The sequence below is a fragment of the Ictidomys tridecemlineatus genome, chromosome 3, assembly GCF_052094955.1.
Source record: "Ictidomys tridecemlineatus isolate mIctTri1 chromosome 3, mIctTri1.hap1, whole genome shotgun sequence".
NCBI lineage: Eukaryota > Metazoa > Chordata > Mammalia > Rodentia > Sciuridae > Ictidomys > Ictidomys tridecemlineatus.
In genome coordinates, this window is record NC_135479.1 from 30,223,677 (window position 1) to 30,354,752 (window position 131,076).

Here is a 131,076-nt window from a genome sequence, read left to right on the forward strand (position 1 = left end):
TCTGCCTAACATGTAGTACTTACCAGTAAATGTTATTTATCATTTGTTCACTTATAGAGTCTCGGAGACAGTGAAGACCTTTGTCTTATTTCCAATTATGTACACAATATATAGAATACACACACATACACACACACACACACACACACACAAAAATAACATTCTAAATTGTCTGCTGAAGGGGTGACTCAGTGGCAGTGGCAGTCCTAATAACCCATGCTCTCAATTTGACCATAGATGCTAGGATGATAGGTCTCCCCCCACCACACACACAAAATCCTAGTAATCTTGTGTTTCACCTAATTCTTCCCAACAGCAGACAATGAGACCCAATAAACATTTAGTATTTTTTAAACTTTATTTTGCAGAGCATCCTCCCCTAAAGCCCCAGTTTCATCCTGATTCAACACCTCTAGAATAGACTGACCATCTAACAGTCTACTTAGCAGAATTGTATTATTGACTTAACTGGGGGAGGGGAGAGAGGCAGGAGGCAAATCAGGACTAGAAGAGAAGGCCTTTTCTATCAGCAGGTTAAGAAAACCTGAATTCCCCCTGGGACAGATCTGGGGGAGGAGGGGAAGACAGCACACCACATCCATTTTCTCTTATCTCTTTGACCTGATTCCTCTCTTGAGGTTCATAAACGGAGGAGGAAAAAGTCAATGGAAAACCAAGCAGGACAAAAATTTTACTTAGATTCCACGCAAGACATACAGCAACTTTTGTTTTCTGTTCCAACATTCCTGAGGGGCTGGATCTGTCCCCAAGTGGCCATGCCTCCTGCTTACCAATGAATGTGGCATTTCATTTTCCTGGGGAGAGTGGGAATATTCTTCATCAGAAGCCCCTATTTCGGGCCTGCTATTGAACAATGACAGGACTGCTGGAAGCTCCCAAGTAGGAGTTCGCCCTTCACCACCCAGCTTGGCTCACATTGCCATTCGGCTACTTTAAGCTCTTGTAAACAGCATTCATTTTTCCATTACAAGCTAGGAAATGGGACTGTGCGCAGCAGCAGTGCCGGGTCCCTGGAGAGCGCCTGCTAGGGAGGCCTTTTCCTCACATCTCATTTTAATTTGTGACTTGACGGGAGAGGTGGGGGTGAGGTTGAGCCATCCCTGAAGCTCCATGTCTTCCCATCCTATCCGGCTCCACTAACTTATAAAACAGCCAGTGACCTGCTTGAGGACTAGCAGATCAGCCAGATGTTTCCTGAGCAAAGACAGAGTGCATTTCCCCTTGTACCTCATCTTGTGAGAGGGGAGGGCTGGCGGGGCTCTCCCCATGCTGACATCATTGGGCGAGGTGGCCTGGGGGAGAATTTCAAAGCCCAGAAGATTGGCCAGGGAAGAGCTCATCTGGCAGCTGTGTGCTGGGATTAACTGACCCAGATAACCAGGGGAGAAGGAATCAGCAATTTAATTGTGTTTGTTCTCCAGCAGGAAGTAGACTGCCTCCTTTCCACCCAGGGGGTATCCAGGGGGCTATGGGAAGCCTTCCCCAGTGCCCCACGTGCACAGCTAGAGGCCTGTCGGCCATATTGCTGCCCATCCTGACTCCTCACTTCCCCTGACTTCTGCTTGAGGTTGCAGTGGACAGGCTTCATTGATTGCAGCCAATAAAAATAACACTGTTAACTAAGTCTTCTTCCCTCAACAACATAAGGGAGCTCAAATCCTAAAAAAAAAAAAAAAAAAAAAAAAAAAAAAAAAAAAAAATTAAATCAGCTCCTTTATAGAATACTACTAGCTTTACAGATTCAGAGTAGGATTCAAAAAACTAAAACATTTTTTTTTAATACAGAAAAAAAAAACTGGCATGGAGTTGCAAGCTTCTCTCATGGAAATTTCATTGAAAATAAAACAAATGAGCAAGTAGAACACATTTACCATCGCTTTGATTGTATAAAAGAAAGGTGAGTTTAACCTTGTCTGTTCCAACCCATACAAGGGATTTTTCATCACCAAATACATACTACTGAGACCTGAAATGTTCTGTGTAGCCCGGGCTGTTGGCCCCTTCCTACTGGCCAAACTGTGCTTCCTTCCGTCTTCTCTCAGTTCCCTCAAATCTACTGTGGTCTAGGCACTTACTGTTTCCACATCTGGGATGCTCCTTGTCCAGACTCAGTGTGGTGTGCTGCCTGGGGTAAGCAGCTTTCTGACATGGCTCCCACTGATCCCCACCTCCTGGTATCCATTCCCTGTTCTGATGCACCCTCTGAACTTAGTGATTGCTTCTTAGGAAGAGAGAGGACAGGGTGACTGCACCTCTAGGACCAGGTGATAAAGCTGTGGCCCCCATTCTTGCTCTCTCTCTCTCTCTCTGGCTTTTCTTACTTGCTCTGATGAGGCAAGATGCTGTTTGTGAGCTATTTTATGGTTGAGTCAATGTGACAAGGAACTGAGAATGGACCCTGATCAATAGCCGGCCAGGAGCTGAGACCCCCAGTCCCGGTGGCCTGGAAGGAACTGAATCCCGCCACCAATCTCCTGATCGAGATTATAAGCACATTCTCTGGTGGTAGAGCTTTGCAATGACTGCAGCTTCTGGGGACACCTTGGTGGCTGCCTTGTGAGAGATGCTGGGCAGAGAGGACCCAGCTAAGTCACACCCAGATTCCAGACACATCACCTTAGCTACTGTGATTATGTTTCCTTCATTTTCTATGTCAGCCCTTCAAATATTTAAAGATATTGATCATACTCTTTCTTGTTCTCTCCTCCTTGATCTAAACATCCCCAGTTCCTTTAATAATTCCACTATAATAATTTTCTGGATCCCCCACCACCACCTAAAACTCCCTCCTCCACTCCTGTCAACACCTAATATTTATTCAGGCGCACTGTTATATAATAGGGTCCCCAGTATGAGAAGAATACTCACAATAAAACAGGTTATTGTTTCTAATCCTCTCTTTATTTTTTTTCACCCAGCAATGTTGCTGATTTTGTGTTTTTAACTCACACATTATACTATTAGCTTTTAATAACTGATTTCCTTTCTTCCTCTTTCCAAATTTTAAATATCAAAACTCTGCTAAGCAGCAGCTGGGCTCTCAGTTTCCCGATTTGGGTAATTGATCACTAACCCAAATGAAGGGTTCTCAGTTTCCCAATTTGGGTAATGATCCTTAGCGTGTTCTCCACCCCCTTTTGTAGTGCATGTCAAGGTCAAATTGTGCAGAAGGACGAGCTTCAGTTTATCCTTTTTTGAGCCTGACAGTCCTCTGACATACGGATACCTGGTGGAATGTGTTTCCTTTCATCTTTGGAACATTTGCTCCTCAGTTGTTAATTTGTCAGAGAGTTTATTATCTTAGCTTCTTTAGCTGAACCCCAGTTTTACTCATGGGGATTATATTACCAATTTATTCAACAAAGATTTCTCAAGGATCAGTTGTATGACAGGAGCCAAGCCAGGCAATGGCTCGACACAGATAAACAAATATCATCCTTAACCTCATAGAACTGACGATCTAATATTTATACTTTTATAATTTTCTATAAACTTGTTAGACTTATATAGTGAGAATTTTACTTTTAATAAAGTAAAATTCTCACTATATAAGTATATATGATTTTATATATGATTTTTATATATACAAATTTAAAATTTTTAATCTTTTAAAAATTTTATTGGTTCTTTTTAGATCTACATGACTGTACAGTGTATTTTGACATATTATGCATTCATGGAGTATAAATTCCCATTCTTGGGGCTGTGAGTGCTAATCTAGATAAAGGAAATACAGCGAGATGTTCATTATAGAATCGAGGTCATAGGGTACAGAGGTTTTTATCATACAATTTTTTTTTCACTTTCTGCATATTTGAAAATTATTATAAAATGTTGGGGGAAATGTGCCTATTCTTTTAGTCTTCATTCCTAGAATTGTACACATCAGGATGCCTTGTCTTTGAAACCCTCTTTTTCACAGGGTTCCTTGGGGAATTTTTCACCCAATGGAAAGAACATTGGAACCAAGACTCAAAGTCTGAGCCTTGACCTGCTGGATTTGTGCCCCCAGAGAAGTTGCTTAATGTATTTGGGCCTTGATTTTTTTCTCATCCCCTATTTAATCATATTCATATCCAGGTTGTTGTGAAAATTAAGTAAGATTATGCACATAATCACTCGGCATATTTAAAATGCCTCCTGCCCGCTTCCACCACTGTATTCACCCATCTGCTTTGCATACATCTATTATTCCCTCCCTTATAAATCTGAATTTAGTAGATAATCCCCTTTTATGTTCTTTGTCCTCCTTTGAGAGAGGAAAATTTTATAAACCTAAATCCATAATGTGTTATTGGATACTTTTTTTTAAAGTAAATGTGGTGTCAGAAGCTGTGAATTCACTCACCAAGTTCAAAATTCCTTTTTGTTCAGGTATGGGATTGATGTCAGGGGAGTGCTGTTCACATCCTGCCCAGGTGGTCTGTAACTGTTGCAAAGCTGTAAGTTACTGTGTTTTGGATTCCTGTCTTAATTTCGTAGTTTTATAGGACTGTCTGTGTGTACTGGTTACATTTCTTACAAGGTCCCATCTATTCATGCAAAGACCTTCTGCATCCTTTGAGAAGAAGCTCAATGCTCTGTCTTTCTGCTAAGGCTTCCTGAATTCCTTCCTTCAGCTTTTACCCACGAGTGTTTCCACTGCACTGTGTCACATTGCAAAATACTCTTCATTCTTACCACTGGATGGTAAGCATTGTGCAGCCAGAGGAAAGAACTCTTCTGTCTCTCTCTCTCTAGTGGGTAAGACTGGGAACAACATGGAGGCACTTGTCAGAGGTAGCTTAGGACACCTGAATGGATAAAGGGCTACAGTTTATTATTCTGGACCTCAGTTTCCCCCTCTCTGAAATAAGAGATGGTCAGGTGACCTCAAAAGCTGATTTCAGTATTGACACATTTTATCACCCTTAACCTTTGCATGATGTTATTCACTCACATATGCCTTTTTGATTTCAGATATTTGTCTTAATGCCAGAGCTTTGTGCATGGGTCAGATGGTTTTTTGTTTTTAAGCACCGGGATTTAGATGCTTTATACATCCTCCCTCTTCGGCTCTTTGCTCTTAATTGCTCAGTAGCTTTGCACTAAGAATAAGGCTGTGCTGATTCCTCTAGGTCCCCACTATGTCCCCCACTATGTCCCCATTCCCTGCACTGCCACCTCTGTCTCCCAGACAACCTAGTGTAGAACAAACCCTCTTTCCATGCTGAGTCCTAAGTCTCTGGAGGAGGTGAAGTGAATTCACATATCTTGCATGGTCTAAATCCCTAGGTATATGTTAAGGATCTCTGAATCCCAGACCCTTTTATCCCCTGGCATCTGCTGAGTGAATTCCATGGAGGATATTTAAGTTCTAAGCTTGCTCAGGCCCTAGAGCTTAGCATAGCAGCTGAATCATAATCATTGCTCTACCTACCGAAAAAATAGTTGCTCAGTCTATTGAATGAATTAATGAAGAAGGTAATTCCCACTCTCAGAGGTATTGAAATATTATAGGAAGCATAGGATAAACACATAAATAATCTGTATGTGTATTGTCCTTGATGGACAACATCTTGTGGCAATGACTCTGTTTCTTCCATTCTGCAGAAATCTAAATGTAAACTTATGTCATCTCCCAAGGTTATTTTAAACTAGAAAGTGGCAGAATTGGATTTGACCGCAAGCTTTCTCAGTACACATTAAGTGTGTTTTTCTTAATATTGCAAGAATATACAATAAGTACTGCAAAATTGGTACAGAAATCTAATGCATGGCAGAGATGAAACATTTCACTCTTAGTGTTTGAGATGATCTAAAAGACAAATAAGCTTTACATTTTAAAAAATTATCCAAACCAAACAGTCCTCATGTGTTATAGCAAATTAAATGAATACTGCCATATGTAATGTGAACGTTTCTCTCTCGTCTCCCTCTAATTACCTTCCCAAGACACAGCCATCATAAATTGTATCTATTTATAAGTACGTGATATGATAATTCTCTTTTATTTGTTAAGCAGCTCAATACAATTTGGACAATTTTCTCCCTAACATATTTATATCTGCCTCCTGATTTTTAACTTCTGTATTTTATTTCTTTCTAAGAATGATTAATTACAGTGAATTTAAGTGATTTCCCACTTTTTTCTTTAAAGTATTTCTGTAATAATTCTCCCGATATGTATCTATACTAGCTTTCTATATCTGAGTCCCCATTAAAGATTTTCTGTCCATCAATTTCCAACAATAGGATGTCTTAGGTTATGGGTTATAACAATTTAAACTACAAAAGAAACTGATGGAAATTCACAGAATGTAAAAAGGTTGGAATTAGAGGACAAAAACAAAGTGGAGAAAGTCCCATCAACACAAGTCCTTAAAAGCACAAGTCACATTCCTTTATTCTTCCCAAGAAATTTCAGCATTTTGACCCTTTGTGTGAGCCTTAATGACAAATTCCAGCTCCTGCCAAGAGACCACAAGCTATTTGTCAGTTTGTCTATTTATCCTTCCTCTTGTCCCTTCAGTGATGAAGTCCCCAGGGGTTAAACACTCTCATTATTAATCTTACCACAAGATCCCAGAAAACCAATGTTTGCTGCCCTCTGGTTCTTTATTTTAATGACCCCTCACCACACACAGACCCCTTATTGTGTGCTGGTCACAGTGAAACCAAAGGTTCAATTCAACTGTAGTCAAAGAAAACTGAGTCTCTACAATACACACACACACACACACACACACACACACACACACACACCCCGCTCTTTCCACCAGCAACTAAAACTTAAAATTGAATGAACATGACATGAGATGTTTCTAAAGACCTTTCCCCCGCTGCCATCAGCTTTATTAAAGGCACAAATGTGTAGTCTCGTTTAATGGTGTTTATTTTGAAATATGTGATGTTTACCCTTGAAAGCCTATTATGCATCTCTCACCTTACCACAGACAAAAGGGCATTGTAACCTCATATAGTCTGACTGCTTGCTTAAGTTTAGGTCTGCACTCAAATGAGAAAAAATACTTGAGTATCAGTCATCTTGGAATCCAAGGGACTTATTCATCCAGCATGTGGGGCTCTATTCATAAATGATTTATGTCTTTGCATACAGGGGAATGGGGGTTGTGTGTGTTGCCCACAACCATCGTCTGCCTCTCCTGAGTAATTTATACAAGATCAATATTTATCAAGGTGAGCCAAGGATTGTGCCATAACTCTCCAAGAGCCAAATAGTTCATTTACAGTCCCTTCACCCATGGAAGGGAGCATGACAGATTGAAATGTTTGTGTAAAAGCTACTTAAAGAGGTTCTCACTTGGTTCTTGTTGCTTTAGAGGTAGAGTGATGCTTTGGAAAAAAATTGCATCTTTGTGTCATTGATATTGCTCCATGGTTAACACAGTATTTATATATATATATATATATATATATATATATATATATATATATAATATAGTTGTTGAATCAATGACAGAAGGGCAATAAGCAACCATTTCTGTCACAGTTCTCAAAGAGAAGGGAAGATTGTCCCCCTTACTTATTCTGTTAGCCTATATTAATTGAGTACCTGCTATGCAATTTGTATTGAATAAGGACGCAGTCATTACTTGGAATGATCTCCCAGACTTCTGTGTCAACATGCTGATGAAAAGTACTGTATGTTCCAGTAAAGGTTTTTTGATAAAGTGTTTTTTGCGATCAAGACTGGTCAACTTATCCTGCTGAGAGAAGTCTGAGAAAGAATAAGAGAAAATAGAAGTTAAATAAACAGATAGTAACCAAAGGCTGAATGTTCTCTCTGATACGTGGATGCTAACTCACAATGGCAGGGGGTGGAGTTCAGTGGATTGGGTGTGGGGGTGGGGAATGGAAATGAGAAAGACATTAGAATGAATCAGACATCATTTCCTATGTTCATATATGAATACACAACCAGTGTAACACCACATCACGTACAACCACAAGAATGGGAAGTTATACTCTATGTATGTATAATATATCAAAATACACTCTACTGTCATGAATAAATAAATAAATAAGCGGATAGTAGATGGGGATTGGAATTTGGGAAGGAAGTAATAGAACAAGTAAAAGAAACATGAAAGGCCTTCAGAATGCAGGAATGGGAATAAATGGATCACCAGGAGAGATTAGAGTACTTAATACTTAGTCAATAGTAGTAAGTGAGAGTGAAAATTTCCATTATAATTAGCTGGATTGTAAAATGGCTTAATATGTTCAACCACTGAATGTTCCTTTATTTTATAAGCAAAAGGAGACCCTCCCCCCCCTACCCACACACACTCACTCTCTCTCTTTGGTATTGAGGATTGAACCCAGGGGTGCTTTACCACTGAGCTAGATTCACAGCCCTTTTAATTGTTTACTTTGAGACAGGGTCTTGCTAAGATGCTGAGGCTTTCCTTGAACTTTCAATCTTCTTGCCTCGGCCTCCTAAGTCACTGGGATCTTGTAGATTTTTACACTTGGAAATGAAGGGTCCGATTGCCCTTGGGGATGCAGCCCTGATACCACAATCTATGCTGTGTCATCAGTAGAGAAACACAGACAGGAAATGACAAGTGGGTTAAGATTTCCTGATGGACTCTAATAGTATCTCTATGGAGGGCTGTTTTGAGGATTTTTAAAACTGTATATGGATTCATCAGAAGTGATGTCTGTCAAGAGAGTCAAAAGGGAAGGAAGGGAGAGCACTGGCAGGTATAAGCTGAGCATTTGCTGCCCCTGTGTTAGCTGAGTTGTGGAAAAAGTCTGGGTGAGAAATCATTAGGCTTAAGTTAAGAAGAAAGAATATCTAAGTAGGAGACGATAGAAATTATACACCCCCCCCACACGCACACATAAAGACACACATGTGTTTCCGTGTAATATATATTATGATAAAATCAGTATATTTAAATTTACAAATCATATAGGTTTAAAATAGAATAGAAGATGATTTTTTGAAGTTTGCATTTGAAGACAGGATATTTAAGAAAGAGACCATATTTAATTAACACAATATAAGGAGGCAAAAAAGACAGTTATGGAAAAAAAGAGAGCAAAAGAAGACATTGATTTCAGTCTTGGACATTCAAAGTTTTAGCAGCACAAGGATACTTCGGGAGGTGATCCTTAAGGTGTTTGGTATGGGTTTGAAAAAAGAGGAAAGTTTCAGGATGGAGATATATATGAACTCATCAGGATATAGGTAATGTTTTATGCCATGCCAGGAAAATGTCACTCAAGGAGAAATCTTGAGGAGCACATCATTCAGTTGCAGAATAGAAAACATAAGGATCACAAGGACATTTCAAAACATCCAAAAAGAGTATTTTCAATTTGAGAAAAATAAGAGATTGTCCCTCTACCTTTTGCTATTACACACAAGAAAAAAAAAAAGGAATTTCTATTTCTATGATCGACGAACATATATCAAATTAACCATCCCGCAGAGAACAATTGGAAAAGATACATTAAATTTTTAAAAGCCTTTTTGAAATGATGGAGTGCTATGAAGAAAGTGATGCCTAAAGGGCTAAAAAAAAAAAAAATTCAAGGAGAAGTGCAGAGAGGTGAGCCTGATATCAAAGCTTTATATTTCTTCTTGGGAGTTTTTTTCAATTATAAGTCAAAGAAAAGAGACTGAGAAGACAAGCAGAGTTTAAGCAGTTTTAGGGAACTGTGAAGTAAAGTTTGGAATTTGGAACCTGTTAAGAATAGATGCCTGACAAAAATCATCACCTTTCAGTGGGAACTGAGACAAATGAGACAGAGATGGCACAAAATTTTAGGAGGCAGCAATTTCTTGACTCTTGTGGCTCATTTACTTCTCCCTAGTCCTGACTCTTAATAATAAACTTGAAGTGTTACCCAAAAGTACCAAAACAAACACACACTGGAAATATTTCATCCTTAATGAATACCAGCTCTAATATAGATGGATCCAAATAATAATGTGAAGCTTTTCTATCGACTTAGAATGAATCTTCTGAGAACAAAATCAGGAGAACAATTCCATTCATAATAACCTGGGGGAAAAAAAAAACATTGGTCCATGTGTCCATTTTTATGCCAGTACCATGCTGTTTTTGTTACTAACCTAGGAGGTGCAAGACCTCTACAATGAAAATTATAGAACACCGAAGAAAGAAATTGAAGATCTGAGAAAATGTATCATGATACATGAAAGACCTTCTATGTTCACGGATAGGCAGAATTAATATCGTTTAAATGGCCATATTACCAAAAGCAATATACAGATTAATATAGCCCCCATAAAAAATACCAATGATATTCTTCACAAAAATAGAAAAAAAAAAAAGAAATCTTAGAATTCATTTGGAAGAATTCAAGACCCAGAGTAGTCAAAACAACTCTAAGTCAAAAAAGTGATGCTGGAGGCATCATGGTACGTGGGTTCAAATTATACTACAAAGCTTTAGTAACAAAAACAGCATGGTACTGGCATAAAAATGGACACATGGACCAATGGTACAGAATAGAACGCATAGAGAAAAATCTACACACCTATACTCACTCTCGACAAAGGTGCCCAAAACATACATTGGAGAAAAGACAGCCTTTTAAACAAATGATTCTGGGAAGACTGGTTATCCATATATAGAAGAATGAAACTAAACCCTTATCTCTCACTTTGCACAAAGGTCAACTGAAAAATGGATCAAAGACCTAGGAATTAGACCAGAAACTATGCAACAACTAGAAGAAAACGTTGGGTCAACAATCCAGCATATAGGCACAGGCAACTGCTTTCTCAATAGGACCCCTAGAGCTCAAGAAAGAATGCCAAGAGTTAAATGGGATGACATCAAATTTAAAAGCTTCTACACAGCAAAAGAAATAATTAGGAATGTGAAGAAAGAACCTACCGAATGGGAGAAAATATTTGCTACCTACTCTTCTAACACAGGATTAATATCTAGAATATGTAAAGAACTCAAAAAACTTAACACACATACACACACACAACACTTAATTAATAAATGGGCAAATGACAGATACTTCTCAAAAGAAGAAATACAAATAGGCAAGAAATATATGAAAATGTACAGCATCACTATCAATTAGGAAATGCAAATCAAAACTGGACTTAATAGGTTCCAGATTTCCTCTCACACCCAGTTAGAATGACAGTCATCACGAATACAAACAATACCAAATACTGGAGAGGATGTGGAGAAACAAAGAACACTTTTAAATTGCTGTTGGAATTGTAAATTAGTACAACCACTGTGGAAATCAGTATGGAGTTTCCTCAAAAGACTAGGAATGGAACCACCCTATGACCCAGCTGTAGCCACTCCTTAGTATTTATCCTAAGTAATTAAAGAAGTCTTGATACTGTAGTGATATAGGCATGCCCATGTTTATAAAAGCACAGTTCACAATAGCCAAATTATAGAACCAGCCAAAGTGTCCATCAACAGATGAATGGATAAAAACAGTGGTATATATATAGATACTGAAGTTTTATTCAGCCATAAAGAAAAACAAAACTATTTCATTTGAAGGACAATGGATGGAACTTGATAGCATTATGTTATGCAAAATAAGCCAAACTCAGAAGGTCAGGGTCCTATGTTTTTCTCTCATATGTGGAAGTTAGAAAGGAAAAAGGAAAAGAAAGGTGGGAGGGTCAGGGATCTCATGAAAATCAAAAGGAGAGCAGAGAATAGAGGAAAGGGAAAGGGGGTGGGGGGAGGGAAGTGTTGGGGAGTGATACTGGTCAGGTTATAGTGTTATATTGCATGCATGAATGTGTAACAGCCAATATGATCATTGTGTAAAATCATAGTGCGTTCAGAAAAAATGTGGAAAGAAAAAAAATTGAATTTTGATCTTCCATCAATCCCACTCAGAAATGCAAAGCTACATTTTTTTTTTCTCCCTGAAACCATGCCTTTCCATAAAATTTTACCAGGTGTGCAAGAAGAAAAGTTCTAATGTTCAAGAAGATAAGTTCTAACTCTTATTTTTATAAGAATAAAACTGAGACTATCAGGTTTGTAGGAGACTCAATTACTGAATTTCTATGACTTATACATAGGAAACTGTATGTTCAAAATATTAACAGAGATGATGGAAATGTTTAGCTGAGAACTGGAATCTATTAAGGGATCAAACACATTTTATGGATCTGAAAAACAATCTGAGGGTTAAGTACTCAATATACAAATGCAACAGTGTATTAAAGACAAGTGAAGAGAGAGATAATGGATATGAAACTATGTGAGTTGAAACTACATAGACAGAATCATGGGGAGAAAACAAGAATGGAAAATAAAAAGAGATGTATCTAAGAGATATATGGGACAAGATGAAGGAGTCAAAAATATGTGTAACGGAAATCCCATAAGTATGAGAAAGATAACGAGGAAGAATAGATATTTGAAGAGAGAGCGAATGAAAAACTTCTAAAAATATTCTTGAAGGACATCAAACTACAGATTCAAGAAATGTTACAAGCACTAAGTAGAAAAGTAGAACAAATATACAAAGAAACCACAACCGAATTCATTACATAATTAACTCATTAAGTGGGAAAAAATTTGAAAGATGTAAAAAAGAAAAAAAAATGCTTTAGTTTTAAAGAAACAACACTAAGACAGCTAACTCCTCATCAGAAATTATGGAAGCCAGACTAAAGCTCAGGAAATAACAGCAAGAATTAATAAATGGTTTGGCATCAAATTAAAAAGCTTCTGCACAAAAGAGGAAACAATTAAGGATGTGAAGAAATTAATATATACAATGGGAGAAATTCTTTGCTAGGTGCTCTTCTGACAGAAGATTAATATCTGGAGTATATAAAGAACTCAACACACACACAAATTTCACTTAGTTAATAAACGGACAAATGAACTAAACAAATACTTCTAAAAAGAAAAAAATACAAACATGTGCAAAAATATTCAACATTTTTAGTACTTAGGGAAATGTGAATCAGAACTACATTGGGATTTCATCTCACTCCAGTTAGTAGGGCAGTCATCAAGAATACAAAAATAATAAATTCTGGAGAGGATGTGGAGAAAAAGGAGCTCTTTTATATTGTTGATGGGATTGTAAATTAGTACAACCACTGTGGAACTCAGTATGAAGTTCATCAAAGATTTCATAGGAATGGAACAACCATATGATCCAGCTTGAACCACTCTTTGATCCTAAGTGAAGTCAGCAATACTGTGATCTATGCATGCCCATATTTATAGTAGCACAATTCACAGTAGCCAAGCTACGGAACCAGCCTAGGTGTGCATCAACAGATGAATGAATAAAACAATGTGATAGATATCAACAATGGAGTTTTATTCAGCCATAAAGAAAAAAAAAACCCGAAATTATGTCATTTGCAGGAAGATGGGTGAAACTTGAGAACATTATGTTAAGTGACATGAACCAAATTCAGAAAGGAAAGTTAAGGGTCATATTTTTGTTCTCATATGTAGAAGCTAGATATATAGAATGGGAGAAATTCTTTGCTAGAAGCTCTTCTGACAACAGATTAATATCTAGAGTATATAAAGAACTCAACACACACACAAAGTGGGAAAAAGTGGGGAGAGGGTAGGGAAAAAGGGAAAAAGTAGGGGGGGGGATGGGGCAATCTCATGAAAATTGAAAGGAAGATCTGTATGGCAGAGGAAAGAGATAAGGGTGAGGGAGGAAAAGAGGAAATACTGGAGGAATCATGTTGGCCAAATAATATTCTTATATGATGTGCATGTACTAATATGTAATGACAAATTTCACCATTAGGCATAATTATAAGGCACCATTAAAAAACATGAAAAAGGAAAGAAAATGTGAAAGCCAGAAAAAAATTTGAATGACATTTTCAAAATACCAAAAGACTGAAAAATTTCCAGCCTAGAATTATATAACCAGGAAAAATATTCTTCAAAAATGTTGGCATAATAAAAAAAAAAAGGTTTTCAAAACACACAAAATGAGAGAATTCATCACCAATAGAACAAAAGGGCCATTAAATTCTTTAAAATAGGCCTCTGGGTTCTAATATTTGAAAAGAAAAGCAATGAGAACTTTGCAGAAAGAAAGCCAAGGAAGGAAAGAAGAAATGTTGGGACAGGTGAGCACCATTCTTGAGAGGGATCCCCTTGGAAGAATGGCAGAGCTTGTAATCCAAGAGAGGGACTCGTGACAGTAGCGTGCTGGAACTTCCTGGTTCACACTTGCTTTTTGTGTGCATTTCTCCCCAGTTCCAAACTCAGTGATGCTATGTTGGTAGTTTAAATACGTCTGCGGTGGGAGTATTTCTACTAAAGAAATGGGCAAATAACACAATCCAGATTGATTTGGGAGGAAGCTGGTGATTGAAAATTTTACCAGTGTATCACTGACTGAGAACCACCATCTGAATGCCCAGGAACAATAGAGGACCAGAAAAAGAACTGTAGTTACCTAGTGACGTAAATATTGGCCAGAGCATGTGGCTTACCGAGCCCCAGCCTGTTGGTGAACTACCTTCCAACCACTGTCATATGATTGCAAGCATCATGGCACCTGGCTTTTACATGGGAAGAAAGGCCATGAGAGCAGTCTTTGTGATGGTGGGAATCTCCTCCTGATTTCCAGAAATCTCCTTTGATGCAGAGGTTAAACCACAATGGAGTTTGCAAAGAATGGGCTGTTAATGATAGTCAAATCTTTAAAGCAATAACATCATGTTGGGGGAATATGATTTTATTTATTTATTTATTTGTTTGTTTGTTTGTTTGTTCTAATTTGTTATACATGACAATAGGATGCATTTTGACATATTGTGCACAAATGGAGCACAACTTCTCATTCCTCTAGCTGTACAAGGTGCAGAGTCACTCTAGTACGGTAATCATACATGTATATAGAGTCATGATGATTTTATCATCACCACAACAGCTATTTGAAAACCACTATGTGCCTGTTGTATTCTGCTGCCCTTCCTATCCCCTTCCTATCCCCTTCCTATTCCCCCTCTCCTCACCTCTTTCTACCCCATCAACCGTAACTCATTTCTCTCTCTCTATTCATACCCCATTTGAATCAAATGTATGACATATGATATGTCAAGATCAATGTAATGTTTTGAGCAACTAATAAATTTCTGATGTTAAAAAAAAAGAAAACCACTATGTGAAAGCCAAGGTGTTTATTAAGGGCTGAGCTCTCAACAGTGTTTATAGCACTCAACCCACAGATTTCTACCAGCTAAAACTAGTCATCTGCTGTTTTTGACTATTGGGTCAACAATTTAGGCCATTTCTTTCTCATCTGAAACTATGTATAATTTTGGTTGAGGTTTTTGACTCTTTTCCCCACCTTCCATCTCCTTTGAACATAAAGAAAATTCCTAGATTCTTATTCACTTTCTGTTCATATATTTAAGAGAATGTTGCCATAGAAAGAACTTCAAATCTCTGACTGAGAACCCACGATTTATTTATTTATTTATTTATTTATTTATTTTTGGTACTAGGGTCTGAACCCAGAGCCATCTAACCACTGAGCCACATCTCATGACCCCCACCTTTTAAGATATTTTATATTGAGATAGGATCTCGTCAAGTTGCTGAGAGCCTCACTAAGTTGCTGAGGCTGGCTTGAACTTGCCATCCTCCTGCTTTGCCTTCCGAGCTGCAGGGATTATGGGTGGACACCACCATGCCCATCATCCCCCAGCTTTTTGCTGGAATGCACTGTAGAAGATTTGACCAACATTCCTGCTAACAGTTTTCAAAAGAGGTCATTGATTATGCAATCAATTTGTACCTGGCTTTTATAAATGCAAGTATCATGACCTACAGAGATTGGAGAAGTGTGTTTGTTTTTTCATCTTTTAATCTTCTTAGGGATAAGATTCTGGAGCAACAGGAATCCAAGACAACTGTGAAGTGCATGGCAATCACCTTGAATTCAACTTATATTTGAAAATTATATTTTAGGTTCCCCCCAGAATTAAAATAAATTCCAACACTTTTAAAGTACTTTTAAGTTTGTTTTTTGGTAGAAAGTATTTTCACATCTATTACCTTATTATAATATCCTATGATAGCATCCTCACATGTATCGTGCTATTTATTCTCCTAAAATATTCTGAGGTGGAGAACTAAAACTCAAATATGCAAAGTGATTTTCCCAAGGTCACATAGCACATTCATATTAGAACACCTTTTGAAACTCAAGTCTTTTGCTTTCTGAGCCAGGCTTTTCCATCTAGGTATCACCAGCTCTGATGCATAAAACGATTTTCCAATAGTTAATGACCTCACCTCCATCAGAACTCCCCTCCTCTGAGAAGCATTTTCTGTTACTTATTGGACATGTGTCTTTAGGAAAATTATTTAACATAAGTTTGTTCCTTTCATAAAAAGAAGATAAAGCTGGATGCAGTGATGCATGCCTATAATCCCAGTGGCTCAGGAGGCTGAGGCAGGAGGATTGCGAGTTCAAGGTCAAAGTCAAGAGGAGGTCAGACGTACAAGGAGCCAAAACTTACACTTCTTCAAAGAGAACAAGGCATTTATTCCCCACCCCCAGTACATTGTATGTTCACTTTCCAAGAGGTCAGCTAAAAATAATGGTTTTGTGTCAATCCAATATTGAGTGACCGCGGCAGCACATTTCCCTTCAATACTTGGGGAGTCGGTGGTGTCCAAGATAATATGAAAAATAAGAAACACACCCAGCCAACCCTGAATTCACGTCACTAGCCTTCTCCAACCTTAGGGTATAAAATATTTTTGACAAAAGACTATCAAACAGTACACTGCCTTTCTTCTTCCATGTCTCCAAATGAGAAAAATGGAATTCTGACATAAAAAATAACGTTTAGAATTTTTCCTTATAGTCTTCAAAATAGTGATCACCCTCATTCTTCTCTCCTCCTCCCAAATGAACAGCCAACAAACTGCTTGTGAATTGAGATTGAGTTCTGTCTTATTTATCCTTTATTTTAGAAAGGATCTCTACATATGATTTCACATCTGATATCTCTCTACACTGTGATTCCCTTGTACTGGATGTTTTAGGGACATCATAATCTCAGTTCTGTGGAGGAGGAAGGAGGCTTAGAAATCTTTGCAACACATCTACATGTCTCAGCTAGCGAGTTGTGAAGCCAGGATTAGAGCCTACAGCTTGGGCTTCCTATTGTCCCTCAAAATCAGAGTCCCTTGTGTGCGGTTCCAGTCAGTGGGTTTTTCCATACATACCTTTGCTTTGTAAAAAACATGGAAAACAAAACTAAAAGGGTAATACAGCTGTTACCATCTAGAAATTTCCCTCCAATAAGATGCATGACGCTGCTCAAAACAGGAAGCGAAGTCTTGTAATTGGGCTGGGAAGACTGAGCCAACCAATATAGAAGTTGGAGAGACATCAGAGAAGATGTCAAGGAAAAGTTGAGTATCTCTTCCTCTAGAAAATCCAGAACGCTTGGTTTTCCCATCTGCCAAGACATCCAGGGGCAGGGGACTGTCCCAACAGCTCGCCTGCCCTGTGGGAAGCTCCCTTCATTGTGCGTGTTTATAATGTGCTTTTATCACCCTTTACTGCTTAGGTGGCAGGGTGAGCTGGACTTTCTCCTTGTCCCTAAAACATTGCAGGACCCCATGATGCCTCACTTACATTGTCATCAGGAGCCTTGTGGGTTCCTGGTGGATGTCACATTTGGAAAAGGGATTCTGCGCACCTGCAACCACCTGTTGAGATGCTTTCCCAGGAGCCGAGGGGTGGACACCACACTCCAGGGGGAAATTGGAGTTAAAAATTGAAAGATAGAGCCACGAATTGAGCTCACAGGGCAGCCCTAGGATAAAACAGTGACTAGGCCATGGGAATTAGTTACGGAAAGGTCAGGGGAACGAGAACCAGAATTGATGTACAGAACAGGTGAAATTAGGTAGTTTAAGCAAAACCTGAAAACCTTGGAATTTTCTTTTTCTTTTTTTTTTTTTTTTGTGGCATTATAGGCAAAGTGCCAGAGTTCCTTAAAGACATTGGGGCAGGATGGACAGTCTATGCCAAGCTTTTCTCTATGCACAGATTTTTCCCTTTCCTCCTCTTGTCCATGACTTTACCAACTCCACTTCCTTGCAAGCCCTCAGGCTAGTGTTTTCTTTTGCATAGAGCTGTTTCCAGCCACCCGACAGCGGGATCTCTCTCAATTGTCCTGTATTTTAAACTTCCCTGTGTCTTCCTATCCTTGGTCACACATAGTCTTTTCTCCAAAGGTAATATAAACTTATGACAGCGGAGGTAATAACGTGATGCTTTTTAAGGCCCCAGAGGTCTCAGCACACTCGTCATTATCCTCCGAGCAAACCCATATCTAGCATTCACTAAGCACAGGTTCTCCTGCAAGCAGCTTTCACACATTATCTCATTTAATCCTGACAGTAGCCTACGCAGGATGTCCCACTCTTATTTTACACAGGAGGAAACTGAGTCCTCAGGAGTTTAAGTGCTATTCCCAAGGTCACCCGGCTTAAGCCACGAAGAGATTGACCTTTGAGCTTCTCCCCAGGCTCAGGACAATTTTTCTTGACACGTTTGCCTTGCTTAGTTGCCAAAGAGGTAGATGTTGACATGGAATCGGAACATAGCACCTGGCCAGAGAGAGAGTTGCTTGTCTGATGATTCACACTTTTAAATAAAAATCGTAAAACTGTTGGCTGGACAGTTTTACTTCCTCAGTCCAGCTGAGATGTGGTCACTGTGGTTTCAAAACACACTGTGGGGTGGGGGAGCATTCCAGTCTGAAAAAGTGTACCTTGCACACATTCCGTTGTCAAAGTTCTGCACAGAGGTCTTGTGATACACTCCCCGCCACGTATCTGCCAAAAGCTTGCTAATGCTCTGGCTCCTGGTCCTGTTGCTCTTTGCTGGAAGTGACATAGGGAAGGGTGGGATGCCTTCTTCAGCTGCTGACCTAAGCTGAGAGAATAAGCTGGGTGAGTTACCTGAACCTAAGCCTTGATCCAACCATTATTTATTGAGCAGTTACTATGCATCAAGCATTTTCCTGTATCTTATTACATTGGATCTTCCTGGTACCCTTTTATAACTGTGAAAGTAGGTTCAGATGTGCAAAGTAACTTGCCAAAGATTATTCAGCTAGTAGAATGAAAGGGTCTGATTCCAGGTTCCCCGTCTTTACCTCTACCTCAAGGGGCTTCAATTTAAATTTGAAGAGGATAAAATGCAGAATGGAGAGGAAATGCAATAATATAATAGTGATAATAAGTACATTCCTCACTAATAACATTTATGGAGTTCTCACAATGGGTGAGACACTGTAGAAACATTTTGTAAGCATCACTTCATTCCACCCTCCCAACAGCCCTTAAGAGGTAGGCAACAGTATTTCCCCCACATTACACAGGAGGAATGCAATGCTTGGAGAGGTGATGTCGTTAGTCTAGGCTAGCAAATGATAGTGCTCAGATTTAATCCTGGGCATTTTGTCCCCACAGCTTGCTAGAATAGCCCCTATAGAAACACAGGCAGCCTGAGTGCTGGATTGGGGTCTTCCCCTGTGCTAGGTCTTCAGAGGCAACACCAAGTGCAAACGGGAGGTCAACACTTTGAAAAGGCTGGTCAGACTACCAACACTGACGGGGCCAGCCATTCAGCAGAAGCTGCCATTCTCCACTTTAACCTCTGGGTTATGAGGCGGACTTAGGGAAATTGCAGACTGACTCTGAGGCAGGTGAGAGCATCATTAAGATGCAGCCTCAGCTGAGGTCAAGATGCCCAGGTGAGCCTCTTAGGTTATTTAGTTCTCCCCATCCCACCTTATAGGAAGCCAACTACAGAGGAAGTTCAGGTGCTTTGCCAAGCCTTTGGGAATTCACAACCCTGAGATACGAAGGACCCTTTGGTTAATCAGGGTTCTCAGTCCCTCCTTTTGGAAAAGAATCAGTGACGTGGCCCCTGAGACCCTGAGGGTTCTCCCTCTTCCCCGGAAGGGTCTTGAGAATGGAAGCTCCATCGCTCCAAGAGTGAGGGACAGCAGAGCTGAACCTAGCTCGTGGCTTTTGGGTGACAAAGGGGTTGGATTGTGCCTGGCAAGAAGAAAGGGAGGAAGGAAAGGAATGGTGGAAAGGGAATGAGCTTTCCATCCAGTTATTAACAGACAAGCCTAAAAGGAGCTCGGCTGTTTTGTGTGTGTTCACAATCTACTGTGTTCCTCTCCTCGCTCATTCAAACGAGACACCATCTAAGCAATAAATAACAACATTAAGAGAATTTTAACAAAGGGGATGTTCATCTTCTGTGTGTGGTTTTTTAGGATCCTTACTCATTTTTGTTCATGTATCATCTAACTTTATGTAACTATAATCAAATAGAGTGGTTTTTTATGTCATTCCATAATTCTTGAGGATATATCTTATCCAACCTGTTGCTTGTTTCCTGTCTTCTTTTGCACTGATACTGGGATATTTTTATCTATATTTTTTTAATTCTAGAACATAAGTTTATTTACAACCATTTTAGAAGGTGAAGAGAGCCAGAGAATTAGGGAAAGGTGAATTTGTCTACTCAGTTATGTGTTCCTGGTTCCCACTTAAGAATAATATATCTATTAGGAGAAAAAAGAAGGAACGAGAAGGTCAAAACTGTTCATTAAAATGCCTTTTTATTCTAGTTATTTTCAAGTTCAGAAACTCACAAGTTGAGAAAGACACGGAGGAGCGGACCAACAGCTCTGCTCAGGGGAGGCTTGGCGGGCGCCCAGCAGCTGCTCCCAGGGGTGGGCACCTCTGGCTGTACCAGCAACACATGCTGAGCCTGGGCTAGGTAGGGAAGAGAAATGCCTCACATACCTTTGGATCTGTTTAGTCACTGACACAGGAAATCGTCTGTGTCGCTCAGCTGGTAGCATCATTGCCTTTGCCCGGGAGGCCAAGGGTTCAAGTACCACACCAGGAATTGGGCAGCTTCCCAAAACCAAGGCTTGCATTGTCATGGAGGGTGGGTGGGGGCATGCACCAGAAAGGGAACTCTTTCTCCCATCCTCACAATGACTTTTATAACATTTTCATTACCCCCCAAAGAAACCTATGTTACCTCCCCATGTTCTTTTAGCCAACACTCTCCAATGCCCCTACCCTCCCAACATGGGGAAACCACTAAATTACCTGGTATCTCCTTATGAATGTGCTTATTTGGGGATCTCCTATAAATGGAATCAGGGATCATTTTTTTTTAAGCATTTCTTCCATGGAACCTGCCAAAGGACCTTGTACCTAGTAGGTTTTCTAATAAGGTTCCTTGTTTCAGGTGTATTAAATGAATCTTTTAGGATCAATATAGGCATCTGTGGGAAACTGGATAGATGATGTTTCTCATGTGCTATTATCCAACCTGTGCTAATGGTCTGGATCTTATCAGAATGGAAGGACGACCTGTGATTCACAGCTTCCTCTCGGTCAGGTCCCAAGAACATGGCCTTCTGTACTGTGGGTCTGTTCAGTGATACATCATGAACGCCATAAGCTTGACAAATCAGAAATCCACTCCTTGCAAGAACGGGGTTCTCTCAGGAGCTGGCGTATCACACTGCGTGTGAACAGGCAAGAACACTGAAATGCACTAAAGACCGTGTAATTTATTCCCAACATGCTGTTATTCTTTCCAAAACATTAGCTCTGGAGCAAAACGCTTGCTTAAATGTTGTCTTTATTTCCAAAGCTTGGGGTAAAGATCATATGCAACTGAGGACTGAGGGATAATTGGCCACTTTACAGTTTTCAACCTCAAATGAACTCCCCCCCGTCGGAATAAATTTCCTGGTAAAAGATCCTATTTTAATAGAATGTGAAAGCTGCAAGAACGATGGAGCTTACAGATTATAGTAGGGTCTGTTAGATAAATGACCAGGAGTAATATTTCTTAAAACCACATTTTGTAGACAGAGTTAAGAGGAAAAAAAAAAAAAGACAAGTGGTTCAGCATTCAGGCTTAAATGAAAATAACATATGTGCCCGCAGCCCAAGTTGTGCCAGGGCTTGGAGGGGAATTGGCAAGGATTAATACCCAGTGTCTTTGGAGAGCTATTAGGCATTGTCTTCTGGTTTCTGGTTCTGACCTCACAGCCTTCTCTTGGGGAAAGAAAGTAAAATGTGGCTGTGTGAAGGTTTTGCTCTAAGTGCTACCTCTGAGCCCACAAATTCTTTTCGCAGTTGACTTATTTTTCCTGAGCTGGCATTTGAGCAAGAGGTCAAATTATTATTTTGTCTAATAGCTGCAGAAATGAATGCCCTGTGCTTTTAACCTGAAGGTGGTCCGTGGCCTTGACGGCAGATCCCTGGATAAGCGAGGATCCTAAGAAGGTCAAGTCTTTCAATGAAAGGTTAGCGTGGGTGCTTGTGCTGAGCATGTTAAGGGAGGCCCTTGGTTTCCTCCTTCATATCGTCATCTTTCCTGGGAACTGCCTCTTGGTGACCTGGTAACTGCGATGTGTGTTTTGCAGAATAAAAAAAGTGATTTTGTTGTCTTCAGCTTGAATATCATGTGCTTGAGCCCCCTTGAGTTAGGATTTAGATTCTCCAGAAAGAAAGGGAACAAGAAAATGTCCCAGCTGTTAATATATTGGGGGCAGAAAGGTGATTTAAATCTCCTAGCCAGAGAGATCATCTAGGGGAGCTCATCCGAAAGATTTCAATTAATAAGAACCTAATGTGGGTCAAGAACAATTATGGATCCTGGGCTTACAGAGAAGATCTAATGATGATCACACCTTGAAGGTACTCATGATTTATTGTGAGTGGTTATAGACAGGGGGATAGGGAGGGGGACATAGTATGGTGAGTGCTGTGATACACAGGCTGTATGCACAGGGTGTGATGAAGAATAGTCTGGGGTGGCTGAGATAGACCTTCCAGGGGAAATGAATCCTGAGTAGGGTCTTCAAGTAAGAATAGGAGTTGGCCAGACATTTAGCAATTGTGGTAGGAGAAGGCAGTTTGGTTGAGGCAGAGGGACCACCATATGAAGAAGCACGGAAATAAAAAGAGCTTTGTCCTCAGGGGTGGGCATGAGTATTTTGAAACACAAGGTCAGACAAGCTGGCAAAATCCACAATAATCAGAGCCTTGTATTTGAAATGGGACATACTACTTTCTTAGGCTCTCTGGGCGGCTCCAACCTGCCACCGGGGTCCTGCGTTCTGTCTCAGCTTACGTGACTCCATGAGTGTCACTCCACTTTTGTTCTAAGCTGACAGACCACCGGTAATCAAATTCTGGCTCTGCCACTTAACTGTGGCAGAAATCACAAGCCTTTGAAATTACAAGTCCCTTCTCTATTTGGAACCTGTTTTTCTTTTTTTTTTTTTCTTTCTTCTATAAAAAGGGGCCAAACCAAGAAAAACTTCATAGGGTGATTTTGAGCATTATCGAGATCCAACAAGAAGGATGCCTGGCATTTAAAAAAAAAAAAAAAGTGTTCATGAAATATTTGTGGAATCCAACTGGAGGCAAGAGTGAAAAGGAAATTCTACTGCCAGAAAAATAGCCTTCAGCTTTCCAAACATCAGTAGCTGCCAAAGAAGTTTAGGACACCTGGAGAGAGGTGTAAAAAAAAAAAAAAAAGGATCTGAATCCTGAGAAGACCGACAGGAAGCCATGGACCCCAGAACCAGAAGACAGTAAGCCAGTGAAACAGATCAAAAGCTGGGGATGCATATTGTTCCCGAACAACAAGGGCACTGTGGGTCGGAGGGTGACCAGGAGGGAGTTGCTTGCTCATAGGGCACTTCAGGGAATGGATGCATAACAGCCTGTGGCTTCCTCTTTCCTGATGTTGTCCTGGTATCCTACCAGATGCTGGAACGAAATTTAAAAAGCAACAGAGAGAGAAGAAGAAAATAAATTATTTTCAGTATTATAATGACACTCCTTGATGACCATAAACATTTAACAAACTAGGAATAGAAGGGAGTTTCCTCCACCTGATCCAGGGCACCCATGGACAATCCATAGCTAAGATCCTGTTTAATGGTAAAAGAATGGATGGTGTTCCTCTAGAATCAAGGAGAAGATAACCGTGTCTGCTCTGACCACTTCTCTTCAAAATTTTACTGGAGTTTCTAGCCAGGGCAATTAGGCAAGAAAAAGAAATAAAAGACATCCAGATTGGAAAGGAGTAAGTGTAATCATGTATTTGCAGACGATGGGGTCTTGTATGTAGAAAAATAATCTTGAAAAGGAAAAAGTTGGAAGATTCACAGTTCCTAATTTTTAAACTCTCTACAAATCTGCAGTAATCAAGACAATATTGTACTGGCATGAAGACAGATATACAAATCAGTGGAAAAGAATCAAGAGTCCAGAAATAAATCCTCTCAATCACAAACCACTGATTTTTCCATAGGGGGTATCAAGAAAGTGTAATATGAAAGGAATAAAAATTGAAGTAAATGGGGATGGGATAACTGGATATCCACATGCAAAAGAATCTTCATGTGGACCCCCTACTTTACATCAGATCCAAAATTTAACTAAAAGTGGATCAAAAATCTAAGTGTAAGAGTTACTCTTTGAGGAAACAAAATCTTTATGGCATTGGGTTTGGCAATATGTTTACATACGGTTCCAAAAACGTAAACAAAATGAAAGATTAGATAAATTAGACTCCATCAAAATTAATAACTTTGGTGCTTCTAAGGATACCATCAAGATAGTGAAAAGACAACCCACTGAATGATAGAAATATTTTTTTAAAATCATTTACCTAATCAGGGGCTTGCCTAACCTGTACTTGCTGCTATAACAAAGTACCACAGAGTGGTACTGAGAAATTTATAAATAATTGAAATTTATTTCTCAAAGTCCCAGAGGTTGGAAAGTTCAAGATCGATGGATTAGCAGATTCACTGTCTGGTGAGGGCTACTTTCTGCTTCCAAGATGGCATCTTCACACGGCATGGTGGAAGGCATAGAAAAGCATAAGAAATGTACAACTCCCTAGCACCTCTTTTTTTTTTAAAAAAAATTGTATTCTCATTTGTTATATGACAGCAGAATTCATTACAATTCATATTACACATATAGAGCACAATTTTTCATATCTCTGGTTGTATACAAAGAATATTTACATCATTTGGGTCTTCGTACATGTACTTAGGGTAATGATGTCCATTTCATTCCACCATATTTTCTACTCGCATGCCCCCTTCTTGCCCCTCCCACCCCTTTGCCCTATCTAGAGTTCGTCTAATCCTCCCTAGCCCCACTATGAATCAGCCTCCTTATATCAGAGAAAATATTCGGCATTTGTTTTGGGGGGATTGGCTAACTTCACTTAGCATTATATTCTTCACCTTCATCCATTTACCTGCAAACGCCATAATTTTATTCTCTTCTATTGCCTAATTGAGGTCATTTCTCTCATTCAAGAGGCTGCACTCTCATGACATAATTACCTCCTAAAACCCCCACCTCTTAAAACTATCACATTGGTGATTAAATTTCTACCTATAAATTCTGAGATGTCAAATTCAGATCATAATAGGGCTTGAATCTAAAATACATATAGAACAGCAATAACAGTATAACAGAAGACAAAAATCCAATTAAAAGTGGAAACACACAGAATAGACATTTCTCCAAAGAAGACATACAACTGCCCAATAAACACATAAAATTTGCTCAATACCATTAGTTGCCAAGTAAATACAAATCAAAGTTGCCATGAGATGCCACTTCACACCCTCTAAGATAACAATAATAAAAATGACAGGCAATCACAACTGCTGGTGAGGATAGAGAGAAATTGAAGAAATCTTCATGACCTTGGATTGAGCAATGATTGCTTAGATATGGCAAGGGAAAAGAGTGTCGTTGCTAGAAAACATCTGGAGTTTCCTTCAAAGATTAAGCACAAAGTTTACAGATATTTACCATTAGGTACATGTCTAAAAGCAAAGAAAAACATAGAACTATACATAACATTGTACATGAATATTTGTCCACTGTTATTCTAATAGCAAGAATTATTCTAATTCATTTCTGGCAAATAAATCAATAAATAAATGTGGTACAGTCATACAATGGAATGTTATTTGGCAATAAAATGAAGTGGGCTGGGCATATAGCTCAGTTGGTAGAGTGCTTACCTCGCATGCACAAGGCTCTGGGTTCAATCCCCAGCACCATAAAAAAAAAAAAAAAGAAAGAAAAAAAGGAAGGAAGAAAGAAATGAAGTGCTGATATATGTTGCAATGTAGATGAACCTTGAAAACATTATGTTGAGTGAAAGAAGTTAGTCACACAGAACCATATATCACAGTCCTTTAGATGAAATGTCCAGAATAGAGAAATCCAGAGAGACAGGGTAGATTATTGGTTGCCTAGGACTGAGGGGAAAAGGGCTTGACTGCTAATGGATATGAAGTTTCTTTTCAGGGTGATAAACGTTCTGAAATCCATTGTGGGGAAGGTCATCCGTCTCTGTGAAACGTACTAAAAACCACTGAACTGTACTCTTTAAGTGGGTGAATTGAATGTTGTGAACTCTATCCCAATAAAACTATTATCAGATTAACAACAAACAATACTAGAAATAGCTGTCATTGATGGAACGCTTTCCAAAAGCCAGGCTTTGCACTAAGCTATAGAATTTTACGCGGTGCACTAACTATGCCAGGAAAGTCTCATTATCTTTATTTACGAAGAAAAATCATGCGTTCAGAGATAATGAAGAACTTGCTCAAGATCATAAGCCAGTATCTACCATGCCGATTAGGAGTTGGAATTTTTCCTCTCCCTTTTTGAGGGTCAGGGTCTTAACAAAATTAGTCTCAGATGGATCTTGTGAGCCTCCTTATGTTCCAAGTCTGGAGCACTCACAATAGTGACCAACTAGCAAACGGTAGACATCGGTGGAATCTCTGCTTCTGACATCCTCACCGTGCAACTGGGGTGAGGGGTGGGCTCCCAGTCACTGCAGGATTATGGGCTATAGGGTGGAGAGGAATCTATCCTCAGTGAACTCTGCTCTCTGACCTTCTAAGGACGCATGGTTCCAAAGACACCCTGCTCCCCCTTGTGCCACAACTGTGATTCTGGGAGTGACTCATGACCCTGCATCAGGAGCACCTGATTTTACAGATGACATTTCAGGTGTTTGAAATTGAATCCTGTGACTATTGGCTCTGTCTGCTTCCCCGTTCCAAGAAACAAAACACGAGAAGGAAGGTGTTAGGCCCACGAAGACAAAGATGTCGAAAGCTCTCCCTGAGAAAATTTGGATGTGTTTTGGGAAAATGACTCTAAAGCAGATGGATTACATTTTCTGTTCGCGCTCCACAATTAAGGGAAAAGGGGGACACGAGCCAAATGTGCTTGGGGTTCTTGTCAAATTCCAAATGTTGGAAAACATTTTGGGATGTTTGGCCGAATCCTACCTTGAGTGTGGTCCTGCCTGCTCAGACAGAGGTGACTGGGCAGCCTCCGGTGATCCAAGTCTGAAAGGAGTGATAGACATGACGGTCCCTTTGTGAGCTGTAATATTTTAGTGGGAAACATTAAGTATCTACATGGCTATGATCACAAGGTCTTTGAGAAAGAGGGTGAAAGTCAACTTGAGTAAAAGAATTCAAGTCCCTAAGGGAAGCAACATCTCCTGGTCTCCTTGTAATGAAGGGTAGAAGATGGAAGGAAAATTGGGTCCTTCCACAACTGACCCAAACCCCTTATCCTGTGCACTCTGCAGTATTTCCAGGAACTTTTGACCTCACTTACTCTCATCCTTTGGTCTTTCCATTAGATCTTTAAAATCAGAGCAAAACCAAATGGGATGCTCAGAATCAGAGTGTTCCCCTCTGGTTTTCAGCAAATCCAGGGACTCAGCAGTGAAGCAAGTGGAAGGAGTAGAAAGTCAATAATAAAGACATGGGAAGAAGAGCTGAGTCCTTGCTAAGACCCTGAGATGCTAAGGTGGGTGAGAGGCCGCCATAAGCAGAGGCTACGCTTTTAAACTGGTTTCTCTCATAAGCCCTGGACTAACTCATTTATTTATAAAGCTTACTGAGTGTCCACTATGGTCCAGAAAGATAGCAATAAATAAAAAAGAGAAAATTCCCTGCCCTTCTAGAGTTTACATTCTAACGGATAAAATAAGATTATCATCTGGGGATAGAATGTAAAATTATCAAAATTTTCAAGAGATCAATTGCTTCATCAGTGAAAAAGAAAAATTTAGATTTTTTTTTTTTACCCGTAAGTGGGTATAATCCCTTATCAAAAATTTTACCCCACTGCTGCAAATGTTTATTCTACTTTGTGGATCTTTAACTCTACAGTCAATACAGATGGGATATGTTGTCTTTTCCATTGAAATGGTATCTCCGGGACCGAGTTAAATTTTGTAGGAAGGAAAAACAATTAAACTCATCCTTTAAAATATTTTTCCTGAATGACTAAAAAATAGAGATTAAAAAGTGCTTATATTAATACGGAGCCAAAGTTTCCCCTGGGGTGTTCTCCTTCCTTTCCTAAGTCTGACTTTTTTTTTTTTTTCCCCCACTGAGGAAGGAAAATTTAGAAGTAGAGGGATAAATGAGAAGTTTGAGAGAGAAGTAACCAGTAGCCCTGGATTTTTTCATGAAGGAATTAAGATGGCTTCCAACCTCCCCTTCTTTCCGTTTCTGCATGTCAAGGTTAGACATTAGGTCTCTGTGGTAGGAAATGTCATTTTTAGTGGATCATAGTCTGGGTGATTATCAGCGGAGCTCCAGAATGGTAACTAATGTGGACATGTCGAGAGACACAACTTTTTCCATGCTTTGTTTGTCCTGGCCTTGTGTTCTGAGTCTGAATCTGAGTCTCCAGCTGGTCACAGCTGCTTCATTAATGCTCCCCAGCTGCAGGCTCAGCTCCCCAGCTGCAGGTTCCGTCCTCTCTGAGCTACTCCGGATGGAGATGGATAATGCAGCTTGACTTCCCATTTCAGGATGATATTTGTGTAAGTCCACTTCCCAGACCCAACACTCAGTGGTTCTCGATGACTAAGGCCCTCCCACATTAATTCCTGCCAATTACATCTGAGATCTGGTGATACTGATGACCATAGGGGACTGAATAAGTTTGGGTTGAGCTCCTTGCTCTCATTTTCTTCCCCAGTATTGACTCAGCTCACAGAACAAAAGTGCAATTTTGCTGCCTTCTCCTTAGTCCAACCATTTAACTTGTTTACAGCACCATTCACACTTCTGGAGATCCTAGATCTAGTAACCCAATTACTGATCTGGGTCTTCTTGCTTAGAATCAGCCCTGAAGTGTGTGTGCTCCTGCCTGTTAGATGGGTCAGTGTCTTCCAATCTAATCCCAAACTCCACTTAATGCATGCAACTTATTGATGTGGGGATAGGGTTAGCTATAGGGACAGTGGGCATAACCTAAACTCCAGTGCCTCACTCACGCTGTCCCCTGTTCTGTCTCAGTGTGCATGTCTTCAGCTAATACCTGCTACATTCTCAGCCCACCCGACAATGCTGTAGGCAATTATGCAAAATTTCTAAGGTCCGAATCTCAAAGACAATCCGTAATTGGAGCTACTGCATGAAAGGAAGGCGGCATTTGGTATCAACATTTATTAGATCTTTTAGACATTCTCCAGGTCTCTGGATCCCTGATCAGAGAGATAGCCCAGATCCATGGAGGAGGCCAAAGCTTTGGAGCCAGGAGTAGCCCAGAAGCCCTCTGAGACTAACTTAAAGTCCCACTAAACTTCTTTTGCAATGTCCTGAGGTCCATAGCCTCAAATAACTTGTATTTCATGTTATTGCTAGTTCTTTTCAATGGGCCCACATTCTTCTTTCATCTGTATTCTATTGGTGTCCAGAAAAAAAAAAAAATCCAACATTGGGTGTACAAATGAATTTGGGAGTGGAAGGAAGGGGTCTGGGAGAAAACATAAAAGTAAAGTTAAACTGAAACTTGTTTAGAGAACCACATGGCTTAAGGCAAGCCAGCTTTTCCCCACCAGGTGCATAGATTATTTTTAATGTCCTATTGATTGATTGATTGATTGATTGATTGATTTGGCTTAAGAAAAAGAAAAAATTGGTCCAAGCCCATGACTCCTTGACAAGGACAGAGGGTACCAGTTTCTTGATCTTTTCATCCATTCCAGGGCTGAGTAGAATTCTCTTCATTGGAACACTGAAAAGTTCAGTGAGAAGTCTGTTCTTTGCAGCTAGAGAAATGGCCTGATTCCTGCCTTTTAAACATTCTGCAAGTCTCCAAGTCCACTTCAAAAGAAGATATATACAAATTTAAGGCTCTGTCTTGTGTTGAAAGTTTGCTTGAAACAGTGAATCAAAAGGGGAACGAAGGTGAAGCAGTTTGATCAGTGTATAGGACATTAAGTGTTGGATGTTACTGCCATCTAGTGATGATTTAACACCTGGCTGCCAGGGGAAGGTAGAGTCCTCTTTTTACTCCAAAGGTGATGGCATCATGGCATCACCTTACAGCCTGTTGGCTTGGATACCAGGTGTCCCCCCAACTCCTGGTAATACAGGGATATTCAGAGGTGGAATGATTAGATTATGAGAGCTGTGACCTCATCAGTTCATCCTAGTCTGAATGGACTGCCTGGGTGGTACCTGTAGGCAGGTGGTGGTGGCTGGAGGAGGAAGGTCACTGGGGACATACCCTGGTGGAAAGGTTATTCTTTCTGCAGCTCCCCCACCCCCACCCCCAGCCCCAGTACCACTTCCTGATCCCACCATGAGATGAGCATCTTTCCTCCTCCGGGTTCTTCCGCCATGATGTGCTGCCTCATCTGGGGCCTAGAGCAATGGAGTCAGCCATCTATGGATGAGACCTCTGAATCCATGAGCCCCAGGTAACTTTTCTTCCTCTACATTGTTCTTGTCAGATATTTTGGTCATGGTGATGGAAAACCTAATTAAAACACAGTCTATCCCAGCCTCACAGGTTTGGGAATGAAGGTGACATTTAGGACAGCTTGTGAGTTACCAAAGGTTCTATAGGAAAAGGCCCACTCTTTCTGATAGTGAGGACCAGTGTGTCTTCATATTAAATCCCAAACCTCTCTACCAATAATAATCCTTAAAAAAAATCTTCATTGGAACAAAGAAATAGACATCTCCTTAAATATGACCCCACGAACCCTAATACATATTCGTGTGCTCACGGAGAACTAGTAACATCACCCCTCTCCATTGGGTTTGTCCACCGACCTTTCTCTTCGCATCACTAAGTAGAGCTCTGTCTATCTCAGATCACACCCCTCCCCATCCCCACTGCACTCACAGGGTAGCTGGAGGTGGGGACAGAGAAGCAGAAAGGAAGAAGAGAAAGAGAATGATCGACTGCTGGAACAGGGGCTTTACACCCATGATTGTCCTCACCATACCCCCAAATAGAAGGTAGGACCATCGTAACATGAGAGATGAGGAAACCGCAGGTCAGCAGCATGGGGTAATGGGCCAGAGATCACACAGCTTACTGCAGTGGTAGAGTGGGAGTTTGAAACGTGTGTCTGGTCTCACAGCCTGGGAGTGTTTTGTTTGTGGCTTGTTAAGCACAGGGACATAGTGTTGGGAGCATGTGACATTGGAGAGTGCTCCCTATGCTCAGGAGGAGCTGAGTTTTAGGACATCTCTTGTGGCCCCTCTGGTACATGTACAAATGAAGGGAAGGCTCAGATGCACCTGAGTGCAAAGGGTTGGCAGGTTTTAGCTTCACAAACCAACCCCCAGGCAGAGCAGAGCTGCAAGAAACAGGTCATGTCCTGTTACATCCCTCCCCACTCCCTTATCTAAGGAAACTCAGTGTTTCATGAAAGTATCTATCCTTGAAGGATTAAAAAGTAAAGGAAAAAGAAAGAAAAGCAGATGATCTAAATACAGCCTCAGAGGCCCCTTTGGTATACAGAGGAAAGAACACTGAAGTTGGTGGACAGGATATAGAATGGACTTGCCTTGAAATTTGGACTGAAGCCAGGAAGTTGAAAGTGATGGAGATGAACTCACTTAGTTTTCTTCCTTGGCACCAAAGAAGCTTCCTGGCTGCCTTTGCTGTTAGACGGTCAATGAAACTTCAGACCAGTGGAAATGAGGCAAGTCGCTCCGGGTCTGGCTTCTGCAGATCCTTCACATCATCTTTCTTCTTTCACCTGAGAGCTACATGAGGAGTACTCACAGGATTAACTCTGAGGTCTTGAAGAAAGTCAAATCATAATATAGGCCTTGAAAAGTCACTTGGAACAGAGAGCCTTCTCTCTGGTACACAGCAGCCTTCACTGGATTGAGATGTCAATAGACACTGAGACATTTGGGGGTTATTCATTATATCATTCAACATGACTTAACCTGACTAACTTAACCACAGCAGAAACTAAGGATCTCTACTGTGGTAGATTGCAAAAAAAAAAAAAAAAAAAATGACCAGAAATCTTCACTGATTCTTGTATGCAGGCTTTGCCATTTGACTTAGTACTTTCTGGCACGAAAGGGGCAAAATCTATGTCCCTCTACCTCGAATCTGACCTTATCTGTGACTTCTTTCAGCAAACAGAATGCAAATAGTCATAGTGTGCCACTCTGGAGTCAGATCCTGAGATGCTTTGTGTAATTCTGTCACTCCCTCAGAATCCTGCTCAACCACGTGACAATAAGCTTTCACGTGCTGAGTGATGAGAGAGACAGGAGATCAAGGGACCCTGGCCAACTGCCAGATCCATGCATGAACCATTTTGTTGGTACAGTGTTTTGATTAGCTTCCTAGAGATTCTCAACCAAAGTGCCACATACTAATTACCTTAAAACAACTGAAATTTATTCCCTCAGAGTTTTGGAGGCTCGATGTTAAAATTAAGGCATCACCAGGGCCAGGCTTTCTCAAGGGGTTGCTCACAGTGGGTCCTTGCCTACCTCCTCTAGTTCAATGCAGCGTGACTCCAAGCTCGGCCTTCATGTTTGGCCAGCGTCTTCTTCTTCCCTTCCCTTCTTCATTCTCTTCTCTGTGGATCTGCTGCCGAATGTCCGTCTTCTTGTAAGGACACCAATCATGAAGTTAGGACCACTTCCAAGGACCTCATTTGAGTTTGATCCCTATCTGGAAAGACCCTATTCACAGGTCCAGAGGTTAAGACTTCAACATATCTTTTGGGGGGACCCAAATCAACCCAAAGCAGCGTCCCCAAAAGTTGGCTTCTGGGTAAAGAAATCGAATAGTTAGAGCAGCCGTCATTTATGAGGAGAGTGGGAACAGAGGGTGGTTTGTTGGCGACGTTACGGGAGTTCAAGTCTAAACTGCGTGATCCTGGCAATCTGTTGTCCCTCCTGAGCCTCAGCTGGCCTCCCCCGTACAGCCTGGATCCTAATTTAAAACACCTACGCTAGCACTTCACGCGCGCGTCCTCTGCAACACTGTGAGAGAACTTTCCAAGTTCTTGACCTGAGGCAATCTACTGTTCCACACACGCCTTTAGGGCAGAGCCTCAGACATTCATTCAGCTTCTCTGAGTTTCAGCTTTCTCTTCTACGGATCAGGGCCATGCATCATGGGGCTAATTGGAAAATTAAATGAGATGCGAAATTGCTTTTTATTTTGTAAAGCGTGTTGTACAGTATTTCAGGCATGTCTTTTTCTGGCTGTGTTTCTCTAACACCAAATAGATGTGGCGATGTTGAATTAAGTGTAAGACTCTTATTACATGAACTACTATCAATAATCATTTGTGATCAGCAATCCATTCAGCACACGTGCAACTCCTGCAAAATTTCAAATGCACCGATCTCTAGGTTGCATCCTGAGAAAGCCCAGTTTAATGGATCTGGGTTATAATCTGGGCAGGGGATTTTGAAAACTTCCAGAGGATTATTGTTCAGGGTGGGGGGATGATTGGTTTGAAAGTCATAAAGGAGAAATTTCCCAAATAAAATAAAAAATTTCCTTTCTCTCTCTCTCTCTCTCTCTCTCTCTCTCTCTCTCTCTCTCTCTCTCTCTCTCTCTCTCTTCCTTTTTCCTCTAATTTGCCTCTGATGGTTGTTACCTGGAATGCAACTATTTTGATTTGAGTCTGATTTTTCTGGCTAATCAGTGATTTTTGCCAGCTTAGTTTTTGTCAGTTTTTATCAAGTCACTTATGACTTCCAGCTTGCTACACATAAATGTACCTGTCACCAAAAAAAAAAAAAAAAAAAAAAAAAAAAGAAAGAAAGAAGAAGAAAGTTGATGAAATTCTGAATCCTGATGGGAAAAATAACATCATGATTGCAAATCTGAGAGAAGGTTTCCTTTCCACCAATGGAACAGTTGCTTTTTAATAATCTGAAGTATCTTAGGAGGGCCACAATGACACTGTAGAATAACACATGATATTAAGCAGAATAAATGAAGCAGTGCAAAACCCATCCATAAATGCTGAGCAGAAAAACAGCAAGAACATCAATCCTTTTTGAGGGGTGGGATATAGATGGAGGGGAGCATCATGTAAGATTTCTGGGCGAGGGTTTAAACATGCCCAGGAACCCCTGAGCCAGCTCAATGCTGGCTGCTGGGAGGTGGCAGAGGAATTACCCTGCAGGGGGAAAAAAATATCAGACTTTGGAAAGGAGCAGCTGAAAGCTTGAGGTCAAAACTAAAGGTACAAAGACCTATCGGAAGACCTCTTTGTCAGTGCCCCGTCGGGTTTGCATCAGTGACAGTAGCTTCTTCCCTTGAGCCAAAATGGCAAAACGACTTCATGCCGTTTACAGTCTGTCCCGAGAGATTTGAGACCACCTATCTTTCTCTTTCACATCCTCTTTCCCCTCAAAGAAGCCAGGATGAAATGCTAAGATTTTAAAAGCAGCTCAGCTCCTGACAGTTCCTGTGATACTCCTAGTCTCAGCTGCTCTCCCAGCTCCAGGGTGCAATTATCCTCGCACTTAATTGGAGGTTCGGGAGAGCTTATTAGCTTGCTGTATTGTTGCATAATTCAGGAGCTCACTTGAAGCTTCCTTAAAGCCTTTTCTTTGCTTTGGGTCCCAAAGGTCCACCTTTTAAGCCGTCCTTTTGGCAGGAAACATCAGGATGGAGAGAACTGCAGAGAGAGGGCAAGAAGCAAAGCTAAACTGGTGGAAAGACTGGGGACCTGGCCTCACCCCTGCTCTGCAACTGATTCATGGGGTGTTGCAGGGTGAGCTGCTAATCTCTCTGGGCATCTTCTTCCTTTCCCACCAATGAAAAAGTAGAACCAGGATGGGTATTTCCAAAAGTCTGTCCCCTGGAGCACTTGTCTCTCAAGATGCTTCTCAGAAAAACAATCTATGGCCTTCACTAACTTCAGGAAACGTAGTGTTCAGGACCTGCCTGTGGTGGGTGTAATAACAGATTGCCATCATTCAAATAGATTACTCGTGTCCCCAAAGTTTAGGACCTAAATACTCTATTTCCCAAGCTCTTTTGCACTAGACATGCAAACATGCTTTATGTCACCAGTCAAATGCATTTGTGCAAGACATAGCTTCAAGATTGAGGTCAGTAGGCAGGGAGACATGCATGTAATCAGCATGGTATGATTCCCGGGGTAGCCTTCTGATTGTTTTTGCAAGACAGGTCTCTGCTGTTCTGAAAACTATTCCTGCAGGCCCAGTATGGAGCTTGCTTTACTAATTCCAACAATTTTATAAGCTTTCAATTCCTTGGTTCAAATCCCTTGCTGCTTAAAATAACTATAGAGTTGTTTTGCTGTCTATAGCTGAATTTCATGGATACACCACTTCTTGGTCTTGGTATTCACAGTTCACATCCACCTGTTAAAAGTTCTCAAATTTCTGGCAGTAGAGAAGAAAAATTTTGTCTAACATGTTTCAAACCTGCAGACTTCAACTGTGAACTGGAGGTCTGTCTCTGATATTGATTTTTCCTATACCTTTGAGAAAGCAATAGATAGTTTACTTTTCCTTTATTGTCTTTAAGAGGGTAAAGGGGAGGTGAAATCTGTAGCAATTAGAAAGTTGCCAATTCAAGCAGTTCTTAGTATCCAGCCTTTTGGAAGTGGATTATGCAGATAAGGGAGGGGTGGAGATAGACATTCATTCTTCTGCCTCTCATAGCTTTGTAAGGATTTGTTCAACTACACATTTTGATTCTTTTGGGTCTGAGGAGAGCACCAAGAGTCTATGTTATTAACAACCACCTCCATGTGGTTCTGGTGCAGCTGATGCATGGTCCATCTTTAAGAACAACTACTTGGACCTCAGCACTTGAACCTCCAGCATGTACTCATAGTTGGTTTCCTAGAAACCCTCCCTCACCTGCAAGGAACAGCAGGCTGGGACCAGCTATCTCACTCTCTTCCAGTCATGGATGACCTTGGTTATCCCGCACCACCCCCCCCAAAATTAACACATTTTAGACATTTTGCCATCAAAATGGGTCAGCAAGTTCAGGTTGCTGACCCCTTCTCTGCATTTATAGCACAGTGCATTAGTTCTGTCTTTATGCTATCCTTGTTTTAAAGATTTTTTTCTTGGATAGGTAAAGGAGGGTAAGCTCTGGGTCTCAATCATCTTTATTCCCTAGTGTCTAGGATGCAGATTACATAGAGTAACATGCTATTATGGTCACTGTAAGACCTAGACTTATCTTTCTTTTAAAATGGTTACACTCTCAGGACATTTGAAGAAGCAAAGAGGAAGAGAAATTTCTGCTTCAGGAAGACTTTCAATGAAAAGCACAAATAGCAACTTGTTCTTCTCTTCTTCGATCCCTGTATTGAAATTTCTCTTGCCCTCATGTGCATTTGTCATCTCTTTTGCTGGCAGTTCTTCCAAAGGCAGGGATGCCTGCATGTCCAAGTGAGGGAGCCACTGTGGCTTCAACCTGAGTGTTTTCTAAATGTAGGTGATGTGTTCTGCTGCCAGGCTCTGAACAAGGCTTGGACTTACTTCTATCAAGCTGCATCTTGCCTGAGTCTCCCATTGGCCAACAAGTTTGATATACTGGCAACGTTTCACTAGATACCAACGATTGCTTGTGTTCTGCCAGGTCCAGCACCTTGGAGTATGATGTACAATAGCTCATGTGGTTGGATCAGAACCCCAAGCTAAGCAAAGGACTTGTGAGGGCTCTCTCTGGCTAGAAGAGCTTCAATCCAGTTCAGTGTAAGTGGTTTGTTTAGGAGTCTGAAGAGGGTTTCCTTCTCTTCTGGGTAAGTGTCTCTTGGTTCTACTTTTTTTTTATTACTCAGAGAAATCTGCAGGGTACCACCTGTTTCATCCTGAAGTGATGCTGCCCCAAAGCAAGGTGGGGGCTAAGAAGGGGAGAGATGGTCTATGGAGATATTCACTAAAGAAATAGCCCTTCTGGGAGTTCCAGAGCAAAGCCTAAGCAAGCCCAAAGATCTGAGATCTAAAGGCCAAGAAGAAACTAAAGATGTAAAATAATTCAACCCCTGCATTTGACAGATAAGAAACACAAGATTCAAAAGCATTCCACAGTAAGCCTGAAGCACAGAGCCAAAGTCCCCAAACTTGGAAGCCAGCACTCTTTTCCACTGGTAGCTTCCAGGATTTTTGTTTCTGAAGAAACAATCTGAGAAGGAATTGCAATTGTGCCTTTGATACACCTTTTCTGACCTTCTCCAAAAGCTTTTTTTTTTTTTTTTTTTTTTTAAATGAGAAATCGATGTGCAGCGCTGCTGGTCCAAATAAGGAAAGTATTCTTCCATCCAGAGATAAAGTCTCTAGTGCTGATACACCACCCAGCACTGTTTCCTTAAGCAATGCCAGATTTCAACTTTAGTGATTCTCAAAGCATGTTCAAACCAACAGCATCAAATCACCAGGGATTATTGTTAGAAAGACAAACCCGCTTCCATACCCACCAAATCATAAACTCAGAGATGGTCCTAGCTCTTTATTTTTAACAGTCTTTCAGATGACTGTGATGCATGTTCAAGTTTACAATTTTAGATTCTCCTTACCCAGTGTTATTAGAAATAATTCCCACCTCCCCACCCAAAGACCCTTCCTCCCCTACTGTTGATAAGAGCCTCCACTCTTCAGAGTGTAGCTCTAGATTATGGTGGAATATAAATATATTTGAAACCTTCAAATTCTTCACATATCAGTGGGCACAACCTTACCAGAAATTCCTTTAAAAGAGGATTTGGATAGAGGATATTAATAATGTAGTTATAGCTTATTGGTGATTGAAACTGACTGAAGCTAGTAGTTATTAGAAGAGGAGAAGGAGGAGGAGAAGAAAGAGAAGGATGATGATAATGATGAAGATGATGATGATGATGATGATGATGAGAAGGAGGAGGAGGAGGAAGAAAAGTAGAACTCAGTGTAATAGAGAGATATTTCCATGGGACACAAACACAGCTCAGGAGCTGCCTTAACCCAGGGGTTAGAGATCACAGGACCCCTGCTGATCCCCTGCAGCTGCGCATCTCCAGCAATCTGTATTTTCTCTCCTATTGCTGACCCCTGGCCTCCTCTGCCTCTCGGCCATAAGGGAGAAAATGGCTATAGCCCTGTGATTCCCAAATGAACAGGTCCTTTCCCCAGAATAGAGCCGGTATGCCTCTCCCAGTCTCAATTCTGAGTTCTCAGAGAATCTTAGGGAATTTCAGTCCAAGAGATATCAGCCTTTGCCTGAGGTCCATCCTCATGTATTTAGTGTATAAAAAACATGGTCTTTGGGAGCAGGACCCCTGTAATGTGGAGGATGATGGATGGATAGTTTTCTGTGAAGAGGGGGAGGACTGAAAAGTTAACCTAGTAGAGAGAGCTTGGCCCCTGGGTGGGAGGAAATTAGAGTGAGTGCTATAGAAGGTTGGGGGTATCTCTGGAAAGGGAGGGGAGAAAAAGGCTTCAAAAGACTGAATTTTCTGAATGATAATTCTAAGGGTTTTGGCAAGTCAGTTAGGTTCCCCAAAAGAGAGCTTTGGAAGTTTTAATCTCTGGTACCTGACTTTATGTCAATCTCTGGTATGTGACTTTATTTGGGAAGATGTAATGAGTTGAGATGAAGTTAGACTTGAGTAGCATAGGCCTTAAAGCCAATATTACTAGAGACTTTAGAAGCAGAGGTAAATGTAGATCTGGACCCAGAGACACAGGAAAGACAGGCACATGAAACCGGAAGCAGAGCTTGGAGCGTTTTTGCCACAGGCAAAGGATGAAGGGCTGTCTGGGTCTACTGAAGCTGGAAGAGGAAGGGAAGGATGCTCCCTTAGAGTCTTTGGAGGGAGCATGGCCCTCTGGCACCTTAACGTTGGAATTCTAGCTTTCAGAAATATGAAATGTGAGGCAATGAATTTCTGTCCTTTGAAGCTGTCCAGTTTCTGGTGCTTTGCTACAATGGCCTTAAGAAACAAACTCTATTCTTCAGCCGTCTCATCCCTTTGCAACTGCCACCTGCCACAGAGGGCTAACCCTCTGCACTCCCCCACTGTTCCTAGCCTTGGTCATGACTGTCATTAACCTTTGGCTTAACGCTTTCCTTCCTCGTTTTCTAGTTTCTGCTCGGCTACTGGCTCAATGGTTAACCTATTCTATCCTCATCATTCTGAATTTTGGTGCCCTTTACTATTACAATATTTCTTCCTCAAACTGTTGCACTTCTAAGGAGCAGAAACCTAACTTAGGCCAACAAAGAGGACTTATCGACTCCATGTGACAAAGTGCAAGGTTGGTCTCACTTCAAGAACAGCTGGACATAGAGGCTCAGACAGTGTCACCAGTGTCACCAAGAAGTTAGCCTTCCTGTATCTCAGGGTTCTGCTTTCCTCGTTGCTGACTCCAGCCTCTGACAGGTGTCCTATCTGGTATAAAGAGGCTGCCAAGAGTGCCAGGCTGAATTCGGATCAGCAGAGTGACTCATAGGACACTACTTTTTTCCCCTAAAGTCCCAACGGGAGTGGAAAAAGACTGTCCCTGTTCCAGTCTGAGAACCCAGGCCACCTACACACCAGTAACTAGAACTCGGGAAGCATGCTCTTTTGATGGATATGATTTGGTCATGTATCCCAATGAGGAGCTTTGGTGTGAAGCCAGCTGAATAAATCCACTGCACCCCAAATACTGATACTGGGAAGAAAAAAACAAGAGATGTCTCATATGCCTTCAACTCAGTTCAGAGTCTTTATCCTTCTGTGTTATAGGAGACTACTGAGTATATGTCCTGATCCAAATTGGCCCACTGCATGGAGTCCCCCAACTTGAAGGAGAAGTAGGAGAATGAGAGTCGATGAGCTTGACCAAGGTATTATCTTACACACACACACACACACACACACACACACACACACACACACACACACACAAATGTGATGAATACTTTCCCATTACATAAGTTAATTTATAAAATTTTAGAACGTTTCATTTTTCTTCCAAAAATTTTTTTTTTTTCTGAAATCTCTGACAGTGTATACCAGACAGTGCCTGCTTTAGCCCACCACTAGGTGTTTAATCATATTCTAATGTAACATGTCAGGGGCCTCAGAACCAGGGTGAGTGGGAGGCCAAGGCTTGGTTGAATCAGCGGGCATCTGCCCCAGGAGGTGAGGGGCCTCTTGGATCCTTGCCTTCACTTTCTCTTTGAGGTTCCTTTCTCCAGTACCACAGAAGGCATGCTCTGTGCAGACCTGGGGAACTCCGTAGCTGATCTTTAGCCACACAAACTATGACTAGTCACAGATCTATCCTTCCTTTCCTTCAAGTTCTTCCTGAGTCTAGGACCGAATTATCCCAAATAATTTTGAATATCTGTCTGGTTTCAACCTCACGCCTCTTCTTGGAACACATTCGGGACTCCGGTAGAATTCCAAGGTCTGCGGCTCAAGCATAGTAGAGCACTTGCCTAGCACATGTGAGGCCCTGGGATCATCCTCAGCACCACATAAAAATAAATAAATATATGTGTCCATATACAGCCCCCCAAAAAAATATTTATAAAAAAAAATTCCAAGGCCTATCCCCATGACATTGTCATCCCTCACCTTATTGCTAAGACTCATCAATACGAAATATAGACATAACCCCTGCTCTAAAAAGTGTGGTGAACTGTTATGATTTGGACCTGCAATGTCCCCTTAATAGCTTGTGTGTTGAAAGCACACCCCCCCCCAATCCAGCAAGATTTGGAGGTGAGGATTTTACGCAGTGATTAGTTCTCTGGATGGACTACTGGCTGGTGACTGTAGGCAGGTGGGGTGTGGCTGGTGGATGGGGGTACGGCCTTGGACTGTATTTGTCCGGAGCCCTTCCTCTCTCTCTACTTCCTGGCTGCCATGAGGGGAGGCTTTCTTTTCTATCTCCTTCTGCCACGATGCTCCGCTTCACCTCAGGCCCAAAGCAGTACAGTCAGCCAACCGTGGACTGAGACCTCTAAAACCATGAGCCCAAATAAACTTGTCCTCCTCTAAATTGTTCTCGTCAGACATTCTGGTCACAGTGATGAAAAGCTAACACACGGATGATAAACCGAAATCATACAAATACTCCTACACTGCCAATTGTGACAGGTGCGGAAAAGCAGAGAGCTGGGGTGTGTCCGTCCAGAGGAGCTGACATAACTGGTGGTAGGCAGGGGGCTAGCAGGGCGTGCTGGGCGCTGTGGTGTTTAATTGCTAATTGGAGGAACGGCAGGACCGGTTCAGACCTGTGGGTGTTGTGCAGCGGTGAGGGGGATTGGGGTCACATTTAGGGTAGAATAAACAGCAGGAAGGAATTTGGCATGTTTAAGAAAGAAAACGATGACCATGAGGCTGGTATGTAGTAGTGGGAAGAGATTAGTCAAGGAAGGAGGGGCCGGTAAGGGACAGGGGTCTTGTGAGCCACAGGGGACTTTAGACACATGCTGCAAGTAGTGGGTGGTGACAGCAAGATTTTAGATGACAGAATCCTGAATAGATTTACATTGGCAGAGGCTATTCTGGTATTTGTGTACACAGTGGATCAGGGAAGAGCAAGAATGGGTGTAAAAGGCTGACTGTATTTACATGGGGTTGTAGTATCCCTGGGGAGCTACCTTTGTTACTACTTGTCGCTCTACCTTATGGAAGACTCAAATACACTTAAAATGTCACAGGTCAAAACCCTATCTTGTGGGGCTGGGGCTGGGGCTCAGCAGTAGCATACTTGCCAGGCATGTGTGAGGTACTGGGTTCAATTCTCAGCACCGCATATAAATAAATTTTTTAAAAAATAAAGGTCTATCAACAACTAAAAAAAAATAAAAAAATAAAATAAAACTTTTAAAAACCTATCTTGTAATTCTTCATTGATACTCTGCTACCCCCGTTGCATTCCAAGCCTAGGTTGTGCATCTTGGCAGACAACAACATCATCTGCTTTCGTAATAAGTATTTTCGTATTTATTCCTTTCTCTTTGTCTCTCTTACCACCTCCTGTTCCAAGTCCTTCACCAAAGTTGCTCTTTTAGCCTTCCTATATCCCACCAGTCATCACCTCTGTCCATCTCTGGCACCCCTTCCACCAGAGCCGCCATCTTCTCTTGCCCAGAGGCTACTGCCCCTCTGTTCATCTAATTGTCCTCCCTCTGCCCTCTCCCCTCTTACCTGACCTCTACACCAGAATGATTGTTCAAAATGCAAATGTAATTGTATCATCTCCTGCGTAGCCTTTTGTAATAACCATCTTTGCTCTCAAGAACCAGACAAAATTCCTTAATTTGGCCTCCAAGCCCTTTCCAAGTCCAGTCTGGAACAACCTCTCAGCCTCATCTTTCCCTGGTCTACTCACAGTAAATTCTTCCAAAGGGCTCTGCTGTCCTTCTGCCTGATTCTCTTCACTTAGTTTATTCATATTCCTATGTCACCTCTCTGTTCAGGAAGCCAGGTCGAGTCCTTTGACAGATTCTCTTAGCTCCATACCAGCACATCACAATTGCAATCTTGCATCTGTCTCTAATTTCTCTTCTTCCCACAAGCTCATAGGCTCCATGAAGGAAGACATATCATCATTTTTTTCCCCCTCATTATTGTAGCCCAGAGCCTCGCAGAACCTCAGTGGCACTTGTTAAATGGAAAATGACTAAATAAGCACATGTCAAACGGTGCTTTTTATTGAATAGCGAATTGAACCAAGTGCTTTACACACATTATCCCACAATTTACACACGTTACCACAACCTGGAAAACAACTAGTATGTTTTAAATTTAATTTTAAAGATAAGGAGAAACTGGAACTTACTGAGCTGTACTTGCCAGAGATCCCAGAGCTCAGAAATGCTGCATATCCCAGATGAAAATCTAGGTCTCCCTGTCTCTGCAGGCTCTGCCACTTCAACTGTCACACGCAGTGTTGAGGCTGGAGGGGAGCTAGGATATTTGGTATAATGCTATCATTCTGTTGAGAAGGAAGCTTGAGGCTCATAGTTTTAAACCAAAACAAGACATATAAATTCACATAGCGCATCCACGAGAGAGCACAAATAGAAACTCAATCTCTCTTGACTATATATATATTTATAAATTTTTAAAAACTAGCCTATGTCATTTTAACCTTCCAGTAAAGAATGGAAGCAGTAACATAATGGACATTAGTTCATTTCAAACCACCCACAATTGCCCAGAGAGGCCACCCAGACCAGGCTCACAGCTAAATCACATTGACCTCAGGGAATTCTGGCCCACTTGAAGGTACGGGGGCTGCTGGGCTGGGGATGGAGAGCAGGACTGAATGGTAAGTAAAACCAGTTTTCTTGCTGCTGATTTTCTTGCTACTTAATGTGCAACCATGATCATTACCATAGCAACGTACTCATCGCACACAACATGAATATGTAGATTCCCCAGGGGGAAACAGAATAAACGGTACCTTTGTGCACCTTTACCTGAAAAAAAAAAAAGAAAAAAGAAAGCTTATGTAATTTCAATTCATGGTTGAATAAACAGGACTCTGCACCCCTGCAGATAATTTTTCCAAATGAATCATAATCATAAGAAGCAAATAATGTGCTAAGGCCATAGAAAAATGACTTATAATTGATGTGTGTGTGTGTGTGTGTGTGTGTGTGTGTGTGTGAGAGAGAGAGAGAGAGAGAGAGAGAGAGAGAGAGAGAGAGAGAGAGAGAGACTTGCAAACACAGTACATGACATTTCTGGAGAGAATTTTATTTAAATAATGGCCTCTCTTCAGACCAATTAAAAGTGCCTGATTATGAAAGCCCTTGACACTTTGATACTGCAGAGGCTCCCTAAGTGGACGCCAGAGTGTAGGTTGTGGATCATCCAGGGAAGGAAGAAGAGGGGCTCTGTGATTTCTGTAGGGGAGAGGGTTAGGGTTGCCACCCGGTGAAAATATTGAGGTGGGGTTGGGAGAGCCTGGCAGTGTCTCAGAATATTTCAAGTCTCACCAAAAATTTTCAAAGACTATATTTTAATAAATTCGCCTCAGAGAAGAGGTGTGTTGGAATCCCCCCAAGTTGCCCCATGGCCTTGCCACTGGGAAGAGCTCCCAAGTGGTTTTCTTCACCTCTCCAAGACTCGATGACAGGTCTGTGGTTTGGAGTTGCTCCTCGGACAGATGGTTCTGGATCTCAGGCTGATATCCCAAGTGAGAAGGGGGGCCACCTTCCCTTGGGTGGGGTGATGATGAACACAGAGACCATTCTATATTTTCTAGAGGAGTCTCAGTTCCAAACACTCCTCTGTGACTTCATAAGAAATTATGAGATTAGATACACGAATATATTTGTGCAGAAACCACTGTGGCCAGAGATAGGGGCATGGTGATTCTGGCTGGCTCTATGTTAATGTTCTCACTTGTCTCTTCCTATACACCCATCTATACACATCTGCATCTCTACCTACCTAACTGTTCACCTCTATTTGGGTGTCTAGCTAGTTCTCTTTATTGAAATACCGGTGTGAATGTGTATGTATGGAAAGAGATGTATAAACACACACTTATATATTCAGAAAATAAAGATATATATTATATACAAGCCACTTTTATGCAGTTTAAATTACTTTGATGAATTAAAAAAAAGAGACAATAGCTTTGCTACTTTGGAGCTCACATCTTGGTGTGTGCATTGAGGGGGGACAGGCAGCAATCGCCATCATAAACAAATTACAGTAAAAAGACACAGGAATTTGGGTGGATCAAGGGGAATGGTGGTAGCAGACAGGTTGCAATTTTAAATAAGGTGGTCAGGAAAGTCCACAGTGAAGTGACATTTGAATGAACCACAAGCATATATTATTCAGGACTGATTTTTATTGAGACTTTTGGGAGTCTCAGGAAACGGTACGTTGTTGGGTAGCTTCTTAAATGGGCAGAATTTAACCAAGAGAATTCAGATCCTAAGTTTGGCAGAGATTGCCAAGAGCCAGGCTTAGTCAGAGAAGTGAAGAGCCAGATGAAAGATCAAGACTGGATCTTGATGACAGGTTGGCATCAGCTCGGAGGCGTGGAGAAATCGGGCAATTTATGGCAGCCAGTGAGGTTGGTCATGATTCCTTCTCTTTGCAAGACAGAGCTCCAGGGAAAGAACAAACAAAGTTTCTGGCTCCATTTTCATTTTACGCTGCTCTCTGTTTTATGGATTTCAGGTTCTTTTTTAAAGCATTCTTTAGTAACCTCTCCCCACCCCCCAGAGGAAAACCAGGAGAATGGTACAGGAATTTCATAGATAAGGCAGGTGAAAGAGGACTTGTCCTGCCCCCATAACACAGGAGAGGATTGTTTTGGTTATAGACCAGCTAACTGCAGAGAGGGGAGACCTATAAATCAGACAGTGCATGGGTGCGGCCACGTGTTGCCAGAACTGAGAGGACGCAAGGAAAGTGGAATTATTTAGTGTTTGTGAGAATGTGATCTAAACCCAAGAAAAAGATTCATTGTCCTGCAAACAGGTTAAGAGAAAGTCAAGTAAAGATTATGTGACCTGCACTAGTCTAATTGACAGTGATAAAGCCCACAAATGGTCAACTGTCTAAATAAATTCTAATTCTTCATTACATTAATGATATTTAATAATATTTTAATACCTTATATATTACATATAACGTTCTATCTTATTTCTTCTATTCTTGGTCTTGTTTCTTTCAGTCTTGGGTATTAGGACCTTTACGGTGTTTTCTGATTAAGGATGATGATACTGTATGACGTTAGTCAGCATAAAATCAAAGGGCTTATAGAAGTCTACACAGTCTTTTTGATCTGCCCCTCCCACTGTGTCTCTGAACTTGACCTCTGCTGAACTCTCACAGGTATCTTTCCTGCTGTCACAATAACTTTGTGACATTCCCTGAATAAATCACACTGTTCCATGCAGCAGTGTCTTTGCTCACTAGAATCTGTATGCCTAGAACATCTTTCTGACCCTCACCTCCTTTGCTGTGCCAGTTACTTCCTCTTGATAATTTTCCTAATGTTTCTTTTTCCTACAAGTTGGGTTGGGTTGTGAGCCCTGTAGGACCCCCAGCCTACCGGTCATGTAATAGCTGCTTTTTTTTTTTTTTTTAATTTTCTTAGACCACAAACTAAGGAATCTCTTGAGGGTGGGAGTTGAAATAATCTCTTGCCTTAGCTTCTAGAAAGAGGACTGTGAAGCTCAGCATGTATATAGTATATACAGTGACTTAGATGTGTGTGTTGATACATGAATGTGAATAAAAGCATACAAGATCTGAAATATTGTAATATCCATCAGGTAAAAAACTTGGCCACTTTGTATAAATCATTAAAATAATGTTAATAATATAGATGTGCTCAATACATCATAACTATTAATATCAGAAGCGGTTTTCTAAGCTCAGCGGTTCACTGTGAACAGTTGCTAGGTCCTACTGACTTCCTAACCCCGCAGGGGACAGATAGATTCAAAGCGAGGGTGAAGAGTGGCTCTCTAATTTCATTTATACCCACAGTTTTAAAAAGCTGCATGCCCGCTGTCTTCACATAAACTCCAACTAGTGTGGACATTGCTCTATAAATGAAATCGATAAACCTGTAGCATGCCAGAATTGTTTGCCTTTGATCTAAGATAGACCAGCCAACAATCCTATCCGTGCAATGCTACTCTATATCTAAATTAGTAAGCAGAGAGAATCTGTGTAATTACAGGGCATTTGACTGGACCTGGCTTCTCTTTCTAGGATCTATTTCACTTTCCTAAGCTCAAGGTGTCTTGCTCTTGGGTACTGTGCAAAAATCTCCTTCCAGGGCTTTTCATTTGCCAATTACTATTGAATGAATTCTTGGTAAACGGCCAACCCATAGATTCATAGAAGCTTAGAGCTGAAGTCTAATGTAATCCATGCATTTTGCAGAGGAGAAATGGAAGGTCTAGAGAGAGGAGGTAACCAGCTCCAAACCAGCTGTCAGAGGCAGAGGGATCACCTGGGTGCTCCTGACATTGGGCATAATCCCAGATCCAGGCTCTGCACACCCTGCACAGCCAATTACTGATCATACGGTGATAGTAAATTAAGTGGCTTAAGCTTCCGGAGTCTCTGTCTTGTCCTATTGAAAATCTGGAAAATGATAGCTTCTACCTTAACCGGGTTGATATTAGGGTTAAATAAGAAACTATGTATCATGCACTTAGCAAAACTCTTGACAAGCAATAAACACTTAATACATCCAGAATAATTTTACCACCCTCACGCCAGGTGGAATCCTGCAGCAGGGTTCTAGGGGAGATGCTGAGTGCAGACTATCCCTTTTAGCCCTCAGATCTGCCCTGGGTTTCCCTTCTTTTGACCACTCCTAATATACTTTGCTCCTAGGTCTTTCAAGATAAACTGAATGTTCTAGATAATATGTGTGTGGTTATTTGCATTCAGCACACGTGACCCCAGAAGCCACTTAAGCCTCTCCCCCTCTCATTTGTATTTCTGGGTCATAACCTGTGTTCCTCTCACCAGAGGAGGGCGGGGAGACTGCTCTGGCCTCCGTCTGGGTTGGAGCCTCCTGCGTGCGGGGGTTTCCGCAGGATGCTCAAGGGGGCAGTGTGGTAATGCCGAAGAAAGCAGCCTCGCCTCGAGGAAAGCCTTGGCCATTTTTTTTTTTTTTTACATGAAAATGTTTACCCTGGAAATTAAATTATATTTGGGATTTTTGGTTTCCCCTCCTCCACCCCCGCCGTGGGAGGTTTCGGAAAGTTACTGTGGTGACCGGCACAGGCAGACGGCTGTCAGTGATCTCTGCGCAGAGGTCCTGCGGTCCTGCAGGCTCCTTTTGGCCAGGGACCCAGTGCAATGAAAGGTTGGGTCTCCAAGAGGGTGGCACCCGCTCCTCACCAGCCCAGCACCCTCCCCCAACATGCCCATCTCTCCCCCCTCTCCCCCCCTCCCCCGCCCCATTTTGGCAACTTTTGGATCAACAGCTTAGAATGAATTTAAAGCTCAGTTGGGTGGTTTGAGAGGGTTGTTTTTGTTTGTGTGTGTGTGTGTGTTTTCCAAAATATTTCTGAGAAAGTAGCTCTTCAAATGCACGCTGTGTATCCATGGGTTCATGCATATTCATAGCCTGTGCCTTTCTGTAGGTTCAAGTTTTCTTCTCTGTCAAATGAAGCATTGGAGACATTCTAAGGCCCCCTCCCAGCTCTGACATTCCAGAGTTCTAGCTATTCAAGAATAGAGAGAAAACTATGAAAAGACCCAATCCTTAGGAAATCCTTTCTTTGTGGGCTTCACACAATTTAAGCCAGTCACTCAACGCTCTTGATAACTTGTAGATTAACGATTCCTGTTCACCAGGTAGCCTATTCAATTAACTCATCATTCACCACCCAATATAGAGTCATGGCACTTCATCACATGCCAGGGACAGAGCTAAGTCCTGTCTATAACATGGGGAAGAGAAAACACAATCTTTATTGTCATGGAGCCTGCAGATTAGTGGGGACACAGACACTATGGATATAATCACACATACACACACAGCCAGAAATCAAAAATTGTGGTGAGTGCTATGCAGGAAGACCAAAAGTAAATGATAAAAGGGGATTTACTTTAGAATGAAGTGTCAGAAAAATGGGGAAATTATTTTATAGTTAAGACATAAAGGACTCAAAGAAGGTGGCTGGCAGTGTGTCTACGTGGTATGCTACATGTAAGAAAAAGAGGTCGAAATCAAATTATTTCTGTAAAAAGGCTGGTTGAAAGTGATAACAGTAATCCCATCTTTGGGCACCAAAGGAAGACATTAATCCTCTCTAACAACAGAGTCCATGATAGTTCCTGGAGGTAATTTAAATTGTCAAAGATTCAGAGCATCTCACAGTGAGAAGAAACCTCAGAGGTCATGTGATTCAACTCTGTTATTTAGGAATTTCTTCAAAAATATACACAATTATTAAGATTCTGCCAGAGGATTCAGCCATACAAGAGTCATTTTTTCCGCCCTTGACAGTTCAAAGTGTTCTTTCCATTGACTTCCTAGATTCTCCCTTACTTTGATTTCCTTTGCCAGACTGCAAGTTCCAAGAGCAGAAATTTTGTCTTCTTTGTTCAATAATGCATCTCAAGTGTCAGAACAGTGCCTGCCTCATAGGAGCTTCTCAGAGTATGTTTGAGGAATGAACTAATCGAGGTTAAAATAAATGTCTCCAAACTTTTGCTCATTGGCCTTAGTTCTGTTCTTTAGAACAACAACAAACTTCATGTCCCATATAAGGACAATTGTACAATCATTTGAAAATAGCTTTCAGTTTCTGATTCTTCTCTCTGTTAAAATAGCATGGATGTGATTTTTGAGACTCAAGTTATTTGGATAACTAATTGGGATCCAATTGATCATGGCAATTTCACCAAATACAAATATACTTTCTTATATTCTCATATTATCACCTACCTGGATCAAAACCCCCCTCTCTCTCTCTCTCCCTCTCCCTCTCCCTCTCCCTCTCCCTCTCTCCCTTTCTTTCTTATCATAGTAGAGATTCTTCCCTTAACACTTCATCTCTACATGCTCTCTACTGTTTAATTAGACTGATTAAAAAAAAATCAACTGGGTTTAGGAGATCTAGTTTCAAGTAAGTTATTGAAGATTTGCAGAAGACTTTTGCACTTGTGCATAAAATAAACTTACCTGTGCTAGTCAAGATTATCCAGGCAGGAACATGTATAGTATATTATAATATGCATTTATAATATATATATATATATATATATATATATATATATATATATATATATATATATATAGGTGTGTGTGTGTGTGTGTGTGTGTGTGTGTGTAAGGAATTGACTTGCACAATTATGAAGATGGAGAAGTCCCAAGATCTATAGTTGGCAACTGGATACTCAGAGGGCTGCTGGCATGGGTCCAGTTGGAATCCAAAGACCTGAGAACCAGGAAAAGTTGATGGTATAAATTTTAATCAGATATCCACGCAGGATTGAGATGCAACAAAAGTCAACATTTTCTTCTAAGAGTTGTGTAGTTTCTGGGTCTAATTCCTAGAACTTTGATTTATTTTGAATTGATTTTTGTACAGGATGTGAGATAAGGATCCAATCTCATTCTTCTACACATGTATAACCAATTTTGCCAGCACCATTTTTAAAAATACTGTCTTTTCTCCATTGTATTTTTTTGGCATTTTTTGTCAAATATCAGATGACTATTATCTGTGTGGATTTGTTTCTGTAACATTTATTCTGTATCATTGGCTTGTGTGTCTATTCTTATTGCAGTACCATGTATTTTTTGATACTATAGCTTTGTACTATAATTTGAAGTCAGGATTGTGATGCCTCTAGCATTTCTTTTTTTTTTTTTTTCTTTTCCTTTTTTTTTTCTTTTGCTTAGAATTGCTTTGGCTACTCTAGGTCTTTTATTCTTCCAAGTGAATTTTAGAACTGTTTCTTTTTTCCTAGTTCTTTGAAGAATGTTGTTGTTATTTTGGTGGTGATTACATTGAATCTGTTTATTGTTTTTGGTTGTATGGACATTTTAACAATATTAATTCTGCCTATCCATAAACATGGGAGGTCTTGCCATCTTCTTGTATCTCCTTCAATTTCTCTCTTCAGTGTTCTGTCATTTTCATTGTATAGGTCTTTCACCACTTTGGTTAGATTTGTTACTAAGTATTTTATTTTATTTCCATCTTTTGAGGCTATGGTGAATGGGATTGTTTGTCTGGTTTCTTGCTCAGCAGATCCATTATTGGTGTTTAGGAAAGCTATTTATTTTTGTATGTTGATTTTGTAACCTGATACTTGGCTGAATTTGCTTAATATCTCTAGCAGTCTTTGGCTGGAGTGTTTTGGATCTTCCAAGGATTGGGTCATGTCATCTGCAAACAGTGATAATTTTTCCTATTTTTACCCCTGTTATTTCCTTCTGTTGCCCAATTGCTCTGACTAGAGTTTCCAGTACTATATTGAATAGGATTGGTGAGAGTGGGCATCCTTGTCTTTTTCCGTATTTTAGAGGAAAAGTTTTCATTTTTTTCCCCATTCACTATGATGTTGACTTTGAGTTTGCCATACGTAGCCTTTATGATGTTGAAGTGGATTCCTTCTATCCCTAGCTTCTTCAGTGCTTTTCTCATGGCTGGGCCCTGGAAGCTTTCTCACCATTTATTGAGATGATTATGTGATATTTGTCTTTAATTCTATTTATGTGATGAATTACACTTATTGGTTTGTATATGTTAAGCTATCCTTGCATCCCTGGGATAAAGCCAGCTTGGTCATGAGGTACACTCTTAATATGTTAATAAACATGATTTGCTAATACTTTGTTAAGGATTTTGCCTCTAAGTTAATCAGAGATATTGCTCTGTTATTTTCTTTCCTTGTATATGTTCTAACCTTGTTTTGGTATGAATGTGATACTGGCTTCATAGAATGAATTTGGAAGTTTTTCTTTCATTCCTAATTAATGGAATAATTTGAGAAGCATTAAAATTGATTCTTATTTAAAGGTTTGATAGAATTAAGCTGAAAATCCATCTGGTTCTGGGATTTTTCTTTGTTGAAAAAGGCTTTTCATTAATGCTTTTATCTCATTGCCAATTATTGATCTGTCTAGATTTTCTATGTCCTCTTGATTCAGTTTTGGAAGATTATACCTGTCTAGACTCTATCTATTTCTGCTAGGTTTTCCAATATATTGAGTATAAGTTTTCAAAATAGTCCCTAATAATCCTCTGGATTTCTGTGATGTCTGATTACTCCTATTTCATATCTAATTTTATTAATTTGAGTCATTTATCCTTTTCTTTTGGTTCATTTGTCTACAAGGTTATCAATCTTGTTTATATTTCCAAAGAATCAACTTTTCATTTCATCTATCCTTTGCATTGTTTTTAAATTCTCAATTTCATTGATTTCAATTCTGATCTTAATTACTTCCTTCCTTCTATTTGTTTTGGAATTGGTTTGTTCTTTCTTTTGCAAGGGCCTTGAGATGCATCATTAGAGTGTTTATTTGAGATCCTTTTGATTTTCTTTTGAAGGTGCTCATAGGAATAAACTTTTCTTTGAGAACCACTTTCATAGTACACCAGAGGTTCTGGTATATTGTATCATTATTTTTGCTTGAGTCTATTTTTTTTTTCGTTATCAGGGATTGAACTCGGGGGCAATTGACAACAGAGCCACATCCCCAACTCTATTTTGTATTTTTATTTAGAGACAGGGTTTCACTGAGTTGTTTGGTACCTCACCATTGCTGAGGTTGGCTTTGAACTCACAATCCTCCTGCCTTAGCCTCCCAAGCTACTAGGATTACAGGTGTGTGCCACCATGCACTCACTGTGTCTAAGAATTTTAAAATTTCTCTCCTAATTTATTTCTATCAATCATTAATCATTCTAATGTATTGTTTGATCTCTATGTGTTTGTATAGTGTCTGTAGGTTTTTGATGTTGATTTCTAGTTTCATTCCCTTATGATCAGATAAGATGTTAGAAATCATATCATTTTTTTTTATATTGGCTTAGAGTGGTTCCATGAGTTGCTGAGAATAAAATGTATTTGACTTTTCTTGGATAAAACATTCTATAGATGTCTGTTAAGTTCTTTGGATTTATAATATTTTTCAGGTTCAAAGAATCTTTGCTGAATTTATATTCAGATGATCTATCTATTGGTGAGATAGGTGTATTGCAGTCACCCAGTGTTATTGCACTAGAGTCTAAGTCTTTGAGTCTGTTGTATGTAATTAGGTGCACCAACATTTGAAGCATAAATGCTTATTATTGTTATGTTTTCTTATAGGATTGTTCCTTTAATGGGATAAAGTGACCCTCTCTGTCTCTTCTGATTAACTTTGGCTTGAATAATGCATTATTGGAAATGAGAATAGTTACTCATGCTTGTTTTCAGACTCCACTTGCATTGTATATCAATTTCCATTTTTTTATTTTCAGCCTTTAGCTGTCTTTGTCTGTAAGGTGGGCCCCTTGCAAATAACATATAGTTTGGTCTTGTTTATAATGCATTCTGTCAATCATAAATGGGGAGTAGAGACCATTTACATTCAGTGTTATTATAGAGATGTTTATTAATTCCCGCCATTTTGATTTATTTTTAGTGTTTAACATGGTCCTGTTTCTCATTTGCTTAGCAATATTTCAAATGAGATTTGTTCATTGTACGCTCTGGGATCTATTTATGATTTCTTCCATGTGGAGTATTTCTTTAAATAAGTTTTTTAGTGCTTAGTGGTGAAGTATTCTTTTAGTTTCTGCTTATCTTTGAGGGCTGTTATTTCTTCTTTGATATTGAAGGATAGTTTTGCTGGATATAACAATCTTGGTTGACAGTTATTTTCTTTCAGGACTTGAAATACATCATGCCAAGCTTTTTTGTGCTGAGAACCTGGAAATAATTCTGATTGGCTTCTTTTAAATGTGACCTGATGTTTTTCTCTTGCAGTTTTTAAAATGCTATCCTTGTACTATATGTTAAGCATTTTAATTGAAATGTATCTCGGAGAAGTTCTTATTTGACCTTGTCTATCTGGGGCTCAGAATAAATTCTATGTATAGATGTCCATCTCATCCACAAAGTTTGGGAACTTTTTGTTATTATTTACCTGAAAAGGTAATCCAGGCCATTATCCTGCATCTCACAATCCTCTTCAATTCCAATAATTCTTAAATTTGATCTCTTAATGTCTCAGAATTCTTGAATTTTCTGGTCATGGTTACTTTTTTTTCTTTTCTTGAATACCATCTGAATATTCAAGGCTGACCATTTTGTCTTCCAGCTCTGAGATTTTGTCTTCAGCATGTCTCTCTCTCTCTTTAAGAGTGACTTTCAAAATAATATTTTATATGATTTATTGTCTTTCATTTTCAAGATTTCTGTTTGGTTCATTTTTAGCATATATCTTTTTTAAAATTTCTCATTCACATTCTGTACTGTCTTCCTTAATTTGTTCACTTGTTTTCTGTGTTCTCCTAGAACTCATCAATAATTTTTTTTCCCTGTAGGAGTGTTTGTCCATGATTGGGACTTGAGGGCTCCTCATAGCCATTCCTACTTGGTGTCTGGTCATTAGTATGAGGTTTTTGTTTTTTATATTATTTGTATTAAAACTTAGCTGAAGTTTTAATGTTGTTAATTTGTGTGTGGAGCAAAGTGAATGATCTTTTGACTGTGTTTAGTTCAGCAGCAGAGACTCTTCCCTGTGAACATGTATTGTCTCTTAGATTCCGGCACCTCACAAAAATAGAGGGAAACAAATAATAGCAACAACCAAAACAAACAATATACAGTGTTAAAATAAATACCTGGTGCTTACTATAACATCTACAACACTAATTACCACAAAAACAGCCATAGTGTGGCCAGAGGTTGCCATCAGCAAAAACAGTAAATAGCCGTGGACTATATTACATTAAAGTAAACACCAGGTGTCAACTACAACTTCCACAGTACTACTAACTACAGCAGTACATTCGCACATGAATGGTGTGAGCAGGATTTCTAAAAGATGGTAAAATACATTTATTGGGAGAAAAGAAAATTCCAGAAAGAAGAAAGTCTAGAATGTTCAAAGCATGAACAGAGACAATGCAGAAGAGAAGTAGAAAGTGGTTTTCAAAAAGGAGGAGAAAAATAGAGAAAAAAATATAACAGGGGAAAGAAAGAAAACAAGAATTTGGCTCTTAGTGGGAGAAGAAAGGAGAGAAAGAGAAACAAACAAAAACAAAACAAAACCAGTATAAACAAACCAAAAACCTTAACCCTCAAGAGACAATGAAAAGTCACCATGATAAAAATGCTAAAAATGAGAAACAAGAAACAAATCTGTATGTGTATATATACCCAGAAACCAATCAACACAGCAAGAACAGCATAAAAAGTGTGTGTGTGTGTGTGGGGGGGCTTTTAATAAGAAATGAAACAATCATCTCCACTGAGGTGGTCAAAACAGTCCATAAAGATGAATGGTCACTGCCTATGCCCAGCTGTCTTTTCCATTTCTTCTTGAGCTATGTATAGAGGCAGGGATGAGGTGGGGGCTGGGGACTGATGCACAAGCACTGGGGGGTGTTATTCCCCTTCCTCTTTTTGTGTTTTTCACCAAGTTGTCAGTTGGAAAGGCCTAAAACTGAAACTGGCTGAAAAAGTTCTGGGTTCCCTTCTACTTATAAAGTAGGACGGAAGGGGAAGTACTTTCTACTGGACTTCTGTCCAAATAGACCAGATGGACACACTCAGAGCTTCAGAATTCTAAGAAGGGAACTCTAGCAGCTGGGGATTACATTTAATCAGACTTTAGGGGCTTTGCTGAGCGGTATCTCCCCTGGAGAGATGAGAACCCCACACCCAAGCAGATACCGACTTCTGTTGAGAGTCTGAATCTCCAAGAATTCTATTCGTGAGGCAGGAAGCTAACCCTCCACACACTCTGCTGCCTGTGAATCCAGCCTTCCCAGGCTTCCTCCCCGAGTCCATTCACACTTACCTGTTCAGTTTACTGAGCTTCTTCAGCTGGACTTGTGAGCCACCAGACTTAAAGGGAAAGCAAAGTCTACTCCCATTTTGCTGCTATGAACCTTCTGTGTACAATTTTCTCTCTTCCTGTTTCACATTCTGCTGGGTACACCCTCGGTCACACTGCAGATGCTTCGAGGACAGGATGGTAGCAGTTGCTAAATTGTCTTTCATACACCCACAGCAGCAAGTTGCAGCATGACCTTCTCAAGACGGCTCCCACCTCAGTTCTTCACTTGCCAGTTGAGAAATGCAGGACGTTTTTCAAACACCTAGTTCACTGTGTAGTCTCTGGACCAACTAAGTTCAGGATGATTTTCTGATCTGCAAGTTTTTCTGTACCAAATTTGTCCTTTGTGTTTTGTGTTTTTTTCTGTTTGTGTTATCCCTCCCCTTTGCGGTAAACCAGCGCTGCTGCTGCTGTGTCAGCTGGAGAGTCTTTGATGTACTTCTGTTATTTGTTCAATGAAGCCAAATTTCTGAGTCTCTGAGAGACTCTGACTGTACACTATTGAATTTCAGTGAATTCCCTCTTTCAGTCACATCACTGAGAAGCTATATTCCCCGTGCTTGAATCCAGAGCCACAGAACAACTGGAAATGCAGACTTCCTCTGATCCACCATCTTTAATTCAGCAAAATCCCACATAGTTATAGAATGTTTCAAAAGAAATTTGCATCAAATTCATCAATCAAAAAAAACCTGAGAAGTATTTATTATAGGAATGTAAGGCTAGTTTCTTATTTTAAAAAAAATTCATCAATATCATCCAAAATAGTAGAGTTTGGTTTCATGACAGCTAAAGATTATATTCATTAAGTTATGTATATTGAATATTTAAATAATAAAGACTACATAATCTTATCAACTGATGCAGACCAACCATTTAAAAAAATATTAAACATTCATTCATGATTAAAAAAAATCTCCAAAAGATGGGAATACAAAAGAACTACCTTGAATTGTTAAAGAACAACTATAGAAAAGCTATGACTAACATCATACTTCAGAATGAAAGACTGAATGATTCTCTATAAGATTTGGAAGAATAATAACATTTCTGCTCTTACCACTCCTATTCAAGATGTAAGTGCAATAAGACAAGAAAAAGAAATAAATTTATTTCTTCCTGTCCTTTCACTTGGACAGGAAGAAATAAAACTATTACTATTTATAGGTGATGTGATTGTCAATGAATAAAATTTCAAGGAACCCACACACATACACAACATGAAAGGTCCAGTCATAAAACTAAGTAGTAAGTTTAGTGATATCCAAAAACACTATGTTGACACACTAAAATCAACATATTTCCATATACTAGCATTAACAATATAAAACCAAAATGTAAAACACAATAGCATTTACTCTGAACAATAAAATATATAGCTCTTAATAATAATATTGGTCCTAAACCAATACTTACAAATAAACTTAAAAGAAATATGCACAGAATGCATGTGCTATAAACTTATTATAGAACATTAAAATAATAAATAAAAAGAAAATCTAAATAAAAGAAAAGGCATACTATATACACAGATAGAGAACTCAACACAGTACAGATGTCAATTCTCTCCAAGTTAACGCAAATTTCTCATCAAAATTCCAGTGAGATGTTTGAAGATAGAAACCAGCTGATTCTAAAATCTATGTTATGTATCGAAAGAAACTAGAATCACTAAAACAAATCGGGGAAAGAACAAAGTTGGGGAAAACTCTATTTGATTTTAAGATGTACTATACACTGACAATCACAGTAGAGTTGTGGAGAAGGGATAGACAGAAGAGAGTCCAGATAGAGACTCACACAAACCCAGCTAATTTGTGCTTTGGGACTCAGTGGCAAAATCAATGTGCTGGAGAAAAGATACTGTCTTCAAAAAAAATATTGTTGAAACAATTATACATAGACATACAAGGTGAGCCTCAACAATCTCACCTCACACAGAAATTCAGTCAAAATTAGTATAAAACACTAAACTATGAAATGCACTAGATATGTGAACATGTGACTAAGATCTACACAGTGGAATACAGGCAGAGAGCCATGCCCATAAAAATCCTTCACAAGTAGTCACTTATGAACTGTGGGTTGCAGATGATAATATCTGTGAAGAAAGGAACCTGGCTTTCTATGTCTCTGTCTCGGTTGGAGAAGAGCAGCTTGCTTTTTTGGACTATCATGGGAGAGAAAATAAGCTTGTAATGATAATGCACTGAAATGTGGGGCTTTGCCTTTGACAGTAGAGTGTTTCATCTTAGTAATACACTCTGCAGGCTGGGAAAAGGTCAAAGTGCTGTTACTTTTGCTCAGGACCTCTTGGAGTTAAGTGTTCTGTTTTGTTCACTCAACTGCTAAGTGTTGTTGTATCCTTGTCTATTTGAGTCCAAGTCCTCAGTAAGTTTCCATTCCTTTCTTTCCTAGTAGTAAGCAATTTTACCTCAAGTTTAGTTCTACTCCTAAGAATGAAAATTACTCATGCATCTATTGTTTTCTGACTCCTGTGCTTGGTACCACAGAGCAGTTAAGCTCCTGCCCTCACAAGGCTTTAAGTCCTGGAAGGAGGAAGAAGAGAGGTTCCGATAGCCAGGAACTATACTTTCCTGATGGTTATTTGATGTGAAAACTCGTACCTGCTTAACATTGAGAATTTGAAGTAGCTGATTATAATATTCATAATACATTCTATGTCCTGTGCATCAAAAAACACTGCATGTTATAATGCATTTACCTGCCTTTTTTTTCTCCTGGTGAGTTTGTATGTTCTTTTGCACAGAAATTATATTTTATTTGTTCTTTTTTTTTATTTGATTGTCAAGCACAGCGCCTGGCACCTACTAAGCCCTCAATAAACACTTAAGTGATTTCTACCAATAGTTGTGTTTCCAGGGTCCCTGGGTACACTTCCAATGGCAGGGATAATGGTTGACTTCTCCTGTTACCTTTTACAGTTCTTATGAGAACCATGAGACTGTGCCATCCTGAGTGTGGAAAGGGTTAGAAGAACCCTAGCAGATATCTAAATCTATTATATTCAGAACAAATATCAAGTGAGTAAATTAATAAAATACATCAGAAATAGCAGAGTGAACACTGTAGCAAAGACCAGAGAACTGACTGTTTGATTTTTTTTTCTTTTTGAGAGAGTGAGAGAATTTTTAATATTTATTTTTCAGTTCTCGGCAGACACAACATCTTTGTTGGTATGTGGTGCTGAGGATCGAACCCGGGCCTCACGCATGCCAGGCGAGCGCGCTACCACTTGAGCCACATCCCCAGCCCTGACTGTTTGATTTTTAAAATGCTGGACTTCAAGCACAGAGGGAAGACTGAAATCAAAACTGAGCAGAACATCACCCCCCTGCAGGGGAAATATCAGGCAGTATCATGTACATGTAATCAGAGTCCCAGAAAAAGAATGCCGCAGCATAAAAATCCCAAAATGACATAAGAAAAATGTTAAACTTGATGAAAATGGCAAACCATAAATATTACAAACTAGCAAATCCCCAGTAGAATAGGCACCCTGAAAACCTCACACATGCACAGCATATTTATACCATGAGAAACCAGAGACAAATCCTAAAAGAAGAATGAAATAAAAAGAAGACTCAAGGAGAGGAGAGCGAGGGGAAGATTGATCACACAAGGAGGAGCAGTAAGAATCGTCTCCAAGTCTTTCCAGAACCAGTGCAATGGAATGATACCCTTGATGAGAAAAAAAGAACCATCAATACTGAATTCCATATCTAGTGGAGAGGTATTTTGAAAATGAAGGTGACATAGAAATGTGTTCTGATAAATAAAAGATGAGAGAATGCAGTGTCCCTGGACATGTATAAGACATATTAAGGAAAACTCTTTGGGTGTAAGTACAATGACACAAATTGAAAACCTGTAGCTAAAGGAAGAATTGAACAGTACAGAAGTGGTAGATAGGTAGGGTAAGTATAGAAGGCTATTATTTACTTAAAAGATATTTGACTCTTTAAATAGTGAACAGCCTATGGCATTTTATCACGTAAAGTTATTTGATTTAACTTATATTTTGATTTCATCAACAGCTACTTTGTAAAAAGCGATCGCATCCGTGTTCCTCAAGACCTGTTGTTTTCTTTTCTTATAACATCTTTGGGCAACTTGGTAATTGTAGTCTCATTAAGCGACTTTAAGGTTTTTTTTTTCTCTTCTTGTTTCTTGAAGACATTATACAAATATTGTATATGAAGTTACATTCTCTTTATAATGATAGTCATATCTTGGTTCAAGATCTAAGGTAACACAAGAATTTTCTTCTTTGTATTATTCTCCACGGCTAAACTCATTTTTAACGATCGTTGAAAACCTTTGGATAAACTTGAACCATTTTCTTCTTTTTCTTCAAACCACAATAATTATCAAACCAATGCATAAATCAAAGCATGTGGTTCATTCCACAAATCATGACCCACATGATCATTGAGATTTCTGTCCTTCTGAATCCTATCAGGCTGGTGACGGTTAACGTGCAATGAGAAACCTACTAAGACATCTGCCCCTGGCCCTTGGAGGACATCCCATGTGCTGGCTCCTCTACCCATCAGCTACCTCATTTCTTTCCTCTCTCTTGGGAGCACAGGCTCTTCCTCTGTCCTTGGTGAATTGGAATTGAAATCCTACAGAATTGCATTGTGAGAGTAACGGATCGGAAGAGATCTTTCCTGGCTGCCTACTTCTCCCTCCCAGGGATCTGTATTTATTGCTTTAATTAGAGCACCAAGCTGTGGGAGGAAATGCAAGGCTTCAGTTCTTCTCCTGACAGCTTCAAACTGGGGAGGCAACTTGGAGAACTTTTTGCTGCAAACACACCATCCGGATAATTAGTACTGTGCGGCTAATAACTAAAAGAAGGGGGTGGGGGCATGAGATTCCAGGCGAGAACCTTTTAACAGACTTCAGCGTTCTAAAATGAGTTTCCAAAAAAAAAGTTGTGGATGAAATGTTTGGGAAACTTTTTGTTGAATGTGACTCAGTGTATTAATGTTCTCTTTGTGTGGAGGGAGGAGCGAGGTGTTGATGTTCGTCTAACCTGAAGCAAATGTCATTGAATTGCTGAGCTGGCTTTCTCTCAGTGTTGAAAGGAGAGAATAATGCCCTACAATTACTCCTCCAGGGAGAATTCAATTTGCCAAGTGATTAAGGTAAGAAAAGACAAAGTTTCCTAAGGTATTTTGGGAATTCAGCAAGGTCTCTAGAAGTCATTAGTTTTTAAGGGAATAATCTTAGTGTGCCTAATGGTGATTTCTAAAAATTATTAATGACCCATAAAGTATGATCCAGGCCAATCAGAATAAAAACAAGGCATTGTGTTATGCAGATACACTACACCTCAAGATTAGCCCTGGTTGCAGGTGATATACCTCTGCTTTTTTTTAGTTCTTAGTGGTCTCTGGAAGATTAAAATAATTGCAAAATAGACAGTTTTAATGACCTTTTATCAGTTCTGAGCATGATCATCTTTCATTTATTTCCATTCAATGACCACAACATTGAAGCTACTGGGTACCAAATATTGGAGCAACAATGATAAACAATGCACACCACAAATCCAGTACTCACAGGTTTACATTTAAAGCAGGAGTTAGTACGTTCAGCTTTTCAGATGAACAGGACCTATTTCAACTTTTCAGTGCTTCGGTCCTACACCAAAGCAGTCTTGGACCATACATAAGCCAACGAGTATGGCTGGGTTCCAATAAACCTTTATGGATACTGGACACCGAATTTCATATAATTTTTTTGCACATCATGAAATATTATTTTTTAAAATTCTCTGACCATTTGAAAATGTCAAAACCCTACTTGGGTTATACTAAAAGTGGTGACTGTCTTGATTTGGCCTGTGGCCTTAGATACCTGTTGGCCCCTGATCTAGAAAGTAGATAGGGGAGGGGATCAATCCCAAGTCGAAACTGGCTGATGTTGAAAGTGGAAGGAATAAAGTACACACTGGTGTAGATGACCGTGTGCCCACAGGTGTGAGAGTTATGGAACCTTAGAGGTAGAAGAAACTTCAGAGAGGATTTTAACAACTTTTGGTCATTTTTAACCAGTTGCTATGGCCACCTTCAATGAAAGAGCTTGACAATTTAGCAAGGCAGTCTATTTCATTCTTGAACAGAGACGTGTTCATTATATTTGTGGTTACATTAAATACAAATATATATCTCATATATATATACATATATATGTATATGTACACATATGCATATATACTTTTGTGTGGAGGGAGGAGTGAGGTGTTGATGTTCATCTAACTTGAAGCAGATGTCATTGAATTACTGAGCCGGCTTTCTCTCAATGTACTCATGTATGTATATGAGAATTATGAATCCTTGTAAGGCTCTCCTACTATCTCTTTTTGCCCTTTTGGCAGACCTCAGGGAATAAATATAAGCAACTTTTGCACATTTAGACAGCTACCCCATCCTTGCAAGACTTTAGCTATTAATTTATTATTATTATTATTATTATTATCATTATTATTAATTTTTACCTATTTTTGGCCACATAATTTAGTGCTTCTAATTGAAAGGCATGGTTCTAAGTTTTCTATTCTTTCTGGTTTCTTCATAGATTCAATATTAACTCATTTGTTTAGAGCACAGAGAAAATTAAGAAGTATAGAGAAAAGAAAATTAGACTGTTTCCTTTTAAAGTGGTTATTCAAAATGCATTTGCATAATAATAACAGTGTGTGCCAATGTGCCCTATTAAAGTTAATCTGCTTATGTGATAAGGTTCTTGGAACATGGAGCATAGCTTAGTTTGGCCTTGAGAAAAAGTGCTAATCCCAAATGAGTATCACCTTCTTTGCAAAGTGAATATTGCCAATGTTAGGCTATTCTAATCTTTCCTGTGTTTTCTTATCTTTATTCAAACATAAGGCAACTTGCAAAGACAGTTTAATAGCAAAATGCTGTACTCAAATGAACCAATGCACTAGAGCAAAAAGGCATGTTTGTGAGTTGAGCTCAGGAGTGCAACCTGAGCATGGGTGCATTCGTGTGTTTGTGTGTGTGAGTGTGTGTGATTACACATATTAAGTCATAATTTTTGGACATTGTACTATATAAGAAATATAGCAGCTTTTTGAGCCAGACCAGCTCTTTCAAATAATGACTTCTTCACATAATATTTGGATAACTTTGGGCAAGTTATTTCTTTTAAAGCATCTTTAAGTCTTGGTTTGTTCATTTGTAAAATGAGAGTAATAACGCACATTTTATTGCATCAAATGAAAAATGTTAGCCAACTGTTTAAGAGAATTCCTAGTACTCAAATATCATTCTTTTTTTTTTTTTTCTTTCAGCCACCACCAAATTGTTTCTAAGGCTAATAACTGGCAAAGTGGGAGAAAGAAGGAAAAGAGTGAAGTATTGGAAAACCTAATAGGGAGCGATCTCAAGCTGGAGGTACAAATGCATTATGCAAGAGATTCACTCTCTGGTTTCATGAAATAAAATCCATTCCCTAGAGTAATTAAAATATGATTGTATTATGATTATATATTTAGCTTAAAAACTAAAATCCCTTTCTCATCTGGAGTTGATTACAAGGAAGGAGGCTGGTGTGGTTCTCATTTAAAATGTAAATGTTGGTTTAAGTTCCTGAGATTGTCTCCAAGTCTGATAAGAAAGCAAAATTGATTGTATTCCTGCAGGCCAGAGGTTAAGAACATTTAGCCTTGTGCACCAAGGCGATGGAAAAGAATATCTGTTTTATAGCCATGTGCTCTGGATCTTTAGGTTATGTATTTTATGCACATCCATTTCTTAAATCGTCACAACAAAGCGATAGGCACTGTAATTATCCCCATCTTACAGATGGAGAAACTGAGGTGGGTGGGAACCCCAATGAGTTAATAGCAGAGCTGGGATCTGATCTGGCCCACTGGCTATGGCTCGCCCAGTCCTTCCTGAGTTTTCCAGTGCATCCCCCCTCCACTCCACTGACCCTCATTCTTTCTCCCCATTTCAGCAGGAAAAAAAGTGAGCAGTCAAGGATCCTAAATCTCTAATCCTCTAAGGCCCAGTCTATGACATGCCTAAGTGCAAGCCCTTGAAGGAGATCTGCAGAGGAAATACTCAGTCCTCAGCTCCAGTTAATTATTGAGTAAAAAAAATCCAATTGGTTTAATATTAGGCAAATACTTTCTAAACATGAACCTGGTGCAGATAGTCTCCTGGGTGCTGCCCCTACTGTAGCTAAGAAAATAAAACTCCTGTGCTGTGGGTGGAACAGCAACCCCCCCACCATTTGGGTCCTCTTGGAACCTCAGAATGTAACCTTATTTGGAAAGAGGGTCTTTGCAGATAGAATTGAGTTCTAATGGAGATGAGATCATAGTAGATTAAGGTGAGCCCTAAATGCAATGATGGTGTCCTTAAAAGACACTGCCACACAGGGAGGATACCTGGTGAAGACAGAGGCAGAGATTGGAACCATGTGTCCAAAAGCAAGGACCCTGAAGGTCCTCGCTGGTGATCACTAGAAGCTAGGAGAGAAGCATGGGGCAGATGATCTGATTTCACTGGCTTTCCTACTTATAATGAGTTTTGGGATTCCATCGCTTGTAGCTGTCATATTTCCATGGCCTCCTCCAATCTGTGACAATTCCTTGCTCTTTCCTTCTCTTCCATACTCTTGATATTTTCATAGAGTCCTGGCTTTGGTTTGTCTTGACATTTTCTTGTAATTAGATGGAGCTTATGCATTACAGGGAAGGATGCTTCAGAGGTGCTCCGTCCTCAGTGCATCATATAAGAACGATGTTGACATGTGTTTCTGGTGATGTCAACCTTGACCACTCAGGTTAAGTGCAATCTGTCAGATCCCTCCACTGTAAACTTACTATTATCTTTTTTAATTGCTAAATATTTGCACACAACTCTACAAATATCCTATTTCTGTTTAAGCTTTCAACTAGTAACTTTAGCATTCATTGATGGATTTCAGCAAAACATTTTGAAATAAAGGACATTTGCATCAAGACTTGTCCTGTTGCATTATAAGTGTACTACAAGTTTATGATATAAGGGATGTGAAGTATACACGATGGGATTAGTGAATAAGAACAAAGAGCTTATTAAAAGATACAAGTGTATGTGCAAATGTAGACATAATAAACTTTGGGGAAAGAACGGATTATTGAATAAGTTATGTAGTGATCGTTAGATAACTATTGAAAGGAATACAAAAGTAGATCTCTTAAGTGTACAGAAATGTAAATTCCAAAAATGCAAATATGAAATTAAATTTCTATGCTAAAAGAATGTATTGGAGAATAGTTATATGACCTCGAAGGGGAAAATCTTTCCTAGCATGACTCAAACAGGAAGGCTTCCAGCAGTGCTTGAGTATCCAAAACTAGAAACATATGTCAACCTACAGAAGCATGGCTGAATCAATTTCACCGAATCCATAGGAAGGGATAACAATGTAGCTGTTAAAAAGACCTAGAATGTTCCATGTCCTCCACCATCTAGATACCATACCTTAATTAAAGGAAAATTAAAATCAAAATGGGAAAGGATGCATCAAAAAGCCATGAAAATGTCCAATGTCTTTTGTGATCATAGAAGCTAAATTAAACAATAATGCAATAGGATTCTACGTGTGTGTTCAGAAACTTTCACAAAAGTCTTTTACCTTTCTTATCCCATGGAAAGAATAAAGATGCAATTGATTTATACACATAGATTTAAAAAAAAATGTCATCGAAAGTGCAACGTGGTGGTGCAACGTGGTGGTGCACTCCTGTAATCCCAGTGACTTGGAGGCTGAGGCAGTAGGATCTCATGTTCAAAGCCAGGCTTAGCAACTTAGAGAAGCCCTAAGCAACTCAGTGAGACCCTGTCTCAAAATAAAAAAATATATATTTTTAAAAAGTCAGTGGTGATGTAGCTCCCTGGATTAAGCACCCCTGGTTTAATCCCTGGTACCAGAAAAAAATGTCATCAAAAATAAAATTTCCAACACTTTGGAAACATGAATGTAAAAAAAAAAATAAAGTATTGCTGCAAAGGGACATTAAAAAAAATACTGAACAGGTACATATGTATAGTATGGTCTCAGCTTAGTAAAAATGAGTAGAAAAAAAAAAGAACAGAAATTTCTTTGTGCTTTAAAAAATATATTTCTTCTATATCACAAATTCTATACCTGGGAATACAAAACTTGCATTCAAAATGTAGTTAAAGCTTCATGCACTAAGATTTTTGCTACAGCATTATTTGTGACAACCCAAACTCTGGAAACCAACTAAATGACCAGAAATTTGGAAATTATTAAGCTAGAATTTGAAATAATTCATATGGGGGATTATGTTATAAGGATTAAAAAATAATGTTGAAAAAGAACTTTAAGTGACATGTAAAAATACATATGGTGCCATATGAGGTTAAAAACAGGAAACATCAACAAAAAATACGTCTGGGTCTTAACTGTGAAAATAAATTCTTAGAAGAGATTCAGGAAGAAAATGCAATAAAAAGTGGTAGCTATTTCTCATGGTGATGGGGTTATAGTCAGTTGGAAATATTTCTTTTATCTTTTTCTTCATTTTGCAAATGTTTACTCCTGTATTAATTTTAGTGCCACAAAATAATCTTTGTCCCAAGAACAACAAAAGAAGCAGCACTAGGAATCAGGTGTTTTTGAGAAATGTAATCCATTCCTTCAAGATGATGGGTGGCCTCCTCCCATCGAGACAGCAACCTTGGGCCTTTAAACTTGGAGTGATCCATAGATCTGAGAAGGTTCTAAAGGTCAGATCTTTAACTGTTGGTTTTGTGCTAGTCCAGAAACGAGTACAGTAAAAACACTGTTAAGGATAGAAGGATAATTGGTGCCTTGAGCACTGTGCTGTTTTGTAAGGAAAAAAAAATTGCACTAATGGTATTTTTGAGTCAGTGAGACACAGACTTCTGGACATGAATAAAAAACTTAAGAGAAATCTTTGCTAGAAAACCAAAGGAGGGGGAAACACCCTACAATTCAATGAAGATGGACATAATTGTTTTGTTTTTTTGTGTGTGTTCCTTTGATTGTTTAAGGCTCATTAAAAGGGAAGTCAGTAACCTGGCTACAGAGGGGATAATGACTTTGATTACTGAGTTTCTCAATAGTCAGCTTTCTTTTTCTTTTCTTTTCTTTCCTTTTTTTTTTTTTTTTTTTGGTACCAGAGATTTAATTCAGGGTCAATCAACCACTGAGGTGCATCCCCAGCCTTATTTTGTATTTTATTTACAGACAGGGTCTCATTGAGTTGCTTAGTGCCTCACCATTGCTGAGGCTGGCTTTGAACTTGTGATGCTCCTGCCTGAGGCTCCTGAGCCCCTAGGATGACAGGCATGTGCCACCGCACCCGGCTTCAGCTTTCTTGATACCTATAAAGGCTTGCTTTTTAATTGTGAAGACCATCAAGAAGAACTAATTGGAAAATGAAACAATTAGGGTGTGAAAGAATCATCACCAAATTGTGGGTCCACAAAAATGAAGAAAAATGATAATGGGAGTTAATGGGGATTAGATGTGTAAACACTTGGCTCAGAGATATTTGTGTGGGAACTCAGTTTCAAGGACTCTCCAAATTAGATTTATTCTGAGTTGCTAGTCGAAGAAGACCAGTGAGTAGAAGCCTCAGAGTCAGTATTTCAGTTCCATGCAAACATATTTTTTTTTGTTTCCTTTAAAAATATTTTTAATTGTTTTGGACCACCTTCTGTACTAATGACTCAAGCCACTCTGGAGCCCCCTAAGAGATCATGCCATTGATACTGCGTTGACAAGGCTTTCGTGCCACCTCTTGTTACTGCATGTGCTTCTCCTTCTATATTTCCCACGTAGCTTATGATATTGTCATACTCTACCCAGATGCCTCAGTTGGCGATCTAGGGGCCATGTTGGCCTCTTCCACCTTTGCATGTTGCCATGGCTTAAATGTTTATGTCACCCCCCAAAAATTCGTACATTGAAATTTCCTCTGAAATGATGGCATTAGAAGTGGGTTCTTTAGGAAGTAATTAGGTCAGAAGGGTGGGACCCTCATGAATGGGAGTAGTGTCCTAATTTAGAACAAAAACACAACTTTGGAGATCTGGCTAGTTTTAACCATGCACTAAGAAGGCTCCTTTTATGAACCAGAAAGTGGGTCTTCATTAGACACGGAATCTACCAGTGTCTTGATCTTGAACTTCCCAGGTTCCAGAGCTGTAAGAAGTAAATGTCTGTTGTTTTTAAGCCACCCAGGTCACGGTGTTCTTACAGCAACTGAAACGGACATACCAAATTGGGTATAAATGAAATCTTTAGGGGAAACCGTGTAGTGTACCAGACATCTCCTAACGAATCTGCTTCCCCACTGGTTTATCATTCTTTTCCTCCACCTGGTCTGGTACTAATAACCTCCCATTCTTTTATTCTTTCCATGAAACCACTCAGCCTTATGGATGGCATGATATCCTCAGTGTTTAGCTTAAAACCTCACACCCGATGGTGCCCAACGAATCTGAGTAGATGCATGAATGGATGAATATTTTTGATGAATAATAAAATTTCAGTGCGAAGGGAAAATGATGACAAAAATATAGAGCAAAGACTGTGTTTTAGTCAGCTGTTTCTCTGCTGAGACAATTAGAGGGGACAAAGTTCATTTGGGGGCTCACCAAAGTCTCAGACCATAGATGGCCGACTCCACTCCTTGGGGCTTGAGGAGAGGCAGAACATCATAACCAAAATATATAGTGAAGAAAATTGGCTCAGGGCCTCACCAGGAAGCAGAGAGAAAGAGCTCTGCTCAACAAGGACACATTTATAAAGCCAAAGGCATGTTCCTAGGGACCCACCTCCTGCAGCCATGTCCCACTTGCCTACGGTTACCACTCAGTTACTCCTAACAGAGGATTGATTCACGGATTGGGTTAAGGCTCTCATAACTCCATCACTTCACCTCTACACCTTCTTGCATTGTCGTCTCACATATGAGCTCTGGGGGGGGCCACTTCTCATCCAAAAACCATACCAGAGTGGAAAGAAGGCATAGGTCATATTCCATGACTCTTTAACAACAGTTGAAATGACTATTTGATAGTTGACTCTGACTAAACGTTTAGAACAATCACAAGAAGTTTACATGGAAAGGTATAAATTATAAGCCAAAAAAAAAAGATGAAAACAAAATATAGAAAATAAATGCACAACTCAAGAAAAACCATTAAAAATAGGGAAGCAGGGGTGAGAGGCAGAGATGATTGTGATCATCAGATCATTGTGAACATATCAGATCTTGAGAGAGCATCAGTATATATATATATATAGGATACCGAATGCACAAAGAAGAGGGATCTGTTCCACCCCATTCCCTTTTCTCTGGAGAGAAGAATCATTGGCTCATGGGATGATGGCCTTGAGATTCAGGCCATCACCTTGAAGGCCCCTTCCTCAAAGGATATGCAGAAAGACCAAAACTTTGGGCAGCTCTCCGAGGCTGCCCACTCTCTTCTTCCTTCAGAAGAAGAAACCAGTGCCTCTGTGAACTGGGGAACTGGTGTTTGTTTTCTGGTTTGGGCAAGGAAACATTGTTACATGGCCCAGGAAGAACTTCCCATTTGACTTGGTTTCTGTGCTTGAAAATCCCAGTACAAGCTCATTGCTCCTATTAAAAAAAGCAGACTTCCCAAACTGTAAAGACCAGCTCAGGCTGGGCCTGGGGTGGGCAGTTCTCCTCTGATGAGTGGTTAGCAATCCTGTCTGGGGTGGTTTCCTTTTCAGCAAGGCTTGTTTAAGGGGTGAAAGTGACACTTTTAGGAAACTCTTGAGAAAAGAGGGCAGAGATCTAATTGCCTTATTCACAGTTCTGCGACTCTGTTGGAGCCTGTGGTTGTTCACCACTTTGTACCACGATAATAGTTATTGGCTGCATTATTAAACCACATTCAGTTTTTTGGGAGACCAAAGAGTTTCCAAGCAGCCCTGGCCAAGTCGGGAAACAATCTCAGAACGTTAACCCTGGAAGAGCCGGGAGACCTCCTAAACTTGATGGTTTCCACCCACAGCCTGGAAAGTCTGCAGAGAACAAGAGAGAAGATGAGAGAACAGGGCCCTAAGCCAACCATGGAGACCTCCCATCCAGAGCAGTTCTACCTATTTAGTTTGAAATAGGATATCCCCACCTTAACAAGGGTTTGACTTCTGAGTTTTAAAATTTTTGTCGTGGTGTGGAAACAACAGAAGGATGATAGTAATGACTGTACTTTAATTTTAAATTTTTTATTTTTTTCACTGGGTTAGTCCAATGTGGTGCATGCTCTCCTGTGATGCTAGACGTACAACAGTTCATGCTTCATTATGAAATGGGCTTGTGTTTCATGATTCTGCCCAGCTGCGGGCTACTGTGTTCTGAGGAGGCATTTGTAGGCCAGGCTAAGCTATGTCGTCTGGTATGAAGCAAAATATTCAACTTAAGGACATCTTCAACTTACAGTGTGTTCATCAGGATGTAACTCCATCGAACGCTGAGGAGCATCTATATTTGGATTGTGTTCCATATAGAATTTCATTTAGTAGAAGTTTGTGATTTTCTGCTTTAAAAAGAAATGCATAGGTTGGCAACTCTTGATTCAGTACAGAGGTTGGAAAACATTTTTGTTTTGTTTTGTTTTGTTTTAAAGATACAGAAAGTAAATATATGGGCCATATATTGTCTCTGTCACAAATTCTTTTTTTTTTTTTGGTTATGTTTTATTCCCTTTTTTTATAAAAACCTTTCTCAGATTGTAGGCACTTGTAAGTGGGGCTGAGGACTGAGCTAGTTGGAGTAATTCATTTTCTAAGTGATGAAACTGGAGCCTAAAGCAGGAAAGTACTCACTCTGAGGTCACAAAATCAGAAGGATTGCATGTCATTTTACAACTGAGAAAGGTGTCATTTGTTGGTTGCATCATTGTGCAAACATCATAAGGGAGCTAGCAATATAATCTATGGAATCATATTCTTACATGTGATCGGTTGATGACCAAAATGTCATCCTGTGGCACATAACCATAAATGGCTAAGCCAGAGTTGGAACCTGTAGCCAGGGCATGTTCTTCAGCAACATAATCTCTGTGTTTCCTAATAAGGCTCTCTGCTTCATCAACCATACTTTCAAATGGTTTTGAGAAGCTGACCAAAAGTGCCAGACTTTTGACCTACTGAAATACAAGCTAAAATAAGTGGTTTGGTTTGAAGCCAATTTGTTACACAACAATAAAAAAAAACTTAAGAAAAAAATACCCATAATGCTCTTCCCTGCCCCATTGCCAAATCATATCTATTTTATAGACACATTCCTACTCATGGTATATGGAATGTTGGGTCAGTCTGGTATTTGTTCAACTTTAGGAGACATTGCCCAATAGCTTTTCAAAGTGTCTACACTCTAATTAGCAGTGGGGAGAGTTCTAGTTGCCCCACATCTTTGTCAACACTTGAGATTGTCAGTCTTTTTAATTTTAGCCACTCTTTTAGGTAGATGGTAATATATTTTCTTGTAGTGTCATTTATCTTTTTGCCTACTTGGATTCAATATTTTGAAACATATCTGGTCAAGTAATTTGTTCTTTTTTTACTGTCAGGATGTCTGTCTTTCCCCCTGTTACTTTGTAAGAGTTATTTTTATATCTTGAATACAGTTTTAATGAATTTGTGTTTGTGAATATATTTTTCCAAGCTACGGTTTGCCTTGTTGCTTTCTTTAATTTTGGGTTTTGATAAACAGAAATTCTTAGCTTTAATGAATCTTAATTTCTCAATGTTTCCTTTTAAATATTTTGTGTTCTATTTAAGAATTTTTTGTCTTCTTGGAGATAAAGAGACATTTTCTTATGCTTTATTTAAAAGTTTAATTGGTTTACTTTTCAAATTTAGGTCTATTAGTCATGTTAATTTTTGAGAATAGTGTAAAGTAGGGGATTATTTCACTTTTTTCCTTATAAATGTCTATCGACCCAGCCAAGGTGTCTTCTGTTAACACCTATGTTTAAAGTTGTACGGGAAGTCTAAGACAGCACAGAGAGGCAAAATAAATAAATAGAAGTTATAAATATCAGAAAGTAAGAACTAAAACTATTTTATTCACATAAGACATGTTTGTGTCTGTAGGAAATTGAAAAGACAGACAAATAAAATATTCAAATGAATATATGAACTAGTAATATCACTGAAAACAAGTTCAATAAACAAAAATAAATTGCAATCCTATATACTAACAATAAAAATTATAAATGAAGATTTATAACACTATAATTTGCAACAGTATCAGAATCATTAAATGCTAAGGAATCAATAACAAAGGTTTTGAAAGATCTCCAAACTGAAAACTACAAAATTGACAAAAGAAATCAAAGACATCTAAGTCATTGTCGAGGCATACCATGCTCATAGATAGAAAAACTAGATAATTTTAAGATTTCAGTTTTCTACAAGCTGATTTATGAATTCAGTGCATTTCCAACAATCCTAAAGAGGTTGGGGGGGCATAAACATTGGACAACTAATTCAGAACTTTCTATGAAAATGCTAAGATCCAAGAAAAGCCAAAAAAAATCTTGAAGAAGAACAAAATGAAAGTACTTAGATGACTCGATGTCAAGAGAGAAACTGTATTCTCATGTTGATGGGGCTTTTTTATTTTCTATTCAGTATCATTTCTTTCACACACACACAAAATTAGGCAATGACTATGACAAAAAATTGTTATTGATTATGACAGTGTAGTGTAGGTACAAGAACAGACAGATTGCACAATGGAAGAGCATTGAGTGTCCAGAAGAAGATTGATGGAGGAAAAAGTTGGTCTTTTCAATAAGTGTTGCTGAAATCAATTTGGATATCCTTATGAAAATTAGCCACAGTCTTTAAAATTAAGGAAATGGAACTACAGAACCCCTGGAAATGGAAGAGTGGTTAAGGGGGTTCAGAGGGTGAGGGAAAGAAGGAGAAATTGGTCAAGGAGTACAGACTAGCATAAGATGAGTATGTTTTGGAGACCTAATGTGTGACATGGTGACCATGGTTAATGATACTGTATTGTGTACTTGAAATCTGCTAAGAGATCTTAAGAATCCTCAACACACACACACACACACACACACATACACACACACACACACACAGTAACTATGAGGTGATTGAAAAGTCTATTAGCTTGACTGTACTAATCATTTCTCAATATATAGGTATTTCCAACATCACATTATATATATGAATTAGATACAGTTTTATTTCTGAATTATATCACCATAAACCTGAGGAAAACAAATAAAATGGTTTTCCTAATGGGGGCTAAGATGTCACACATGGAGCACTGATCAATATTTACTAAGTACTAGAAGGTATTCTAACTCCTAATTCTCACTATATTGAAATATACAACTATTTTGGGCTGCTACTTTTACAGGTACTATCTTTCTTTCTTATTTAGAAGAAACTTTATTTGACAAATATTTCTATAAGACAAAATTCATCAATAAGTTGTCTCTGTATAGTTCCTTTTGAATGTTTGGCCTAAATTAGATGTTGTGAGATAAGTCTTAATTTAATCCAGTTTCATCACGTAGCACAAATGCATCCAATCCATCAAAATATTACTCTCAAACATCAGCAAGAGAAAAACACTAATACAGAATACAGTTAATTCTTGTATACCATGTGAGCACGCATCCTACTCTGCTCTGTTGCTCTACTACATAAGTTTCTTAGGCATAAGTTTCAATCTTTTCCTGTTTGCACGTTTTGTTTTCAATAATTGCAACTCACTCGAAGCTTTTAAAAGCTGAAGTTGAAATTCAACAACTGTTTTTAATTCTTCAAGGAACGATTTTCAGTTGATTCAAAGTGAAATGCAGCAAAAATTAAAGCTTTCATTTACATGAAAGTACAATACTATTGAAAAGAATTTAAGTTGATTCACAAATCAGTTCTTGAAATACTCAAATACTTCTGAAATCTGATTGCTGATAGGCTGCAAAGAGAAACTATTCTCATGTCAATGGGGCTTTTTATTTTGTATTCAGCATTGTTTCTTTCACACTCACAAAATTAGTTCAGTTAGGGGCTGGGGTTGTGGCTCAGTGGTTGAGCACTTGCCTAGCACATGTGAGGCACTGGGTTCAATCCTCAGCACCACATATAAATAAATAATTAAAATAAAGGTCTAAAAATATTAGTTCAGTTATTCTATGTGTGCATATACACAAACATACATATGTACATACATATTCTCTAAGTAATACACACAATACATATATAATAATGCATGCATATATACATACATGTATACATAAAACATTCTATGCATATATAATATTTAATTACATATATGTATATGTGTGTATGTATATATATATATGTATGTGTATATAATATATATATATATGTTTGTAAGTTACATGCACTGCCAATTCTAATTTGATTGGTGATATATCGGGAAATCATAGCTGGCTTGGGCATAACAATATGTTATTTGTTCATCTAACCAATCCAAACATATCATGCTCCATCCATTTCTTAACTTTAGTATGTTATTGTGTTCTAACAAAATTTGTATACCTATTATCACCACAGAGCAGAATATTTTGTCTTCAAGGCTGAACTTTTAACCTACTTTACCAAGTTAAGTTTTTCGCTTTTGGTGGAATGAACTTCCAAATTCCTGACACTGCATACTGTATTTAGACTAAAAAACACTGAGATTAAGTTAGCTGTCTTTATTTAGTTGGATCATTAATGTCTCATAGAAAACTTATTGTTATATTTCTAACTCTTGGTGAAGTTCTTCTACTGATGGGGTCAATGCTTTTAACAGGTATCATATCATATGTAGTTTCCTACATGCTCAAGAAAATCTGAATCGGAGATTTTAAAAATTAAGTAATTTGTGACTGGGGCTGTAGCTCAGTGGCAGAGCGCTTGCCTAGTATGTGGGAGGCACTGGGTTTGATCCTTAGCACCACATAAAAATAAACAAATAAGACAAAGGCAGGCTGTCCATCTACAACTATAAAAAAATCAACTAATTTGCCCTAACAGAAGAGGTATGCTTTACAGAGTCTCTGTAAATATACCCTTAACAGAATTCAGAGCTAAATTATTTTCATTTAGAATAGTTTACTTAAACATCAACCAACATTTGCAGTAGTCATCAGTGCCTCTTGAGCAGATCTGTTTGTGGCCTTCAGTGTGGTGATCACTATCATTACAATTCCTCTGGTGAACCATAAATGACAAAATTTTGTGCCTGTTACACGTTTAGTAAGAACTTTCTTGAGAAATAGGAATCCATTACTTCAATTGATTAAATATGGACTTCTATTTTTTAAGCTCATTGATGTCAAAGGGTTTGCATCCAAGTAAATAAACATTCCAAAAAATTAAGATAAATAGTGGTAGATGTGTATCTTATAACAAATGATCAATCACTGTACCAAGATTTAGATAAATCTCAATATGTCACATATTTCTTATTACCCACATTTTCTTACATTTTTTTATTGACTCAGACTTGCAGGGCATGGTGGTTTCTATCATCTTCCAGGTTAATCACAGGCCACAGAATAAACTGACTTATCTGAGCCCAGAAATAGAAAACAGGACCAGCAGGACGGGACATCACCTTCCCTGGATACTGAAAGACATAAGCTATCTCTATCTAGCCTTTTAAGTCAGGAAATAATACATTTTAGCAGGGGCAGCCTGTTTGCTGCCCAAGAAAGGGAGGACATTGATTATGTTGCACCTGGAAAGTTTTGGCATAGTTGATGCCCTCACCTCTGCAGCATCCCCTACCTTTCCCACTTCACCTCATAGATCCCTGGTTATTTATCTTTTTTCTTTTTTTTTTTTCAAATTTTTATTATTGGTTGTGCAGAACATTACATAATTCTTGACATCTCATATTTCATACATTTGATTCAAGTGGGTTATGAACTCCCATTTTAAAGTGATTTCTTTCCTTTGGATCCTTCTTCGCTGCCTGCACAGAAGGCAAAGACGTCTCCCAACCTCCCCTACTCTCTCACCTTGGGAGAATCCCATGATCCAAAGTTGCCAGCAGTCCATATAGACGGGTTCCAACTCTTTTTCCTTGGGAAGATAAACCCAGGGTGTGTTTTAGAAAGGCTGCCCAGCATCTTACCAGTGAGACTAAACTCCAGTTTTCTACAGATGGATAGGGTGTCCCTTATGAAATGTTCTCCTTTATCATATTTCCCTAGTCACCACCTAGTTTTTTCCTTCACCTCCCAGATAAACTACTTCCACTTGAATTCTTTTCTTAGAATCTCATTTTGGAGAAATCTAAGTAAACATAGCCGGTACCAGAAATGGTCCTAGGAAGCAGATCTTCAGAATGGCATTCTAGAATTGGCCGCTCAACAGTTGGAGTACTACAAATGTGAACTATTACAAGATCAGAGACACTGGTTTAGAAAGAAAAGATGTGGCAGGACCTTTGGAAGTAGGCATGGCATATGTAGAACATTATGTTTCATACCCATGCTTATAAGAGTATCAATTGCATAGAAAGCACTGAACAAAAGAGTTGTGTAGATAAGGTGACCAGCAGTGGTCAACCAGTGTTTCTTTTAAGCTACTTGAGGACTTGTATAATATGTCCATGACCAGAGTAGCCATGTAGATAGAGATGGAAGTTATGTGTGGGCACAAAAGAATGGACTGTGTCTCACCAAAGCTTATCCAGCAAATGAAACTGATAAACGTCCAACCTGTTATCAGCATTGTGTTTTAGACCTTAATATACCACGGTGGGTGGGATAAGCACGAGGCAAGCATTTTACATTGGTCCTCAAGTTGGCCCAGTAAAATTGAGCTTCAATTGCCTTCAGAGGCAGCTGACTTGACTCTGCACCTTTGATTTGCTCTTCCCCATCCCGTGTTCCTGTGTTCCACCTCTGGTTTCATTTGCCTTTGTTTCTGAAATAAATGATTTGCCTCAGAATAATCTCAGGATCTTCTGTTGAGAAGTCAAAACAAAAATCAAGCAACCAAACAAACCAACTGATAAAAGAGAGGAGGATTGTCATGTCTTATAGACAGTTTACATTGAGAACCAGATTTGGTCCTCTTGGATCTCATGCATTAATAAATGTACTTGCAGAAATTGGAAGAGCATTTCCAATTTTTAAAGCTCATCCAAGTTTTTTTTTTAACATAGAAACTAATAAAAGTACTTGGTTAAAATGAAAAAAAAACAAAACAAAACAATGCTACACTGGGTGGGACAATAGGTATAAAATGAGATGTCCCAGGCAAATTCAACTATCCTACAATATTCTTAATCTATGATGCATTTCGAACTGACCTCATGGTTTGGATTTTAGTTTTGTTTCCATATTCCCATGAACTCAAAGTGACAGATTTCCTGGCTATTTTTCTCTCTTTTGACCCTTGACCTTTGCCCAAGGCTGAGGATCTCTCTTCATTGCAGTTTTGTAGAGCCACAGCCTCTGCCATAACCTGACCTTCAGCCACAGAACTGCACATCCAACTCTCAAGTCACTAATTATTATCTGTTATTATTTTTATAAGTAATCTCAATACTTTTCATTTTTTTTCTATCACTTTGGTACCCTTTATACATCTCATGTCCCCAGCCACCTCAAAATATCTCAGACTTGCCCAATGACCTAGGGAGCATCCCACTCTGATTTGGAAGCAACCACTTCTGAATAGCAAGAGTTTTATTTTAACATGTAGCATGGACCTTTTCCAGACCGGACTGGAGCACCCTTGGCCCCTCAGGGAGAGCCTCCTCCCTCAATAATTCTGGGAAGCAAAGTGACATCCAATTCACACACCCCCAAACTTTTTAAATTGAATTTCGAGGCAGTCAGTTTGGGTCCTGGAATTTGGTCGGTGCCTGTGGGTGGCCTGTTGAGAGGCGTGTGCATGGGTGTATGTATGTATGCATTTCATTTCTTCTTTGGGATGGCTCCATCTAAAGCAAGTTTGGTGTACTGAGTCATACTGGCAAATACAGCTCCAACCCCAGCCGTGTTCCTGGATCATCAACTCTGCATAATATCCCTTTCTTAATGATGAAGGGGGCCAAGGTCTACTTCGCAACAGGATATACGCCTCATACCAGAGCAGATTCCTTCGTGATGCCTAATGAATCTCAGAAGACTTGCCTGTCTCTCTTCCTTGTGACCTCACTTCTATGTCCTTCCAGAATGGCACAGTTAAATTAAAAAAAAAAAAAAAAAAGCAGCATTTTAACTGAAAAATTTAAAAATATCCCAGACTGCATAATTTAACAATCAAAATATTCCACCTTCTGAGAAGAATAATTACAGGCCTCTTGTCTCTTCTATCTTGTGTGGTAAATCTGTGTGGCTATCTCTTTTTCTCTCATTAAAGGAGGAATGTTTTTTTTTTTTTGTCGACTGAGATAGTTGTTCCGTGTTGGGAGTCTGGAGCCCTTTTGTGGTTGACTCTGACTAATTCCTCTTGAGAATGAATTGATTTTTATTGTATTTTATTTTATTTTTTTTACTGGATGGGTTCAGAGATCCCTCAAGTCTCTTTGTGTTCTCTAGGAGCAAAAATCATCCAGACTGTGGGATCAGGAATAGTTTCCATAGGAATGTGGGCTTACAGCGAACTTCTAGAAAGATCACCAGAGCCTGGCCAGGACTCATACCACAACTAGGCAGCCGATGCTCCTGTGAGACTTCCTCTTCCATCTGAAGAAGTGAAGTACCACCAGTGTGCTGGTACTGGTGTTGAGAATCAGGATTGTGTCCCTCCCCCTGGGGATTGAAGATTGAGCACCCGAGAAATGCCCAGGCAAGACCAAAGGTTTTACTTAAAGGATAGAACGCAGAGAGAAAGGGACAGAGGCTCCTTCTCAAACGAGTGGGTCTAAGTTTGTGTCTGAGAGAGTGGGGATGTCCTACCCCTTTTATCTTTTCTTGGCAAGCCCTCTCCTCCCCTTATCTTGCCTACAAGGCCAAAAGGTGAGAAATGAGCCTTCCAGGATTACAGGCTGGAAGGGAGCAGCCCAGCAGGCATCCATTAACAACTCCTTGTTGGGAGGAACAGTTCCCTGGAGGCAGGTAACCTTGGCAACAGGTCGGAGGAGGGGGAGGTACTCAGAAGATATTAGCATTTTATTTCCTTTGAATCAGCCCCCATCTTCCTGACCCATCATTCATCACCTACACTGACAGTCCTTTTTGCCCCCCCCCACCACCTGCCTCAATACCTTAAAGCCTGGGTTTCCGTCCATCTTCCCGATATCTCCTCCTCTATTTGTCATCTTCTAGGAGATCTTTGAAAACTCAGCAAACCTTCTACGTCGTCCTGTTGCTTTTGATTGACATGTAAGCCATTGAAGCTTCCCATGATGCTCTTTGCAACTTTCATTTTGTGGTTCAAACGGATCTCATCTGCTCAGCTTCTTTAAAGACTGTTACCCTTGACAGAAGCCTGGGTTTCCCAAAAGTCACCATTTCCCTTTGTAGCTTCCCCAACTTGATTATCAACAGTGTAATGCTAATGATGACAATGACTACAGAGAAAGGGGACAAACTTCTCAGACTGCAAGTTGGAGGTGAACGAGCTACGTAGCTCCAGTTTTCCCTATAACTGCCTGACACTCTCCACACGCGCCAACCCACCTGCTGGGAGTGCATTGGCCTAGACTCATTAATGAGCATACTGGGATGGTCCTCTGCTTGTGACCCTGTGATCCCATTCATTTTTCATTTTTTCTTTTGCCCAGTGGCACATCCCTGTTGACTCCTCTTCCACTGGACTCTCACAGGCACTCTGAGGCCTCTAACACATCCAGATACCCATCCACGCAAGGCTCTCACACTTCAAGATTCTATGCCTCCTGATGACTTCTTTCTCTTTTTAATCATTTCCATACTATGTACTAGACCTGTCGAAGGTGGGTTTGGGTTAGCTCTGCTCTGGAGTTCGGAAGGAGTGTCCATTTTCCTCAGAAATCTAGTGTTCCTGGTATCAGTCCCAGGTGTGGGGCCTCAGAACATGATTCACCTCTTTCCTGCAGTTGACCAACCTCTGCAGAGGTACTCCTCTCTGGTCTCTTTTGATTTCAGACTCTCTCACGCTGATCTCCCTCCTTCATGTTGCTTGATGCTATCTAGGTCTATTTATTTTGCAGGACCCAATTTAACTTAGTTTATTGCTTAACCAAAACCTAGCAGTCTTTTATGAAATGGGGGAAGAACAAGGAGCATCCATTGAATGTGGTCTGTGGGCAGTTTTTCTGCTCGGTTATCTACGTGCCCTACCTCGGATCCTCAGAACAACCCTGTGAAGTCTGCATTTTTATCACTAGTTTAGAGATGAGGAAACTGAGGCTCAAAGAGATTAAGGAGCTTGTCCAAGATGGTGGAGCCAGCAAGAGGGAGAATTCTGGATCTGAAGGGCACGCGCTGCCCCTAACTCTCCCACACCATCTTTGGGGTACTTGGTCTTCTCACTAACCCTACTAAGTTCTCCACTGAGGCAAGGTCTCCTGGGAACCCCCTGGGGTACACCTTTGTTTCTATACCTGACTGCTTCATGCTGGCTCTAAACTACAACATTTCATTTTGGTTTCATATTTGATTTGGACGAACAATACATCCAGTATCTTTTTTGTTTGTTTGTTTTTCTGTCTATGGGAGATTTCATGTCTTCTTCTCATTTATAGCACGTATTTCTGTTGTGTCCAGACAACAATGAACCCAGATATCCTTTTTACTTCCAGTTCCCAGATTTGCCTCTAACTGAAATGTAGCTTCTAATGAAAAAAAAAATGCAGTGGTTTCTGGCTTTTTCTTTTCATCCCTTGTTCGATTTCTCAGAGGCAACATGTTATCTCATTTCAAAAATCTCACTGTGGTTACTTCTCTGCCTCTAAATAATAACTTTATTGCGCTTCTAACATTACCGAGTAATTTAAATGAGACTAATTAGTCGGTTCTTGCTAAGACAGATAAGGACTCTGTTTGTATTGTCCCCAATGTCATCCCAAACTCTAAAAGAGCTAGCCATTCGTTTCAGTTCTTCTATTAGTTATGTTTGAATATTATATCTACTTTTTTTTGTTTCATCAGTGATAGATATTATCTTTCACTTTATAAGATTCGAATGTTAATACACTTTTCCTTCCACCCTTCTCTATACTTTCTTACATCTTACTTCCACATCCCAGGATGATATAATGACATATTTAAATTCTGTTCTGTAAGTATAGTGAGATTTTCCATACCATGTCCATAAATTGATTCTAAATATCATTAAACATTCTCATTGTTTTGACCAAATAAATGTTTTCCACTGCAGAGCCAAACCATTGAATACCACTGAGTTGTAATGGTGTGCTTTGATCATATCTACTGATTCTTCATCTCATTTCTAATTTTTCCCCCATTGGTACTATGTTCCTTTTCTATGTTTCTCGGTTTTTTTTTTTTTAACCTCTATCTCAAGGATTCCATCGAATCAGAAAGTCCCTCTTTATTTCAGTGCTATCCTCCTGCTCAATCCTAGATTTATTCTCCAGGCTTGATGAATTGCCAACATCTCGGGACTTTCCTTCATTATTTTTTGGAGTTGGATTCCCTATTCTTTGGATCCCATTTCTTCCTCTGTCTCTTCATTTAAACCTTTTAGGAATTTCCTATGGAGAAAAAAATGCATTGGCAGTAATGGTCTGAGCTCTGCCTTTATCTTATCCTCACACTAAGTTGGTTGAACTGGGAATTCCCTCAGCACATGGAACAGCACCCCATCACCTTCTGGCACACCAAGCTGCAGAAAAGTCTGAGGCCAGAGTGGCCCTTTCTTTACAAATGAGCTGCTGGTGTTTTTCCAACCCTCTGGATATTTGGAACCATCTTGTTCTTCTAAGTGTTTTGATAGTTCATGGTGATGACAGTACTTTTTTTCTTTTTCTTTCTTTTTTAAAATTTACTATGTTAAGTACTCAAATGGCCTTAATTTGAAGATTCATGTCTTTCAGCCTTTGCTCATTTATATCTATTATTTATGTAATGCTTGCTGTTGCCTCCATTCTTTCTTTCTCAAAATCCCATTAGTTAGGAGGCAGATGTCCAGTCTTTCAAATTTTCCATTGCTGCCTTTTGTTCTGTGAGATTTCCTTAATACTCTGGACTTCTCATTTTCTCTGTTTATTTTTAATATTTTAATTTAAAGACTCATTGTTTTATTTTCCCTTTCTCTTTTAATTTAGTGGATGAAATGGTCTTAGAGTATCTTTTTAGAACTGCAATTAGATTTAATTCTCTTTTTCTTTTCAGTGTTCTGAATGATCTGTTCTCTTCAGGATCAGTTTCCGTAATGGTTTCCTTCTTGCTCATTCCTTTTCACACTGGAGGCTTTTCTCAAGTGCCAATGGATCTTGGACTTTAATGTGTTAAATGTTAAGAGGTAGGAAAGCTGACGGTATTTGGGAATAAAGTTTGTTCACTGTTAATTTTCCTGGAATCCTTAATAGGCAAATGTCTGGCTTTTACGTGGAAGTAGCCCTACCAGAATACAAAGCCTCAACCCTCAGAGTATGACAAATATTTTATATTTTATTCAAAACATTTTAGGTGGAAAACAATTTTCTTTTTTGCCCAGTAGATAAAAACCTTTTTTCTTTATGAACATAGGCATAGAGAATGGCAGAGGATAGTTAATTCTGTGTACAGATTTTCACACTTGTGAATCCCAGTCTGATTGCCTCCATTAAATTCGGTATCTCTGAGTCCTGAGCCTGTCCGGTGGCTCAGTTTTCTCTTCAAATCTTTTACACCAGCCAATATTCCTCCACCTACTTTGAATGTATGGCATATGTTGAAACATCCTATTACTGATATTTTTACCCTCATTCTTTTTGTTTTTATGGAGGCAAATGGATTTTTACCTATTTTTTTTTTTTATTGCAAAGGAGCATTCAGAAGAAGAGGTAAATGCACATCTTCAATCCTTTATATTGGACCAGAAGCTCTGGTTTGCATTTTTAGAAGACTGCTTATGAAATCCAGACCGTTGAAATCAGAAACAGAAGAATGATAGTCAAGAGGGACAGAGGTCAAGGAATGGTGAGATGTTGTCCAAAGGATAAAACTTGCAGATATAAGATAAGTTCAGGAGACCTAATGTCAACTATGTTCCTATAGTAAACAATAATGTGTTGCACACTTGAAATGGACTGAGAGAATAGATCTCAAATATAGTGGAAATGATTTTGACATCTATGTGAGATGACTGGTATGTTAATTGCCTCAATCATGGCAATAATTTTGCAATATATGTAATGTATATCAAAAAAATTCACATTATATATATTAAATATATAGAATTTTTATTTGTCAGTCATTCATAAATAAGGCTGGTGGGAGAGAAGAGGCACTTAGCTGCTGTGGGAAAAGTAAAGGGGACTGAATAAAGGTTAAGTATGATCTAAAGGAGAGCAAGAAGGAGACTCTAGCAAAGTTCTTAAGCAAAATGATATTGTCTGAAACAAGATGGAGAAAAATGGGTAACTTTGAAGAAACACTAAGGTTAGGACCTGCATGACGTGCTGATTGGGTATGAGAATGTGAGGAAGAGAGAGGAATTAAGGACAACTGCAAGTTTCTGGATTGAGCATCTAAGTGGTAATATTAATGGTTTAGAGAAAGGGAGGGATCCACCCTTGCAGGGAATTAAAATGTGAATTTTGGACAAACTATGATATGCTGGTGACGTTTTTCTAGAACCCAGAGTTAAGAAAAATTGTGGCATTCCTCAGTAGATGGACGATAGAGTTCTCACCAGGAACTTGTTTGGATTGTCTCTAAGGACAGTGTTTCAAAACATTTCCACTAAAGCAAAGCATTCATTATTGCAGCAAGAATAGCACAATTCCCAGGAGAGGTTGTACATTTCAGTTATTGAAATGAAGAATCTAAAAGGAAAGAAACACACAATTGTCGAGGATCATAACACACTTCCTCTGCCACTCAGAAAATTATGAATAGACCTTTGGATTTGCAATGATCCTTTTGTTTTTCCACCTAAATTACCTGAAAAATAATAGCCCTCATTAAAATTATCATCTCACCAATAATAACGGTCAAGCAGATCTACAACTCCATCACCCAGTGGGTATGCACATATGGTTCTGTATTCTCATCATTAAATTGGAACAAATAGCCAACTCATAAAGTTGTTATGAGAATTTGTATATGTGTATCATATATATATATATATATATATATATAAAATAACATTCTTAGGACAACTTTATAAGTTTCAATACATATATGAATTGTTTAGCATAGTGTATGACACATGGTCAAGAGTCAATGTTAGCTATTATAATTTTCAAAGAGGTGTTAAAAATAAGTAGCCTTGAGAAAGCAGGCACAGTTTAATATTTTTTTTTGTCAGCCTTGTTATCAAAGTCGAAACAACTTCATAATGTGGATAGCCACTAAATCAACAAACCACAGTATCAACATTACTTATTAATCACTCACCAGGGACCTATCAACAAATAATTTAGAATTTATGAGAATGAGTCAACATTAAGAAATCATTTATAAGCACTCAAGCAATTTTACAGTTTCAGGTCTTGGATTAAAGTCTTTAATCATTTTGAGTTGAATTTTTTTAATACGGCATAAGATAGAATATCCAGTTTTCCCAACGCCATTTATTAAAAAGACTATCCTATGGTGCCCTTATTGAAAATTAGTGTTATATACATGGATTTATTTGGGGGTTCTCTAATATAGTCCATTGGTACATGTGTGTATTTTCTTTATGCCAGTACCACACTGTTTTGTGCACTATAGTTATGTAATATAATTTGAAATCCAGAATAATCCTCCAGGCTTGTTCTTGCTCAAGATTGCCTCGGTTACTTGGAGGGTGTTATAATTTGGATATTAGGTGTCCCCCATAAGCTCATATATGAGACAATGCAAGAAGGTTTAGAGGTGAACTGATTGAGGTTTGAGAGCCTTAACCCAATCAGTGAATTAATCCCTCACTGGGGATTAACTGAGTGGTAACTATAGGCAGATAGGGTGTGGCTGAAGCAGTGGGTACCTGGGGGTATGCCTTTGGGGTCTATATTTCATTGGTGTGTTGAGCAGAGATCTCTCTCTGCTTTCTAATAGTCACATCCTGAGCCACTTTCTCTAACATATTCTTCCACCATGATGTTCTGCCTCACCTCAATCCCCAAGCGATGAAGCCAGCTGAGGCCTTTGAACCTGTGAGCCCCAAATAAACTTTTCCTCCCCTATGTTATTCATTTTAGGACTTTTTGGTCACAACAGGAAAAAAAAAAACCTGTCTAAAAAAATTAACAGTGTCACATCAAAAGGGAGCAGATCCTGACTAAAACAGGGGGATTTTTGTGGGTCCATGTAAATTTTAATATAATTTTCCTGTTTTTTGTGAAAAATACCATTGGAATTTGAGGTGGGATTTCATTGAATTTATATATTGTTTTGGAAATATGAGCAATTTAATATTGCTGATTCTTCTAATCCTTGAAGATTGGATAGATTTCTACTTATTCATTTTTATTTTATCACGTTAACATTTTCAGTGTTCGTACCTGATATTCACATCGGATGGTTCACTTCAGTGCAAGATGAACTACTATCTCCCCACATCCTTCGTAACATCTTACAGGCCTGGTACAGGCTGAGTGTCAGTGAAGTGTGAAATAAGGGACACAGAAGCAAGAAGAGTGGAGACCTGCTCCACTAGGACTACTACAACCCACTGAGACTACAAAAAGTTAACAGTGTTACATTGAAAGGGAGCAGATCCTGAGAGTCCCAGGTGGTGACCTGTGAGCCATGTAGCTAAGGCTGAATTTGAAGAATGGCCGAGCAGAGCAATCACAGTGTGGATCCTAAGACACTCCCTGTCCAATTGCCCTCCACCGCAGGGGCAGCTGAGTCTGGGTAATGCCAGTGGTAACTAGAAACGACTCAGTAGATGATATTTATCTTCTTGTTTACACTGTTAAGAAGAGGGATCATAAAAGTGCTTACCACATGAAGTTGGTATGGAGCTGAGAATTTAAAAATCTTTTACATAAGTTGTGAGAGTAGGAATCATTGGTAGCTTTCGCACGACACCTTCTTATGGCTGTGTCTTCCGTTTGCTGAGTTGGTGTTCAGGTTCCTCTAAGACACACGTGGTCTCTCCTGGCTTGGCTCCTTCTTTCTTCTCCAAGCATACCCCTCGGAGGATCACCCAGCAATGCTATGGTATTCTCCCCCTCGGGGCTTTGGACTGTTTCAATGTCACTGTGTGTCCTTAATTAATCCCTTCTCTGGTTAACTTCTGATCTGGATCTTTAGGATACATGTGCTGTTAGCATCTGGGGCTTGGGAAGGGCCCATGTAGGTCTAAGTCTTACTTTGAAGCTGAGATGGTGACTGTGTTATCCATCTAGAAACTTCTCCACTGATAAGGAAAGGAGGAACATATCACAAGATACCAAGAGCCCCGGTGAAGAAGATCAGACCACTGGATGAAACCCTTCATTGGAAGAAGACACATGTACAGAGCGGCTTCTTTGTGTGCTATGGCTAGTGGCTATTTGGTGAGGTGGGTTATCAAAGACAGGAGTGACTGTGTGAGAAAGGGATTGGGAAAGATGTTGTTTGATCTGGATCTGAACCTCTGTAATCCTTTGTCAGAATTGACTCCTGTAAAACAATCCCTAGATTCTGTACTGCACTGTGTGATGCAGGTTAGAATCATAAGACCAGTGGAGGGTTCAGTGATTCCTCCTGTTTTATTTAGTGGTTAGAGAACTCGGTGGTCAGAGCCACTGAGTAGGAGGACCAGCCTGACCAATGTTAATCATCCTTCCTGTGGTCACTTGTAAGTGATACGAGTCAAAAAGGAAGCGGTGGGTTGATACCGTGTCTGCGAGGCAGTGACTCACAACGCTGTCAGGTTAGAAATTGGACATTAATCCTTCATATGAAGAGCCCACATCCCCGCCCCATGAAGAAGATGAACCAGCCAGAGAAAATGACTGCAGAGCGAGCGTCTCTGAACAGCCATCGGGACAGAAGAGATGCACGACAAAAGTTCTCCTTCTGTTATGGTGTGGAGGAGAGGGTGTCCCCCAAAAGCTCATGTGTGAGACAATGCAAAAGGGTCCAGAGGAGAACTCATTGGGTTAGGAAAGTCTTACCCGATTGGTGAATTAATCACCTGATGAGACTAACTGAGTGGTAACTGAAGACAAAGTGGGGTGTATCTGGAGGAGGTGGGGCATTGGGGGCTTGGCTTTGGGGATATATATTTGTATCTAGCAATTGGAAATCACTCTTTCTCTGCTTTCTGATCATCATGTGAGTTGCTTCCTTCCACCACGCTCTTCCGCCATGATGTTCTGCCTCCCCTCGAGCCCCAAGGGATGGAGTCTGATGTCTGAGGACTGAGACCTCTGAAACCGTGAGCTCCCAAATAAACTTTGCCTCCTCTACAATTGTGCTGGTTGGGTCTTCTAGTCGCAGCAGTGAAAACTGACTAAAACGTCGTCTAAAGGAGGCAGGATGGAGGTATAGAGATGTGCTCATGGAATAAACCAGATTCCAAATACATCCAAGCTTGCTGCTTATGATAAAATGCCTGGCATATGCACTAAAATCAATCTCTGAAGGCCCCCTCCCTGAGCAGTATTTTCCTGAAATTTCTCCCACGATTCCCAGTTTTTTCTTCTTATTTCTCTTCTTGCTATTTTCTTCTCCTTGGGGCGATCCATTAGGGGTAATGCTGTAGAAGGCAAGGATAGGAGCTGGAGGTGAGAGATTTGGGGGTTTATCCTTACTTGGAGACCTCATAAAATTACTGTCTCTAGGGCTGGAATAATAATGATCACATTTTCCTGTATTAATTACTTATACTGCTATGACAAAGAGGTCCAGACAACAGTGACTTAAATCAGCTAGAAATTTGTTTTATTCTCCCTAACAGTGCTGAGAATATAGGTGCCTCTGATTCTCACATCTTGTCGTTCAACTGTTCTTAATAGTGGGGTTTCACAACTTCAGCACTATTCACATCTGGTGTTGGGTAATTTCTTTGTTGGCGCAGTGGGGTGAGGTGAGATAGCCTGTGCCTTTTAGAAGATTTAGCAGTAACCCTGGTTCCCCCGCTACTAGGTGCTAGCAGCACCCTCTCCCTGGTTTTGGCAACCAAAATATCTTCCTATTTACCAAAGCACCCTTGGTTAAGACTCACTGCCAAAGAGGTGATCTTTGTTTTCATTTTTAAAGCTTATTTTTCCTCACCATATCTGCAGTCTAGTTCATAGGGAGGAGAAAAAGTGAAGGACAGGCAATTTCCTTGTAAGAGGGAGATGTAGAAATGGCACCTGTCAGTTACGCTCCTATTCCTTGACCTAGAACTTGGTCATATGGCATCAGTAAGTGGTAAGGGGAGCCAGATGATTCAGTGGATTGCAAGAATCTTCAAGTTTCTATTTCTAAAAGTATTAGAGGAGTATGAATAATAGAGGGTCAATGAGTGGTCTCCTCACCCTTATGGAATGAAATATGGGAGCCTATCTCCAATTCCTAGGATAACACCTTAGGTAATAAATAAATTCCCAGTGATTGTTAGTTAGCCTTCCTTTTCCCCTCCCACTTTTCCATCCCTAAACACCTGGTCTGGGTCTGTTTCACACTGAAATTCAGTCTTCAATCATTCTGATAAACAAATATTAATAGTGATAATTCTTCTTCATAAGTGCAATTTCTGGAAGACAGGCCAATCACAGTAGGTTTTAAGTCATTTCTTCGTTTTGGCCTCAGTGGCCTGGCCAGCAGCACCAACTCCTAGGAGTATGAATTGAACACATCTGCAGGGGACACTTCTGGAAAGTGTACTTGGAAAGGAACAATGGTTGGTATTATAGGCAATCGGAATTAGTTTAAATTCAGGCCCAAGAACTTCCTGGCTATGCCACTTTGGTCCATTGATTATGTGGTTATTAATTCAAGGCCTCAGTGACACCATCTACAAAACAAGAATGGCAATATTTACTCTGTAGAATTGTCATGCGTAAGTCACAGAGAAGAATGGCTTAAGCCCTGCTATTTTCAAATATTATTCCCAAAATAATCATTCACAATCCATTACAGGTTTTGATATAGAACCTCAATTTTATAGAAAATATTGGTCGTGTCTAGGAGAGGCAAATTTATTTTCTCCTATCGACATGTGCACATAACATTAGGAGGAGAAAGAGATGAGATTTCAGCTCAGGTCTCTTTGAAAACAAAATCAATGCTGGGCTTCTGGGGCTGTAGCTCTGTGGCAGAGTGCTTGCCTAGCACATGTGAGGCACTGGGTTCAATCCTTAGCTCTAGCTCTGCATAAAAAAGTTAACAAAATAAAGATATGATGTCGATACACAACTACAAAAAAATTTTTTTAAGTCAATGCTGGTTGAAATAACAGGTTTTCTTCTATTTCTTTCTCAAACATGGATGTCTCAAGATGCTTAGAACTATTTCTGCCACGAACAGATGCCCTGGGTGTGGACTTAGATAATATGAGTTGATATCTTCCTCAGAAGGGAGATTATAGCATGAAATGGACAATCTTCTCTTGGCCCTGGAGAAAGTAAGGGTGCAGAGAAAGATATTAGGGGGACAGGATAGTCATGTAGCCGCTGGATGTCCATCTTCCCTGCTTGGCTCCCACCAAGAGCAGGCTCAAGAGATCCCTGTGCGCTGAGCTTATCACAGAGCACTTGGCTCTCTCCAAGGGGCTGGCCGTGTCTGCCCTCCACGCTGCAGCTAGTGCACACACTGCTGACCCAAGTGGAAATTCCACATTTCATGAGAAAGAAATAAGTACATTGGACAAGAGCTCCACATTTCCTGCCATGAGGTTCACTTCATTTTCGGGAAGAGCCCCGCTAAGCTATGATTTCAAAGGATTCCAAAGAATTTTGGAGTCTAGTGATCAGTTTTACTTTAGGTAGCCTGCTCTCTCTCTCTCTCTCTTTCTCTCTCTCTCTCTCTCAACAGAAAATGAAGCATAAACCTGCTTCCTAGAGCTGCTGAAGGAGTTAAGGACATTACAGATGGATGGCAGGGTGCTGAAATGCAAAAATGCCCCGAGTTCAAATCCAGCCTCTATCTCTAAAAAGCTAGGAGACTCAGGGCAATTTATTAAGCTTTCCTGTTCCTCAGATTCTATGTCTTTAAGAGGGGAGTCAAAATGGTAGCCGAGCTCAGGATTTGTGGGTGGGATGAGAAACCCTCCAGCGTGTTCCCTGATGCATAGCAGTGGGTTCTGTAAGGCATCCACTGGTCTCTTTCCAGCCCTTCTGTAGCCACATTTGAAAACTCACGGTGAACCTCCAAGTGACACTCAAGCGACACTCACTTAATAGTGATCTGACTCATTTTAGAGGCTTAGTAACAAATGGGGAGAGGCTTTGAGAGAGCAGACTGGATTGTGTCTCAGGGAAGCTTCTTGGAGAGTGTCCCTTCCTGCAGCTGGGCCCCCAAGGCTTCAGCTCAGCTGAGTTAATGGGCTGGTTAATGGAAGCCTTTGATGATCACTCAGTGGAGAGCTCACTTGTCTTCCTCTTGGGACACAAAAAGACATGTTGGCTGCTTTTATTCCTCTTTCGCATTTACTTCTGCAGCCTAATTGGGTTATAATCGGATTGTACTCCCCAAGTACTCTCTCCCAGATTGCCAGTCTTGGGTGCCACTCATGGTCTTTGTACAGATCCATCTTCATCAGGACCCTCCCTTCTTTCTCCCGCCACACCCTCACTTCGTATCCAAGACAGTGCTCTCATTCTATGCCTCGGCTTCCAAAGCCACCCACTGCAGCATCCGCGCCCCTGCGCAGACCTTCCCCTTCTGTTTGTCCTCGTGTGTGTCAAGTGCCCACAGGGTGAGAGGATATTATTTACTGGACTGATTTATTACTTTTATTAAAGAGTGACAAGGAACCATTTCAGTTTGGTTCAAATCAGCTCTCTAGTCATAAAGCAGCCATGGTCCAGGTGTTGTATCAGGGCCTATGCAGACAGGTGACATTACACAAGGAACTTTACACTTAATACTCTCTTAATACTCAAGAAGCAGGCAGAGTTGTTTCTGCGCTGGAGTAAAACCTGAAACTCAGAACGGCTTGCTGACTTGCTCAGGGTTGCCAGAACCTCTGCACTGCAGAATTGCAAGGTGCACCGGCCCCATAGCAGCCTGTGCAAACATAGGACTCCCCAGTTGTGTGCTCCAACACCTGGGATAGAAAGGGGATGATACTCCTGGAGCCTGCAAAGCAGAGGTTGTGATGCCTGTCCTGTCGCAAAATGCCAACTCTCTTGGTTTCTTATGAATTCAATAGAGGGAAGTGGAGGTTTTATCTTTTGGGAAAAGTGGCCATTCTGCTTCCATTAAGTTACTTTACATTCACCCGATAGGATTTGCTGATCCTAACACTTGCTGCAGTGTTCACGATCCCATCATTCAGTGCTTTGAAAAGCCAATAAAATTTTAATATGGCCAGGACGGTTTTAAATTACATACATGAATTTTTAAGTCTCTCCTTATTTTGAATGAACTTTAACAAGTACTTTCTTCAATTGTAAACAGGTTTACAGTCAATCGGTGGAGCCTAAATCTCATCAGTTTTACCAATCTTAAAGCCAACATTTTTTCCATTATTAGTACTTTAGTCCTCAATTGTTTCTGTCTTTATTTATTTATTTTTTTGGAAAGCTTAGGACAATGTGATTTTTAAACGATGCTGCTGTGATTTTAAATCCTCAATCCAATTTGTCTCCACATCTGGTCACATGGTGTCTTCTACTTCAATGGCATGAGTGTTTGTAAATATGCCTATTCCTTCATAAGCACCAATGTCCACATATACTCACTCCTGGTTTTTTCCCTTTAGCTGTTAAAAGAGTCCCCATTCTGTCCTGCTGAGGTTTTGTGCTTGAGGAACCAAAGAATTGGGACACGAGTTGCTAGCCACGCTAGCCTATTTCTTGGACCTCTTAATCCACAGGCCCAGAATGGCAGCACCCCCGCCCCTCCCCAATAAACTCTCATTTATGAATAAAGGACAAGGATATTATGGTAGGAAGAGTTGTCTCTTCCTTATTTGGGCCACTTTCTGGCTTCTTTATGCCTTTGTTTTGTGTGTGTGAATTTGATTCCCATTGATGTGGGCCACGACCGTTGGTCCAACACTACTTCTGCTTCTGAGCTCAGCATGCTGCCCCGACACTCCAGAGGTAAACACAGAGGCATCGAAAGACAAGGATGATTTCACCTCTGAAGTCCTATTTGGTGCACATTTGGAGCCCAAGGACCAACCACGCAGGAGGCCTGGGGTGTTTTCACTCGGGCACAGCCATGAAAGTGTTGTGTATTTTTTTCCCCTTTGGTGGAAAATGATGGCTTTGCTTTCTCGAAGCATTCCTGCTGACTTATTCATGGAACCCAAAAAAAGGGTGACATCCAAGGAGGGCAGCATGCAGCCTTCTGTTTCTCAGCCAGAGTCAGGGTTTGGCAGAGTGCATGAGCTGGGGGTGGGGGCGGTGGGGGGACTGCCCAGTGCAGTAGGTGAGAGAAGAGTTGGCCAAAAGGTAGGAAAGACTTGAAACCAAAATCCACACTCTGATGTGCGGGGCCTCCCAGTGAGAAAAAACACTCACCAAACACCCACAGACTTATTTGGGTTGGAAGAGGGCAAGCAGTGCCCAGGAGACTGTTGAGACAGAGAACTGACCCCCTTCCATGGTGTAGGAGAGCTGTGGAAAGCTGGGGCAGGGTCTATGAGAAGGAACGGTAGGGGAGGATGCTCCAGGCAGGGTGTGGATATTTTCCCCAAGGAATTCATTTTTTTTGAGGCTTGCTTGGGATGGAACTATAGGCTGTCCCCTGTGTGGGAGGTGGATGGAGAGACTTATGAGAAGTAGTATCCGTCTCTTCCCTGGAGCCAGACAGACTTAGGTTGAATCCAGACTCCACCACTTATGAGCATTGGAACCGTGGGGGGAAATCACTTAACTCGTCTGAACCTCAGTTTCCTAACCAGTTAAATGAGAATAAAAATTGTGGTTTTTAATGAGGATTCAATGTGGTATTGCCAACAAAAGTTGGCCTTTGTGGGCCCGGCCCTCATCAGTTGTCAATAAACAGCTTTCAACTTTCCATATGTTAGATGGCAGGTGGTATTTAGGAAGGACAGCCTCCTATCATGGCTTTAGACATTTCAACCTACGTATAAATTCTGGCTCCACTTTGTACCAACTAGCCTTTGACTTAGAGTAAGTTTCCTCTGCAATTTTTTTTAAATCCCATCCAGACTTGTCATATCAGTCCTCATCTTGCTGGGGTTACTGAGAGGACCGGTGATAATGCATGAAAACCACTTAGCACACAACCTCCCTAAATTGGAGTCATGAAGCACCATAAATGTGGGCTGAGCTGATAGAGATGGGGAAGCTTTTGTTGTCATATGGTCTCTGAGGACAAGAATTGATATTCTAGACCATGAACCTCAACCAGGGGCTCTCATAATGTCCACACACATTGAGAATGTCCACACACATTGTTGGTTGTTAAAACTCAGGGGGGTGGCGGTTTTATTATGGGCATTAGTTGGGTAAAAACCAGAGATGCTGCCTAAACGTCCTACAATGTAAGGAACAGCCCACCTCATTGAAGAATTATGCAGCCCCAAACATCAACTGTGTCATGTCACACAGTTAAAACTAATGTGTCATCACATCAGCAAAACTAGAGCAATATGAACATAGAAGTAGTAGACTTACCCCCGAATCAGTATGTGGGATAGTTAAGTGTCTCTGTTAATCAAACATAAATTACATGTCACCATCTAGGTACCTCCCGGAGAGTAGTCACCTTGTCCCTCTGAAGCTCAGCACAAGTTACACATTCTCTAAATATCTTTCAAATCAATGCGTAACGTTACCTGAGGAGAATCTCCAGGGCAAAGTTAATGATATAACTACCAAATGATAATCCTCAAAGGATTTTCACCTCAAAACACAGTAGGAAAAATGGGTTCATTTTTTGGAAAGAGCATTACCTAGGGTGATCAGAGCTGGAACGGAGAAGCCCAAGTGGCAGAAAGCATAGGAAAGTTACTGCTTGGCGTGTACCACCAATTTGGGACTGGGAAGGCTGGGATTGGATTTGCCTTTCTAATTAGGTTTGACTTGGGTTAATAGTGAAGTGAGTTTTTGTTCTCTGAGTAGACACCAGCTGGGAGGTAGTCCAGGAATGTGCTGGGTGGCAGGGTGAAGTCAGCCTGATATTACACATTTTCTCTGGGTGATCCACAAAGAGATGTTTCACACATGGACATGTGAGACCTGTCTATAAACTTAGCTCTGACGCAGAATGTCCTGAGAGGTCAGACTCCTGAGTCACTCTGGATGACAGTTCAAATCCAGGCTCACTGTGTGGCCTTGCACAAGGTACGCAGCTTTTCTGAGTCTGATTTTTTTCCTGTCTGGAAAGTGCAGGTGAATAATATCTCACTCAAGAGGTTATTTGGATGGATAAAAAAGCAAAAGAGATAAGGGATGATATTGATTCTCACTACAGAAAACTTGGAATGGGCTAAAATGAATTATACTGTACCCTGGTTTCAGGGAGAACAATCCCAATGAACTTCCTCATTTTTTTACTGAATTTTCATGTTGTTTCTAGTCTCTGTTAACCCTTACCTGTCCCATAGGATGATCTCCTAAGAGCTCAAGCTGCTAACCTCTTCTCCTCCACAATTGTCCTTTGGATAAACTCCAGCCTAATCATCCTAAAGCATGTTCCCCTTCAAGCAACTCCCACATTTCGAAATTCCTCTTGCCATCTACAGAAGCAAAGTTTATTGACAAGGCATTCAAGTCTTCCACAATCTGGTCCCCACAGATGCAACACCTTTAACCCTTGCCAGTGCCTGCATCTCCACACACGGGCGAATACTGGATCATCCATTCCAGGTTATTCATTACTCCCAAAGCATCCCTATGGTTTTAGGTCTTTGCTCCTGTTATTCATTTAGCTTGAACTAATTCTTTTAAATGAAGTCACATCCAGTTTGCAAAGCCCAGGGCACATTTTGTTTTCTTCCAAGAAACCTCTTTTGATTTCTCCTGTCATGGTTGGATTTATCTCTCTTACTCTTCAAGCCTCCATAGCTAGCTATGTCTTAGGATGTCTTGAATTTTCTGTCCTTGTTATAACAGCAGTTTGGCAACACATCTTTATTCCTTTTGAAATCATGGGCTCAATACATGGGAATCTTTGTGATCCTTCCTACTGTCACTTCCCTAACTTCTAGAATAGTATCTTGCAAAGGGAAGGCCCTTAAACAAAAGTCATACTTAATTTGGAAACGATCACGGGTTTCACTTCTTAAGAGAATCTTTGTGGCCAAAAGCATTTCTTTTTTATCCTACCAAAATATCTCCCAAGGGAAGGAGTACGGAAATAAAATTTCATCTTCTCTATAACCTGAATAAATTCATGTATTCATGTGTGCCAGTGCTAGAAGTTGAGCATGACCATGGGATATGATTTAAAGGTTTAGCATGTCACACTATTTAACCATTAAATAATCATTCTTCTTACCACACAAGCAGACTGTGGTGTGTGTGTGTGTGTGTGTGTGTGTGTGTGTGTGTGTGTGTGCGTGTGTGTGTGGTTTATTTCCATCTAGACAATATTAATTTGAAGGTCCATGTTTTATTTCTTTTTATTCTCTAAAACTCAGTGCACTACTTAGGGCTTACAACGAAAGTATGAAAGAGGATGAGGCAAGTAACTTTGTAGTGGAGAAATCTGACACCGCCTTGGCAAGAGATCAAGGCAACACAAGAGATGGTAAGTTCAATTGATCCCTTGATACGATGTAATGAGAATGGAGCTTTACTTTTGGGGGGAAGGAGGGGTACCAGGGATTGAACTCAGGGGCACTTGACTACTGAGCCACATCTCCAGTCCTATTTTGTATTTTATGTAGAGACAGGGTCTCACAGAGTTGCTTAGGGCTTTGGTTTTGCTGAGGCTGGCTTTGAATTTGTAATCCTACTGCCTCAGCCTCCCCAGCCGCTGGGATTACAGGCATGTGCCCCTGTACCCAGCCTCGAGAATGGAGCTTTACTTTTTTTTTTTTTAAGATAAAAGCAAGTTTATTTTAAGGTAGCTGTCTCCTTTTGTTGTTATTACAAATGAGGTCATCTTGAGCTGTAACTTTTATGATCTTCCTCCCCAAACCCATAAGCCTGTATGATCATTACAGAAACATCAGAAAAATCCCAACTGAAGGACATTCTACAAAGCACTCAGTTAGTGCTCCTCAAAGCACTTATCAAAAAATAATCAAGTCTGAGAAATGATGACAGTCTAGAGAAGCCTGGTGACTCATGGCATCTCAATCTAATGCATCCTGGAAGGGATCCTGAAACAGAAAAATGGATATTGGGTTAAAACTAAGGAAATCTAAAAATACAGAGATTTAATCATTAATAAGGTATCCATGTTGATTCCCTAGTTGTGATAAACATGCACAGTGATGTAAGCTGTTAACAACAGGGAAAATGGGGATAGGCTGTATTGGAATTCTCCATGTTACTTTCCAACTTTGTTAAATGCCTAACAAGTGAATGAGAAAGGCTGTTTGGATTTGACTTCCGTATTAAAAATTAGAAGAAAACCAAACAGCCTGAGACATGTGTCTCCGGATGGTGGTTGAATAACCCTAAAAAGGTCATGTGACTCTCTTTGATTCTTCGTTCATTTAATAATAATATTTTTTTAAAAAAGTGCATAACTCATGGAATACAATAAGTTAAGTTGATCTATACAAAATACCAGTACATAGCAAGTCCTCAATGATCTTCTTCTTCCCTTGGTGATATGATGCTTGGGGCAAAATTCCTTACCCTTTCTGTGGACACCTAGGTATTTGTTATTAAACAAGGTATTTGTTATTATACTAAAAACTATAGCTACCTTTGCTATTTAATTGATTGAGATAGCATGATTTTTATCAGTGAGGAATATATCTCTATACTCTCTCCTTCCAGTTACAGAGACTGGTGGAAGAAAGAAAGGGAAAAATCAAGATTTCAAAGCTTCTCCCCTTTCTTCTGCGATTATGAAGAGTGAATCCAAGGGTGGGAGAACCTTTGTTTTAGTGGGAACATTAATGAGATGGTATTTTTAAAAATAGGTCTAGAATCCAATAGAGGGTGGGGCGTTCAGAACAGCTGAACTATTATGCATAATGAAGTTAGGGAATTCAGATGAGAGGCACAGAATATGGTGTGTACTTAGGGGTGGTGCCAGAGTACTTAGAGTAGTAGGGTGTACTTAGAGTAGGAGCCAGCACCCTCCTGGGAGATATGACCACCAAGAAGTTTTCTGTGCATAGCCCAAGAACTTTTAAGCAAAAATATCTAAAACTCTCCTGTACTATTAGTTCTTCTGTATTATAAATAACCTTTCATCATCCAAATTTTCAAAAAGATTCACTGAGCACGCAAGTGGCTGGTTATGAAAGATTCTGGTGGAAATCGAACTATTCATCACGTACATTGCTACCAATCCAAAGACATGGGACAAGCCAAGGGTGTGAAAAGGTAATGAGATTTTAGGTTTGGTGCACTGAAGAATTTGGACCCAAGAATGACCATGGATTGTACATACTCCTGGGAATTTGCAGGAAGTTGAGGTTGGGCATTACAGTTGGGGTGATTTTAATAAGGTGTGTGCCGAAGTCTGGCTGCAGCAAAATAGCGGGGGGGGGGGGGGGGGGGGGGGGATGACGGACAACTTGTGTAGATTGATACAGCAGGAGAGGGAGCCGTTTATTGTAGGACAGGAGCAGTATTTATACATTCCACACAGCTTATCTAATTAACATAAACTAGATATAGCAGTCAACCAATAAGGAATCTCTACACTTAATGGCATTAACATAAACTAGATACAGCAGTCAACCAATAAGGAATCTCCACACTTAATGGCATTAACATAAACTAGATACAGCAGTCAACCAATAAGGAATCTCCACACTTAATGGCATTAACATAAACTAGATACAGCAGTCAACCAATAAGAAATCTCCACACTTAATGGCATTAACATAAACTAGATACAGCAGTCAACCAATAAGGAATCTCCACACTTAATGGCATTAACATAAACTACATACAGCAGTCAACCAATAAGGAATCTCCACACTTAATGGCTCGCTGGAGTTACTTCATAAACCACTCCCTCTGGCATTTTGCCAGGCGCCATCCAGACTTGTTTACAGACTCTAACAGGTGTGTGTGTGTGTGTGTGTGTGTGTGTGTGTGTGTGTGTGTATGTGCCTTCCCACAATGGGGGCCTGAAGTAAAGATAAGGACTGATGTTTTATGGATTCATAATATTCTCAGAGATGGGGTCTCCCCATGGGTAAAAGGTTGGAATGCACAAGAGGTTTTGCCACACCCTGCATACTCAGTCAGCCTCATTCCCTGATATGCTCTTACATACTGGAATCACCACTCCGAGGCATGTACATATCCTGCAACACTACATCTTTCTTCAGCTTTATTGAATATGTACAAACAAAAATTGTACATGTTCAAGGTAGGCATGTGATGTTTTGACATACATAAATGTTGCAGAATGATTCCTACACATGAACTAATTAACATACCAATCACCTTACTTGGTTACCTTTTCTTTTAGGATCTACTCTAAACAAGCTTCAAATACTCAGATCACTTTTATCAACCACAGTCACCAGGCTGTGCATGAGGCCTCAGTGACTTATTCATCTTATAACTGTGAGTTTCTGTCCCTTGACCAACAACATCTTCCCACTTCAGAAGGGATCGTGTCATTTGAAGATAATTTTATATATATACCAGTTCTCCCTGCTCCGAGATTATGAGAGCCACAGAAGACCGGATGAGTCTCATCTTTGTGTTTCCTGAGCACTGAATGCAGTGCTTAGTCTATAGAAGGTGCTTGCTATAAACTGGGTCTGTAATGCCTTCCAAATGCCCTTGTGTTGAAGACTGACTCCCCAGCCTGCCACTATTGGGAACTGGAGGAAATGTTAAGAGGGAGGACCTAGTGGGACATCATCTGGCAATAGGGGTGTGACCTTGAATGGGGATTTTGGGACAGGATGCTCTTTGTTACCTCCTTGTCTTGCTTCCCTGTCATGGTAGAAAAGCTTCTGCTCCACCACATTCTACCTGCCATGATGCATTGCCTCACTCAGGCTCAGAAGTAATGAGGTCAACCTACCAAGGACGGAAAACTTCAAAATCGTGGCCCAAACAAATCTTTTCTCTTTATAAGCTGATCGCCTCAAATATTTCTTAGAGTAAATCCAATAAATACTTGGCAAAAGACTAATTCCAGATCTTCCACAAGGAAGATCTGGGATTAGTCTTCTTGTAAGGGCTTGGTCCTTACAAATTAAAACCACATTGAGATGCCATCTCACTTCAGTCAGAATGACAATTATAAAGAATACAGGGAGATAGGAACTCTCCTACATTGTTAATGAGACGGCAAATTGGTGCAACCGCTATGCAAAGTCGTATGGAGATTCCTTAGAAAACTCGGGATGGAGCCATCATTTGATCCAGTTATCCCACTCCTCAGTCTGTACCTAAAGGACTTAAAAACAGCTTACTACAATGATGCAGCCACATCGATGTTTATAGCGGCTCAACTCACAATAGCCAAGCTACGGAAACAACCTAGGTGTCCTTCAATGAATGAAAGGATAAAGAAAATGTGGTATCTATGAACAATGGAATATTACTCCACCATAAAGAACAATGAAATTATGGGATTTGTCAGTAAATGAATGAAACTGGAGAATATCATGCTAAGTGAAATAATCCAACTCCCACAAAAACCAAAGGCCGAATGTTATCTCTGATTTTTGGATGGATGCTAACCCACAACAAGGGAGCTTGGGGAGGGGAATAATAGAAATCCATTGGACTAGACAAAGGGAAACACAAGGAAGGGAGACAGGAGGGGAATAGGAAAGACAGTAGAATTAATTGAGCATAAGTTTCCTAGCCTTATATTTGTATACACAAACCGGGTAACTCTTATCATATCATGTATGATCACAAGAGTGGGAACCTAAATAGAATATGTTATACTTTATGCATGTATATTCTGCCAAAATACATTCTACAATCTATTGTTATGTATAACTAAAAAAAGTTTTCAGATATTAAAAAAAAAAGTTTTGAACTGGTTAGCTCCCCATTAGCACAGAGATTTTCAAACTTGTCTTCTTTGGAATTATCTGGAAGCTGTAACATTTACTGACCCTTGAGTTTCCCTCCCTGACATCTTTGACGGATGTGGATTCAGGCTGGGAGTGGGGACTCAGGAAGTGTCCCCAGCCAGTGCTGATGTGCAGGGGGGGTTGAGTGTCCAGTCTAGGGTCCAGTGTCCTGCTCATCTCAATTCCTTTCCTCCCTCTTGCTCTCAAAGCTGGCAGTGCTAATTTCTTCTTTTCTTATAGTCAATCTTTCAGAACTGTCCAAATAAAATAAGACCATGGAAATGAAAGTACTTTGAAAAAGCGTGTTGGGACCACTGGGTTATTAGAGGGGCATTTCCTGAATTGGAGTTGGCTTTTGAGCCCTAATTGAGGTCATTGAACTTTCCTCCACATCAGATAAATTAGTAAGGAACAAATAAATAAACAAGCTTTATGGCTTCCTTGGAAAAAAAAAAAGGGCTTTCTTTCTCCTTCCAATAGCTACGGTGGCAAGGTGGGAGACTTTTGAGAAAAGAGAGGGTGGGGACATTCCACTAGGGTCCTGGGCTGGTTTATTCTTCATCAACTTACTCAGAATTAGCAAAGGACACTCATCTGCCTGCCCCCATCCTCCCACCAAAAGTGTAGCCGAAGAAGCTCAAGCAGTATCTGAGGTCAAGGACAAAGAGGGAACATCAGGGGCCTCATCATGATGGACATGGAAAACATTATACCCAGTGAAATAAGTCAGTCACAGGGGGATGAAACGTAACTCCCCTCATAGAACTATCTAAAACAGTCAAACCTCCACAAGCAGAATATGGAGTGGTGGTGTCCAGCAGATGGGGAGAGGAAATTGGGATTGAATACCAATTCACTGGATACAAAGCTGCAGCTGTACGTGATGAATGAGTTCATGAGACCCACTGTACCACCTAGTGCCCATGGTGACAATATAGTACCCATTCATGCACTTAAAATTTAAGAGAACCCATCAGATGTCAAGTTTCATTACCACGAGAACAAGAAAAAAGGGAGGAGGGGAGAATGAATTGGAAAACCCAAACAGAGGGACCCAAGGAAATTTTAGGTGTCGGTACATTTCTTACCTTGATTGTGGTGATGGTATCAAGGGTGTTGGTGTGTATCTAAACTCATAGCGTTGTGTACATTAAACATGGGCAGTTTTTAGATATATCAAGCATATCTCAATAAAACTGTAAAAGGTGCCTCTTTGAAAGTGCAATGGACAAAAACGGTGACCAGCCACGCGTCTTCAGAACCCATCTACTCTTTCCAGGTGCCCCACGCTGGCTTGTGTGCGCTCTGCTCTTGCTGTCTTTGGGAAACCGTTCTTGGGCTCCTGGAGCTGCTTTGCCTTGTGGCTTTCTGAATCAGAGTGGCTAGAAGTGAGTGTCTCCCTGAGGTGACCTCAGCCAATGACTGAGGGTTATAACATACAAGACGCCAGCCCTGTCCTCCAAAGGCATCCTCTCTCACTCCAGTGTCCCCCAGAGACTGAGGTGAAGATTTTCCCAGAAGTCCTTGCTGGTCTGGTCTCCTCCCTTCACCTGTCCTGCCTCCTTGTGCCTCACCCCCTGGTTCCTCCTGGGGCTCTTCCATTCTAATTCACTTGCACACAAACCATGTCTTAGAGTCTGCTCCAAGGGAACCCGATTTGAGCCCCCCAAAATAACATGATATGATGGCGTGATTCCTCCTGGCAACCTGGAGACTGCAAAAACCCATGCTTTACAGAATGTGTACTCAGATACTGTTCGTTGCTTTTTATTTGAAACATGCATCGTTTCATTTAACCCCCAATCCAACTGCTTGCAGACAAACAACAAAAAGCAGGGGGTTCAGGGAGAGTAAGTAATTTCCCCACGATCACACAGTAGCTTAGCAGTAATTAAAAGAGAAAACCTGATGGGACCTGAAACTCTTTATCTGGGTTACTCCAGAGAACAAACGGAAGGTCTGGGGCAACGTAGTTCTCCCTACTTTTTTGTTAATTTTTTCTTACTTATTTCTTGTTTCCATTTGTACCCAGTTCCTTTCAATAGCATTAGCCCAAGGGCAGGTCTGAGGAGAGTTTCATGTTCTTCTGACAGGCAGATGGGGAACAAAAACTCCACTCGCAGCCTGGTGAGAACAAGGGTAGTGATTGATCTTAGCTTGCTGCTCCGAAGGGCAAACCCTTGAAAACCAATCCTGTCTCCATCCTGGGTGGGGAAAACATCCATCACCACATGCCCCGCCCTCCCTGAGCAATGCCTGCCGCCTCCCACTCAGGTGTGAGAGTGAAGTGAGCTGTCAAGACGTCACCTCATGCCTGGGGGAAGGCTCAGGCAGTGTTTCTGCAGGGAGCCAGAAGGCAGGTGATTTGAAGCTAATTTCTAGTGAACGCTGGTCATTTTTTTTACAAGTCACGTGTCACGCCTGATGGGGACACGTTCTGAGAAATACCTTGTTGCACAATTTTGTGTTTTGAGAACATCAGAGAGTGTTTGTTGCAAAACCCCAGATGGTACAGCCTACTCCACACCTGACTATATAATATGGCCTATGGCTCCCTGTCCACAAATCTATAGTTTATTGAACTGTACTGAATACTGCAGGCAGTTGTAACTCAGTGGGAAGTATTTGTGTCTTGAAACATACCTCAACAGGTTGGTTTGTGCGAGCTTTACTGCAGATATAAGTAATGTGTTGTGTTTTGACATTAGGATGGCTACAATCTCACAAGGCACTAGGGTTTCTTCATCTCCACTATGACCTATGGGGACACTATCATATCATACACATGCTCTGATGTTGACCAAAATGTCATGATGCAGTGCATGACTGTATTGAATTCTGCTTAGCAATATTACGTATCTGCTGGATGACAGAGCAGAACACAAAGATGGACAAAGCTTGGTTCCTGCCCCGTGGGAACTTGCAATATGTGAATGAGACATTCAGCCAATCAGAGCTCAAGAAGGAATTGGGGGCACATGATGGAGGGCCGTCAGGCCTGCCCTGGGGAGGCACAGTAGTTTTCAGGTGTAGAGCCCCATCACATGGGAGTGCAAGGCGCTTGCAATTGCTTCAGACAGAAGTGCAGTGTGGTCACAGAGGCTGGACTCAGAGGGTTGAAGGAATTTCCGGTGAAGGGAAGAGATTTAAGAAACGCAGAGAAGTCTTGGGATGCAGAGCATATTCTAGAGAAGATCTAGAGAAGCTGGAGCTGATAGGATGGAGAGTGGTGAGAGGGACAGTCATGCTTCACTCAAACTTCATAACTGTGTCTGTTTTGTGCCCCGTAGGGTGTGGATCACCATGAAAGATTCTTGAAAGCTGACAAAGATGCAGCCTCTTGTCCTTTGTTGCTCGTAGATAGGGGACAGAGAAGCAAAGGGATAGTTACAGCCAGATGCAACATGCTGTGCGTGGGCACAAAGAAATGGATCTGTTGGAGCTGGGAAGGCTTCCTGTACAGGGTCCCTTGCGTGAAGCTGCCTCTCAGTTGAAGAAGGGTTAACGAGGTCGGAAGGGAGAGCGGTCAGTAGACCAATCACTGAGTGCTTCAAGTCAAACTAGCAGTGAATATTGGAATCAGTGCCTATTTGGGTGCAATGAGAGCCGCTGTGAGACCTGTGTTTCAGAGAGACCTTGTGAATGACTGACTAAGCTTCTGAGGGTCCTCCAGCCTCCGACCCTTCCTCTGGTTGACTGGCAGGGTTGTGCTGTGTCTTGAGATATTGTTCCTGGGGTTCTGGTTCATTCGGGGATTTATTTTTATCTCTATGAATTAGTACCTCTAGGATGCCCATAGAACAGGGGTCTGGGCCAGGGAAAGATTGGAACACAGAAAGGCTTTCCACACACCCACTGGGCTGACATTCTGTAAGGAAGAGGAAATGGATGGAGACCAATTGCTGATCCGGTAACTATGGTAATGTGCAGGCTCCTGTCATTGAGGAGGTGCCTGAATGGATTAGAAGCACCTTTAAATATGCTTGTTTGGGAAGAGCTGGCTAAACTTGTCTCAATTGTGTCTGCCTCGGACAAGCCTCTCTCCAAGTGGCCAGAGACGGGGTTTTAGAAGGCTGAGTTTCAAAGGAACGCTTGGCTTTTGCACAGAGAGAAAGGAGATTCGAGGAACGCTCAAACCTGGCCTGGATATTTCCCACTAATGCCAGGCAGCTGCCCCTAAAGCCCTCCCCAAGCAATCCACAAGGCAAGGGCTTTGCTTTGAAACTAAGACTCTGCCTCAAATATAAATCTATTTATAACAGCAACAACAAAAAAAAATGCTTTCCCTTTGTTTCAAACACTTCTGCTAGTCTACCTTTGGAGTCTCATTTTGAACTTTCCAGAAAAAATCTGTCTCATCCCCTTTTCTTAAATATCGCAAATCATGTTTGATTTCTATCAGCGTGTTCCAGAAAATAGTTGGGCAGACTTGAATGTCAATCAAATCTCTGCTACTTGCTTCTTGTTGTGTGGCCTTCGAAAAGTCACTTGGCCTCTCTGAACCTCACTTTTCTGATCTGTAGAACAGAGATGATAGCGCCTGTTTTAAAAGCTTTGCTGAAAGTTTTGCAAATTCTCTAGCTTTATCAGATAACAGAGTAAAAAATCAAATACATGGCAGTTTCTTCAACTCTCCATCCTCAACTAATCTTCCCAAATCTGTGAACTTTGTGAAGACTGAACAAGTCTGCCCTACATCTGCTTGCATTTCAAGGTTTAGTGAATACGTAGAGGAAATGAGCTGGAGAAGTGACACAGCATCAGACGCTTCTCTTCAACCAGTTAGTGTGGCCTGCTTAATTCGTTTACATTGTATTTTGTTAGTCCAACTACTAAATTAGTTGCTGTTGCTATCCTAGTTTAGACAGTCTCCTGACTTCACCCAGACCCTATCAAGGGTGCAGATTAACAGAAGAAGGCAAAGTGGTCTCCACTCTCAGGAGAGCAAGCCCAAGTCCCCACCTGTTGGTAGAAAGCACGGTGCTCTTGCAGAAATAGACTGTGGATTGCAAGATACTCTCAGAACATATGACAGGTTGTCCTGTCCAGTACCTTGAGATCTTCAGGTGGTCATGAGATCTCTTTATACGCCTAAGCCCTTCATTCACCCCCAGCCATGTTTCTCTGTTTACCTTCAACTTGCTCTCTCTGCTCAGAAAATCCACCTCTTTCTTTATCCCCCCATGCTAGTTATGTGAAGTCTCTTGGAACCTTGTGGATCTCTCCATTTCAGACCAGGAGAAGTGATGTCATTTGTAGGTACCACCAGAGAAGTGACTTCACTTTTAAAAATAAGGGATATTTTTTGCATTCTATCTTCAAATTATAAAGCAAATGTGTGACATTGCTATAAATGAAGAATGTGAGAATTAAAAAATCAATAACCCCTAATCCCTCTGTTCATTAGACACATATAACTGAGTTTGACATCATTTATCTTCTGTGCTTTAATTCTATAAACCTTCTATCTCATGCATAAGAACAACTTGTATAAGATTTTATCTGTTGCAATTTGATTTTTATATTAAAATGTTAGCATTTTCTGATATTGCAACATAGTGCTTATAGTCATTACTTTTATGGATGGATTGTGTCCTGAGTAGACTTATCCTCTTTATTAAAACTATCTTGGGTAGTTTGTCTTAGTTAAAAACTTATTTATGTTATAAATAATGCTGCTATCTGCTTTTTTTGCTCACACAATTATATAAGTCAGCATAGACTAATCTTTCAATGAGTTACAAAGGCAATTCTTCTATTTCTTACATCACAGAGCAGTATCATCCTTCCTATTCTCCCTACTCAACTCCACAGGGTTGGTTAGGGACCCAGCATCATCCATCTGGCAACTCTACCATCTTCTAGGACCTCAAAGACTCCAGAGGCTCCCCAGAATTCATCAGGAAGATAAAAGAACAGACAATGCACAAGGAACTTCCAAGGAGGTCTTGGGTCTGCTTAGCAGTGTGCAAGATTTACACAAGCACATCATTGGCCAGATCTCAGTCACATGACTTCAGCTAATTGCAAGGGATGATGGGAGACGCAGTTCTGATATATACTCAGGGAGAAAAGTATCTAGCCAGTCTCTGCCATAACAATTTTCTTTATATTACTCTTTAGGAGTAATATAAAGTAATACTCTTTATATTAATCTTTAGGTTTGATTATTTCCAGAATAGTTATTTCAAAATTCAGTAATCTTCTATAGCAATGAATATATATTAGGGGCCTTCATTCCACTCTCTAGTGAATTATTTAACAAATACACTTGTTACAGGTAGTGTCCTGGATATGTGCTAGGGTATAACACAGGATAGAACATGTAGTTTGAATTTTAGCAAGGAAGATGGGCAATTAGCCAAACTTTTATGTACATTCTTGTTTTGCTCTGAAATACTTTGCTATGCATAAATTCCCTCAACATTTTAATTTCCTTGGGACTTATATATTTATTTTGCAGTCTTGGGCACACAGAATCCAAAACGCTACCTATTAAACAGATGATGTGATGGGTTAAAAAATATACTTTATGAACAAATCTTTGAGAGGGGCAATGACTGGCTAAAGATCTACAGAGAAATCCTGAGACAATAATAACCAAAGATAAGTGTCCAACAGATTGGACAAGATATCAAATAACGGTTCTGCAAGGAAAAGAAAGATACTTTCCAAGCTCAAGAAGGGCCCTCCCGCCTTCACTGTGTGCCTGAAATCAGCAAGAGCCACATAGTCTTAACTCACAGCCAGGGGACTTAGAGAAAATGCAGGGCTTCCTGTCATGGTGGTTGACCTTGAAGTCAAGTGAGATGATAAACTTTCCACCCAAGCTAATACTAGGAATGAATTGGATTTCTTAAGGCAAAGTGACTGAAAAATCCAGCTCACACAAAAAAGGGGGCAAATCTTTTGTTTTGCCTCTATTTCTAAAGTATGAGAAAATAGTATTTTTTACTATGAAATGTAGTTTAATGAATGCAATATAATATAAGGAATGCAAATACTTTATGTCAATTAAGAGCAGGGACTTAAAATTCCATTTTAAGGTACAATGCTGCTTGCTTTATTGACTTTGCCTTCTTCTTTTCTCCAGAAAGCATTAGAAGAAAGTCTGCTCCCTGCTGGGAATATGGCCTCCCCACCCCATTCTCAGATTTCCCAACACCTGTTGGGCAGCTGCTCTGTTCTGCCCCAGCAGTGGCTGCATTTGCAAGAGCTAAATTCTGACAATATGGAAAGTTAGTGATATACTTAAGGGATTTTCAATATGAACTTAACTACAGTAGATGGCTGGAACCACACTCTCATATTTCCTATGTACTTTTGGGGTCTCCATTAAGAAGCAATAAAAATAGAGCTACCGAGTTCACTGGCAGTGTAGCTATGAATCTTTTCCTCCATCTATCAATAACCACATAAAGGTAGTACTTCTGTAACTTTCTATGTGTGACTATGCATCTTATATAGCTGCCAGTTGTAATGATGGTTTCCAAATAGCATCATAATAGCTGCTAACACTTAGGGGTTGGGCAATATTCTAAGCATGATATATACACTGATACAGTCAAATCTAAAAAAAAAAACAAAACAAAACTGAAGAGATAGCTACTATTATAATCTCTCTATTTTGCTGATGAGGAAAACAAATCTGAGAGGTTAATCAGCTTGCCTTAGTTCACAAAGCTATCGAGTGGCAAAACCAATATTTTCAACTGGACCATCTGGAGACATAGTCCCTGTTCTTTTTTCTTTTTTTTTAACCTTTATTTTTTATTTATTCATATGTGGTGCTGAGGATCGAACCCAGCACCTCACACGCACTAGGCAGGAGCTCTACCTCTGAGCTACAACCCCAGTCCCATAGTCCCTGCTCTTAATTGACATAAAGTATTCGTATTTCTTATATTCTATTGCATTTATTAAACTACATCTCATAGTAAAAAATGAGATTACTCTGTCTTTAATCTGTAACAAGTCTTTGAGATATGTAGGGAAAAAAACATGAGGAAAGATATGGTTCATGTTACTATCATTTTCACATAATAAAAATGAAAAAGAAATTGAAAATTCTTAAAGCTCATGAGGAAGAACATTTCATATCCTGATTTTATGTGTATATTTTATAATATATGTTATATTTGATAATACATAGCGTGGTACGCAGGGCCTAAAGTATATACTACTTATGCATTTATAAAAATATACACTTAATTATATATTTGCATATCTAATCGTATGAAATTATTTCAAAATGACATTTAAAGACAAATGCATTCACTTGAGATGCAAGAACATTGCCCAGGTCTGTTCAGTAGATGTTTGAGAATCTTTTACAAATCAAAATACCCTGCCCTAGGAGGAAAGGTAAAGGACATTTTAGAGTTGAAAGAATTAAGTTCTATATTTCTTATGAAAACAAAATTCATTGCTTAGTGACAAAAAGGTTACAGGGTTTTTTTTTATAATACTCCAATAAGCCAGGTTATTAAAATTTCCGAGGCACTCAACATTCCAGGAATATTTTTATATATCTGTGGAGGTTGGAGGGGAATGAGATGAAAGATCCCTTGAGCCTGGGCTCTGTTCTTAATTCTGCTAGAGACTGGTCTCTGGTAACAGGGACTAGTTCTTTAGCCTCTCTGGGCTTCAAGTTACTCATTTTTAAAATGAACCTAAGGATCTCCCTGGTAAATATTCCAGGGGCCTTGGAGTTCTGACCAACATTTATTCCGCGTTACTTAAAGCACGGAAGGTGACGGAAAGAGTGATAATTGCTAACTGTGACATTGAACTTCCAGGAATCCAGCACTCAATGAAGCTCTAGCAGAATGAGGCGAAAGGAGTGCTTGCCTTGGTCCTCTCTTTTCTGCACTGGGGTCCATCATTCCGTCATGAAATAATTACTGAACATCAACTATGTATAAGGCACAGTTGTCGATGTTAGCAACAGAGCTGGGAACCAACACCAAAGACCCTGCCCTCTTGGAACTTACGCTGGGTTTAAGGCATTTAGACCTTAGGCAAGTGAACATGACTATGTGATGCTAAGAGTTAGTAAGTGCTTTAGGGGAGAAACAGAGAAAGAAAGCAGGGAGGGGGATTCTATTTCTCATATGGCAGCAGACTTGATTTGAACTGATATGAGGCCATTTATAGGCGCGGTTAATCTAATTTGGTGTGAACAGTTATGCTTGTTGCAGAAGTCTACTTCTGTCTGAGTATTGGTGCTGCCCCCAACCTTCCGGAGGGGACTCTGTAATGAAAAAAATTGCATTCCTAAGTACATGGGTCCTCAAGTTTCTATAGAACGAAACAGGGAGCTCTTCTAACCAGATTTTAGAAGAGGGATCAGGACCGGAAATAGAAATGTGAAAACCATCATCCTGTAAATGACATTTTAATAAGGGCCAAGTTTGAATATAGGTGGCAAGGACTCAACCCTGGCCCAAACCACCATGGTCTGTCTCACTGCCATGCTTCCTAGCAGGATGAGGTGGACAGAGGAGGATTCCCCAGAGTGCAAGAACAATAAAGAGGGGCTGTTGTCCAGAAAGCAAGCAAAGACAGAGTTGCAAGAGCACGGTGAGAAGCCCTGAGCACCTGCGGGAGGTGCAGCTGAAGGGTCCAGAGGATAAAGAAGGGGCTCGTGAAAGAAAAGAGGCAGCAGTATCATCATTATTGCCAGGATTCCTTCTGCCGACGGCCATTCCTGATAACACCGTTGATCCTATAGCTAACACGACTGCACAACGATTTGCTTTCTGTGCTAAGCATATAAATTACTTACTTTTCCAGGATGTGAAGTGTATTTCATGGAGGCCATGTCATACAGTCAACAACCATCAACCTCAAAGCCAGAAAGAGCAAGGTTCCAAGTCCACCCTGAATTAGGCTACCCACCCCCCTCTCCAGCCACCTGGGCTCAGTGACTTAACCCTGCTGGGGTTTTTTTTTTTTTCATTTTTCTCATCTGAAAAAAAAATGATACCATTAATAACAATCTCACATGCATGTTGTGCATTAAAAGCAATGACAGATGCAGAGTCTGACTCTTTAACGAGTCTTCCAAGTGCTCCCCTTTTCCAAGGAAGAATGGATAATGTGCAAAGGGAAGCACAGTGTGGGACAAAGCATGCACCAGCTGCATCCCTTGGGAGACTCTGGCCCTAGCAGCTCTGCTCTGTGACATCCTAGGCAACTCATGCCACATTCTTATGATTTAAAGGAAAAGATCAACAGCCAGTAGACACAAACACATTTTTTTTTTGTTTTAAACTGGAACAGTAGTTTTAGTTAATTGGTTGGTTCACTAAATAGGTATCACTGTCCAGGTAGCCATACTCTGTCCTTTTCTGGTGACATCACTCATCCACATTACCGACCCATCCCTTCAACCAATTTGAGGTGGTGGCCTACTTATAGAGCAAATAGACTCTCATATCTTTGTTTAAAGTATTTTACAAGTTTTGAACTAACACTTCCAGCTAAGCTTGCTCGCTGTACTTTTGTTTGCTGAACACAGACACAAAGTTCAGGGTCTACTCCCGTTCAATGCTTCACAAAATATCACGGACCTAGGGGCAAAAGGTTGCCTCTCACATAAGAAATTCGAACTGCAAAATGAAATAACAAATGTTTTTAGGTATAAAAATGTTTATGGCCTATCAACCATTCAACCGTAACTCAATTCAGATATTTTGACATCTCAGAAATGAACTTGAAATCATGGAGAATAAAATTGACAATGCATTACTTAGGTAACTTGGAATTAGAGGAAATTATCAGAATATTCTTATGTTCCTCTTTAATAAGATGCACTTCCTTAGGAACTGTAGTTACTCTCGGTCTTCTTCTTTTCTCTTGATATTCATTTTGGGAAATGTCTCCTATACCTTCAACTTATTTTCAATCACTTCTTCTATCCCTTTCTCTAAGTTCTCAGCAGGGTGAAGAATACTGCCATATTCAACATTTATCCGACTCTGCAACCTTTTGTCCTTAGAATCTAGCACTTTGTAGGTGCTAGATAGTATTTATTGGCTTAATCATCTGCTAAAGAGAAGAAAGGAGAGCTGGGCTTAGGTGGCTGGAAGGGACGCTATAAAGGTTTTGGTTGGTTCCCAATAAAGTGAACCAAAGACAGGTTACTTTCAGGGAAGCGGTGCTCCCAGCATCCCTTGCTTCTAGGAGGAGGATGGGGCACAGTTGTTACAGAGTTGTTACCCCAGTGGTTGCTCAGGTTTATGGAAGAGCTGACACTTTTCTGATGTCATGAGATAGGTGCAGCAAGTGTGGCATGCCCTCTTCCTGCTGGAATCTAGGTGTGATATGGAGGAACAGAGAACATCTTGACAGTGTGAGCTGATGAGCAATGTGATTGGAATGGTAGTGTGTGGAAAAGACATTGGGTCCTAGATGTCACTGAGGAACTGTTGCACCAACCCAGACCACCTGCTTCCATGTGGCTTATTATGACATAAAATTGAATCCTATCTGTGTAAGCTGTAGGAAGTCAGCTGGGGTTGCTTTTGCTTGTGTACTTAAGGCCCAAATGATGACAGATTGCTCTACCATGGGAAGGGGTAATTGGCAATGGAGGGAAGATGAAGGGACATTTAAGATGAAGAAGCATTCTTAAAGAATACCACCATGGGTGGGTGAGCTGGGAACACGTACTAGGCTTTTATACCCTGAAGTCCAAGATGGATGGTGGAGCTTCCTGATGGTATGGGCTACTTCGAGTTCAGGCACACGGCTTCCTGTTTTTAAAAGATGAGGCAGGAACAGAATTTAGAAAACATAAAGAAATCGATGCCGAGCATGTTTTTTAAATTATTCATCTATGCATCTCAATTTTTCTCACCAGCCGTTTTGACAGGAATAGGGAGGAGAGATGATTCAAGCTGAGCTCCTTGGGATTGTATGAATGTAGCATTTTTCTGACAATTCATGAAACATCCCCTCCTGGATCGTGAGATATTTAAGGGTGGGAACAAGAGGAGAGGGAAAAGTTTGGGCATATTGGGCTTGAGGGACTGCAGGGCATGACTTGGAGATGATTCCCCGGGCATGTGTCTAAAAGGCTGGGAAGTGTTTCAGTGGCTTTGAAGTGCTTTCTTGAAAATCAATAAATGATTTTGAACAGACAATCAGGAAAAGAAGATGTATCTTTTCCTGTAGCTATTTATGAATGGATATGTATCCAGAGACTTCCAAAATTTGGTGGCATTAAAACACATGACTTGTAAATTTTTTTTTTCCCACAGCTTTATTCAGTAGAGAAGCCTCAGTACTAAAACTCAGTTAACTCTGCAAGGTGGGTGCTAATCAACTCCACAGTGTGCCTTTGACCTCTGTGCTACCAGTTGAATTCTCTTCCTGTAGAAGAGCTGTAATAACCAGAAGTGGGGTGGCAGGTGATTCAGTCACCCTTGTGAGCCTCAGATTCCACACTTGGATATGAAGCCATGGGACAAGGGGTCCACAAAAGTCCCTTCCAAGGCCAGCATCATGTGGTCCTGGAATTCTACAGCCCAGGTTCTCTCCCTTCTTGGGTCTCATATAATGGACAAGTTGGGAGCAGAACTGACCCAACTCATTTTCCAGAACTGCAGAGTTGGTCCTGGTCTCACCTGGCTTTCTTAGGCAAGAATGACCCCCCTCGACATTAATTATAGTAAGCCTGGTATTTAAGTTTACTTTCTGGAGGATTTTAAAACACAAATGTCTTTTTTTCTTTCCATGTCTACAACAAGAATAGCTTTATTACAAGAAATAGAATGAAAAAAAAAAAACTTAGATGCTTTTTAAATTATTCATCTATGCATCTCAATTTTTCAGCTTCACGTTTGGATCTTGAATTAACTGAATGAACTCACGTCATCTGCCCTATTTTATGAAGTCTTGGTAAGAAATGATCTCATTCAGAATTACAGAGGTCTAATCAAATATCTGTTGCATGTGATAGCCCCTGCTAAGTCATTTCTTAATTGTGTTATTTACTAGATTACAGGCAATTCCAGAGGGTATCTGTTTTAGTTATTCCTTTATTTCTAGAGCCTTATACAGCAGTGCCTGCGATGTAATCAATAACCACATACAGTTAATGGATTTGTGGTAAAATTTCTTCCTCTAAAAATTAAAATAACAAAATGAAGTAGTTAACTACTATCAAATCCATTCAGTGTATAAGTAAAATGAGGCTCAAAGAAGTTAAAAAAGAAAACTAGTCCACTGTCACAGAGCAGTTACTGGCAGAGCTATGACTTAAACCTAAGCAATTTAACTCCAAAACAGTTTTCTTCTTATTAGCCAGAGTGTATCTTTGTTAAAATCATTTTAAAAATTGGAATTAACAAGTAATAATTGTACATACACATGGATTAATTTTCCTTTTTATGTTACAGGGGATTGAACCCAGTGATACTTTACAACTGAGATACAACCCCAGCCCTTTTTATTTTTTTTTTATGTTGAGACAGGATCTCACTAAATTGCCGAGGCTAGCTTTGAACTCGTGATCCTCCTGCCTCAGCCTCCCAAGTGTCTTGGATTATAGGCGACTGTGCCTGGCTCATACACATATATGGGATCTGGTATATCGAAGAGAACTCTGTACTCCCATGTTCATTTAAACATTGTATATTTTAAATAGTTAAGATGGGGAATCAACTTCAGAGTCCATCATTGGATGAAGAATAAAGAAAATATTATATATAACAACAATGGAGTACTACTCAGTCTTAACAACGATGGAAACCTTGTCATTTGCAACAGCACGGGCAACTAAAGGGCACTATGCTAAGCAACATAACATCAGGCACAACAAAACAAATACTGCGTTATCTCACTTACCCATGGCTTCCAAAAACACCAAACTCATAGATATTGAGAGCGGAATGGTGGTTGCCAGAGATGGGGTTTAGTTTCATTCTTCTATATATGGATAACCAGTCTTCCCAGAATCATTTGTTTAAAAGGCTGTCTTTTCTCCAATGTATGTTTTGGGCACCTTTGTCGAGAGTGAGTATAGATGTGTAGATTTTTCTCTATGCGTTCTATTCTGTACCATTGGTCCATGTGTCCATTTTTATGCCAGTACCATGCTGTTTTTGTTACTAAAGCTTTGTAGTATAATTTGAACCCACGTACCATGATGCCTCCAGCATCACTTTTTTGACTTAGAGTTGTTTTGATTTTTCAGTTGACCTTTGTGCAAAGTGAGAGATAAGGGTGATGAGATGAGATCAAAGGGTACATGTTTGGGGTAGACAGGAGGAATTCATGGTACCTTCTTTATGGCTCCCCTCCAATTCACCTCTTCCTCAACACTCCAAGGCCACCCTAGGCAGAACTTCATCTAGACTGAGGAAGCAATGGACCGCTGATAAGAAAGGCTCTTTTGATCATGATGTATAATTTTTTTGATATGTATTTGAATCCGATTCGCCAGAATTTTATTGAGGATTTTTGCGTCAAGGTTCCAATATACGGAAATCAATAAATGTTATTCACCACATCAATAGACTTAAAAATAAGAACCATATGATCATCTCGATAGATGCAGAAAAAGCATTCGACAAAGTACAGCATCCCTTTATGTTCAAAACTCTAGAAAAATTAGGGATAACTGGAACATACCTCAACATTGTAAAAGCAATCTACGATAAGCCACAGGCCAGCATCATTCTGAATGGAGAAAAATTGAAGGCATTCCCTCTAAGATCTGGTACAAGACAGGGATGCCCTCTCTCACCACTTCTGTTCAACATAGTCCTTGAAACACTGGCCAGAGCAATTAGACAGACGAAAGAAATTAAAGGCATAAAAATAGGAAAAGAAGAACTTAAATTATCACTATTTGCAGATGATATGATCCTATACCTAGCAGACCCAAAAGAGTCTACAAAGAAGCTATTAGAGCTAATAAATGAATTCAGCAAAGTGGCAGGATATAAGATCAACACGCATAAATCAAAGGCATTCCTGTATATCAGTGACAAATCCTCTGAAACGGAAATGAGGACAACTACTCCATTCACAATATCCCCCCAAAAAATAAAATACTTGGGAATCAACCTAACAAAAGAGGTGAAAGATTTATATAATGAAAATTATAGAACCCTAAAGAAAGATATAGAAGAAGACCTTAGAAGATGGAAAAATATACCCTGCTCATGGATAGGTAGAACTAACATCATCAAAATGGCGATATTACCAAAAGTTCTCTATAAGTTCAATGCAATGCCAATCAAAATCCCAATGGAATTTCTTGTAGAAATAGATAAAAGAATCATGAAATTCATATGGAATAATAAAAGACCCAGAATAGCAAAAACAATGCTAAGCAGGAAGTGTGAATCAGGCGGTATAGCGATACCAGACTTCAAACTATACTACAGAGCAATAGTAACAAAAACAGCATGGTACTGGTACCAAAACAGGCGGGTGGACCAATGGTACAGAATAGAGGACACAGAAACCAATCCACAAAACTACAACTATCTTATATTTGATAAAGGGGCTAAAAGCATGCAATGGAGGAAGGATAGCATCTTCAACAAATGGTGTTGGGAAAACTGGAAATCCATTTGCATCAAAATGAATCTGAACCCCTATCTCTCGCCATGCACAAAAGTTAACTCAAAATGGATTAAGGAGCTTGATATTAAATCAGAGACACGGCATCTGATAGAAGAAAAAGTTGGTTATGATCTACATACTGTGGGATCGGGCCCCAAATTCCTCAATAGGATACCCATAGCGCAAGAGTTAACAACTAGAATCAACAAATGGGACTTACTCAAACTAAAAAGTTTTTTCTCAGCAAAAGAAACAATAAGAGAGATAAACAGGGAGCCTACATCCTGGGAACAAATCTTTAATCCACACACTTCAGATAGAGCCCTAATAACCAGAATACACAAAGAACTCAAAAAATTAGACAATAAGATAACAAATAACCCAATCAATAAATGGGCCAAGGACCTGAACAGACAGTTCTCAGAGGAGGACATACAATCAATCAATAAGTACATGAAAAAATGCTCACCATCGCTAGCAGTTAGAGAAATGCAAATCAAAACTACCCTAAGATACCACCTCACTCCAGTAAGATTGGCAGCCATTAGGAAGTCAAACAACAATAAGTGCTGGAGAGGATGCAGGGAAAAGGGCACTCTTGTTCATTGCTGGTGGGACTGCAAATTGGTGCAGCCAATTTGGAAAGCAGTATGGAGATTTCTTGGAAAGCTGGGAATGGAACCACCATTTGACCCAGCTATTCCCCTTCTCGGTCTATTCCCTAAAGACCTAATAAGAGCATGTTACAGAGACACTGCTACAACGATGTTCATAGCAGCACAATTCACTATAGCAAGATTATGGAATCAGCCTAGATGCCCTTCAATAGATGAATGGATAAAAAAAATGTGGCATTTATACACAATGGAGTATTACTCTGCATTAAGGAACGACAAAATCATAGAATTTGGAGGGAAATGGATGGCATTAGAGCAGATTATGCTAAGTGAAGCTAGTCAATCATTAAAAAACAAATACCAAATGACCCCTTTGATATAAGGGGAGTAAACAAGGACAGGGTAAGGACGAAGAGCTTGAGAAGAAGATTTACATTAAACAGGGATGAGAAAAGGGGAGGGGAGGGGAGGGGAGGGGGGATAGTAGAGAATAGGACAGACAGCAGAATACATCAGACACTAGAAAGGCAATATGTCAATCAATGGAAGGGTAACTGATGTGAAACAGCAATCTGTATACGGGGTAAAGTTGGGAGTTCATAACCCACTTGAATCAAACTGTGAAAGATGATGTATTAAGAACTGTGTAATGTTTTGAACGACCAACAATAAAAAAAAAAAAAGAAAAAAAAAAAAAAAAAAGAAAGGCTCTTTTGTTGAAAACTCTTTGCAAGAAAAGATATCCTTGCTTGAGGCCAGCCTAGGGTGACAAACGTGGCCCCGAGCCATTCCATGAGGAAAGAATTAAAAGACTGACAAAGAAACAAGACACGAAAGAGTAGGATTTTGAGAAGACAGGAGGCAAAATGAGTCAGAATGGGGCCCTGATGAAGCTCGTCCTTGCTGAGAAGGTTTAACAGGTTTCTTCCCTCACCCACCCCCTCCGTTCTGGTGACAAGGTCCTGCCTACTCATGAGCCACAAGCCCAGAATGTTCTTCAGCATCCCCTGTGAGACTGAATAAAGAGCATGGGAAAATGTCAGGCCTGTTGAGGTCTGTGTCTAAGATTTTGTTTGTCTCCTGATCAAGTTCAATCATTTAGAAATCCTTCTGAAACGTTGTTTTTTGTTGCAGGACGAATAGGGAAACAAAACAAATATCTATTGCTATTGCCAGACAATGACTTAAACGATTCAAGGAGATTTAGGGGATGGTACTGCACCATTCAAACAAATAGACGCATGCACGTGTCTTTACCAACTGAATGGCTTCCTTCTCTCTCCTTTTGCTAAGCAGTCTCCTAGCTGGGTATTGGTGCATCCAAGTGAACAGGGCACTTTGATAGAATGCTGGATGAGCTTTTTCTCTGGGGATTCATCAGAGATGGCTAAACTTTGGCAGACAGAACTGGTTCCAGATCATCAGAATCACTTTCTTAAAATATTTTTTTTTTTTAGTTGTAGATGGACACAATATCTTTATTTATTTATTTTTATGTGGTGCTGAAGATCGAACCCAGTGCCTCACAGGTACGGGGCATGTGCTCTACCACTGAGCTACAACCCCAGCCCGCCAGGAGCATTTTTAATGCTCCAACGGTCACTACTCGGTCACCACCAATTCTCTCAGTAGACTGGCCTTAATAGTTGCCTTTTGAACCCTACTCTTAAGAACATCAGATTGCATTCTTTTTCATGAAAAGGTGTTTCAGGGTCATCTTTGATTCCACTTTCTTCACCTAAGAAGTCATCCAGTAAATGAGTTATCTAAGGAATTATAGTGTACCTTTTTGAGGTGGAGGATAGCATTTGACACCCAAGACCTTGAAATTTTCACTTATAATCCTTCAAAGTAATAAAGGATGGCTATATGCCCTGCAAGAAGAAATACTGTCTTTGTACCAAAAGGTTATGACTTAATTTATATAGTCATTATATCTTTTACTTGTTTGTCAGATATTGGTTTGTTTTGCTTTATTCTATATAACTGTTCATAATTGCAAAGTTCAGACTTTTCCATGACATATCAGTAGTTGCCTTAAATAATATTGCATTAAAATTTTAGCTGCCTCGACTTACCAAAAGAATCTACTATGAAAATAAATAGGCAAGTGGCAGTTGTGGATAGACATTTGAAAAATATGAGTCTGATACAATCATGGAATCCAAAGCAGATAGACCCTTACAGATTGACAAAAAGATGAGCAACTTCCTGAAAGTAGGCCATTCTGTGCACAAATGAGTCATGCAAATGGAGATTAAGTGCATGAGAAAGAATCAACACCATTAATCATCAAAGGAATACAAATTAAACTTACCACCATGCAATCACCAGAGTGACAAAGACTTTAGGAAACGGTTAACTGGAACTCTCAAACACACATGGTCAATGAGATTGGTACATTGATAGCACTGCTTTGGAAAAAATATCAGTTTCATACAAAATTAAATACTCACCTAATCTATGATCTACCCATTCCAATTCTTAGATTTACCCAAGATAAATAAAAACATATGTCCACGAAAACACTTGTACAAGAGTGTTGACAGCAGCTATATTGAAAATAACAGAAATCTGAGAAATGCCCCAGGTATATGAACAGACTGTGATGTATTTATAAAATGGAACATTGCTCAGGCAACGTAGATGGATCTTTATTATTGAATGAAGAAGACTTACGCTACAATGCATACTCTAGGATTACTTCACCATGTAATATAATCCTCTAACAAGTGAATTTTATCTGGAATCAGAATGATGTTGTGTGTGAGGATGGGAGTGGAGATCGATGGGAAGAGGGATAGAGGAAGCTTCTGGAGTGAATGATAATGCATCCTGGACAGGGGTGCATGCACTGGTCAAAAGCCTAATAAATGTATAGTGAGTGTCTGTGTATTTGAATGTGCATCCAAAGAAAAATACCGTAATCAAATATTGAACTCTGGTTATTGATATTTGTGCTGCGGTATTTAGTGGGACATGCGCAGATAACTGGAACTTATTTTGCAATGCATCAAAAAATAAGCTGAATCAATGGATGAACAGAGAGATGTCTCAGGACAAAAAAGAGGCAGTGAGATATAGGTGTCCATGTTAGAGGTTTTTTTAAAAAATCTTATTTAGGAGAAACATTGTGTATAAGGCCCTATTTTCTCTCCCACCTGAGAGCCAACTCTTAGAAGTGAAAAATAAAATTCAAGCTACCTCTAAATAAACAAAAGAATTCACAGATGAAAATTACCTCTACTGTCCCTTTTAATGAGAAGTTAGCAACCAAGATGGTTTTGGAGACTGGTTCTGTGCTCACTAGGCAAAGGGATTGGTTGCAAAACAACTTGGCTTGACGCACCACTAGGACACGTGGTGGGAGCTGTGGCTAGGTCCTCCCATGGATGCTCAAATTATTAGGCAAAATTTAAAGGAGAATTAACATATTTTTATAGTCTCAAGAATCTTCTCCCATTATAAAGGGGGAAATGATAGTTTTGCGGTGGAGAAATCCAACAGGTACCAAGTGGTAAGACCTCTCAACATCATGTAACTCTTGATAGGATATAATGAGGGCAAATGACCTCTGTTGTGGTCTTGCCAAACTTCCACAAACCACTGCATAATGTCCATCTGATCATGAGAAAGCAGCTCCCACCAAGGGTTTATCTATCTAATTAAGTGACCAAGTGTCAAAGTCATGCAAGGCAAGGGGAGACTGAAGAACTGTCACAGATTGGAAGAGACCAAGGCAATGTGTCCACTAAATGCAGCATGGAACCCTGGATAGATTCCAGACCAATAAGACATTTGTGGAAAAAAAAAAAACTTGTGAAAACCTGAATAAAGTTTTGAGTTTAGCTAATAATATTGTTATCAATGTTGATTGCTAAGTTTCCCTAACTATGCCATGGTTTCTTAAGAGATGAATGTGAGAGGGAGATGAGTGGAAGATGTTTGGTGGCTCTTTGTATTATTTTGCAACTCTCCTGAAAGTCTAAAGTTATTATAAAACTGAAAAGGAAAAAGCAATGAGCACAGTGTGTATACCTGTATTCCCAGAGACTATGGAGGCTGAGGCAGGAAGATTCCAAGTTCAAGGCCAGCCACAGCAACTTAGCAAGATCCTAAGCAACATAGGATGACCATATCTCAAAATAAAATCAATAAGTAAAAGAAAAACTGGGGGTGTAGCTCAGTGGTTAAGCATCTCTGGGTTCAATCCTCAGTAACATGTCCCTCAAAAAATGGGGTGGGGAATTGCATTACAATAAAGAATAAAACTAAATTTGGATATTCTGGGTTAAAATTGTAAAGGAGGAGGAGAGTGGGGATAGAAAAGATTTTTTAAAAGGCCGGGGTGGGGGGCAGGGGAGGGGAAGAGAGGGAAGAAGACAGCAATTCTGGTCCTCGGTGGTCACAAAAGAATTGGGCAACTCAGACTTTGTCTATTATACCTCTCCAGGCTTCAGGGCTGCCTGTAGCCCGAGGTCTGTTCATGTAGACGATTACTATGAAAACAAGAAAATCTTTGCTTAAAATTTGAAAGAAGATCCACATGAAAGGACTTTCCCTTTAAACATACAAGGAAGCTTTTGCAAGTAACTTGAAAAAATTGTTAAAATTCATTTGGGTCAATACGGAACCTTGCAACAAAGTATTTGTGCTCATGGGCTCTGGAGCCAGCTCACCCAGGTTCAGATCCATTTTTCATGATGAGTATTAAAATATCCTTAGGCAAATTCTAAGACCTTCACCAACAGAAGGGGAATAATAATATCTATTTCACCGTGTTATGGTGAAGATTATATTGCATCAATATAATGTTCTATTAACGCTGTTAGCACTAAATTAATGTTAATCCATATTATTTATTGGGGACAAATTAATGCATGAGAATTATCATGTTTTGACAAAAGAGAATTACCAATGTTATCTACCAGTGGCCAAAATACAGTATGAAGCTATAGCAATTAAAATGTGATAGCAAACAGGAATTGATTATTAAATCAATGAAACCAAATAGGAGCCCAGAAGTGGGTGCATTTTATTATATATGGCATATATGTATGTATATATATATACATGTTTATACACATATGTTCATATATATATATATATATATATATAAATGTGAAGAAAGAATGGATTATTCAATAGCACATAAATCCCAAGTGGTTTAAAAATAATTTTCTTTTCCTAACTGCCCATGTCCAATACCAGAAGTTCTGTCAATCCTATTCCAAACCCCGTCACTTATTACTGGTTCGTTCTAACGTGTATTTCACCCTTCACTTTACTCCAAGAGCAGTCACCTCTACTGCAAAAGCCTCCAAACTCATTGTCCTGCTTCGTTTCTTCCCCTCACCCAGACATATTCACCGTCACCTGGGTGTAGTCATCATGAGTGTAGTCATCATGCTAAAAGCTCCCCCGTGTCCCTTCCCCGTGTACTTTGATGCTCCTGGAAGAGACAACTCATCTTTTGAGGTGGACATTTGTTTAGCTTTCATAGATCCTGCAATTTTTTTGGAAAGGGTTTGTACAAGTCCATCAGCATGGTGTGAGTCTAAGTTCATCTACCTTTACACCAGCTCTGGCTAGGGGTTGACCAGTTTACATATCACCATTCCAGTGGATAGAACGTGACCCAGCATTGGGATCATAATCCCCATTTCCCTGAAGAAGACTGATACGGAGAACCGTCTTCGAGACTCACTGGTCATTGGAAAGTCCTCTGTTGTGAAAGTCCAAATTCTCGAGTCAATTTCCCTACTTTCCTGCAATGTCCGAAAACATGATTTTAAAAAGATTGTCGGGCTCTTCTTTTCCTACTGCCTTGGAATCCTTGGCCTGATGTGATCTACCTCATGCTACTTGGAAGTGGAAGTTCCTGAAATGTTTTGCAGCGATTCGTGTCACACCAGCATTGTGCTTAAAACTTCTCCAGGCTGCTACAAGAAGATCCAAATAACAGGTAGCTGGTGGGTGGCGGCCCGGTCTCATTGCTGACACGGCCGGCCTTCCTTCTGTGCTCTCCTGCCAGATGGGTGCTCTCTCTGCCTCTCAAGCAAGTGTAGTTCACGTCTGGTTCCACCCTGCGTTCTTGCTGCCACCTCTATCTGGACTCCTCTCCTCTAATATTATTACATATAAGTCTGGCCTCATGATTCACCGTCTCCTCCAATATCTGTTCCTCTGAGAGGCGTATCCTGGGCTTCCCAGCTAAGCACCCTTACATAAGCTCATGTCTCCCGTTGCCCTATTTATTCCTTGCACAGAATTCATCTCTTCCTGAGATGCCATTTATCTGTGTAAGAGCTTATTGTCTGTCTTCCCGATAAAGGGGGGGTTCCTGAGCATTGGAACTTTTTGTGTTATTCTTTATCGTTTTACAGCGTCTGGCACATGTCAAGCACTCAACAAATATTTGTGAAATGTTAAATAAAAGATCAAGGCACAGAAAAGTACTGGAGAAGACAAAAGATAGGAAAATGTTGTTAAAAATCTTGTAATAAAATAGGCTTTTCAAATATCACGGAGGAGCTGAGAAACAGAGTGGCAGACAGATTTATTTATGCAATGAAATTGTAAAACTTCTGTATAGTGGAATTCTCCACGAGCCAAGTTAGAAGTAGAAAGTATTTATAGTATGTGAAATTAATACGGGTAAAGACTCACTTCAGATTAACCCAACCACATATTTTCAAGCTGTTTGTAAAAGGTTCATTGTTCTGATTCAGTTTTGCCCAGATAGCCTTTAAAATAAGTGCAATGGCCATCATCATGGGAAAGGGGGAGATGAGAAAGACCAAGAGCCTAATCAGGAAAAGGGAAAAACTTATGAATAGGCAATTCACAGGTGCAAATGGATGGTAGAAGACATGAAAAGACATGTAAGCTTATTAACCACTCAAAAATGCATATTTACATAGAGAAATGCAAACCCATTGTCCATAAAAATCAGTTCAAAGTTTAAAAAACTAGTAACTTGCTATGCAGTCACTGATGTGAAGAAAGTAAGTTTTCTGACATAGGATTTGTAGAGTTCTGAATTGTAATGACATTTCTGGAAGCCAATTTAGCAATGTCTATCCAGATGTCAATGTGAAGATTCTTTGAGTGAGCAATTCCATTTCTAAGAATGGATCTTTCCCATCAGGAGATCCAAGTACTTATGCAAAGATGTTATGCAATTATTGTAGTCTTGTTTATAATAACAAAGATGGTAATTATCTAGATATAGGAAGCATGATAAGCAATGTGTGGTACACGCATGACAGAATTCTGCATGACCATTAAAGGGGAAGTTAAACCTGAGTTTTGTAAGCACAATGATGTCTGTGATGGATTAAGAGGGGGGGAAAACAGTTGAAGATCAACATGGGTCCCTTGAGTTCCTCATTAGAAAGAATATTATACTCTGTAAACTTAAGTTTTCTGACTACTTGTGGCTGATAGCAAACATATCTTATGATCCTACATAACAACCTAGTGGAATTGTTAAGGGTTATTCTATAGCCAGTGATGTCAACGCTCTGAGTCAATAACCTCATGATTTTTCTCAGCCATTCCCTCATGTCACAAAATGATTGCAGCTCCTCCAAAGAGCAAGTCTCCACACCAGTTTCCAAAGCGGAAGAATAAAGAACAACACTTTCTTCTCAAAGATCTATTTTGTCTTTTTACTCAGCAAGATACTCCCACAAGATTAGCCATTATTATTTCACATAGCCTGTAACTATAGCACATGGTCACAGTTTGCTACTCAGAAGCCTGGAAAAGCATCTTACAGAGAAGAATGGGATTGTAAGGACAGCTTAGTGGTATCGTAATCTATGCCCACACAGTTGGAGTTGGAGTCCATGGTCTTAAAATCAGAGGTCTCTGCCTTCAAAAGAACTAGCCATCAAAGAAAAATAATAATATGGACTCCCTAGAATTAAAATCTTCTGCTCATCAAAATACATTATTATGAGTATAAGAATAAACTGGGAGAAAATATTTATAATACATTTGATAAAGGACTTGGATCCAGAAGATGTAAAGAGTTTTTACAAACAAAAAAGAAAAAGACAACTGACAATCAACACAAAACTTTGACACCTCAGAAATGAGATCGCCAAATGGTCAATTAGCTTACATAAAAAGGTTCCCTCGCATCATAATTCATGCAGAAAATACAAATAAAAACCACAGTGAAGTTCAGTATAGGTTAAATAGAATGGCTAAAATCAAAAAGCCCAGCAACCCATCTTCTTGAGAGGATGAAGAGCAAGTAGAAATCTCAGACACAGCTGTGGGGATGTAAATAGGTCCTGCCCCTTTTGAAAATTCTTTGGTGATATCAACAACTAGCTAAACTTAACAAATACTTTCTATGGTCCAGCAAGTTCATTCCTGGATCGATAAACGCAGAAAAGAGTACACAGACCCACCAGACTGTCCATCATGGAATGTTCTCAGCATCCTTTATTCATGATATCACAAAAGTAGAGGTAGCCCAGGTGTCCAAATCACCCACCAGAGGAAGGATGAACTGTGGATTATACGGACACCGTGTATAAATACACCACAGTGAAAAACAATCATCTATTGAATCGTGCAGCAAGACCTGAACTGATCTCGTAGAAACGCTGGCAGAAGATTACCTGCGATGCAGTTTGTTAGGTCAGTTGAGGTGGCCAAGGGAACAAAGCAACTTTAAAGGCCATTTTCATCAGATCTCGGGTAGGGGGTCTGGGGGCCCTCTTGAGCTCGTTTGAGCTTTGGGTTAGCTGGTAAGAGGGCCTGGCGGGACCAGGGGTGGGTGCTGACAGGAGAAGAGAGGAGTGAGTGGGTGGAGGGATCCATTGAGCTGGGGCAAGGGTGCCGGTGTGGGAGGGGAGGAGGGAGAGGATCGGCCTGGGTAGGGAGGGGGCAGATGGAAAGGTGGGGCTGAGAGCAGCTCCGATGGATCTGAGAATGAGGAAGGAGAAATAGAAGAACAATGGAAACGGGTTTGGGATTTTCCCCAGCAAGGAAACCTTGAGCAGTAGAACAGGCAGAGCAGAGGGGAGGATGGGAGCCAATATCCCCCAAAGCCTGAATGTGCCTCCAGATGTAAGGGACTTCTGCCCACTACCCTGTCCGGCAACAGAAATTGTCCAAATCAGTGAGGACTTGAAAATCAAAAGATCCTTCTGGGGGTCCACTGTGACCCATTGTCTAAGTCACACTGGGGCCAGGCCACGGTGGAGTAAAAGACCAGGCGCTTGCCGTGTAGGTCTGGAGTGAGTCCTCATTTGGCAGAATTTGAATATAGACCACCCAAAGGAGTTTGGGGAGGTCTAAGGAGGATCTGGTGTTTCCCATGACCTTCCAGGCACCCTCGGGGCTGGGTGAGAGCAGAAGGAGGCGTCCCAAATTCTGATTGCACTCACCTGAGGAGCAGATGAGGGACCGACAGGGGATTGAGGTGTCCCTATCACCCACCGGGGGACCCAAACTGATCGGAATGGCTCTCGGGATGACTGGGACGTCTCCACAGTTCCCAGGCCCTTGAGTGGAACAGGTGGGGTCTAGGGCACACGTGTGACTTGTGGATAGACTCCCTGCAGACGGAGAGGGGCTGGAAGGTCAGGGGAAAGGAGGGAACTTACCCCACTCCTGTGGGCCAGTGAGGGGAGAGGGAAAGAAACAGCAGCTTAGGAATTTCCTGGTTCATTTAAGGGGAGGGTGGGCCTCTACCCCAGATGTAAGGTATCGGGGAGGCCCGAAGAGCCCTCCTGGGTTTCAGCACCAGATGTAAGGTCAGATGTAAGGTCAGGCACCGGTGACCAAAAGGGGGCAGATTAAACGCTGCCGAACAAGGCTTTACTGAGATTTGCTTCTGGGCGAGACCCTCCAGACCAACAGAGCGGGTCCAGGGGAGTCGCACCCAGGCTCAGCCGGATTGGAATTTTATTGGGTTTAGGGCAGGAAGGGAGGGCTTAGGACAGGAAAGGGAGGTTTTTAGGGCCCCTGTCCTCCTGGGGTTGGTCGGGGGATCTTGTTGAGCTCCATGTCTTTCCAGGATCAGTCAGGAGACCCCGCTGATTGACAGGTGGTTATCACTGCTGGTCTGTTGGTGCCTGATTGGTGGTTACCTGGTGCTTGGTTCCCTTAGCCACCTCAACAGACACTGTTTAACTGCTCTGCAGTGTAAGAAGTGGTGAGACTCAGTCCTGTGGTAGAGATCAGGGCAGGAATTGCCTTTAAGAGACACGGACTGGGAAAGGGACCTGAGGAGACCTTCTGGGGTCATGGCCCTAATCTACCGTGTGGGGCTGGATGAAGGTAAGAAGGTACCAACATGAGTCAACACGCTCTGTGCTTCATCTTGGTGAACTTTATGTATGCAGATTATATCTCAGCAAACATGATTATGACAATCAAAAACTTCACATCAATAAAGAGATCTTGGTACGTTTTAAAAATGGGCATTCTTTTAGGTTGGCTGTTCGTTGCTGTGGGCTTGTCAAAAGACATTCACACCACACACACACACACACACACACACACATACACACACACATGCAAGCATAGAAAATTTTTCAGATGATGTATGTTCTACTGATCACAATTATTCTAAAGATAGAATTGTACAGGGATATTAAAGGGTTTTTTTTGTTGTTCCTGCCCATTTCTGATTATTAAAAGAAAGTTCATAAGATTAGAGCAGGAATCTTGAGGGTCTCCAGCCAAAGATGCTAGGAATTTGTCTTCTACGGTAAATAAATGGAGAGAAACAGATGAAAGACAGCCGCCCCCAAACTTCTCAGGATGGTTGGTAGGAGAACTTATTGAGGGCTGCAAAGTCTTTTCTGGGTTCCTTTCATTAAAATGGAACAGTCTACTAAGAAAATGAATGTGCCCCAATAATTGAGAGCCACCCACAGTATAGTCTCCTGAAATGACATTTTCTCTTACGTGCAGGATGAAAAGAGAAGGAAAGCAACCTTAGAGGTCATCTAATTCAATGTCTTCAGCCAATGTGTCAATCTTTTCCATAATTCTTACTTTGACAGTGTCTCAACAGTTGTGTCCCAAGTGGAAAATAGGCCTTTATTACCAAGTAGAGGAGGTGTGCTGTATGGTCAGCTGGCTAGAAAATAGCTGAAGAAAATGTGCCTTGTTTTGTTTTCTTGGGCACATGCAGCCGTGCTGAGTGATTCTGTGTGTGTGTGTGTGTGTGTGTGTGTGTGTGTGTGTGTGTGTGTGTCTCTGGAAGTGAGTCGGAGAGGCTGAAAGAGAAAGAAAAAGAATCTGATGGAGGAAGGGATGCTGATCGGGGAACCGAACTGGTTCAGCCGCACTGGCTTGGGTGAAGTACTGACGTGGATTTAGAAATTGACATCTGAATCTTAACCTCAGTCCTTCAATTTCAGCTTTCTCAAAATCAAAGGTGCAACAGCAACAAAAAAGTTGTTCATTTTTCAGAACAAGAGAGCATGGTGTGTTCTGACAAAGGCTCGCTGGAGGTCCCCTCCCAAGTCCCTGAAGGTAGCTGGAAGGCATGCTGGTGAAGTTTGTGCTGTGTGTTTTCTGATAGTACCAGAGACTTCTAAGTCACTGTTATTCCTTGGTCCTGTTCCCGCCAACTCTTTCTCCCACCCGCTCAACAGAGTCTCACTCCACTTAACATGGTTTCCTTATTTTGGGTTTCCAAAGCTTTGATACCAAGGGAAATAGAAGGGCCTCAGACACATACAGAGGTGATTTTTATGGTGCATCTGAGGAGTGAAGGCCACACCTCCTTTTTCCTTGCACTGTTAGAGTCCTCATAACAGGGGGACACATGGGAGGATGTGTCAAGTCAAGTGCATGGACACTGGTCGTTCCTGAGGTGAAGGTACTTGGTGCTGTGCTTCTTGAGCCAAATCCAGTCCGAGCAGCAGAGAATGACTTCGGGTACGTTTGCAGTTTTGAGAGCAGAGAACTCCTGTTGTTTTGCCTCTGAGCATATTTCCGGAGGGGTACCCAGGGAAAATGCATGATGAGCCTGATAGGACTTCAACCTTCTAGAATGTCTCAATGTTCAGTGTGATTTAGATGCAACTGAACATTTCCCTAAGAGGGTGCAGAGGTAATTTAGAGAGACCCAGAATAGAAGAGGCCCCGTGGACAAGAGGAGAGTAATCTGGGCAGACTACAGTAACATCACCAATGCCATAAGCACAGGAAGTGACTGTCACCTGGGCACTGCTGAGGCCCTGCATTGGCTCAGGGGGAAAACCAGCCCCACCTCTGCCAAAGGCAGGAGTGAGAGAGAGTTCCCTACAGGGGACAACTGGGAGGCTGGGTCGGTCCATCTGTACATGACAGGTGCACTCACAGAGGATTGCCCGTTTCTTAGCTCTAGGAAATAGCTAGGCCTCGTTGGGGCAGTCACTCCAGGATCAATACTCTCCATGCCAGAGCATCAAGAAAATAAGAAAGCAAAGTCTACAACTGGAGAAATAAAAATGCTTCACGATGCGCTACTGTCACAAGTCCTCGCCCAGTCCTCTTTGTAGACTTATTAAAAAAAGAACAACCCTGACTTCAACACAGAACCTGAAACCCAGGAAATTATAGATCACCGCCATTGACTTACACGTGTCTACCCTAAGCTGGTGGAGTCCCGTGGTACCTTCTGCCACATGTGAATCAGCCTCAACCGCCCACGTGGAGAAGGTGCTCTTTTGAATGACAGCCAGTGGTCACTGATACTCCCTGTCCTCTTGTCTGTCTCATCAACTTGAATTTCAAGCTCTTTGAATGTTTTCCAGCCTGTAACTTAAACACTGGCCAACGGGAGCCCGTTTCACTCGGCTTTGGATGAAAAATGCATGAATTTGTAGAAACGGATAGAGAATATTCCCCACCCCATGACATTTTTGCCTACCTACGCCAGTACCTCTGCTAATGGCAAAATCTTTATTAGAGCTCTTGAAGAAACATTGAAGATCAAGGATTCGGTAAGGAAAGGGCTTTGGTGGAGGGCTCTGCCTGTGGGCCTCGGGCTCAGGTAACAGTCAGGAGGTCCTCTTACGGTCTCGATTCCCAGTAGCTCCACTATTCATTTTGAATGAGGGCCACCGGGTTGTGCAGTAGCAGTCAGCGGGCGCGGAGGCCCGGGCTTTGCACAGCGTTTGAGAAGACTGCCTGTGATGTGTTTTGCGTGAGAAGTTTTGAGGGATGTTATGTTTGGAGAAACTGGTGAGCCTGTTGTTGAAAAGCCAGAGGAAATCGGAGGCCTATAAGAAGGGACCTTGGAAGAGCCAGCGGTACACGGTCACAAGCAGCAGGTATTCTGGGGTGTGGGGGTGTGTGTGTTGGGATGGCGCCGAAAGGGATTCCAGACCCACTTTGAAGTTCCTCATGGCCAGCCTCAAAGGTCTCCGTCATTTCTTCCTCCAGATCTCGAGACACAGGAGAGCGAGACAACCATTAGCCATGGCTTGGATCAGTTCTGCCTCATCCAGTCCTTTTTATTTTTCTAACCTTTTAGCTTTTCTGTCAAAAAAAAAAAAAAAAAACCATCCACACAGGTTCCTAGGCTATTGTTACAAATAGGGAACTTTCATCAAAGTACCTTTTTTTTCTGCTTTTTTTTATCCTGGAGGAACATTGGGAGTTGGTTTCGTTAACCCCATCCAATGACTATAATCAAAAGTCTTTTTTTTTTTTTTTTTTACAACTCTCAGGTCTCAAGTTCAAACCAAACAGTGGATCTGGTTGTCGTTTGTTTGTGCAGATAAATCATCTTCGGTCTGATTTTAGACTTCCTGAAGGAACTGTCATGGGAAAAGAGTACTTGGATGTTCAGGGCTCCCAGAATCTGGGGACTCTGGCTGGGCTCCCAACATATTTAGAAGACCCCATGGAAAAATATTGACCCATCCCAATGAAATAAATGAAAGGGTGCTTGTCCTTACAAATGGCCCCTGAAATAACTCTGGAAGTCCAACCCCTGCTGCTGAACAGTGGCTATTACCCTTGGACACTGGGACGCGGGACTTATAATTCTGGAATAATTTTCCTTTGAATTTATGACTCTTCAACTGCGTTTCACACATCAGCCTTCTCGTCTCCTCTCCCGCGTTAAATCGGTCCATAAAACTCCACACACCATAAAAAACGAGATCTGGGTGGAGATGTGCAAAGCATCCCCCAAGGTAAACATTAGGATAACTCCCAACCCCACCCCAGAAGAAAATGGAAGCAAAGAAGCATTCGAGTTTGGAGATCTCACTAGAGTCAGGCGCCAAGCCGCTGCCCCTGTCAAGGGACACCCCCCCCTTTCTTCTCCCCGAACCCCTTATCTGATAGTGGTTTAACAGAGGAGCAAGAAAATGCCGGAGCCTTGCGAGGCGCTCTGGAGAGCTGACACCGCGGACTTCCTGTGGCCTGGCTCCAGCCACATGTGGAGCAGCCTGGGATGAAGCCGCCAGCCCTGATGGTGTCTGAAATATTTGGCTCCTGGCTCCCTCCGGCTGTGGGCTG

General features: G+C 40.4%; 1 long non-coding RNA gene across 1 annotated transcript; it reads left to right on the forward strand.

The window, feature by feature from the left end:
* Window positions 1-59,095: 59,095 nt before the first annotated feature.
* On the forward strand, window positions 59,096-120,436 carry LOC120884131 (uncharacterized). Its single transcript, XR_013436137.1, has 4 exons — window positions 59,096-61,134; window positions 63,306-63,408; window positions 113,222-113,287; window positions 113,788-120,436. It is a non-coding gene; the product is annotated as an uncharacterized LOC120884131 (long non-coding RNA).
* Window positions 120,437-131,076: the final 10,640 nt, after the last annotated feature.